This window comes from Macaca fascicularis, chromosome 11 (genome assembly GCF_037993035.2).
Source record: "Macaca fascicularis isolate 582-1 chromosome 11, T2T-MFA8v1.1".
In the NCBI taxonomy this organism is placed as follows: Eukaryota; Metazoa; Chordata; class Mammalia; order Primates; family Cercopithecidae; genus Macaca; species Macaca fascicularis.
Window position 1 is genome coordinate 61,575,096 of NC_088385.1, and position 144,179 is coordinate 61,719,274.

The 144,179-nt window shown below is 38.5% G+C and overlaps 1 protein-coding gene and 1 pseudogene across 2 annotated transcripts; one reads left to right on the top strand and one right to left on the bottom strand.

Moving 5' to 3' along the window:
- The first annotated feature begins 33,073 nt into the window (after positions 1–33,073).
- On the top strand, positions 33,074–120,700 carry MUCL1 (mucin like 1). Of its 2 annotated transcripts, XM_065524341.1 has the most exons (5): positions 33,074–33,140; positions 42,691–42,750; positions 117,415–117,456; positions 119,066–119,212; positions 120,507–120,693. In XM_065524341.1, the coding sequence occupies exons 1-5, from the start codon at positions 33,125–33,127 to the stop codon at positions 120,554–120,556; spliced, it is 315 nt and encodes a 104-aa protein (XP_065380413.1). In that variant the 5' UTR covers positions 33,074–33,124; the 3' UTR covers positions 120,557–120,693. The 2 variants fall into 2 exon arrangements, with proteins under 2 accessions (XP_065380413.1, XP_015287384.3); XM_015431898.3 differs by lacking the exons at positions 33,074–33,140; positions 42,691–42,750 and adding an exon at positions 116,826–116,950 and having other exon boundaries at positions 120,507–120,700.
- On the bottom strand, positions 71,327–72,410 carry LOC102118828 (non-selective voltage-gated ion channel VDAC1 pseudogene; annotated as a pseudogene).
- Positions 120,701–144,179: the final 23,479 nt, after the last annotated feature.

Here is a 144,179-nt window from a genome sequence, read left to right on the forward strand (position 1 = left end):
AGAGACTAGTATTGCAACCCATGCTTTCTTTTTCTTTCCATTTGCTTGGTAAATATTTCTCCATCCCTTTATTTTGAGCCTATGTGTGTCTTTGCACTTGAGATGTGTCTCCTGAATACAGCACACAGATGGGTGTTGACTCTTTATCCAATTTGCTAGTCTGTTTCTTTTAATTGGGGGCATTTAGCCCATTTACATTTAAGGTTAATATTGTTATGTGTGAATTTGACCCTGTCATTATGATGTTAGCTGGTTATTTGACCCGTTAGTTGATGCATTTTTTTCATAGTGTTGATGGTCTTTACAATTTGGTATGTTTTTGCAGTTGCTGGTACCAGTTTTTCCTTTCCATGTTTAGTGCTTCCTTCAGCAGCTATTATAAGGCAGGCCTGGTGGTGACAAAATCTCTCAGCATTTGCTTGTCTGTAAAAGATTTTATTTCTCCTTCACTTATGAAGCTTAGTTTGGCTTGATATGAAATTCTGGGTTGAAAATTCTTTTCTTTAAGAATGTTGAATACTGGCCCCCACTCTCTTCTGGCTTATACGGCTTCTGCAGAGAGACCCACTGTTTGTCTGATGGGCTTCCCTTTGTGAGTAACTCGATCTTTCTCTCTGACTGCCCTTAACATTTTTTCCTTCATTTCAACCCCGGTGAATCTGATGATTATGGGTCTTGGGGTTGCTCTTCTCGAGGAGTATCTTTGTGGTGTTCTGTGTATTTCCTGGTTTTGAATATTGGCCTGTCTTGCTAGGTTGGGGAAGTTTTCCTGGATAATATCCTGAAGAGTGTTTTCCAACTTGGTTCCATTCTCCCCATCACTTTCAGGTACACCAATCAAACGTAGGTTTGGTCTTTTCACATAGTCCCATATTTCCATATTTCTTGGAGGCTTTGTTTGTTCCTTTTAATTCTTTTTTCTCTAATCTTGTTTTTACACTTTATTTCATTAAATTGATATTCAATCTCTGATATCCTTTCTTCTGCTTGATCAATTTGGTTATTGATACTTGTGTATGCTTCACAAAGTTCTTGGGCTGTGTTTTTCAGCTCCATCAGGTCATTTATGTTCTTCTCTGAACTGGTTATTCTAGTTAGCAATTCCTACAACCTTTTTTCAAGGTTCTTAGCTTCCTTGCATTGGATTAGAACATGCTCCTTTAGCTTGGAGGAGTTTGTTATTACCCACCTTCTGAAGCCTACTTCTGTCAATTCATCATATTCATTCTCTGTCTAGTCTTGTTACCTTGCTGGTGCGGAGTTGTGATCTTTTGCAGGAGAAGAGGCCTTCTGGATTTTGGAATTTTCAGCCTTTTTGTGTTGTTTTTTTCTCATCTTCGTGGATTTATCTACTTTTGGTCTTTGATGCTGGTGACCTTTGGGTGGGGTTTCTGTGTGAACATCCTTTTTGTTGATGTTGACATTATTCCTTTCTGTTTGTTAGTTTTCCTTCTAACAGTCAGGCCCCTCTGCTGCGGGTCTACTAGAGTTTGCTGGAGGTCCATTCCAGACCCTGTTTGCCTGTTTATCACCAGCAGAGGCTGCAGAACAACAAAGATTGCTCCCGTATGAGTTGTCTGTCAACCCCTGTTGGGCGGTGTCTCCCAATCAGGAGGCACGGAGGTCAGGGATCCACTTGAGGAGGCAGTCTGTCCCTTAGCAGAGCTCAAGCACTGTGCTGGGAGATCTGCTGCTCTCTTCAGAGCTGGCAGGCAGGAGCATTTAAGTCTGCTGAAGCTGTGCCTACAGCTGCCCCTTCCCCAAGGTGCTCTGTCCTAGGGAGATGGGAGTTTTATCTATAAGCCCCTGACTGGGGCTGCTGCCTTTCTTTCAGAGATGCCCTGACCAGAGAGGAGGAATCTAGAGAGGCAGTCTGGCTACAGTGACTTTGCAGAGCTGTAGTGGGCTTCACCCAGTTTGAACTTCTATTTTTAAATTTTTATTATTCATTTTTTATTATTATACCTTAAGTTCTGGGATACATGTGCAGAACATGCTGATTTGTTACATAGGTATACATGTGCCATGGTGGTTTTCTGCACCCATCAACCTGTCATCTAGGTTTTAAGCCCTGCATGCATTAGGTATTTGTCCTAATGCTATCCCTCCCCTTTCTCCCCACCCACTGACAGGCCCCAGGGTGTGATATTCCCCTCCCTGTGCCCATATGTTCTCATTGCTCAACTCCCACTTATGGGTGAGAACATGCAGTGTTTGGTTTTCTGCTCCTGTATTAGTCTGCTGAGAATAATGGTTTCCAGCTTCATCCATGCCCCTGCAAAGGATGTGAACTCATTCTTTTTTATGGTTGCATAGTATTCCATGGTGTATATGTACCACGTTTTCTTTATTCAGTCTATCATTGATGGGCATTTGGGTTGCTTCCAGGTCTTTGCTACTGTAAATAGTGCTGCAATAAACATACGTGTCCATGTGTCTTCATAGTAGAATGATTTATAATCCTTTGCGTATATTCCCATAATGGGATTAGTGGGTCAAATGGTATTTCTGGTTCTAGATCCTTGAGGAATCACCACACTGTCTTCCACAATGGTTGAACTAATTTACACTCCCACCATAAGTGTAAAAACATTCCTATTTCTCCACATCCTCACCAGCATCTGTTGTTTCCTGACTTTTTAATAATTGACATTCTAACTGGCATGAGATGATATCTCATTGTGGTTTTGATTTGCTTTTCTCTAATGATCATTGATGATGAGTTTTTTTCATGTGTTTGTTGGCTGCATAAATGTCTTCTTGAGAAATGCCTGTTCATATCCTTTGCCCACTTTTTGATGGGGTTGTTTTTTTCTTGTAAATTTGTTTAAGCTCTTTGTAGATTCTGGATATTAAATCTTTGTCAGATGGATAGATTGCAAAATTTTTCTCCCATTCTGTACGTTGCCTGTTCACTGTGATGATAGTTTCTTTTGCTGTGCAGAAGCTCTTTAGTCCAATAAATAATGATAAAGGGATATCACCACTGGTCCCACAGAAATACAAACTACCATCAGCGAATACTATAAACACCTCTATGCAAATAAACTAGAGAATCTAGAAGAAATGGATAAATACCAGAACATAAACACCCTCCCAAGACTAAACCAAGAAGAAGTTGAATCCCTAAATAGACCAATAACAAGTTCTGAAATTGAAGGAGTAATTAATAGCCTACTGGCTGAGTGTGGTGGCTCATGCCTATAATCCCAGCACTTTGGGAGGTTGAGGTGGGAGGATTATGAGGTCCGGAGTTTATGACCAGCGTGACCAACATGGTGAAGCCCCGTTTCTACTAAAAATACAACAATTATCTGGATGTGGTGGCATGCACCTGTAATCTCAGCTACTCAGGAGGCTGAGACAGGAGAGTCGCTTGAATCTGGGAAGTGGAGATTGCAGTGAGCCAAGACTGCAACACTGCACTTCAGCCTGGATGACAGAGTGAGCCTCCGTCTCAAAAAAAAAAAAGAAAAAAAAAAGAAAAAAATAGCTTACCAATAGCTTACCAACCAAAGAACAAAACAAAACAAAACAAAACAAAAGAAAACAAAACAAACAAACCTGTAAGCAGATGGATTCACAGCCGAATTCTACAAAGGTACAAAGAGGAGCTGGTACCATTCCTTCTGAAACTATTCCAAACAATAGAAAAAGGGGGACTCCTCTCTCACTCATTTTATGAGGCCAGCATCATCCTGATACCAAAACCTGGCAAAGACACAACTCCTGCCTTTAAAAACCCTTACCTGTATGCCATCAGGAAGTTTGGGTCTTTGTTTTTTTTTGTTTTTTTTTGAGACGGAGTCTCGCTCTGTCGCCCAGGCTGGAGTGCAGTGGCCGGATCTCAGCTCACTGCAAGCTCCGCCTCCCGGGTTCACGCCATTCTCCTGCCTCAGTCTCCCGAGTAGCTGGGACTACAGGCGCCCGCCACCTCGCCCGGCTAGTTTTTTGTATTTTTTTTAGTAGAGACGGGGTTTCACCGTGTTAGCCAGGATGGTCTCGATCTCCTGACCTCGTGATCCGCCCGTCTCGGCCTCCCAAAGTGCTGGGATTACAGGCTTGAGCCACCGCGCCCGGCCAGGAAGTTTGGGTCTTAAGCAGCATGAGCTGTTCCAATTCTCCTTGCTTGGTGTCTTGCAAATAAATGGCTCTCTTTCTACTGCTGCAATAACCTTTTTGTGGATGTCTGGACTTACTGCACTGGGCAAATGGAACCTAGTTTGGTTCTATAACAATATCTAGTAGGTAGCAAAGACTCGGATTTTGGAGGCTGAAAGTCGGGCGACTTTTGTTATGCAGGGGCAACACATTTGGATAAAAGAAACTGTAACAGTTGGAAAACTTAACTGTCTGCCACCTGGTGTGGTGTCAGTGAAAAAGATGGCAAAAAGGGAGAGTATTGGGGTTGGTTGGTTGCTTCTTGCTGCTTTCATCCAAGTTCTAGAAAAGAGATAAATTCAGGCTAGAGCTCACCAGTCTGTTGACAGAGATACAGACTGTTGGAGGTATAGCTCTCTTGCAGGTGCTCTGTGCCTGAGTCTTCTAATTTAAATTGACTGAAAGTCTGGAATTGGAGCCTTGCAGTTTGATAAAGAAAATCACTAGCGTACTTCAAAGGGAAGCAGTTATATGCTGTGGCTGTGAAAAGACAGCCTAAGCAGGAGATAAAACTGTGGTCCTAAGCCTTTTTCAGCACCTTTTATTAAGAGTTTTCTGCTAGACAATGGGAGCCCAGTGCAACAGTAAAGATCAGATTAAGGATCTTGCTATTATGCTAAAACAAGGTTTTTTTTCTTTCTGAGGGCTTCTAGACTGCTGCCATTAACTTTATGGCTTAAGGGGCATGGGTAGAGGAGAGAAGCCGGAAAGCACAGACCAGAGTCTTCAGATTTAAAAATGACGTGCAGATGCATTTGGTTGTGGAATATTTGCATGTGGGATGTCTGGAGCTAACCACAGGCAAACAGATCATAACTCTACTAAGGTTTTGAAGGAATTATACTGACAGAGGAATCACAAGCCTGGCTGTAAAAGCCCGTGACTGTTCGACCCCTAAAGCCCAGGCCTCCAAACCGGAGAGTGGGAAGGTGTGCAGCTCCCAAGTAGGTGATAATTTCCAACATTGTATTAGTCAGTTCTCACACTACTATAAAGAAATATCTGAGACTGGGCAATTTTTAAAGAAAAGAAGTTTAATTGGCTCATGCTTCTGTAAGCTGTGCAGGAAGCATGATGTTGGCATTGTCTTGGCTTCTGGGGAGGCCTCAGGAAACGTACAATCTGCACGTGGTTGGAGCAGAAGGCGAGGGGAGGTGCCACACACTTTTAAATGAGCAGACCTTATGAGAACTCTATCACGAGAACAGCACTGGGGGTGGGTGCTGAACCATTAGAAACTGCCCTCATAATCCAAATCACCCCCCACCAGGCTCCATCTCCAGCACTGGGGATTACATTTCAACATGAAATTTGGGTGAGGATACAGATTCAAACCATACAAAATATTTATTTCAATTCGTTCATGGAAGATAATAGACAAGGAAGAACAGACTAGACAGGACAGTGGACAAGTAAATTACTCTCCAAGACCAGAATCCAGGATGCCAGATGGTCAAAATAAGCACTCTACTACCAAAGAACAATGGAATTTATTAACTAAAATGGACTAGTGACTGCTGTGTATTTTCTCTGCTCCCCATTACCAAATCAAAGATTTAATTGCAGTTAATCTGCTTCTCACTCCTCCATTGCATCTTTGGTGTTTTTGGGGCAGATGAGGTCACCAGATCACAAAGATCCATATCTAGATTTGATGAGAGTTTATCTCCCAGAGGTCCTGTACTTTGATCTGGAAGAGGTGTGCCTGGTTGGGGCTTTGCTGTTGTGTCTTTTGAGGAGGGTATAAACATGTCCTTTAAGGAGAGGAAGGTTGTGCACAGATGGTTGGGTGCCCAAAGGGATCGACTGTGTTAGAGACTGCAATAAGAGTTCCAAATATTCACTCTTCCTTTCTTCCTTAGTAAGAATCCTCAAATGTTAGATGGAAACTTGGCTGCTGGACCTAAAGATTATTTTTCAGCTGCCATTGCTAGTCCTATGGACACAAGATTAAGTTCTGGCCAAGAGTGTACAAATGACTGTGCCTGGTGCATCTGCTGAGAGGCGTCATTAGAGGGAAGAATTGGAGAGTCCTTCTTTAAAACAAAGCAAAAAACTCTTTCCTGCTGACCAGAATGAGTTTGCTAGAAGTGGAAGGGATATTGTCAACCAGGAGGTAATGTGGAGTCCACATGATGAAGATGGTTGTATAACAAGATAGAAGAAAACTGGATTGTTGATAATGGAGCTCCCCAGAACAGTTGTAGGCTGCCTGTGCTTATGTGAAAGAAAAATGTATTTTTGGATCAAATTCACATTTTACCTTAGATTTATATAATTAAGTAAAAAAAAAGTGCAGTTTTTTGTTTTATTTTGTTTTGTTTTAAGATGGAGCCTCACACTATCGCCCAGGCTGGAGTGCAGTGGTGTGATTTTGGCTCACTGCAATGTCCGCCTCCCGAGTTCAAGTGATTCTCCTGTCTCCGCCTCATGAGTAGCTGGGATTACAGGTGTGTGCCACCACACCAGGATAATTTTTGTATTTTTAGTAGAGATGGGGTTTTATCATGTTGGCCAGGCTGGTCTCGAACTTCTGTCCTCAAGCAATCCACCAGCCTTGGCCTCCCAAAGTGCTGAGATAATAGGCATGAGCCACCACACCCAGCCCAGTGCAGCATTTTTAATGATCAAAAAAACAAACAACAAAAAACAACCAAACCTAAGGAAACCCCATGGAAGTGGAGGCAATATGGTGAAGATATAGATTTGAATAATGTTTTGTATTCAATTTGACTCTAAAGAGACATAACAAACAAGTTGTATTTTCTTTTCTCTCAGAGACCCCTTCGCTGAGTAAAGGCACCTGATGTATTGCTTGGGATTTGGGGGTGGAGCTCCTTTGCAACTTGATGGCAATTTTGAAGCAGGCCTGTGTCCCTGAGGTTGGCTTGACCCTTCCCTGTGAGGTACACTCCTTGAACAGTTTCTCTAGCGATATTTTTCATAAGCAAATTTTTCTTTTCTTCAATATCAGGCATAAATTAAATTTATAAGGGGGCAAAATAGCTTGGTTCAATGTTAAGAAGACTACATATAAATAATGCTATCTAAATGCCACATAAAGGTAAAGTGTTTTAAACAAGTTGCAGTTATTAGCCCAGTTATGATATCATGCAACAGTAGAGTATGTGACACTTACTTCAATAATAAATGTGTCTATATTCTATGTATATTAGAAATACTCTTTGTATAATACATTAGTCAAATGGAATTATTATACCACAGTGAAAAGTTTAATGCTAAAAAGTATATTTGAAGCATTTAAAGGTCATAAACATTTCAAAACATATGAAATAAAGAAACCATAATATCCTTTGCTTCTAATAAAATCTTACTCTGAAGTGTGGTACTTAAAGAAGTTGAGAGTTGAGTTCCGGCCGGGCGCGGTGGCTCAAGCCTGTAATCCCAGCACTTTGGGAAGCTGAGACGGGCGGATCATGAGGTCAGGAGATGGAGACCATCCTGGCTAACACGGTGAAACCCCGTCTCTACTAAAAACTACAAAAAACTAGCCGGGCGAGGTGGCGGGCGCCTGTAGTCCCAGCTACTCGGGAGGCTGAGGCAGGAGAATGGCGTGAACCCGGGAGGCAGAGCTTGCAGTGAGCTGAGATCCGGCCACTGCACTCCAGCCCGGGCAACAGATCGAGACTCCGTCTCAAAAAGAGAGTTGAGTTCCTCTGATACAATCTCCGATGGATACACGGTCCAGAGCCCTGTTCACATAGCCCTCTCCCTAATCCTGGCCTGGGCTGCTCAGGGGTCTCAGGGAAATGCCCAGGGTCTGTGGGGGTAAAATTAGGTAAGAACCTCTCTAGTTCTATGCTCTCATTTAACATAGGAGGGGAAGTCATGCTTTTTGGGTCATATCATTGAAACTGCCTTTGCAAAATTATGTGAGTGAGAAAATTGTGGCAGTGAGAGAGATCTGATCTAGCCAAGCACCCTTGTGCCTTTAGCCTCCAAGCTGCCTTTAATTATTTCTGGTGTAGCATTGAGAGACGTTTACTTTATAGTTTAATTGATAATAGGCCTTCCCCAAAACTCGATCATCTTTGTAAAGCTAATGAAAGCCCATCAGGGTAGGAGGAGGAGAGAAGCCTGAATTCTGCTGAGGTGTAGATATAAACAAGCGCCAGCCTTTATTCTGGAGGTCACAATATATGCAACTTCCCTGATTACTCCTGGAAATAACATCACTATTCTAGAATCTCCTTTTGTGATATCTTTTCAGGTTTTTTGTGTGTCTGACACCTGACTCCATCTGGACCCTCCGACTACTCCTGTGGCCCTACCCAGAAGCAGCTCAGTGAAAGACACAGCTTCAACTCCCTATAATTTCATCTCCTACCCAACCAATCAGTAGCAACCACCTATTGCCTAGCTACTCCCACCCCTTCCCCCAAACCACCTTTGAAAAACCCTTAACCTCTGAGCCTTCGATGAGGTTGATTTGAGTAATAACTCCATCTCCGGTGTGGCATGGCCAGCCTCGCGTCAACTAAACTCTTTCTTTGTTGCAACACTGTGAATTGTCTTTGTTTGTGCAGTGGGCAGGAAGAACCCATTGGGTGGTTACCTCATGCGCACTCAGAATCCTCACTGTGATTGGTCTGTGTCAGGAGCTCTGTTGTGTTATGGCCCAGGGTAGGACTTCTGTCAGGAAGTGCCTTCTGTATTACTCTCTGATTTGTTTGCCGGGTTTACTAGAGAGAGCCTGCAGGTGGGAGAGGACAGAGAAGGGAGACGAGAGGTGATGAAGGGGAAGGGAAGTGTCAGGTTTACTCCTTATTTAGAGTAATCTGATAAGAGTTTCTTTCTTCCTTCTTTCCTTTCTAACTTCCATCAAACTCTACTTTTCAAAAAGTTAAAAAAAGACTCACAAAATAATATGAGACTATGTAAAAGACTTAAGTCATTAAGGAGGAAACCAGCAAGATAGGAGGGATTGATATACTTGTTAAATTAAAGAAAAATGCTGGAATAAGGTTGCAAAATTAGATACAAAATTGGTTAATGTCCTACAAGACTCAACCTTTGGAGTAACTTTTTCTGCTGGACAGAAAATCATGTGTGACTTACCAGTCTCCTCCAAATTAACATCTAACTTCACAGAATAATAAATAGTAAGCCAAACAATACCATATTCCCTAGAATCAGATGACCGTTGAGGAGCTTGTTAGACAATGTCCTAGTGTTACCAGTGGCAAATTTATATGAGTCTGCAGCAAACTCAGTTCTTGCCTCCCTGGAGGAAAGAATTTGGCCAAGGAGAAGTGGTTTCAAGGCAAAAGGAGAAACTGAGGCAAGTTTTAGCACAGGAGTGAGAGTTTATAAAACATTTTAGAGTAGGAATGAAATGAAGTAAAGTACGCTTGGAAGAGGGCCACGTAGGCAACTTGTGAGATCCAAGTGCCCCGTCCAGCCCTTGACTTGGGGTTTTATACATTGGCATGGTTCTGGGGTTTGCGTTTTTTCTCCCTTGATTCTTCCCTTGGTGCAGGCTGTTCGCATGCATGGTGGCCTGCCAGCACTTGGGAGAGGCCACATGTCCAGCGTGTCTACTGCAGTTATGCACATACTCACTTGAAGCATTTTTTCCTTAACGAGCATTCCTCAAGGAAGGTCAGATACCTGTTAAACTCTGCCATTTTGCCTCTCAGTGAACATGCTTGAGCCCACAGCTGCTGATCGCCAGCTTCAGGTGTTTTTTATCTGTTGGGAGGCTGTCTTTTCCTGGTGCCAGCTGCGACCAACAATTATTTTAGAGAGACAGTTTAACAACTACCTGACCATCACCTGATGGTCGCCTGACATTTCTTGGTGGGGGGCTCTCCACTCTGCTCATTTCTGTCTCGCTACCTACTCTAACAGTAGTACGACTTTGAAAGGGTGCACAGTAGTCTTCCCGTCTTATTTCCAAGTTTTAAATAGTTTTTCTTAACTTTTCTTTTTAATTTAAAATTTCTTCTTCTTCTCCTCCTCCTCTCCCCCTCCTTCTCCTCCTCCTCCTCTTCTTTTCTTTTTCTTCTCCTCCCTCCTTCTCCTCCTCCTCTTCTTTTTCCTTTTACTCTTCCTCTTCTTCTTCTTCTTCTTCTATCCTCCCCTTCCTCTCCCTCCTCCTCCCCCTCCTACTCCCCCTCCTCTTCCCCCTTCTCCTCCCCCTCCTCCTCCTCCCCCTCCTTCTTCTTTTTGTTCTTCTCCTTCTCCTTCTCCTCCTCCTCCTCCGTCTCCTTCATCATATAATCCTTTCTGAAACTGACAGAGCCCTGTTCTGTGCTCTGAGATACAATGGCGAGAAAGCATCTCCAGAGCTCTAACAGCTCTTGCTCTATCCAGCTGTCTTCATTGGGATGACAGCTCTACCTCCCAACCCAATCTGGTGTGAGAGGTGAGGACAGTCAGACCTGCCTGATTCTGGAGTCCTGCCTCAGAATTTAGTCTAGTCCATTCATCTGATAGGGATCCTCTGACAGCCTGGTAAGGCTAGTCTCTGCTGTTAGTTGACAGACTGCCCTGTGGAAGGGGGAGCAGGCATGTCATTTATTGCTCATAAAACAGCCACAATAGTAAGTGGAGTTCTTGAGGTTCACATAAATTTATCTAGGTCTTTACCATGTTTTTGCCTCTACATTTGTAAGGCATTTCACAACACACATATCCAATATTCTTCTCGTCATTCACTCTTCCTCTGCCCTTTACTGTTTCCACCTCCCTCCTCGGAGTCAGTCCTTGTTCTTTTAAAAAATAATAGCTGTGATTCCATTTTGTTTGAACATAATTACATGACAGAGAGCTTTCAAAATGATTCTTGTGACAGACAGAAAAAGTGGTGACAGTGGCTCATTATTTTCTGTTTCCAGCCAGTAATTTTGTTAATTACACTATGCTTTATTACTTTCTGAATAAACAACTGAAGAGCATGAACCAAACATGATGTTACAATTGCGTGAGTTTGCTTATTGCCTTTACAGTTTATAAATATTTCTATGGCCAACTTTGCTGTAGCTGTGTGAAACCCTGAAATCTCTCTGAAATCAAATGAAGGAGCACCCCAGTATAATGCATATTTTGAAATAAGAACTTTTAGGAATCAATGGGCCCTAGAAGAGACTTTTCTCCCGTCTCCATAAAGATCAGATGGATCCATCAAGAACAATTGCTTTTCCTTTCCTTTGCTGTTATCTTATTATGTATTAATATTTCAGGAAAGGAAAGAATGTAACCAGACCTGGCCCAACTATTTTACAAAATAATTCCTGTCTCTCAGTTCATTCGACTTCCAAAGAGAATCATTTGAAAGTCCATCTCTGTTCCCCCTTTCATTCATTCTCCCAAGTACCCTTTCTTTTTCCTTTGGCAATCCTTTGCTGTCTCTCCACAGTTACTCTATTCCCTATCTTCCCCCTCCCCTCTGAAAGAAAATTATATAAGTGTTTGGGGTCCATTGGGAAATTGGGTAATCACTCTGTAATTCCTCCCATGCACACAGTTAAATAAATTTGTATGCCTTTTCTCTTAACAGTCTGCTTTATTGTGAGGCAATCATGGTTCGCTGATTTTTTCATTGAAAAGAGTTTGCTGATTTTTTTTTTTCAGTGAACCTCTCTAGGGCAAGGGGGAAGCTTCCCTATGGCCCCTACAGTTTTGGCATAGTTGGCAGAATCATCAAAGCCATTGTGCACTTCTGGAGACCACAGTGAAAGGAATCCAGGACTCAACAAAGTTGGCAAAGAAATGGTAAGAATTTCTTACTGGTCAGCCTCCCAGTTTCTTTCTTTCCATGAACTCTGGTCGAGTGAATGGTAAAAGAAAAAAAAAATCGCTCTCTCCCTTTTCCTTTCCAAATGTAAGATTATTGAGAGAAAAGGTTTTATATGGGACTAGTTGGGTTTTAGCAACTCTGGTTGCTAAATTTGGGGTATGAGTATTTATATTGTTTTGTTACTGGAAAGGAGTCCCAATCCAGACCCCAAAAGAGGGTTCTTAGATCTTGTGCAAGAAAGAATCTGGGGCGAGTCCATAGCGTAAACTGAAAGCAAGTTTATTAAGAAAGTAAAGGAATAAAAGAATGGTTACTCTATATGCACAGCAGCCCATTTTTATGGTTATTTCTTGATTATATGCTAAAGAAGGTATGGATTATTCGTGAGTTTTCCAGGAAAGGTGTGGGCAATTCCTAGAACTGAGGGTTCCTCCCTTTTTCTTTTTTTCTTTTTTTTTTAGAATATTTAGGACAACTTCCTGACATTGCCATGACATTTGTAAACTGTCACAGTGCTGTTGGGAGTGTGTCTTAGCATGCTAATACATTGTAATTAGTGTATAATGAGCAGTGAGGACCAGCAGAGGTCACTCTCATCACCATCTTGGTTTTGGTTGGCTTCTTTACTGCAACCTGTTTTATCAGCAAGGTCTTTATGACCTGTATGTTGTGCCAACCTCCCATCTCATTGTATGACTAAGAATGCCTTAACCTTCTGGGAATGCAGCCCAGTAGGTCTCAGCCTTATTTTATCCAGTCATATTCAAAATGGAGGCACTCTGGTTCAAACGCCTCTGACAGTTTGAACTCTTTTTCTCTCAGAAATAGCCTTTTGTTGTTGTTGTTTTTCCATTTTCCTTTGTCTTTCTGTGTTATTCTTTTATAAAGAGGGGTACCACAGGGTAGAACATGAGCCTAGATCCCCTATAAATGTTCAAGCTGGCCCTGTAGACTGGTTAGTTTTTTGCTGATCTGACTGGATGAGCATCTGTAAAGACAAACTGCTTTTAGTCCCTGAAACAAAAACTGGATTTTTTTTGGGGGTGTTTATAACCTTGGGGGGTTGACTCTGTGACTAAGTGTGGATACTCTCTTAGTCTCCACCATCAGGAGGGTATGAATTTTTGGGTTCATGTTAGGTGGCCAATCTGAAAAGACTAGGAGTCTGAGACATGTACGATTTTAAGCAGCACATTATTTGTACCAAATGTGCCAAGCTCTTAGGGGAGATTTGTCATAAAAGGTCCCATTTTTATGGGACTTTTGTTGTCTTTTGTTACTTTCAGCCTATTTCTGAGAGTGAATTTTGGGCATTATGGGGACTGCCTCTTCTATGCCCTCTCCAGAAACACATCTTGCTTATACAGTGACAACCTATTCTCAACCTGGGAAATTTCCACCTGGGCTTACTATGAAGAGGCTCATTGGATTAAATCACTATTGGAATAAATAATCCATTGAAAATTCTAATTATCCATGGCCAGCAGAAGGATCTTTTGAATTAGAAAGCTTAAATTTAAGGAAAATTTTTAAGAGCTCTCATTCTAAGCATTTGCTTTATTTGTATTTATGAGAAGATCAAATAGAAAGAAAGACATGTACTAGTATTGCAGCTAGCCTTAAGAACTCTCCTGACAAGATTAAAGAACAGAAATCTAATCTAGAACAAAAGTTAAAATCTGCCCCCAATTTAAATTTCCCTCCAACTTAAACTCTTTTTTGTCCTCAACTATGTGTCCCAGACCGCCCGAGAAGATTTTTTGGATCATCTGGGCCGCTGGTCAAAATCCCCCTCCTCAAAATCCAGTCTTAACCCCACAGCAAACTTCTGTAATAAACCCTAAAACAATTACACCCCTAATGCCTCCAGAAAATACTTTAGCTAACCAACTGCCTAATCTAACTTCTGTGTCTCTGCAACATTTACAGAAAACACTTAGACCTAATTTAAAGTCCAGATGCATACAGGTTGATTGTATAAGAGCTGACAAGCAAGAGAAACCTGTTAGATAAACCAGGCAGTGCTTGACTTCTTGTGCCATACGATGCTTCTTCCTTTCCAGGCTATGTAAGTAACTCCAATAGCTCCAGGCTTCCCTAGGCAGTGCCCCCTGAGAATATATCCAGGGCCTCCATGACAAAGAATTTATGTCCCCTATATGGCAGCAAATCTTCTGAATCACAAAACCCTTTTGCTCGCACTTTCAGAAGATCCTTCCTACCAAATTTATAGAAGAATCGGAGAGGCTAGAAGCCATTTACAATCCCACTCACAGGGACCTTGACTGGCTACTAAGGGGTGTACTTCCCACCCATTCTACCCATGATTATTCTGTAGTCCAGAGACAGGCCAGAAGGCCTCCAGGGGAAAACCCTAAACATGGGAAATGGGAGGCCAGCTCCTCTCCCTGGCACCCTAATGGTTGACCAGGAAATGGTTCAGCTAGAGGCTAATATTCAGGGTCTGATGAGGTGATATTAGAGGCTTTCACTCTTAAGGTTAATTAGTCTAAGTTCCAACTATGTAACCAGAAGGAGGGAGAACACCCTAGGGCTTTTATTGAGGGGTTTATGCAAACTTTTCAGAGGCATACTGGATTAAAACCTGATGCACCAGAACACAGAAATCTTTAAATTTCTGCCCTTGTTGAAAATCTACTTCCATAACCACACACACACACACACACACACACACACACACACACACACACACACATCTAGAACAATATAGTTGGTTGGGCTACTCAGCCTCTGTATTAGTCTGTTCTCATACTGCTATAAAGAACTACCTGAGACTGGGTAATTTATGAAGAAAAGAGATTTAATTGATGCACAGTTGCACAGGCTTAGTAGGAAGCATGACTGGGAGACTTTAAGAAACCTACAATCATGGCAGAAGGTGAAGGGGAGGCAAGCACTTTCTTCACATTGTGGCAGGAGAGAGAGAGAGCAAAGGAGGGGGTGCCATACACTTATAAACCATCAGATCTCATGAGAATTCACTCACTATTATGAGAACAACCAGGAGGAAATCCACTCCATGATCCAATCACCTCCCACCAGGTCCCTTCCCCAACATTGGGAATTACAATTCAACATGACGTTTGGGTGGAGACATAGAGCCAAACCGTATCATTCCAATCCAGAGCCCTCTCAAATCTCATGTCCTTCTCACATTTCAAAACATAATCATGCTTTACCAACATTCCCCCAAAGTCTTAACTCATTCTAGCATTAATTCAAAAGTCCAAGTCCAAAGTTTCATCTGAGACAAGGCAAGTCCCTTCCAACTATGGGCTTGTAAAATCTAAAACAAATTAGTTACTTCCAAGATACAATGCAGGGACAGGCATTGGGTAAATGCTGTCATTCCAAAAGGGAAAAATTGGCCAAATTAAAGGGGCTACGGGCCCCATGCAAGTCCAAAACTCAGCAGGGCAGTGTTAAATCTTAAGGCTCCAAAATAATCTCCTTTGACTCCATGTCTCACATTCAGGGCCCACTGATGCAAAGCATGGGTTCCCAAGGCTTTGGGCAGTTACACCCCTGTAGTTTTGCAGGGCACAGCCCCTTTGGCTGCTTTCACAGGCTGGCATTGAGTGCCTGCAGTTTTTCCAGGTACATGGTGCAAGTTGTTGGTAGATCTACCATTCTGGGTTCTGGAGGATGGTAGCCCTCTTGTCACAGTTCCACTACGCAGTGCCCCAGTGGGGAATCTGTGTGGGGTCTCCAACCCCACATTTCCCCTCCACTAGCAGAGATTCTCCATGAGGGGTCTGCCCCTGCAGTAGACTTCTACTTGGACATCCAGGCATTTCCATACATCCTCTGAAATCTGGGTGGGGATTCCCAAACCTCAGCTCCTGCCTTCTCTGTACCCACAGGCCCAACACCATATGGAAGCTGCCAAGGTTTGTGACTTGCACCCTCTGAAGCAATGGTCCAAACTGTACCTTGGCCTCTTTTAGTCGTAGCTGGAGCTAGAGCAGCTGGGACCCAGGGTGCCATGTCTTGAGGCTGCAGAGAGCAGTGGGGCCCTGGGCCTGGCCCGCGAAACCATATTTTTCTTCTAGGCCTCCTGGCCTGTGATGGGAGGGGATGCCTGAAGGTCTCTGACATGCCCTGAAGACTTTTTCCCTGTTGTCTTAGCTATTAACATTAGGATCCTCTTTACTACTGCAAATTTCTGCAGCAGGCTTGAATTTCTCCCCAGAAAATGGGTGTTATTTTCTACTATGTGGCTGAGCTGCAAATTTTTCAAACTTTTACGCTCTGCTTCTTCTTAAAATATAAATTCCAGTTTCAGATAATCTCTTTGTTCATGTATTTGAGCATATACTTTTAGAAACAGGTCAATTTTGAATGCTTTGCTGTTTAGAAATTTCTTCTGCCAGAAACCCTAAATCATCTTTCTCAAATTCAAAGTTCCGCAGATCTCTAGGGGGTACAAAATGCCACTAGTCTCTTTGCTAAAATATAGTAAGAGTGACCTTTATTCAAATTCCCAATAAGTGCCTTATCTCCATCTGAGACCACCTCAGCCTGGACTTCATTGCCCATATCACTATCGGCATCTTGGTCACAAGCAGTCAACAAGTCTCTAGGAAGTTCCAAACCTTCCCTCATCTTACTATCTTCTTTTGAGCCCTCCAAATGGTTCCAACCTCTGCTGTTACCCAGTTCCAAAGTTGCTTCTACATTTTCAGGTATCTTAATAGCAATGCCCCACTCTTCAGGTACCAATTTTCTGTATTTGCCTGCTCTGACACCACTATAAAGAAGTACCTGAGATCAGGTAATTTATGAAGAAAAGAGGTTTAATTGACTCACAGTTCCACAGGCTGTACAGGAAGCATGACTGGTAGGTCTCAGGAAACCAATCATGGCAGAAGGCGAAGGGGAAGTGAGCACCTTCACATGGTGGTACAAGAGAGAGAAAAGGGGGAAGTGCCACACGCTTTTAAACCATCAGATCTTGTGAGAATTCACTGACTATCATGAGAGCAAGGGAGGAAATCCGCCCCCATGATCCAGTCACCTCCCACCAGGTCCTGGCCCTAACATTAGGAATTAAATTCAACATGAGATTTGGATGGGGACCACAGAGATTTGGATGGGGACACATAAGCATTTGTTATGGAAGCAGCTACACAGTTCTTTGAAAACAACTCACAGAACAACAACAAAAGAGAAAGATTTAAAATGTGCAGGCCTTGGTTTGTAGGTTGAGTCACTGCAAAAGTAAAATCAGACCCCTGAGAGCAGATCGAAATTCTCTCATCAGTCACAGAACATTCCTCCGGGTGTCTACAGATACTGTAGGAATCCTGGACATTTGAAAAACAATTGTCTAGCCCTTAAAGTAGAAGAAAACTTAAAAAATTCCTCTGTCTGACTCAATAGGTTTGTTTCTCTCCTACTGTGGGACAATATCTTGTTGATTGGCAGGGTCAGTGAATCTTCAGTTGCACTCCAGAATCTACCATTAAAGTTAAGACAGAGAATCAGGCTGGGCGTAGTGGCTCATGCCTGTAATCCCAGCACTTTGGGAGGCTGAGGCAGGGGGATCACCTGAGGTCAGGAGTTCGAGACCAGCCTGGCCAACATGGTGGAACCCCGTCTCTACTAAAAATACAAAAATTAGCCAGGTGTGGTGGTGGGTCCCTGTAATCCCAGCTACATGAGAGGCTGAGGCAGGAGAATCGCTTGAACCTGAGAGACAGAGGTTGCAGTGAACCAAGATTGTGCCACTGCATTCAACCTGGATGACTGAGTGAGACTACATATCAAAAAAAAAAAAAAAAAAAAAGAGAATAAAAAAAGATAGAGGATCAAGAACTGGATTTTAAAATTGATACTGGGGGTGATGTTCTCTACCATTTGTCCAGAAGAATTATCTCTACCTCTCACCTCTAATTCTATTCAAGTCTCTGGGCAACCTATTTCATTTCATTATTTATCTCTTAGGTCACCCCGATATTCCTAGGCCCTCTTAACACACACCATGACTTTTCTCTGCCCTCAGACAAAACTCCAAACTTTCTAGTCTCCCTAATGGAGATCCATTCTGATTTAAATTCCTCTGAAGATAAAATCTTAAAGGATGCTCCATCTAGTTGCTAGTACTTACATGCAAATGAAGTCAAATTGCTGTTGAGTGTAGAGCCTATGTACATTTCCTGGAAAAGGAACAAGTCAGCCAGGTGCAGTGGATCTATAATCCTAGGACCTGGGAGGGGAGGCAGACAGATTGCTTGAGCTCAGGAGTTTAAGACCAACCTGGGCAACATGGTGAAACTCCATCTTTACAAAAAAACAAAAAATTAACCTGGCTTGGTGGTGTGCCTGTAGTCCTAGCTATGTGCGGGGAAGAGGCAAGAAGATTGCTTGAGCCCAGGAGTTGAGGCTACAGTGAGCCCAGATCACATCACTGCACTCCAGCCTGGGTGACAAAGGGACACCTTGTCTCAAAAACAAACAAACAAACAAACAAACAAACAAACAAACAAACAAACAAAAGACCAAATCTTTCCAACACTTGTTTATGGGTAGTACTTGTTTTCACTACTTCATCCTGTAACACCCCAATTTTACCAGTAAAAAAGGAAGGAAAGTTTTATTCAGATGGAAATCAAATCTATCCATTTGTGCAGGATCTAAAAGCCATAACTTTGTAATTCGTTGCCACCCTATTGTGCCTAATCCTGCTGCTATCCTGACCTCAATTCCCACTGATGCAGTCTGGTTTATAGAAACTGACCTTTGTCCAGCATTCTTTCCAATTTTGCTGCACCCTGACTCAAAATTTCTCTTTGCCTTTAACTTCAGAGGGAAACAGTTAACATGGACTTGAATACCTCCAGGATATTGTGAGTCTCCTTCAGTATTCTCTGAAATCCTCAAAACTGATGTAGACGCTATGACCTTTACTCAAGGTTCCATTGTTGTTCAGTATGTTGACAGTCTTTTGCTCTGTAACCTGACCAAGTAGGATGCCCTTCTAGAGTCCCTCATTTTCTTAAAGGCTAGCTATTTGAAGCTACAAAGCCTCCAAGTCTAAACTTCAATGGCTGCAGACAACTGTTATTTGCTTAGGACATGAGATATTTCAAGGCACTCAAAAAGCTCACTCCAAAAATGCCATGAGTCTATTTTGTCTACTTCTGTTCCCCAAATTAAGAAATACCTATTAGTTTCTAGAAGCAGCTGGCTATTGCAGCCAATGAATTCCTAATTTTGGTGCTCTTGCTAAATTTTTATTTGCCCTCCTCCCAGGTACCATTCTGGAAATTAGCATTATTCATACCCCCTGCTCTCGGCTTACCTAATTTTGATAAACCTTTCCACTTATATTGCCATGAAAATAATGGGACTGCTGCTGTTATTTTAGGACAGCCCTCTTCCTCCCAGATCTATCCTAGAGCATATTTTTCTTTCCTGCCCTTCCCCCTCCCCTTCCCCTTCCCTTCCCTTCCCTTCTCTTTTTTCTTTTCTTTTCTTTCTTTTTTTTTTTTTTGTTGAGACAGAGTCTTGCTTTGTTGCCAGGCTGGAGTGCAGTGGCGTGATCTCAGCTCACTGCAACCTCCGCCTCCCAGGTTCAAGTAATTCTCCTGCCTCAGCCTCCCAAGTAGCTGGGACTATAGGTGCATGCCACCAGGCCCAGCTAATTTTTGTATGTTTAGTAGAGATGGGTTTCACCATGTTGGCCAGGATGGTCTCAATCTCTTGACCTCATGATCCACCCACCTCGGCCTCCCAAAGTGTTGGGATTACAGGCATGAGCCACTGCACCAGGTCCCTTATAGCATATTTTTCATGCCAACTGGACCCTGTGGCAGCAGGTGTGCCGCCAGGCCTATGTGCAGCTGCCACTTTAATTGATAAAGTCAGCACTGTTACGTTAGGTTTCCCTATTCACTCCTATGTTCCTCATACTGTGTCTGCTGTCTTACAAGTTCATAAAACGCAGTGTCTCTCTAGGTGATGACAGGCCACCTGTGAGCAACCCCCTTTGACCAATCCCTCCATTATTTTATATCATTGCAACACTATAAATCCAGCTGCCCTCCTGCCTCTCCCTGATGATGGAGGCCCTCACTCCATTTCATATGATTGCCTTGCAGCTGTTGGTATGGTTTGAAAGTCACAAGAGGATCCCTTGGACATTTCTTTAGACAACCAAGATTTACTTATTTTTTGTGACGGCTCTTGTAAATGAGATTTCAAAGGGAATGTAACTGGCTACACTATAGTTTCCTCACATGAAACCCTCTCTGGTAGGCAGACCATCTGCCTACCATAAAGTCAGCTCAAGTTGCTGAACTTGTAGCCCTTACTAGAGCTTGCACATTGGCAAGAAACAAACAAACAAACAAAAACAAAAACCAAAAAACCGCCACTCTATACAGACTCCAAATATGCCTTTGGAGACTGTCATACACTTAGTACAATTTGGAAATCCTGTAGTTTCTTAACCTCCGCTGGCACTTCTATTGCCAATGGGCCTATAATTCTGTCCTATTATAGGCTATCCACCTTCCCACTAAGATTGCTGTTGTTCATTACCCAGCTTATACCAAGGATATGGATACTGTACCCCAAGGAAATTATTGAACAGACAGGGCTGCTAAATCTGTGGCCTAACGGCCCTCCTTATCCTTTTTATATGCAATTTATTAACCTGCCCTTATCCCTGCCTAACATTGCTGATTATCACAGTAATGCCTCACAATGTGAAACAGGATAAATGGATATTAATGGGTGCCAAACTATTATCAGATTGGTTGTATACTGGGCCAAATGGACTCCCTGGAGCCCCTTTCCTTTTAACTCTTTGGCACTTATCTCCCATCAGATGGGATGTATATACAAATGGGGAATAATTAATAAATTAAAAGATAGTTGGTACTGTCCTGGGAACTATAAAATTTATGGCCAAATTATTTCCCAGTGCACTATTTATAAATCTCACTAAATCTCTAGAGGAAACCAGTATTCCTCAGGAAGCCCCCGAAGGCCCATGTTGCCGCTTCCAGCACTCCAAATAGACTTTCTGGATTTACCTCCAGCTTTAGGCTTTTCTCACTGCTTCATTATTTTCTGCATGTTCAATGGGTGGACTGAATGTTATCCAACTAGGTGTGCTGATGCTACAGCTGTGGTAAATAAATAAGTTGCAGATTATTCCTTATTTTGCTATTCCCTTATGGATTGAGTTAGACCAATGGACTTATTTCACAGCAGAAATAAACCACTTGCTTGCAGAGGCTCTGGGGTACTATTAAAATTTTATAACTCATATCATCCCCAATCCTCAGGGCAAGTGGAACCTAAAAATTTAGACATAAAAATAATTTTGGGAAAATTTTATCAAGACAGTGGACTTAAATGGCCAGAAGCATTATCTCTGACCCTTATAAAAATCTGGAATACTTCAAATAGGAGACATGGATTAGCCCCTTTTAAAATAGAGTTCAGTCACTCCATACCTACTGACACCTCTAAACCTTCTCTTCTTGGGCTGAATGAACACCATGGGGATTTTTATTAAAAATTTTACTTTAAGTCCAAGATACATGTGCAAAACACGCAGGTTTGTTACATAGGTATACATGTGCCATGGTGGTTTGCTGCACCTATCAACCCATCATCTAGGTTTTAAACCCTGCATGCATTAGGTATTTGTCCTAATGCTCTCCCTCCCCTTGCCCCCGACCCCGACAGGACCTGGTATGTGTTTATGTGTTTTTCCCCTCCCTGTGTCCATGTGATCTCATTGTTCAACTCCCACTTATGAGTGAGAACGTGTGGTATTTGATTTTCTGTTCCTGTAGTAGTTTGCTGAGGATGATGGCTTCCATCTCCATCCATGTTCCTGCAAAGGACATGATCCCATTCCTTTTTATGGCTGCATAGTATTCTGTGGTGTATATGTGCCACATTTTCTTTATCCAGTCTATCATCGAGGGGCATTTGGATTGGTTCTATGTCTTTACTATTGTAAATAGTGCCACGATAAACATATGCATGCATATGTCTTTATAGTAGAATGATTTATATTTCTTTGGGTGTATACCCAATAATAGGATTGCTGGGTCAAATGGTATTTCTGGTTCTAGATCCTTGAGGAATGTCCACACTATCTTCCACCATGTTTGAACTAATTTGCACTCCCACCAACAGTGTAAAAGCATCCCTGTTTCTTCATAGCCCCACCAGCATCTGTTGTTTCTTGCCTTTTTAATTGAAAGGTGATTAAAGATTGCCTGAACTTATCTCACTCATTTGCCCTTTGATCTTTCACTGTGACTGTTCTTTTGAACTGTGCTTTTTACTAATTCTTGCTGTTTTTCTAGACAGTCAGGCACAAAGCTTTTGCACCAGGCTTGTAAGTCTTGACCACATTAACTAGTCAGTCTAATTTTGGTTATGCCAACATCTAGATGATGCAAAAGAACCTGAATTCATTTTTGTTTCTGCCAGTATGAGCACCTGGTGGATTCAGTCTGGAAGATGGATGTATGACAATATATGGCATCCAGAACCAGAGAAACAATGTCACATTGCATCTCTTATGGTAAGTCAACTGGACACAGAAAAGCCACTATGGAAGCTCAAAACTGTCTTCTACTTAGATAAAATTACTAGAAAGAAAATTTTCCTTCTGCATTGAAAACAGGAATGATGCTGGACCCTTGCTAGGTGACATACTAGGCAATATTGCAATCAGACTTTATAGTTTGATTCCACAAACGGCATTCTTGCACTTCTTACACAGACCATAGGTGGTACTGATGCTGACTCATGAAATCAATATTTATCAAATCACCAGATGCTACGGATGGCTCACAAGCCAGCCCTGGTGTGCAACTTGGGGCAGCTTACCTGTCAGATACTAAGGATTACATATGGATAGACTAAAGTCTGGACTGATTTGGCTAGGTGATAAAACCAAGCCCTCTAACAGCCAAAACTAAAAGTCTTTTATATAAAGTATTTCACAACTTGTTCTGCTCCCATAAATTGACAGGGAGACATGATAGCTGGAGATGTGGAAATGCCAATAACAAAGAAGATGAGGCACAGCAAACTCCACGCTGAGGCGCCACAGGCTCCACCCTGACCCTATCTGTAAACAACAGTGGCCTTTCAATATTGTGTGGCGACAAGATGTACAAGTGGTTCCCACCTAGATGCTCAGGGTGCTGTGGACTCAGTTATCTGACATCCTCTGTTACTAGGTACTCCACTTTAAATGGCAGCCAAATTACAAATGGGCCTTTTTGTTCATAAAGCGGTGCCACACAGAAGTAATGAATGTGACTTTGTAAAAAACCCAACCGTGTATTACAAATCTATGTTCTTTTCAGTCCTCAGAACTTTTCCCCTGGCATTTGGAACTTAAGAAAATGAAAGGGCAGTTTAAAATCTTTCCATGGCAAGAGAACAAGACTTCAGTATCACTACACAAGCGTTGGGAGCACTCCAGTCAGAAGTCAACAGTCTAGCTTCTGCTGTACTTCAAAACTGCTGCAGCCTGGATGTGCTGACAGTCCAACAGGGAGGAGCTTGTGCAGCTATTGGTGACAAATGCTGTTTCTACATAAACTGCTCAGGGCAAGTAGAGACTGATCTGCACCTTTTGAAAGTCAAGGTAAAACATTATCCATTATGTAACCAAGGCTAAACGGTTCTATTGGTCTGACCTATTCCTGGGAATGGGAGACTGATTTAACGGGGTGTGGGGAAGTGTGCTTAGATATGTTCTTTTCTCATTTTAATCTATGTTCTTTTCTTCCTTTTCAGATCTCTGACTACCCAACTACTAAACCAACTTCTCTCTCCAGAGCCACTAACTCAGGTTTTTTTTTTTGAGATGGAGTCTTGCTCTGTCGCCCAGGCTGTAGTGCTGTGGCATGATCTTGGCTCACTGCAACTTCCACCTCCCGGGTTCAAGCAGTTCTCTGCCTCAGCCTCCCAAGTAGCTGGGATTACAGGCCTCTGCCATCATACCCAGCTAATTTTTGTATTTTTAGGAGAGACAAGGTTTCACCATCTTGGGCCAGGCTGGTGTTGAACTCCTGACCTCCTGATGCACTCGCCTTGGCCTCCCAAGGTGCTGGGATTATAGGCATGAGCCACCGCGCCCAGCCTAACTCAACTTTTTATATGTGAAACTTCTAGGAGCGTTCCAGACAGGGAGAATGAGTGAGCTCCTTGGGATAATGCATATTTTGAATTAAAAGCCTTTATAAATCAACAGGCCTCAGAAGAAACTTTTCCCCCAGCTTCAAAAAGATCAGATGGGCCCATCAAGAACAATTGCCTTTTCTTCCCTTCCCTGTTATCTCATTATTTCAGGAAAGAAGAGGAAGAATGTATCCATACCAGGTCCAACCATTTTACAAAATAATACCTGTCTGTCAGGTTCTTTTAACTTCCAAAGAAAACCATTTACAAGTCAATTTCTGTTCTCACCTTCCATTCATTCTCCTAAGTATCCATTCATTTTTCCTTAATAATTATTTAATGCCCCTCAACCAGAATTACCTATATTCCCCATCTTCCCCCTCCCTCTGAAAGAGGTTATAGAAGTGTCTGGGCCCCATTGGGAAATTGGGTAATCACTCTATGTTTCTTCCCGCACACATGGTTAAATAAATTTGTGTGCTTTTTGTCTTATTAATATGCCTTACTATAGATTGATTTTTTTCATCGAACCCTCTGAGGGCAAGGGGAAAGCTCCTCCAACGCCCATACACAAGTGAAGCAGATCAAGATAGATTTATCACAAATCTGCCTTGCTATACAAGTGTCTGATGTATAAAAGATTGAAGTGAAATACTTCATAGCACCAGTAAAATATAACTCAGTGGCAAATTTTCTAAAAAGAACTTTGTATCTAGGATTGATAGGTTTGGAAAAATCTTACAAACTTTTCTTCAACATCTGAAGGTGGTTTTCAGTCTATAGTAATTGTCAGGCATCTGAGCCCAAGCTAAGCCATCATAACCCCTGTGACCTGCATGTATACATCCAGATGACCTGAAGCAGCTGAGGAACCACAAAAGAAGTGAAATAGGCAGTTCCTGCCTTAACTGATGACATTCCACCATTGTGATTTGTTCCTGCCCCACCCTAACTGATCAATTGACCTTGTGACATTCCTTCTCCTTGACAATGAGTCTCAGGAGCTCCCCACCGAGCACCTTGTAACCCCCACCCCTGCCTGCAAGAGAAAACCCCCTTTAACTGTAATTTTCCACTACCTACCCAAATCCTATAAAACTGCCCCTCCCCTATCTGCCTTTGCTGACTCCTTTTTCAGACTCAGTCCACCTGCCCTCAGAGGATCAAAAAGCTTTATTGCTCACACAAAGCCTGTTTGATGATCTCTTCACACAGATGTGTGTAACAGTACTACTATTATTTTACTTTTTTGAGATAAGTTTTTACTCTGTTGTGTAAGCTGGAGTGCATGGGTGTGATCATGCATCACTGCAGCCTCAACTTCCCTGGGCTCTAGTGAGCCTCCCACCTCAGCTTCATGAGTAGCTGGCACCACAGATGTGCACAACCACACCCAGCTATTTTTTGGTAGAGATTTTTTTGCCATGTTGTCCAGGCTGGTCTTGAACTTCTAGGCTCCAGTGATCCGCTTGCTTTGATCTCCCAAAGTGCTGAGATTACAGGCATGAGCCACCATGCCCAGCCCTTAGTAATAATTTTAAAAGGTCTTTTAGTTTGAAGTTTTTGATAGCCTGAGAACTGAGGCAGCATCTTCTTAAATTATTCTTGTAAAATCTGTGGGTTTGAAGTTTGATTAATGAGAACATGATGTGTTTTTCCAATGCTTCATGTAGTGTCCCTTGGTCACGTTCCTGTTTTATTCTTACTGCTTGTGTTCTTTATTATGGCTGGATTGGTGCTAGAGAAAACAAACTTTGTGTGTGAGTGTGGATGTGTCTGATAAGTACTTGAAATGTGACTTACATGATTTTGCTGTTTTTCTTTTTCATGAAATATTAATGTAGGAAAGTTGACATTTTGCTTTTAATTCAACCTAATATGATGTGAAGAATTTCCAAATAAGATTGTTTTCATGTAAGACTCGTGGCCTGGATGCACTTAAAATAATAAGATAAAAATAAAATATGATTATTAAAAACTATTTTGCTTAATGTCAAACATGCTGGTATACCATTCTACAAATATTAATCTTGATTAGTCTTCCTTTTAATTTTATTATTTAAAATATATTATTTTTTGCTCAAAAGGATATAATATTCTTTCTAAATTCAAGTAGCCAATGTACTCTTTTCATATTCGTATCAACCAACAATCAATTTATTGAATGATTTAATTTCTTAAGAACTATTTTTATACATAAATGAGTAGATTTTGTAATCATCATTAATCCTTGCTGTGTCAGGGGTCCCGAAAACTACCATTAGATTTGATGATTCTCTGGAAGGACCCACGGAATTCAGAAAGACTGTTATAGTTACACAGTTAGAGTTTATTACAGGAAAAGGAAACAGATTAAAACCAGCAAATGAAAAGGTGCATAGGCAGAATCCAGGATAAACCAAGAATGAGCCTTCAACTGTCTTCTTCCAGTGGAGTTGAATGGATTGTGCTTAATTCTCCCAGCAGTAATGTGTGATATCATTTTTTTTTCTTTTTTTTAAAAATTTTATTTTTCCATAGGTTATTGGGGTACAGGTGGTGTTTGGTTATGAGTAAGTTCTTTAGTGATTTGTGAGATTTTGATGCACCCATCACCCAAGCAGTATACTGCACCCTATTTGTAGTCTTTTATCCCTCACTCTCCCCACCCTTCCTCCAAAGTCCCTAAAGTCCAGTGTATCATTCTCATGCCTTTGCACCCTCATAACTTAGCTCCCACATAATGGTGAGAACATACGATGTTTGGTTTTCCATTCCTGAGTTACTTCACTTAGAATAGTACTCTCCAATCTCATCCAGGTCACTGTGAATGCCATTAATTCATTCCTTTTCATGGCTGAGTAGTATTCTTTCTTTCTATCTATCTATCTATCTATCTATCTATCTATCTATCTATCTAATCACAGTTTCTTTATCCACTCATTGACTGATGGGAATTTAGACTAATTTCATATTTCTGCAATTGTGAATTGTGCTGCTATAAACATGCATGTGCAAGTATCTTTTTCATATAATGGCTTATTTTCCTCTAGCTAGATACCCAGTAGTGGGATTGCTGGATCAAATGGTAGTTCTACTTTTAGTTCTTTAAGGAATCGCCACACTGTTTTCCATAGTGGTTGTGTTATTTTATATTCCCACCAGCAGCGTAGGAGTGTTCCCTGATCACCTCATCCACTCCAACATCTACTGTTTTTTGATTTTTTTGTTTTTGGCCAGTCTTGCAGGAGTAAGGTGGTATCACATTGTGGTTTTGATTTGCATTTCCCTGATCATTAGTGATGTTGAGCTTTTTTCTATATGTTTGTTGGCCATTTATATATCTTGTTGTGAGAATTGACTATCATGTCATTAGCCCACTTTTCGATGGGATTTTTTGTTTTTTCCTTTCTGATTTGTTTGAGTTCATTGTAGATTCTTGTTATTAGTCCTTTGTCAGATGTATAGATTGTGAAGATTTTCTCCCACTCTGTGGGTTGTCTGTTTACTCTACTGACTGTTCCTTTTGCCATGCAAAATCTCTTTAGTTTAATTAAGTCCCAGTTATTTATCTTTGTTTTTATTGCATTTACTTTTGGGTTCTCGGTCATGAAATCCTTGCCTAAACCAATGTGTAGAAGGGATTTTCCAAGGTTATCTTCTAGAATTTTTATAGTTTTGGGTCTTAGATTTAAGTCCTTAATCCATCTTGAGGTGATTATTGTGTAAGGAGAGAGATGAGGATCCAGTTTCATTATCTTACATGTGGGTAGCCAATTTTCCCATCACCATTTGTTGCAAAGGGTGTCCTTTCCCCATGTTGTGTTTTTGTTTGCTTTGTCGAATACCAGTTGGCTGTAAGTATTTGGGTTTATTTCTGAATTCTCTATGCTGTTCCATTGTTCTATGTGCCTATTTTCATATCAATACCATGCTGTTTTTGTGACTATGGACTTGTAGTATAGTTTGAAATCAGGTAGTGTGATGCCTCCAGATTTGTTCTTTTTGTTTAGTCTTGCTTTGACTATGTGGGCTCTTTTTTGGTTTCATATGGATTCCAGACTTTTTTTTTTTCTAATTCTGTGAAGAATGATGTTGGTATTTTGATGGGGATTGCATTGAATTTGTAGATTGCTTTTGGTAGTATGGTCATTTTCACATACTGATTCCACCCATCCTTGAGCATGGGATGTGTTTCCATTTGTTTGTGTCATCTATGATTTCTTTCAGCAGTGTTTTATAGTTTTCCTTGTAGAGGTCTTTCAACTCCTTGGTTAGGTATATTCCTAAGTATTTTTTATTTTTTTTGCGACTATTGTAAAAGAGGTTGAGTTCTTGATTTGATTCTCTGCTTGGTCGCTGTTGGTGTATAGAAGAGCTACTGATTACTGTACATTAATCTTGTATCCAGAAATTTTACTGAATTATTGTATCAGTTCTTGGAGCCTTCTGGAGAAGTCTTTAGGGTTTTCAAGGTAAGCAATCATATCATCAGCAAACAGTGAGAGTTTGACTTCTTCTTTGCTAATTTGGATGCCCTTTATTTCTTTCTGTTGTCTGATTGCTCGGCTAGGACTTACAGTGAAGAGGAATGGTGAGAGTGGGCATCCTTGTCTTGTTCTAGTTCTCAGAGGGAATGCTTTCAACTTTTCCCCATTCACTATTATGTTGGCTCTGGGTTTGTCATAGATGGCTTTTATTACATTGAGGTATGCCCCTTGTATGCTGATTTTGCTCAGAGTTTTAAACATAAAGGGATACTGAATTTCATCAAATGCTTTTTCTGCATCTATTGAGATTATCATGTGATTTTTGTTTTTAATTCTCTTTATGTGGTGTATCACATTTATTGACTTGCATGTGTTAAACCATCTTTGCATCCGTGGTATGAAGCCACTTGATCATGGTGGATTATCTTTTCGATATGCTTTTGGATTCAGTTAGCTAGTATTTTGTTAAGGATTTTGGCAAGTATGTTCATCAAGGATATCAGTCTGTAGTTTTCTTTTTTGGTTATGTCCTTTCCTAGTTTTGGTATTAGGTTGATACTGGCTTCATAGAATGAATTAGGGCAGGTTCCCTCTTTTTCTAACTTGTGAAATAGTGTCAAAAGGATTGGTACCAATTGGTCTTTGAATGTCTGGTAGAATTCTGCTGTGAATCTGTCTGGTCCTGGACTTTTCTCTGTTGGTAATTTTTAAATTACCATTTCAATCTTGCTGCTTGTTATTGGTCTGTCCAGGGTATCTAATCCTTCCTGATTTAAGCTAGGAAGGTTGTATTTTTTCAGAAATTTATCCATATCTTCTAGGTTTTCTAGTTTATGTACATGAAGGTGTTCATAGTAGCCTTAAATAACCTTATTTCTGTGGTGTCAGTTGTAATATCTCCTGTTTTGTTTCTTATTGAGGTTATTTGGATATCTCTCTTCTTTTCTTTGTTAATCTTGCTATTGGTTTATCAATTTTATTTATCTTTTCAAAGAACCAGCTTTTTGTTTTATTTATCTTTTGTATTTTTTTGGTTTCAATTTAGTTTTGCTCTAATCTTGGTTACTTCTTTTCTTCTCCTGGGTTTGGGTTTGGTTTGTTCTTGTTTCTCCAGTTCCTTGAGGTGTAACCTCAGAGTGTCAGTTTGTACTCTTTCAGTCTTTTCGATGTAGGTATTTAGGGATATATACTTTCCTCTTAGCACTGCCTTTGTTATATTGCAGAGGATTTGATAGGTTATGTCACTGTTGTCATTCAGTTTGAAGAATTTTTAAATTTCCATCTTGATTTTGTTTTTGACCCAGTGATCATTCAGGAACAGGTTATTTTATTTCCATGTATTTGCATAGTTTCAAAGGTTCCTTTTGGAATTGATTTCCAGTCTTATTCCACTGTGGTCTGAGAAAGTGCTTGATATAATTTAATTTTTCTTAAATTTATTGAGGCTCGTTTTGTGGCCTATCATATGGTCTATCTTGGAGAAAGTTACATGCACTGTTGAATAGAATGTGTATTCTGTGGTTGTTGGATGGAATGTTCTGTATATATCGATTACATTTATTTGTTTCGAGGTGTAGTTTAAATTCATTATTTCTTTTTTTTTTTTTTTTTTTTTTGAGACGGAGTCTCGCTCTGTCGCCCAGGCTGGAGTGCAGTGGCCGGATCTCGGCTCACTGCAAGCTCCGCCTCCTGGGTTCACGCCATTCTCCTGCCTCAGCCTCCCAAGTAGCTGGGACTACAGGCTCCCGCCACCTCGCCTGGCTAGTTTTTTGTATTTTTTAGTAGAGATGGGGTTTCACCGTGTTAGCCAGCATGGTCTCGATCTCCTGACCTCGTGATCCACTCATCTCGGCCTCCCAAAGTGCTGGGATTACAGGCTTGAGCCACCGTGCCCGGCCAAATTCATTATTTCTTTGTTGACTTTCTGTCTTGATGAACTGTCTATTGCTGTCAGTGGAGTATTGATGAAGTCTCCCACTATTATTGTGTTGCTGTCTTTTTCATTTCTTAGGTCTATCAGTAATTGTTTAGGATTGTGATATTTTCCTGTTGGACAAGACCTTTTCCCTTTATATAATGTCCCCTTTGTCTTTTTTAACTGCTGTTGCTTTAAAGTTTGTTTTGTCTGATATAATAATAGCTACTCCTGCTCGCTTTTGGTGTCCATTTGTATGAAATGCTCTTTTCCACCCCTTTAAGTTTATATGAGTCCTTGTGTGTTAGGTGAGTCTCTTGAAGGTAGCAGATAGTTGGCTGGTGAATTCTTATTCATTCTGCAGTTCTGTATCTTTTAAGTGGGGCATTTAGGCTATTTACATTCAATGTTAGTATTGATATGTGAGGTACCATTCCATTCATCTTACGATTTCTTGCCTGTGTACCTTGGTTTTTTTGTTTTTGCTTTTTAACTTGTGTTTTTGTTTTATAGGTCTTGTGAGATGTATGCTTTAAAAAGGTTCTGTTTTGATGTATTTCCAGGATTTGTCTCAAGATTTAGAGCTCCTTTTAGCAGTTCTTGTAGTGGTGGCTTAGTAGTGGCAAATTCTCTCAGCATTTGTTTTTCTGGAAAAGACTGTATTTTTCCTTCATATATAAATGTTTAGTTTCACTGGATAAAAAATTATTGGCTGATAATTGTTTTGTTTGAGGAGGCTGAAAATAGGGCCCCAATCCCTTCTAGCTTGTAGAGTTTCTGCTGAGAAATCTGCTGTTGATCTGATAGGTTTTCCTTTACAGGCTACCTGGTACTTTTGTCTCACAGCTCTTAAGATTCTTTCCTTTGTCTTAACTTTGGATAACCTGATGACAGTGTGCCTAGGTGATGATCTTTTTGTGATGAGTGTCCCAGGTGTTCTTTGTACTTCTTGTATTTGGATGTCTAGGTCTCTGGCAAGGCTGGGGAAGTTTTCCTTGATAGTTCCTCCAAATATGTTTTCCAAACTTTAGAGTTCTCTTCTTCCTCAGCAATGCCAATTATTCTTAGGTTCAGTCCTTCAACATAATTCCAGACTTCCTGGAGGCTTTGTTTATGTTTTCTTATTCTTTTTTCTTTGTCTTTGTTGAATTGAGTTAATTCAAATACCTTGCCTTCGAGCTCTGAATTTCTTTCTTCTACTTGTTTGACCTATTGCTGAGACTCTCCAGAGCATTTTGCATTTCTATGTGTCCAGTGTTTCCTGCAGTTTTGTTTTTTTATTTATGCTATCTAATTTCCGTGAATATTTCTCACTTCACTTCTTGTATTTTTTAAAAAATTTCCTTGCATTAGGTTTTACCTTTCTCTGTTGCCTCCCTGATTAGCTTAATAACTAACCTCTTGAATTCTTTTTCAGGTAAAATGAGATTTCTTCTTGGTTTGGCTCCACTGCTGGTGAGGTAGTGTGATTTTTTAGGGGTGTAAAGGAGCCTTGTTTTGTCATATTACCAGGGTTGGTCTTCTGGTTCCTTCTCATTTGGGTAGGCTCTGTCAGAGGGAAGGTCTAGGGCTGAAGTCTGTTATTCAGATTGTTTTGTCCCACGGGGTGTTCCCTTGATGTAGTACTCTCCCCTTTTCCTATGGATGTGGCTTCCTGAGAGGTGAGCTGTAGTGATGGTTATCTCTCTTCTGGGTCTAGCCACCCAGCAAATCTATCAGGCTCCAAGCTGGTACTGGGGGTTGTTTGCACAGACTCCTGTGATGTGACCTGTCTATGGGTCACATCCCATGGATACAAGCACCTTTTCTGGTGGAGGCGGCAGGTGGGTGAAATGGACTCTGTGAGGGTTCTTAGTTTTCATGGTTTAATGCTCTATTTTGGTGCTAGTTGGCCTCCTGCCAGGAGGTGGTGCTTTCCAGAGAGCATCAGTGGTGGTAGTATGGAGAGGAACCAGTGGTGGGCAGGGCCCTAGAACTCCCAAAAGTATATGCCCTTAGTGTTCAGATACCTGGGTGAATAGGGAAGGACCATCAGGTGGGGGCAGGGCTAGGTGTGTCTGAGCTCAGACTCCTTGGGCAGGTCAGCTGTGGCTGCTGTGGGGGATGGGGGTGAGGTTACCAGTTGAATGGAATTTTGTACCTAGGAGGATTATGGCTGCTTCTGCTGAGTCATGCAGGTTGTCAGGGAAGTTGGGGAAAGCTGGCAGTCACAGGCCTCACCCATCTTCCATGCAATCTGTAGGGCTGGTCTCACTCCCACCGTGCCCCACCTAACAGCACTGCCTCTGTTTCCAGGCAGTGGGCAAGCAGGGCTGAGGACCTACCCCAGACTACCCACCTCCCAGCTACAAAAGAATAGGGCATTAGTTCTTCCTCCGCCTGTGGAATCTGCCAGCCAGATTCGTGCTCTCCCCTGAGTTCTGGCCAGGAAGCTTCTCGAGTATTTCAAATTGTTACAAAGTTCACCTGGAGGTTTCTGTCTCCCTGTGGCATTTTCCCCGCACCTCTGGCTTCCCTCCCAAAGGATCGTTGTGATGCCAGACAGGAATAGCCTGCTTCCGGACCCAGTGAACTTCCAGGGCCTCTCCCACTGCTTCCTCTACCCTTGTGTTTCGCTCGGCTCTCTAAATGGACTCAGCTCCAGGTAAGGTTGGAATCTTCTCCTGCAAACTAGACCTTCAGTTTCCCCAGTAGGGGTGTGTGTTCTGGGGTGGAGGATCTCCCTTTCTCACTTCTGCAGTTTGGGCAGTCACAGTATTTGGGGTGTCTCCCAGGTCCCGCAGGAACAGTCTGCTTCCTTCGGATGATTTAGGGATCCTCTCAGGTTTCCTGATTTATTCCTGCAGTCATTCTGGAGCTAAAATTCACAATGCAAGCCTCCGCATGCTGCAAGCTAGTCCTGCCTCCCATCCACCATGATGATCTTTTAAGTCTAATGTGTGACATCATTTTTGAAGTACTGCCAACCAGCTTAGCTCATTGGAGCTTTGTGGTCCAGAGTTTTTACTGGGTGTCAGTTACATTGGTGTGGAACATCCACTTGACTGACCTTAGCTACTCACTTGTCAGCTCCCCCAGAGGTCAAACTAATGCATTGTGGCCCAGAAACAGGTAAACAGAAACATGAATTCAACATAAATCACATTGTTAGCATAAATTATCTGGTGTGGCTCAAGGTCTTGGGTTTACAAAGACATTCATTAAGAAAGCTATTCCAGAAAGCTCAGAGGTTATCTCCCAGGAGCTGATCAAAGGCCAGTCCTTTCTTTGGAATGTGCAGGGTTTGAACACACCAGGCCTAGCTAAGTTAACCTTTTAGTGTATTTGCAGAATTTACTGCACTTGCAGAATTCACTCTTTACACAGAATGCTTACATGAGGGTTAGAAATGCATCTGAATGACACATGTTTGTATTATTGATGTTGTTAGGTTATTGGCTCTCAAGGAACCTTTAAGATAATATGATCATTGGTCATGCAGATGTTCAGTAATGCCAGAAATGGGTGTGGAAGTAGGTACTCAGATAAAGGCAGAGGTTGAAGTCAAAGTTGAAGAGCAGATTCAAAGACAGAAGAGTTTTTTTTATAAAAATGCATTTTAAAAATTATTTTTATTGATACATGATACTTTACATATTTATGGTATAAATATGATATTTTGTTGTATGCATAGAATGCATAATGATAAAGTTAGGGTATTTGGGTTATGTATCACCTTCAGTATTATCTCTGCATTGGGAACAATTCAAGTACTCTTTTCTAGCTACTTTGAAGTATATGTTGCAACTATAGTCACCCTACTCTGCTGTTGAACATTAGGACTTATATCTTCTATCTGACTGCATTTTTGTAGCCATTAACCAACGTCTCTTCATCCTTTCTCCCACCCACATTCTGTTCCCAGCCTCTGGTATCTATCTTCTACTTTCTACCTTCTCAAGATCAAGTGTTTAGCCCTCACATATAAGTGAGAACATGTGATATTTGAAGCCACTTGGTGAAAGTGGGCATCCTTATCTTGTCACAGTTCTTAGAGAAAAAACTTTCAGCTTTCCACCATTCAATATGATATTAGCATGGATTTGTCACATATGGCCTTTATTGTTTTGAGGTACATTCCTTCTATGATTGGTTTGTTGAGAGTTTTTATCAAGAAGGGATGTTGAATTTTATCAAATTATTTTTCTGCATCTTTTGAGATGATCATATGATTTTTGTCCTTCATTTTGTTGATGTAATGTATAATTTTAATGATTTGCATATGTTGAAGCATTCTTGGATCCCTGGGATGAATCTTACTTGATCATGGTGTATGATCTTTTGATGTCTTGTAGGATTCAGTTTGCTAATATTTTGTTGAGAATTTTTGCATCTATATTCCTCAGAAATATTGGCCTGTAGTTTTCTTTTTTGTTGTGTCCTTGTGTAATTTTGGTATCAGGTAGTGCTGGTCTCACAGAATGAGCTAGGGAGAATTCCTTCCTCTTGAATTTTTTGAAATAGTTTGAGGAGAATTGGTGTTAGTTTCTCTTTAAAGATTTGGTAGAATTTGGCACCAAAACCACCTAGACTCCTAGATTTGATAAATTCAATAAAGTGCCAGGTTACAAAATCAATGTACACAAATCAGTAGCACTGCTACACACTAACAGCGACCAAGCTGAGAATCAAATGAAGAACTCAACCCCCGCCTCTGTTTTTTTTTTTTTTTTTTTTTTTTTTTGAAACAGAGTCTTGCTCTGTCACCCAGGCTGGAGTGCAGTGGCGCGATCTTGGCTCACTGCAACCTCTGCCTCCCGAGTTCAAGCTATTCTCCTGCCTCACCCTCCTGAGTAGCTGAGACTACAGGCACCCACCACCACACCCAGCTAATTTTTTTGTATTTTTAGTAGAGATGGGGTTTCACCAGATGGGGTTTCACCATATTGGCCAGGCTGGTCTCAAACTCCTGACCTTGTGATCCACCTGCCTCAGCCTCCCAAAGTGCTGGGATTACAAGTGTGAGCCACCACACCTGGCCGAACTCAACCCCTTTTAAAACAGCTTCAAAAACAAAGTATCTAGGAATACACCTAACCAAGGAAAGATCTCTGCAAGTAAAACTGCAAAACACTGCTGAAGGAAATCATAGACGACACAAGCAAATGGAAACACATTCCATGCTCATGGATGGGTAAAATTAATATTGTGAAAATGACCATACTGCCAAAAGCAATCTATGAGTTCAATGCAATTCCCATCAAAATGCCTTTAGACAATCCTAAAATTCATATGGAACCAAAAAAGAGCCCACATAACCAAATCAAGACTAAGCAAAAAGAACAAATCTGGAGGCATCACATTACCTGACTTCAAACTCTACTACAAGGCTATAGTTACCAAAACAGCTTGGTAGGCAGTGTACGGTGGCTCACGCCTATAGTCCCAGCACTTTGGGAAGCTGAGGCAGGTGGATCACTTGAGGTCAGGCGTTCAAGACCAGCCTGGCCAACATGGTGAAACCCAGTCTCTACTAAAAATACAAAAATTAGCTGGGCATGGTGGCACGTGCCTGTAATCCCAGCTACTTGGGAGGTTGAGGTGGAAGAATTGCTTGAACCCAGGGAAGGAAGTTGCAGTGAACCGAGATCGTGCCACTGCACTCCAGCCTGAGTGACAGAGTGAGACTTTGCCTCAAAACAAACCAACCAAACAAACAACAACAAAAAACAAAAACAGCATGGTATTGGTAAAAAACAGGCCCATAGACCATGGGAACAGAATAGAGAATCCAGAAATAAAGCCAAATACTTACAGCCAACTGATCTTTGACAAAGCAAACAAAAACATAAAGTGGGGAAAGGACACTCAATTCAACAAATGGTGCTGGGACAATTGACAAACCACATGTAGAAGGATCCTCATCTCTCACCTTGTACAAAAATCAACTCAAGATGGATCAAAGACTTGAATCTAAGACCTGACACCAAAAAAATTCTGGAAGATAATTTAGAAAAGGTCTTCTAGACATTGGCTTAGGCAAAGAGTTCATGACCAAGAACCCAAAAGCAAATGCAACAAAAACAAAGATAAAGAGATGGGACTTAATTAAAACAAAAAACTTCTGCACAGCAAAACAAATAATCAGCAAACAGACAACCCACAGAGTGGGAGAAGATATTCACAAACTATGCATCCAACAAAGAACTAATATCCAGAATCTGCAAGGAACTCAAACAAATCAGAATGTAAAAAACAAATAATCCCACCAAAACTGGGCTCAGGACATGAATAGACAATTCTCAAAAGAAGATTTACAAATGACCAAGAAACATATTTAAAAATGCTCAACATCACTAATGATCAGGGAAATTCAAATTAAAACCACAGTGTGGTACTACAGTCTTGTAAGAATGGTCATAACTGAAAATAAAAAAATTATAGGCGTGGATGTGGTGAAAAAGGAATACTTTTTCACTGCTAGTGGGAATGTAAAATAGTACAACCACTATGGAAAAGAGTATGGAGATTTCTTAAAGAACTAAAAGTAGAACTACCATTTGATCCAGCAATTCCACTACTGGAATTACCCAGAGGAAATAAGCCATTATACGAAAAAGATACTTGCACATGCATGTTTATAGCAGCACAATTCGCAATTGCAGAGATATGAAACCAGCCTAAATGCCCATCAATGAACGAGTGAATGAAGAAAATGTGATATTATATATATTATGTGATATATATAATATGTGATAATATATATAATTCCATGGAATGTAGTAGAATATATATGAATTCTACTCAGTTATAAAAAGGAATAAAATAATGGCATTCACAGCAACCTGGCTGGAGTTGGAGACCATTATTCTAAGTGAAGTAACTCAGAAATGGAAAACCAAACATTCTATGTTCTCACTGACACGTGGGAGCTAAGCTATGAGGATGCAAAGGCATAAGAATAATATAATGGACTCTGGGGACTCAGGGGGAAGGGTGGGAGGGAGGTGAGAGATAAAACACTACACATTGGATATAGTGTACACTGCTCGGGTGACAGGTGCACCAAAATCTCACCCCAAAAAACTTATCCATGTAACCAAACACCACCTGTTTCCCCAAACTGTTGAAATAATAATTAAAAAAAGAAATTAAATTAGTGTTACTCACAAGTAGAGGCCTGTTAATATCCCAGTTTTCTATATAGCATCCTGGGATCTGACCAATCATAACTTCCTAGCATATTCCTCTTTTCTGGGCAAGAGTGATGGTGAGGGGGATTGGGACTATTCACCTTTTTTTCCCTCCTATTATCCCATGTATTTAACAAACCTATGGTCAGCTTCTTGGAAGAATAATAGTTAAAATTTATTGATCACTTACAATGTGCCAGGCACTATTCTGAACAATTTACATGTACAAATTAGCTTGATTCTCAAACTCATCCTTTGAATTAAGCATTATTATTAACTTTATTTTTTAGATGAGGAAAATGGGGCCAAGAGAGTTTCATAACTTGTCCAAGATCTTCTAGTTGTCAAGTTGGGATTCAAACTCAGGCAGCCTGGCTTAAAGCCTGTACTCTACCATTATTCTGATGGCAAAGATGGTAAAGTAGCTGATTCTGTGAAAAATATTACATATACATTCACTTGAGACCTAACAATTGATTATACATGTTCTTTGATGTTTCCAGAGATGCTTACTTAATATGTCCATGTAGAACTGAAATCAGTTAATTCGAACACAGTGTAATGGAGTTTATCCGTGCTGCTTGTTCATTCTTCCTGATTTAACTTTTGGATACAGCATCTTAAAGTTTGGTCACCGCACAGTTTCACAGTGACCTGCAGATGGCAGTGTAGCCCAATTTAATACAATGCCAGTAATAGAAAATGCCCTCTATTGAACAATTCTGTTTTCCTCCCATTTTCATAGCTCCATACAAAAGTTATGTCTCTAAATTGCATATTCTGCGCCCTGATCCCACAGAGAAATTAGCTTTTAAGAATATTTCTTTTTTCCCCAATTACAGCCACATGAATCCTTTCTGGGGAGGGTGGGTGTGGGTGAAATCTGGGTGGCTTCCTCTGCAGCTGCCTCAGAGCCTGGGCTTCTACTGGTTACATTTTCACTTTTAGCACCTACGTCAAGAGCTTATTTAGGGAAGGTGATGGATATATTAATCAGCTTGAGTTAATCTTTCTATAATCTACACATATATCAAAACATCACACTGTAACCCACAGATATATACAATTATTATTTGTCGATTAAAAAAAGCTTATTGGTGAAACACATCCAACTAGCGACGGGAATAAAATGTTTCATTTTTCAAATAATTCCATCAAAAGCACTGATATCGTTACCTCACCCCAGGGATTTACTGAAGCCTCCTTGTTCTCCCTTTGGGTCTACAGATGAAGCTTAAAATTCTGACTTTTCTCCCTTCCTGTGGTTCCAGGAATCCTGGCATCTTGATGCTGCATTAGTGTTGGTGCTATCTGTGGGCACTACCATGGTGTAACATTCCTACAGCCTGACTCACCTGTTCTGCTCATTCTGTTTCTCTCTTTCTTGAAGGACCTCAAGGATATTTCCAGCATCATGTCATTTACAATTGCTGCCATAGCTCCCAAGAAGGCTTTTATGCCAGAAAAACCTAAGAATATTCTGCCTTGACCAGGCCGTTTTTCTTCTAAGCAAGTGCTCCTTAGAAAGATAAATGTGCAAAGGAGTCAAGAAAAGCAAAGCAGCAAAGTTTTTTTGGTTTGTGGTTAACAGACTCCTTTTAACACCTGTTTCCTCCCTACTTTCTTTTTCTTCTTCTTTTTTTTCTTGAGATGGAGTTTTGCTCTTGTTGCCCAGCCTACAGTGCAATGGTGCAACCTCCCTACTTTCTTTCCTTGACTGAGGTCTGGCTCTCTGTTGTAGATGCTCCTACTTTTATAGCCTCTTGAGGGGAGACTGCTCCTGATCCCATATTTCACTTTCAAATCAAGGATCTTTTTTTTTTTTCACCTATACCAGCTTCCACCTTCCTCATTTTCAGACTTTCCTGGCACACACAGACGCCTTCAGTACTTGCTCCATCATCTGCTGTATTTCAAACCCTCGCGTCATCATCTAGTGTCCCTACTCCTATTTGTCTTTCCAGAGCTTTTTGACTACCTCTCTCTGAGAGGGGCCAAATCATGTGCTTCTTATTCTTTGTTTTACATTTTTACAACCTGTTATTTTACAACCTGTAGCCAGTTATTAAATAGTTATTGGATTAGATTGATTGAACTGATTATTATCTTACACACGGTTTCTAAAGTAGAGATATCTAGTAAACTGTGATACCAGTAATCCTCATGCACACCTTAAGTGTATACTGCTACTGGTAGCTTAAAGGGAATAAATTTCTAGAGTCTCGGTTTCCACACACTCTTTTCTAAAATTTGCCTGAGAACCAGCCTGTAACCAAGGAATCCTGCTGATGTGCCTTTCCCTTCTCCCTTTTCCAATTATCCTTCTCCTATTTGAAAAAGAAAAGCAAGTTTCTCACCCATGCAGAATGTTGTAGGTGCATTATTAAAAACCACAAAAAAGAATCTTGTGAAATTTTTAGCTTTAAAAGTACCTTGTCTTTTATGGTGATGCATACAAATCTCTAAGACATCAGAGGGATATTTGAAATATAGAGCCAGTGTTAAGAAAGTGAAAGACTTTAATGACTGAATAACCAATCATTTTCCAAATCAAGTGGTGTCTAACTTTTTGTCAACTAATAGACTTTTACTTTTTTGATGATAGATGTCTACGTGATGTTTCAAACGTATAACTTAAAAAGGGTTCAAAGAACTGAGTGACATTGTTGAAAACGTTTATCCATTTTTATCAACTGATTTATTTGAAATGATGTTGTCAATGCTCACAAATAAAAATAGGAAATAGAAGTAGCTTTGATGCTGAACTCTGTATAATTAAGTAACATTCATTCTTAGCTTCATGAACTAATTGGAGAAAGTCCCATCTGTGAGATACATTTGCAATGTTATGTTTGATATTTGTCAGGATTTATAAGTTACATGTATTATTTTGATCAATAGTGAATAAATCAAATTTGGATCAGATGTAAATTTTTAGCATTTGGAAACTTATGGCAACAGAAATAATTTAAATAATATACATATGCTTGTTGCAGAAGAATATGATGAGGTAATCAATAAAATACTTTCAAGTACAAATATATATTAGGATAAAATTCTGTGGGAGGATAGAATATAAATACAAGTTCAAGAAGAAAAAAGAATTTTGTGAAATTTTTAGCTTTAAAAGTACCTTGTCTTTTAAAAGTGTTTGATGGTGGGTGTCAAATTGCTATGGTATTTAGATTCCATTGGATACATTTAAAAGAGTGAAGTAGCAGTTTTATTTAAAATGTCAGTATTATAATGTGTGAGAAGTTATATCACTTGCAACTATTTAAGCTTAAATAATTTCTTTAAAAATCTTAAATGCCAATTACAAAATGTATGAGAGGAGATGTAGTTTTTCCACATCCTTTTAGGGTGCTTGTGAGTAAATGTTTCGGAATCACTGGGCAGGGCCGCAGAGTATCTCCTTTGACTCCAGGCCTAAATGGCCCCCTTCTGCTCTTGCTCAAGGTTGAATCTTAGAAGTTACTACTCTAGTAGGATGACAGTTTAAATCCACAAATATAAGAGAAAGAGCCAAAGTGAGAATCTCCTCATTGCCTCTGCCCACTGAAAACATGTCTTCATACTTGTTCTGAGCTTTGATCATTCACAGCAGCACTCCTAGAGAGTAAGTGAGGTATCAGTTGTCAGCAGAAACAGTGAGGGGCTTTGTACAGCAATCAGAGACCAGCAAAAGATACTATGAATCTAAGGAATAAAATCAGTGAAACGGTGAATAACAAATTTGGACATGCTTATATAATTTTAGTTAAATACATTCCTTTTTGGGGGGATATCTTATGAAAACTATTTTAATTTGAATGGTAGATGTGTTTAGATATGTTTAGTGGTTATTATCTTATGATGGGTTATACATGCATTATAATGTGTACATTATACTATGTTATGTATTGAGTTGTGGCATGCCTAATCCATGTTCCCAATTTGAACATGTGCCACGAAACTACTATAAAATTCAACAATTGTTACATTATTATTTTCTTTTTTGTGCGTGTTTCCCTGCCTAAGAATGTGGGAGATTTCTCCAAATTTGTCCTGCTTATTCTTGATTATTTTGGTGATTAATTTGTTAAATTTTCTCATATTTTATATTGGATGTTTTAAAATTGGGTGATTGTCCAAGTGGCTAATAGGCATTACGGTTTGGTTAATAAGCAATACATGAATACTTAAGGCTGCTTGGGTATCTGTAAAGTCAAAGATTTTAGTGTGTCCCCTGGCTCTGGGCTTTCTGTGTTGTACTGTGGATTTAGGAGAAGTAGAAGGAATCAGCAGTGAAATTCCTTCTGACTAAAGATGGACATTGCTTATAAACAGATGAACTATATTAGTAGTGGAAGAAGGGGAGATAATCACAGATGCTGCAGAGACTAAAAATATAATGAAGATGTCATGAATAATTTCATGGTAATGAATTTGAAAACATGAAATGTGCAAAGTTCAGAAAATGTAAATTAATGAAATCAACTCAAAAATAGAAAACCTCAATGGTGTTATGACAAACAAATGGAAACTGTAATTAAACATCTTTCCATAAAAAGCAAGCAAACAAGCAAACAGATTACAGCAGGAGGTTTTACACATAAATCATAACAATAATTTCAAGAATAAATAATTCCAAACATATACAACTCTTTCTGACAATATAAAAGAGGGAATACTATCTACTTATTTTATAAAAATAGCATAACTTTGACACTAAAATCTTTTTTTGAACTTTTTTTTTTACTGGTATATAATAGTCATACATTTTTTGGAGTACATGTAATGTTTTGATACATGCATGCAATGTGTGAGGAAATCAGGGTAATTGAGATATCCATAACCTTGAACATTTATCTCTTCTCTATGTTGGGAACATTCCAGTTCTTCCCTCTTAGCTATTTTGAACTGTACAATATATTATAATTAACTATAGTCACCGTGTTGTACTATCAAACAGTGCCTCTTATTCCTTTTAACTGTATTTTTGTACCCATTAACCAATCTCTTCTCATCTTTCCTTCCTAGCTTCTGGTAACCTGGTAACCAGCAATAAACTCTCTACCTTCATGAGATCACCATATACAAGTGAGAATATGAAGTATTTGTCTTTCTGTGCCTGGCTTATTTCCCAAATATAATGACCTCCAGTTATAATCATTTTACTGCAAATGACAGGGTTTCATTCTTTTTTGAATGGCTGAATAATATTTTATTGTCTATATGTACCATATTTTCTGCATCCATTTGTCTGTTGATGAACATTTAGCTTGATTCTGTATCTTGGCTATTATGAACAGTGCTACAACAAACATGGGAATAGAGATATCTCCTTGATATACTGATTTCCTTTCTTTTGGACATATACCCAATAGTGGGATTGCTAGGTCACACGGTAGTTCCATTTGTAGTTTTCTGAGGAATCGTCATACTGTTTTCCACAGTGGCTATACTAATTTCCATTTCCACCAACAGTATATAAGTGTTCCCCTTTTCTGCATCCTCGCCAGTATTTTTTTTTTTTGTCTTTTTGTTAAAACCCTTTTTAACTGGGGTGAGATGACATCTCACTGTGGTTTTGATTTGCATTTCCCTGATGATTAGTGATGTGGAACATTCTTTCAAATACTCATTGGCCATCTGTATGTCTTCTTTTGAGAAATGTTTACTCAGATCTTTTGCCCATTTTAAAATTGGTTTATTTGCTTTTTTGCTATTGAGTTCTTTATATATTTTGGTAACTTATCCCTTGTCAAATTGATAGTTTGCAAATATTTTCTTCTATTCTGTAGGTTGTCTCTTCATTTTGCTGATTGTCTCCTATGCAGCGAAGATACTTTTTAGCTTGATGTAATCCCATTTGTCTAGTTTTGCTTTTGTTGCCTATGCTTTTGAGCTGTTACCCAGAAAGTCTTTGCCCAGACCAATGTTCTGAAGCATTTCCCAAATGTTGTTTTCTTGTTTTCTAGTGTTTTCAGTTTCAGGTCTTAAACTGAAGTCTGTATTTTGATTTGATTTTTGTATATGGTGAGTGATAGGCATCTAGCTTTATTTTTCTGCATGTGGTTATCCAGTTTTCCCAGCACTATTTACTGAAGGGACTGTCCTTTCCCCAAAGAATATTATTGGCACTTTCATTGAAAATAAATTGGATATAAATGCAGATATTAATATCTATTCTGTTCCATTGGCCTATCAGTCTGTTTTTATGCCAGTGCCAGGCTGTTTTGGTTATTATGACTTTATAAGGTATTTTGAAGTTAGGTAGTGTGATACCCTCAGCTTTATTCTTTTTGCTCAGGATTGCTCAGTCTATTTGGGGTCTTTTGTGATTCATATGAATTTTAGAATTGTTTTTCTATTTCTGTGAGGGATGTCATTAGTATTTTGATAGGGATTGCATTGAATTTATAGATTGTTTTGGGTAATATTGACATTTTAACTGTATTAATTCTTCCAACCCATGAGCATTGGAAATCTTTCCATTTTTGTGTTCTTTTCAGTTTCTTTCATCAGTTTTTAAACAGTTTTCATTATAGAATTTTTTTTTTAATTCTTTGGTTAAATTTATTCCTAGATATTTTATATTTTGTTTAGCTTTCTAAATGGGTTTGTTTTCTTCATTTCTTTTTCAGATTGTCCATTGTTGGCGTATATAAATGCTATTAATTTTTTATGTTGATTTTATATCTTGCAACTTTTCTGAATTTGTTTATTAGTTTCAACAGTTTTTTGGTAGTCTTTAGGTTTTTCTAAATATACTGTGTTATCTGTGAACAAGGCTAATTTGACTTCTTCCTTACCAATTTGGATGCCCTTTATTTCTCTCTTCTGCCTAATTATTCTTGCTAGGGCTTCCAGTGCTGTGTTAAACAAAACTTGTGAAAGTGAGCTTTCTTTTCTTGTTCTAGATCTTAGAGGACAGCCTTTCATTTTTTTTCAGTTCAGTATGATGTTAGCTTTAAGTTTCTTAGACGTGATCTTTATTATTTTGAGGTATGTTCCTTCTAACAGTTCATAGAGAGTTTTTTTTTTTTTTATCATAAAGGGATGTTGTATTTTGTCAAATGCTTTTTCAGCATCTTTTGAAATGATCATATGGTTTTTTTCCTAGATTCTGTTAATGGGATTTATTACATTTGTTGATTCACGTATGTTGAATCATTCTTGTATTGCTGGAATTAATCCCATTTGATCATAGTGAATGATCTTTTTAATTTGTTGCTGGATTCAGTTTGCTAGTGTTTATTTGAGAATTTTTGTGTCCATGTTCTTCAGGGATATTGGCCTGTAGTTTTCTTTTTTGATGTATCCTTGTCTGGTTTTGATATCAGGGTAATGCTGGACTCATATAATAAGTTTGGAAATATTCCCTCCTCTTCTATTTTTTGGAATAGTTTGAGTAGAATTGGCATTAGTTCTTCTTTAAATGTTTGGTAAAATTCAGCAGTAAATTCATCTGGTGCTGGGCTTTTCTTTGATGGGAGACCTATTACTGCTTCAATTTGTTATTGGTATGTTCAGGTTTTCTATTTCTTTTCAATGCAATTTAGGCAGATTGCATGTGTCTGGGAATTTATACATTTCTTCTAGGCTTTCCATTTTGTTGGCATATAGTTGTTCATAATAGTCTCTAATGATTTCTTGTATTTCTGTGGTATCAGTTGTTATGTTTCCTTTTTCAAATTTCATTTTGAGTTTTCTCTATTTTTTTCTTGATTATTCTTACTGAAGGTTTGCCAATTTCATCTTTTCAAAAATCGACTTTTTGTTTTGTCTATACTTTGTATTGTTTTTTAGTCTCTCTTAATTTCATTTGGCTCTTGTCTTTATTATTACTTTCTTTCTATTCGTTCTGGGTTTCATTTGCTCTTGTTTTTTTAGTTTCTTGAGGTGCACCATTAGGTTGTTTATTTGAACTCTTTCTATTTTTTGAAACATTTATTGCTATAAACATCCCTCTTAGTACCACTTACACTATAGCCCATAGACTTTATTATTGTGTTTCTATTTCTTTTGTTTCAAAATATTAAAAAATTTCCTTCTTAATTTCTTCATGGGCCCATTGATCATTCAGGAACATGTTTAATTTCCATGTGTTTGTATAGTTTCTTCAGTTCCTCTTGTTAATAATTTCTAGTTGTATTCCATTGTGGTCAGAAAAGATATTTCATATAATTTTGACTTTTGAATTTGTTGAGACTTGTCTTGTGATCTAAAATATTATCTATCCTAGAAAATGTTCCATGTGCTGATGATAACAATGTGTATTCCGTATCACTTGGATGAAATGTTCTATAAATATTAGTTAGGTCCATTGGGTCTAGTGTGAAGTTTAACCTGGATTTTAAAAAATTGATTTCTGTCTGGATAATCTGTCCATTACTGACAGAAGGGTGTTAAAGTCCCCTAGCATTATTGTATTGAAGTCTGTCTCTGACTTCATATCTGTTAATGTTTGCTTTACATATTTGGGTGCTCTGGTGTTGAGTGCATATATATTTACAATTGTTATAGCCTCTTGCTGAATTGGCCCTTTTATTATCATATAGTAACATTCTTTTCTCTTTTTATAATCTTTGACTTGAAGATTTTGGAGTCCATTTGTATGGAATATCTTTTTTGTATCCTTTCATTTCAGACTATGTGTGTCTTTGTAGGTAAAGTGAGTTTCTTTAAGGCAACATATATTTGAACCCTGTTTTTTTTGAGACGGAGTCTTGCTCTGTCACCAGGCTGGAGTGCGGTGGCATGATCTTGACTCACTGCAACCTCTGCCTCCTGGGTTGAAGTGATTCTCCTGCCTCAGCCTCCCAAGTAGCTGGGACTACAGGTGCCTGCCACTGGATAATTTTGTGTTTTTAGTAGAGGCAGGGTTTCTGATCCCCCGTCTCAGCCTCCTAAAGTGTTGGAATTATGGGCGTGAGCCACCATACGCAGCCCATTTATGTATTTTAATTCGAGTATTTAGTCCATTAACATTCAGTATAATAATTGATAGGTAAGGACTTACTGTCATGTTGTTACTTGTTTTCTGGTTGTTTTTTAACTCCTCTCTTCCTTTCTTCCCTCTTTAGTGTCTTCCTTTGTGGTTACGTAATGTTTTCTGCTAGTATATTTTAATTCACTGAGCTTTCTTTTTGGTGTATTTAATATAGGTTTTTGCTTTGTGGTTGCCATGAGGCTTATAAAATTATCTTATAAATATCATAAGTTATTTTAAACAGATGATGACCTAACTTTTATCACAGAAAAAAACAGAAAGAAAGGAAAAACTAAAAAACTCTATACTTTAATTCCACCCCCCATTTTAACTTTTTGTTTTTTCAATTTACATCTTTTTACATTGCCTATCTCTTAAAAGGTTGCAGTTGTTATTTTTTACAGATTTTTTTGGTCTTCATTCTAGATTTATGGGTAGATTACACAATGACAATATTAGAGTATTGTTAATTTGTCTGTGTACTTACTTTTACCAGTGAGTTTCTTTCTTTTTTTTTTTTTTGAGATGGAGTCTCACTCTGTCACCCAGGCTGGAGTGCAGTGGTGTGATCTCGGCTCACTGCAACTTCTCCCTCCTGGGTTCAAGTGATTCTCCTGCCTCAGCTTCCCAAGTAGCTGGGATTACAGGCATGTACCACCACACCCAGCTAATTTTTGTATTTTTAGTAGAGATAGGGTTTCATCATGTTGGCCAGGCTGGTCTTGAACTCCTGACCTCAGGTCATCCTTCTGCCATGGCCTCCCAAAGTGCTGGGAATACAGGAATGAGCCACCGCGCTCAGCCAGTGAGTTTCATATCTTCAAATATTTTGCTTTTGCATGATAGCATTATTTTCTTTCAGACTGAATAACTTTTAGCATTTCTAGTAAGATGGGTCTAGTGGTGATGAATTCCTTCTGTCAGCTTTTGTTTGTTTGGAAAAGACTTTATCTTCCCTTCATGTTTGAGGGAAAGCTTTTCTGGGTACAGTATTCTTGGTTGGAAGTATTTTTTTTTTCCTTTAGCACATTGAATATGTCATTCTACTTCCTTTTGGCCTTTATGTCTTCTCCTGAGAAGTCTATTGCCAGATGAATCTGAGCCCTTTTATATGTTATTTGCCTCTTTTCTTTTGCTGTTTTATGATCCTTTCTTTGTCCTTGACCTTTGAGGGTAAACTCTCAAAGTCTTATATGCCTTGGGGTGGTATTATTTGGATTGAAGTCATTTGGTGATCTCTAGCCTTCCTGTAGCTAGATTATATCTTTCTCTAGGTTTGGAAACTTTTCTGTTATTATTTATTTAAATAAGTTTTCTAACATTTTCTCTTTCTCAATTTCCTCTTTAATGGCAATGACACTTAGATTTGCTCTCTTAAAGGTATTCTCTATATTTCACAGGCGTTCTTCATTTCTTTTCATTCTTTTTTCTTTCTTCTCCTTTGACTGTGTATTTTCCAATAGCCTGTCTTTGAACTTACTGATTTTTCCCACTGCTTGACCCATTGTGCTGTTGAGAGCCTATAATGTATTTTTCAGTTTAGCAAACATATTTCTCAGTTCCAGGATTTCTGTTTAAATTTTTGAATTATTTGAATATCTTTGTTAAATATCTGTAGTAAATTTCTGAATTGCTTTTCTGTGTTGTCTTGGAGTTCACTGAGTTTCCTTTGAACTGCTACTTTGGATTCTTTAACAGAGCTTATACATCATTGTCTCAGGGTCAGTCAGGGACTCATTGCTTCGTTCATTTGTGGAGGTCAGAGTTCCCTGTTTGCTGTTGTTTCTTGTGGATATGCATCTATGGCTTTGCGTTGGAGGACTACTTACAGTTTTTGCTGTCTGGCTTGTTTTGGTCTTCCTAGGGTATGTTTGCTATGAGGTAATTTTTAGCTGCCTGTGGGTCTCCTTATCCTAGATTGTTGCCTCTTTTCAACACTAGATGGTGCCTTAAGCCCAGTTTTGGCTTGGGCTTCTTGTAACGGTTCAGAGTGTTGCCCATCCCTGACTGAGGAGAGAGAGGAAATCCCAAAGAAGTTGCCATACCCATGAGGAAAGCCTGGCTAGGGATTTGTGCTCAGAAGACTGGTAGAATGTGCATCATACAATGTCGTGGTGCTGAACAGACACTCTGATTTGGCATCTCCTTTGGCTTAAAGACCAGAGTTTCACAGGCTGGGGTTTCTAGTCCTGCTTTCCCTTTTTGTCTCCTGCTGGCCTTGGGGTTTTCCTTCCTACAGGTACTCATGATGTTTCCCATGAGTTGAGGCAGGAATGGTTTTCCTACAAGGGAATCCGTGATGGTGGAGAAGCTGGCTATCTACCTCAATCTCAATTTTTCCGATCTAGAAATCATAAGTCTGGGGGGAATTTTCCACAAATGGTGCCTGGCAGATTGAGGATCGGTATCAAAGATAGACAGGTTTGTTTCTCTTACCTTAAGCTCGGAGTTTCTCACTTCTCTGTGGCTCTAGGGATTGCCTCAGCCTCAGATTTGAGTTTTAGGATTTTGCTGGTTGTTTTTTTTATATATATATATATATGGGGTAGGGCACAGGGTCTTGCTTTGTCACCCAGGCTGGAGTGGAGTGGCTCAAATACAGCTCACTGCAGCCGTAACTTCCTGGGCTCAAGTGATCCTCCACCTCAGCCCACCAAGTAGCTAGGACTACAGGTGTGCACCACCACAGCTGGCTAATTTTTTTGTGTTTTTGTGGGGGCAGGGTTTTGCCATATTGCCCAGGCTTGTCTCTCACTCTTGGACTCAAGCAATCTGCCTGCCTCAGCCTCTGAAAATTCTGGGATTACAGGTGTGAGCCTCTGCACCTGGCCCCTGGTGGTAATCTTGATGCTGGATATTTGTCCTTAGTTTTCTGTTGGGGAGAGCAAAGTCAGATTGTTTCTGCTGTACCATTTTGGTGACATCCTTTGATACTAAAATCTTTTAAGGAAAATGTAAGAATAATGTGTCACAGGCTAATCTTGTTTATATAAAGATGCAAAAATATGATCAAATTAGCAGCAAAGTGAACCTAAGTATCTTAAAGACAAGATGCTACTTCAGGAAAACTGGATTTCTTTCTGAAAAGAAATTTTTTAAAAGAAGTCTGTTATTACTACTCATCATATTTAGATATTAAAATAAAACATATATGATTAATTAAATGTAAAAATAGCATCGGTAGCATTCAACATCCATTCATTGTTAAAAGTCTTAGAAAACAAGGAATAAGAGGAATAAGAAACAATAGGAAACTTTCTTAACATGAAAAATTAAGGTTATTTACAAATAATCTATAGGAAACATCATATTCAATTATAAATTACTGAATGCACTTATCTTAAAATCAGAAATAGGTTGGGTGTGGTGGCTCACACCTGTAATCCCAGCACTTTTGTGGCCGAGGTGGGCAGATCACCTGAGGTCAGGAGTTCGAGACCAACCTGACCAACAAGGACAGGAAAACCGAATATCGCATGTTCTCACTCATAGGTGGGAACTGAACAATGAGAACACTTGGACACAGGGTGGAGAACACCACACAATGGGGCCTGTCATGGGGCTGGCGGAGAGGGGAGGGATAGCCTTAGGAGATATACCTAATGTAAATGACAAGTTAATGGGTGCAGCACACCAACATGGCACATGTATACATATGTAACAAACATGCATGTTGTGCACATGTACCCTATAACTTAAAGTATAATAATAATAAAAATAGAGCTTTGGAACATGGAAAAAAAAAAACCAGAAATAATTCAGAGAATGCTGCTATTACTACATTTATTTTCATTATACTAGAGTTTCTAGCCTGATTATTAAAATAAGAAAAGGAAATAAAGGGTCAAATAGTTGGAAAGGAAGAAAGAAAAAATGCCGTTATTTGTGGATGGCCTGATTGTCTATATAAAATCAAAAATCAAAATAATCTATAATTCATCAAAATTCATATACTTCAATATCTTTATTTATAAAATATAGATAATAACGTCCACTCTGTTTATGAGAATTAAATAAAATGCTGTGTATAGCCCTACAACATTGAAATTATACTGCAGTTTCTCAGATTCTCTTGCAACCAGAATGCAGGCTTGTGAACTAGCTCTTCTAATTTTAGGAACTTTCACAAGACCTTAGCCTGGAGATGAGCAGTGTGTGAAAACAGCCTTCATTTTGCTGGCATATATTGCCTGCCAAAACATACAGGCTGAAAGGACAGCAATGATTGCAGGACTGATTTCTGATAGGGAAATACATTTTACCGTTGCTTTAATAAAATTCTTGGCATGTAGTACTTGGCAGCACCCATGGCCATGCAGGAGGTTTTCTCATCAAACCAGTGCTGTGGCAAAGTTGTTGGCATTTTTACCAGAAGCTTGGACATCTGTTTCTCCAGCCTTTCTAATAATTTCAGGAACTGATAGTCTTTATTAAATTACTTTTCTGTTTAAATTAGCCTTAGACTAGGATAGTTTGCAATAACTACCTTGGCTAATACACAGTTACTTTCACTTTTAAAAATCTTTATTATGCATGCTTATTTTACAAGGTCGAATCAGTTGCGTGTAGACAATGTAGAATTAATCCCAGCACTTTGGGAGGCTGAGGCGGGTGGATCACAAGGTCAGGAGATTGAGACCACGGTGAAACCCCGTCTCTACTAAAAATACAAAAAAAAAAAAAAAAAAAAAAAAAAATTAGCCGGGCGCGGTGGCGGGTGCCTGTAGTCCCAGCTACTCAGGAGGCTGAGGCAGGAGAATGGCGTGATCCCGGGAGGCGGAGCTTGCAGTGAGCCGAGATCGCGCCACTGCACTCCAGCCTGGGGAACAGAGGGAGACTCCGTCTCAAAAAAAAAAAAAAAAAAAAAAAAAATATATATGTATATATATATATATATATATATTTCTTACTAATTAAGTTTATCATAAGTATTCTTTCTACATTATTTGCTTTTCATTGTTTTTTATTTTGATGATTATAAGGTAATTGAACATTGTGTTAGATCCATTTTGTTGCAGGACATTTAGGTTGTTTCCAGGTTATGGCTATTTTAACCAATGTAGCAACAATCACCTTTACGCATTTAACTTTTTCCCCTTCTTTGTATCCATTCTTAGGATAATTCCCATGGTGTGCGTTTTGTACCTACTGCTGTGTTGATTTCCAAAATATTGCCTCACATTTCTCAACATAACTTTTGAAACCCTGGAATGTAACATATTTTCAGAGAATGTTTATACCCATTGCCTTGTTTATCCGAAAAAATTCTGTGTTTGACAGGGCAGGTTTCATTAAATTCTTTCAGTTGATAAAAACTTCAGATTTTTTCACGATGTGCCCAGTTTTTACCCTGTTGGTAGGAGAGCTGACATGAGAACTCTGTGATGCCAATACTCTATTTCTGATGCCTTTAATTTCCATTAAGCACCTACTAGATTCTGGACACTGTTCTAAGCTATGGGGCTATAGCTGTGAGCAAGACAAGGTGAAAAAAACTTCTTACTCTCATGGAATATACCTTCCATGAGACAAGAAACAAAGGGGTAATTTCAGATAACTGTGTCATGAAAGTCCTACTAAATAGATAAGTCATTTAGACACAGTTTCCATTTTGATGTTTCTGTGGAGGTATATCTTCAAATGTATGAAGATAATCCTAGTTAGATTGATAATAATCTCACTTTTTTTTTTTTTAATGGAGTCTCACTTTGTTGCCCAGGCTGGAGTGCAGTGGTGCAATCTCGGCTCACTGCAACCTCCACCTTCCGGGTTCACGCTATTCTCCTGCCTTAGCCTCCCGAGGTGTTGGGACTACAGGTGCCCGCCACCATGCCCGGCTAATTTTTACATTTTTAGTAGAGATGGAGTTTCGCGTGTTAGCTAGGATGGTCTCGACCTCCTGACGTCATGATCCTCCCACCTCAGCCTCCCAAAGTGTTGGGAATAAAGGCATGAGCCACCGTGCCTGGCCGATAATAATCTTACTTTTTCAACATACCTGTTATACACTGTTATACTGTTTATCCCACTTGGCACTTTACACGCACATCCTTCCATTGTCAGAATAAGTCCTATGTAACATTAGGCAGGTTTATGTCTGAACTAAATGAGGATTTCACTCACTTACTCACTTGCTTATTCCTTCATTTATCTAATTTGCTCTTTCATTCATTAAATATTTTCAAAACTGTACTACATGTCAGACATTGTGCTAAACACTGTAACTATAAAGAGAAATAAGGCATAGTCCCTGCTATTGAAAAGCTAAGAGATGAATAGACCTTTGGATGAAATTTGTCGTTTCGGTCTTGTACCATTACCTGACTGTAGCTTATAGAGTTATAAAATCAATATTGTTTGCCTTATTCATCCTCGCATGATTTTCATTTTGCTTTAATCTTATCCTCCTTTGCTTTACCAAAATGGAGGACTTAATTTTAGTTTTGCTTCTAAGCAAAAACAATGCGTATTCTGTAGGGTGTCCTTTAAAGTTTCAAGCCTCTGTTTTTAAGGTTTAGAGGGCTGATGATGGAGAGTTCAGATACTGCAATCTAGTTAACAATGTGAAATCCTACCCCTTACCTCTGTAGTTTCTCACAAAATCATTTCTCTGAGTGAATTGTCATTTGAAAGACGTCTTAATGGAACCTTGTATTTAAATAGCAATTCATTTGTTTTTGTTTCTTATTAATGAAAAGTTATATCATAATTTCTGATCTGAAAAAATTGTTATAAATCTTGTCTCTTAGACTTAAAAAGTCTAATTACCTTAAGAACATATTCTGTACCTTTCTTATCCTATTTTTTTTTTGTGTGGGAGATGTATACATATCTATCCCCATCCTTCCACCACTAAATTTGGCCACCTGTGAACAATTAGAGAAGCAAGGGTGGAATCTGCACTATCTGCTCACATGCATTAGTGTGAGCATCCTTGTGTGTTTCTTTACAAATATGAGCATTTATGTTTGTGTGCAGTTCAAAAACATGGTCAGTTTTGATAGCTAGAAATTTCATAACTATAATTTATAGAATATTTGACTGTAGAATTCAAAATAGCTATGTAATGAAATAAATCAATTTTAACAACACTTTTTTCTTTTTTTCATGTAGATTCGGAGCTTTGACTGTGTTTTTAGGACTGGAAATGGTGGTATTTGAGGGAGAGACTGTAATTCTCTGAAGTGTGTGTGTGTGTGTGTGTGTGTTGGCCTAATGAGATAAGGAATTAATCATATGGCATTTTCTGTAGATATCAGTTGCTTATCTGAAACTGCAGTACTTGAATGAACTGATAATTCTTTTTGTCTTCTTCCTTCCTACTTGTCTCTCTCTCTCTTTTCTATCTTATTTCAGTTTCAATTTCTCCTTCTTCTTCTCCTATATTTATTGGGATATGTATGAAGGACTATGACCTACTTGCGGCATGGGTAAACATTTACAGTTTGAAGAGTGAACAAGATTTATAGAGTCATAAAAATGATTTATTAGGAGTTCCTGATAGAAATATCACAATAAATTTCAGAAAGGGTTTTTTTTTTTTTTTTTTTTTTTTTTTTAAGAGACAGGGTCTGGAGTTCCTGAGAGAACTATCACAATAAACTTCAAAACGGGATTTTTTTTTTTTTTTTTTTTTTTTTAAGAGACAGGGTCTTACTCTAGCAACCAGGCTAGAATGCAGTGGTTTGATCATAGCTCACTGCAGCCTCAAACACCCGGGCTCAAGCAATCCTCCTGCCCCAGCCTTTCATGTAGCTAGGACTATAGGCGCATGCCACCATGCCTACCTCATGTTTTAATTTTTTAAATTTCTGTAGAGACGAGGTCTTGCTGTGTTACTCAGGCTGGTCTTGAACTTCTGGCCTCAAGTGATCCTCCCTCCTCGCCCTCTCAAAGCACTGGGATTACAGGCATGAGCCACTGCACTCAGCCAAAAAGGAAAATATTTTTAAGAGTATGATTTTGGAAACTTTTATTTCATTTTTTTTTTTTTTTTTTTACAATTGGTTTATCATTTTTTAATGATTGGCTCAGTGAAATACCGAGACCAATGGTTCTCAACTGGGTGGAATCTTGCTTTCCCAGAAGCGTCTGGCAATATCTGGAGACATTTCTTATTGTTGTAACTTGGTGGTGGGGCAGTGCTACTGGCTGTAGTGGGCAGAGGCCAAGGAGGCTGCCATAATGCCCAGGGCTTCCTTGACAACAAGAATTATCCTGCCCAAGAGAGCTAAGACTGGAATCTCACTGCTCCCCATCCCCGCCAAAGCTGGGTATCCGTGATGAAAGAGAAAATGCCAGTGGGTCTTGGTATATTCTTGACAGCTTGTGAGGTGCACATCAGGCCAAATGAAGTATGGACACGTGGCAACTGAGGCGCAAGGTCAGGTTGAGGAAGGGAAGGATGAGGGGAGTAATAATCGTCCCTTTACTCTGTGTGCCCTCAGGGCTCGTTTCAGATTGGACTGCATTTGTTTGGCCTTTCTGGGTTTGTGACACAGTAGGCGCTCTAACTTCCTGCCTTTCTGGAGGCTCATGCTAGGCTTACCATTTCTGGAATCCAGTGGCGTATCATGTAATTTACATTTCCATTCAGAAATATTTTAAAACTTTTTTGAAATTTATATAGATTCACAAGAAGTTGCAAAGATAGTGCAGAGAGATCCCATCTGCCCTTCATCCAGTTTCTCTTAATGGTTACATCTTAAAGAAGTATAGGACAATACCAAAGCTAGGAAATTAACATCGATGTAATGGGTGTAGTTCTAGAATTTTTTTTTTTTTTTTTAGATGGAGTCTCACTCTGTCACCCAGGCTGGAGTGTAGTGGCCTGATCTCAGCTCACTGCAACCTCCACATCCCAGGTTCAAGCGATTCTCCCATCTCAACCCTCCTAGTTGCTGGGACTACAGCGCACCACCACACCCAGCTAATGTTTCTATTTTTAGTAGAGACAGGATCTCACCATGTTGACCAGGCTGGTCTCAAACTCCTGACCTCAGGTGATCCGCCTGCCTCAGAATCCCAAAGTGCTGGGATTGTAGGTGTGAGCCACTGCGCCCCGCCAGTTCTATGACATTTTATGACACATATAGCACAATAAAGATCCAGAGTGTTTTCATAATTACAAAAATATCCCTCTACCCTCTTTGGTCGCATCCACCTCTCTTCTCCTACCATCCCTGACTCCTGGTGACTACTAGTTTTTTCTTCATCTCTATATTTTTATTATTTTACATCTTCATTCTTTAAAATAACTTTTCTATTATAGGGAAGGTAAAATAACAAATTTAAAGAACATTATAGGATAAAGTAATAAGATAAAGCCTTCAATTTTACACTATTTTCAACTACTTATTATGTCAGGGAATATCTGTGAAGCCATGTTGTCCATTTCTGGAAGAAATTCATTTTGCAAAGTATTTCTTTCTCCTATTGAGTCATCTTTAGGTTTATATGAAATGTGTTTTGCATGGAGGTCTGGAATTTGATTCTTCCTGCTTCTGCTTCTCTCCTTTGTTTTCTCTCTTGCCTTCTTCACAGGACCCTGGTATTCATACTACATGAGTCTTTCTGGTCAAAGCTGGGTGAATTATTGTTTTTAAGGCTTGGTCCACTCACTTGTGTCATTTTTCTGGGAAAGTAATTTTCCTGATTACGAATGAGGTTGAGCACCTTTGCAAATGTTTGTAGGCCATTTGGATGGTGTGTGTGTTTGTGTGTGTGTGTGTGTGATGTGCCTATTTAAATCTCTTGCATTTTTTTCTGTCTGGTTGTTCATATTATTTTCTTATTGATTTGTAGGAATTATTTGCATGTTTTATATGAAAGTCTCCTTTTGTAATGTTACCTGCCAATATTTCTCCCATTATATGGCTTTAAAAATCAGACTTTATTTTTAAGAGTTGTTTTGGATTCACAGCAAAATTGAATGGAAGGTACAAATATTTGTCAAATATCACCTGCCCCTTCACATGCATGCTCCACTAGAGTGGTGCATTCCTTATAATTGATGAACCCACATTGACACATCATTATCACCCACTGTCTGTAGTTTACATTCAGGTTAACTCTTGATGTTGTTCATTCTTTGGGTTTTGGCAAATTTATAATACCACATATCTCTCATTATAGGGTTATACAGAGTAGTTTCACTACCTTCAAAATCCTCTGTGCTCTGCCTATTCATTCCTATATCCCCTGGCATTTCTCTTTTGACTGTCTCCATAGTTTGGCCTTTTCCAGAATGTCATATAGTTGGAGTCATAATTACATAGGCTTTTCAGATTGGCTTCTTTCACTTAGTAATATGCATTTAAGGATCCTCTATGTCTATTCATGGCTTGATAACTTCTTTATTTTTAGTGCTATATAATGTTCCATTGTTTGACTGTACTGCAGCTTCATGTTTAGTCTTTACATTGTTTTTTAAGTTTATGTAAGTACACAGTAAGTGTATATATTTATGGGTTACATGAGTTATTTTGATACAAGTGTAATAATCACATAAGGGTAAACAGAGTATCCATCACCTCAAGCATTTGTTCCTTGTGTTTCAAATAATCCAAATATACTCTTTTAGTTATTTTTAAATGTACAATTAAATTATTGATTATAGTCACCCTGTTCTGCTATAAAATAGTAGGTCTTATTCATTCTATTTTTTTGTACACATTAACCACTCCCACCTCCCCACCAGTCCCCCACTACCCTTCCCAGCCTCTGGTAACCATCCTTCTACTCTCTACCTACATAAGTTCAATTGTCTTTATTTTTAGACCCCAAGGTAAGTCAAAACATGAAATATTTGTCTTTCTGTGCCTGGTTTATTTCACTAACAAAGTGATTCCAGTTCCATCCATGTTGTTGCAAATGACAGGATCTCATTCTTTTCTTATGGCTGAATAGTACTCCATCGTATGTGTGTACCTAGAAGTAAGATTGCTGGATTGTATGTTAGCTCTATTTTTAGTTTTCTGAAGAGACTCCAAACTGTTCTCCATAGTGGTTGTACTAATTTACATTCCCACCAACAGTGTATGAAAGTTCCAATTTCTCCACATCCTCGCCAGTATTTCTTATTGCCTGCCTTTTGGATATAAGTCAATTTAGCTGGGGTGAGATGATATCTCATTGTAGTTTTGATTTGCATTTCTCTGATGATCAATGATACTAAGCCCTTTTTCATATACCTGTTTGCATTTGTATGTCTCCTTTTAAGAAATATTTGTTCATGGCCTGGCGCGGTGGCTCAAGCCTGTAATCCCAGCACTTTGGGAGGCCGAGGTGGGCAGATCACGAGGTCAGGAGATCGAGACCATCCTGGCTAACATGGTGAAATCCCGTCTCTACTAAAAATACAAGAAAATTAGCCGGGCGTGGTGGCGGGCGCCTGTAGTCCCAGCTACTCGGGAGGCTGAGGCAGGAGAATGGCGTGAACCTGGGGGGCGGAGCTTGCAGTCAGCCGAGATAGCGCCACTGCACTCCAGCCTGGGGCACAGAGCAATACTCTGTCTCAAAAAAAAAAAAAAAAAAAGAGAAATATTTGTTCATATCTTTTTGCAGATTTTCAAATTGGATTATTAGATTTTTTCCTACAGAGTTGTTTGAGCTCCTTATAAATTCCGATTATTAATCTCTTGTCAGACAGGTAGTTTGCAAATATTTTCTCACATTCTGTGTATTGTCTCTTCACTTTGTTGAATTGTTTCCTTCTGTGCAGAGACTCTTTAACTTACTGTAATCCCATTTGTCTGTTTTTGCTTTGGTTGTTTCAAAAACTATTGGTTGAATGAACAATTAAATACTAAACTGTATAGTCTCAAAGTGGTATATTTATTTGTTTATTGATTTATTTTAGAGACAGGGTCTTTTTCTGACCCCAAGTTGGAGTGCAGTGGTGTGATCATAGGTTACTGCAGCCTTGAACTCCTGGGCTCAAGTGATCTTCTTGCCTCAGCCTCCTGAGTAGTGAGAGCTACCAGCTTGTGCCACCGCACCTGGCTTCAATGAGTTCAAGTAATACCTAGATCTTTAAGATCTTATGACTCTTGTGCTGAAATGATTTTGGAAGTTTTTAGTACTCATTGTCACTTAACTGGAGCCTTTGGCAAAAGGCTATTATTGCTACCTAGTGGCAATTACTGGTATTTTTAGACTAGAAAGTTTGGACTAGCAGCTTCAAGGTACACTCCATTTGAAAGGTAATTACTTTCCTATTATTGGGCTTTGATTGAACATGCTTCAATCAAATTTATGTCCAAAGTGACGGACATAAACCCCAGGTAAGAGTGGCTGAATCTCACGATTTCCAACAATTAAAGGTTTTGCCCAGATGGGTGGTAAGGGTTCTGTTGCAAATAATTATTAAATCATATGGCTTGGTTTAGGTGTAAGTTATTAATAGGATGTCAGGCTGTTTGCCAATTAAAATATCTATGGCTGAGATTGGAGCTCCAGCATTAGCCTATCGGCAGAGCTCTAATTTGTTAAATTACTATGGGCTCTTTGCCTCAATTGTTGGTTTGGTTGGTGATGAGCAAGCTTGCAAGATTTGGGTTGGAGGGCTTGTATTGACTAAACTTGATGGCACGTGGGCCTCAGCATTTCCCATAACTGATTGAGCAATTACTTGGAGGGTCTGGACTGCAGACCAATGAAAGCACCCAGACCAATAGTAGTGATACCCACAGTTAACAAAATGGTGTACAGCTGCACTTCACAGTGTTTTTGTGTGTGTGTGTGTGTGTGTGTGTGTGTTAGTGGTGGTGAGAATTTAGGCTCAAATAGGTCCTGGGAAGACTATGCACCCTTGAATTGGCCTCCAGCATTTATGGGATAGAGGCAAGATTAAACATTTATAAGTACAAGGAAGATATATTTGAGTCTCACATATAATGAATATTTATATATGTGAAGGGGAGATATATCTCTCCTTTAAATGTAGGAAAGGGCAATGGGAAAGTTTTCAAAAAATTGGTGTGAGATATGAGTCACTGAAAGGTCCTTGATTTAAGGGAGATTAAGGCCTGGGGCAGTATAGAGACCCATTCCAAGGTCCATTTTATGGGCTGAAATTTGAAAGAGTTGTTTGAGGAGACTATTATGTCTATCAATTAAACCAGCTATCTGGAATCTATCAGGGACATGAAAATTCCACTGATGCCTTTATAAAAGAGAGCCCAGCATTCAGTATTCTGAGAATTGAAATGTGTGCTTTGGCTACTGTCAGGAAAGGAACTCCAAAGGGGTCAAGGAGTATACTTGTTATTGATTGCTAGTTTTATTCCATTGAGATCTGAGGGGATACTTGATATAATCTCTCTCTCTCTCTCTCTCTTTTTTTTCTTTTTTTTTTCTGAGACAGAATCTCACTCTGTTGCCCAGGCTGCAGTGCAGTGGCACAATCATGACTCACTGCAGCCTTGGCCTCCCAGGATTTGAAGATCCTTCCACCTCAGCCTCCTGAGTAGCTGGGACTACAGGTACATGCCACCACACCTAGCTAATTAAAAAAAGTTTTTGTATAGACAGGGTTTTGTCATGTTACTCAGGCTTGTCTTGAACTTCTGAGCTCATGCAATCTGCCCTCCTTGGCCTCCCAAAGTGCTGGGATTATAGACATGAGCCACCACACTGGGCCTGATTTCAGTTTTTAAAAAGACACTTGTTTTGTGTCTTAACATACAGTCTATCCTGGGGATTGTTCTGTGTACTGACAAGAGGAATGTGTATTCTGTAGCTGTTGAATGAAATGTTCTGTAAATTTCTATTAGGTCTGTTTGATCTACAGTACAAATTAAGTCCAATGTTTCTTTGTTGATTTTCTGCTTTGATGATCTGTTCAATGCTGGAAGTAGGGTATTGAAGTCCCCAACTATTATTGTAATTGGTCTATCTCTCTCTTTATCTCTAATAATATTGTTTTATATATATGGATGCTCCAATGTTGAGGGGAAACATATTTAGAATTGTTACAGGCTGTTGCTGACTTGATCCTTTTATCACTATATAATGACCTTCCTTTCTTTTTTTATGTTTTTTTCACGTAAAGTCCATTTGGTCTGATATAAGTATAGTTACTCCTGCACACTTTTGGCTTCTCTTTGTCTAGAATAATTTTCCCCATCTCTTTACTTTCTGTCTTTGTATGTCTTTACAGTAAAGTGAGTTTCTTGTAGGCAGCAAATAATTGAGTCTTTTTAAAAAAAAAATTCTTCGGCCAGTTTATATTCTTTAATTGGGGAATTTCAAGGTTGTTATTCATTGATGAGGACTTACTCCTGTCATTTTTAAAATTGTTTTCTGACTGTTTTGTATATTCTCTCTTTCTCTTTTTTGCTTATCTTTACTAATTGGTGGCTTTTTTGTAGTGTTAACATTTGACTCCTTTCTCTTTCTCATTTGGGTATCTGTTCTATCAGTGAGTTTTATATTTCCTTATATTTCTATGATTGTAGATATTGTTCTTGTCCTTTTGCTTCCAGTTATAGGATTCCTTTAAGCATTTTTGTGTAGATCTAATCTAGTGGTAATGAATTCCCTGTTTTTGATTGTGTAGGAAAGCCTTTAGTTTTCCTCTATTTTTGAAGGGTAGCTTTGCTGGGTCTGTTATTCTTGGCTGACGGTTTTTTTTTTTCCATGACCTTCCAGTGAATGGCAGTTTTTTTTCCATCAGGACTTTGAATATATCATCCCATTCTCTTCTGCTTGTAAAGTTTCTGCTGAGAAATAGGCTGTTAGTCTGATGGGGATTCCCTTATATGTGACTAGATGCTCTTCTTTTGCTGTTTTGAGAATTATCTCTTTGTCTTTGACTCTTGACAGTTTGGCTATAATATACCTTGGAGAAAACCTTCTTGTGTTGAATCTATTTGGAGATTTTGAGCTTCCTATATCTGGATGTATGTCTACATCTCTTGTAAGGCTTGGGAAGTTTTCAGCTATTATTTTGTTAAATAGATTTTCTATGCCTTTGCTTATCTCTTCTCTTTCTGGAACTCTCAACATTTGAATATTTGGCCACTTTGTGGTGTCCCATGTGTCACAAGGGCTTTTTTCATTCTTAAAAAACTTTTTTTTTGGTCTGACTGGATTACTTCAAAATAACTGTTTTCAAGTGTAGAAATTCTTCTTGATCTGGTCTACTCTTAAATATCTTTATTGTCGTTTTTATTCCATTCACCAAATTATTCAGTTCCAGAATTTCTGCTTGGTTCTTTTAAAAAGTCATATCTGTCTCACTGGAATTTTTCATTCAGATCATAGATTGTTTTTCTGATTTGCTTGTATTGTTTATCTTTGTTTTCTGTGTCACACTGAGTTTCTTTAATATTGTTATTTTGAGTTTTTAAAGGCATTTCATAGATTTCCTTTCTCTTGGGACTTGTTAGTGCACAATTATTATGTTCTTTTTAGGTATCATATGCTTTATTTTTTCATGTCTCTTTTGTTCTTGTGTCAACATCTGCTCATCTGGTATAACAGTTGCTTCTACCAATTTTATGAATTGGGTTTCATTGGGAATAAATTTTTTTCCTGTAGATATATCTATAGTGTTGGTTTAGTAGGTTGCTTTGGCTTTGATTCCAAATGGGCACAGTGGTATAGTCTCCATATCATTTCTTCAGCTGTAATTAGTGTGAGCGGTATCTGTGAGCTCCTCAGTGGCTTAGGGTGCAGTTGTTAGTGGAGGCCGTAGTGAGGATTTGTAGAGATGGGCACACCAGGTGGGCCAGTCCTCAGGTACCATTGGTGGCAGAAATGGGCTGGGAGGGTCAGTCCTTAGTCCTCTAGGTGTCATACGCAGGCATCAGTGGTGGCAGGTTTGGGTGGGCTGGTTCTCACACCTCCAGATGACATGCTGGGGTGCTGGTGGTGACAGCAGCAGACCAGGTGGGTGGGTCCCTGGATAGCATACATGGTGTTGGCAGTGGCAGTAGTGGTGGTGGGCCAAAACTTGGGCCCCCATGGGGCACATGTGGGTGTGTGCTGGTGGAGGCCATGGTAGCCCTGTTCTCTGGCCCTGAGTGGCACACTTGGGTACTGGCAGTAATCGGGGGTGCAGACCTGTTTTCAGGTCCCCTAAAGGCACAGGCAGGTAAGTGGTACCCTGCTGCTGGAGGGGACGGGTTGCTGTCAGTGGCAGCAGCCCCAGATGGGTAGCTCTCAGGCTCTGGGGAGTATACACTCAGGCTCCCTTTGTTCCAGGGACAGCCTCCCTGATGTGCTGCTCCATATGTTCCCTGGAGTGTAGGACATTGCATGAGCTAGATTGCTGGAGATTCAGCTGAACTGCTGGGTCTAGCTGGCATAACGATGCTATAGTCCTCTGGGTGGACACGGGGAATGTCCATGGGGTTTCAGGGATGTGGAGATGCAAAGGCTATTGGGCCCCAGGGCACAGGGCACAATGTAGTCTAGCAGGGGTTGGGCTCTCAAAATGGCACTTTGCTGTAGCTGCTTGGATTTTGGGCAGTGTGTGGGACCCAGTGCAACCTCACTTTCTGGAACAGTGCTGTCATATGGACTCCAGGTAGCTCCCTATACTGGTCTCAGGGCCCATGAGGGCCGAGGGGCTCTCTCCCATGGCTAGGATTGCAGGAGTCTCCAAGTGGGAATTTAGACCACTGTAATCTCTCGCTTATCTTTTCCTCACAATGGGAAGTTCCTCTTGGCTTTGAGGCAACCCTGGCTGGGATGACTGTTTTGTTTTCCTCTCCTTCTGTGCCTCAGAAGTTCCCTGTCAACTTCCTTCCTGAATGCCATTGTTTCTCTGAGATGCTTTATTAGATATGTGCTTATCTACTCACTGTTTTAGTCCTTTTTTGTGGAGCAGGTTAGTACTGGGGGCCTGTAGTCAGCCATCTTAAAGCCCATCTTGCTTTGTCTTTATGAATTTGACTACTATAGGAAGCTCATATAAATGGAGTCATACAATATTTGCATCTAGCTTATTTTTCTTAGCATAATACCTTTAATATCCATCTATGTTGTAGCATTTCAGAATTTCATTATTTTTAAAATTTTCATTCTTTATTGCATCGGATGTAGATACATTTTGTTTATTCATTCATTTGCTGATGGACACTTGGGTTGTTTTCACCCTTTGGTTATTGTGAATAATGCTACTATGAATATGGGTGTGTAAATATCTCTTTCAGACCCTACTTATAATTATTTCGGGTATTATATAGAAATGAAATTACTGAATCATAGAGTAGTTCTTTTTTTAATGTTTTGAGAAACCACCACACTCTCTTCTATAGCAGCTGCATAGACCAACAGTGCATGGGGTTCCAATATCTCCACATCATCTCTAACACTTGTTATTTTCTGTTTTTCTTATAAAGCCATCCTAATGGGTACAAAGTGGTGTCTCATTGTGGTTTTGATTTTTATTTCCCTAAAGATTAGTGATGTTTAGCATCTTTTCATGTGCTTATTGGCCATTTGTATATCTTTGGAAAAGTGTTTATTCAGGCCTTTGATCATTTTTTTTTTCAATTGGGTTGCTTTATTGTAGTTGAGTTTTAGGAATCTTTGTATATTCTGGATATTAATCTCTTATCAGATATATGATTTAAAAATATTTTCTTGCATTCTGTTGGGTACCTTTTCACTCTGTTTATAGTGTCCTTTGATGCAGGCAAACTTTTGATTTTGATAAACTTCAGTTTATCTATATTTTCTTTTGCTACCCATATTTTGGTGTTATGTCCAAGAAATATTTACCAAATCTCATGCCATGAAGTTTTTACATATGTTTTCTTTTAAGAGTTGTATAGTTTTACCTCTTACACTTAAGTCTTTGATCCTTTTTGAGTAATGGTATTTAGAAATAGGACCTTTGGGATTAATTAGGTCTAGATGAGGTCCTAGTATGGGGTCCTTGTGATCGGATTAGGACCCTTGTAAAGAGAGACAGCAGAGAGTTTGCTTTCTGTCTCCATTATGTGAAGACACAGGAAGAAGGTGGTAGTCTACAAGTCAGGATAGTCAGGATAAGAACCCTCACTAGAGCCCCACCATGCTGGCATTCCAATATTGAGCTTCCAGTCTCCAGAATTATGAGAAAATAAATTTCTGTTGTTTAAGTCACTCAGTCTATAGCATTTTGTAATGGTAACCAGAGATGACTAAGACAGACAATTTAGAGGTTACTTGGGGGCTTATATAAACTAATGAACTAATGTGCCCAGTAGGGCTTACCAACCTCCCTGGGTACTTCTGTGTTAGGCTTTCCTGAAGCTAGGACTTCTTGCACAGATCTTAGTAGTTCATCTGGAAACAGAGTACCTCTCTGTGTGAATGAGAACCCTGGGAACTTCTTCACGATTGTCTCTCGGACTCCAATGCTCGTTTATACGCTCTTTCTCTTGCTGCCCCATATCCTTTGCCTTTGAATGTCTTAGTATTCCCTGCGGGGTTTAGAGAGGCCTTTCAAATATCTGAACTTGGGAAATATTTGCATTATCCTAGCACATTTCTCTAAAACAAAATAGGCAAAAACATACATTTGTATTTCATTAGTTTATAAATATCGAAGTGCTAACAATTTAGCACTAAACAGAAATAGCATTATAAAATAATTAGTAAAATTAAAACAACGTTAATATGGTACAAATTGTGATAAATAGTACACAATAAAAAATTAAATATACAGATAAAGGGAAAGCATCTTCTATCTCTTACATTACAGTGTACTTAGAAGTCAAGAACTTCACTTTTATGACCTTTAAAGGTGAGTGAAGATGGAAAGTAGGGAAGTGTATTCCTGACCTGGAGACCCCAGATATCCTGATTGGGGCTTCAATTCTAACCTAACAGACCCAAAGCTATGCTAAATTGGAAAAAAATTTTCAAGTCCTGGTTTGTGTTTGAGCTTCAGTGATCAGAGGGTTTATTATCTTGAGCAAGCCCTAATATCCTGTTATCACTCTGATGCCTCAAATTCCATATTTTAAAAATCGAGGTAAGAATAACATTGAGTGATTTTATGAGAATTAAATAAGTTGATGCGTGTATACTTGATATAAAAATAGTGTTGCACTAATATGTATCTTATAATGACTCAGTAATATAATTTTTCATATTATTATTTCCTTTTCTCACTGGCTTCATTATTTGCTGCAGAATCTGCCCTGGCACCAGGATGCCTCTGCATCTTCCCACTCACGAGACCTGTGAATACAGAAACGCTGTGTGTTCTCAGAAAGGAGCAGCATGTCCTTGGCTTCAACTATGGCTACTGTTTGTTTACTTTGCCCAGCATTGGGATTTCTGCTGGTTCTTGAGGCCCTGGCACAAATTTGGGTACTTGTATCCTTCTGGGTGCTGGCAACCTTCTCCTATTTTCTGTGTCCTGTTAGGTCCTAGGTGAGAGAGAGCTGAGCTTTCAGGTAGTGGCTTAAAGCAAGAAGCCAAAAATGAGAGTTAAGTCTTTACTCATTTACTGCAATGGTATAAGCAAGAGGTTAACACTGGAGAAAATGCTCAGTCCACCTGTTCCATTTTCCCCCATTGAATGGCACACTAGTCAAGGGTCATGTGGATCAGCCCAGACATTGGGATTGTCTCACTGTAGCTCAAAAGGCTTCTACAGTTTTATGGATTCTGAAGTGGAAGGGGTGGAGAACAGGGGGATGGGGCTTAGAATGGAAAAATAATGGGAACAGAGTCAGAGTGGGGAAAAATTTCTTCATGGTTTCTCCCTTCTCCCCCTATAAGGAGGTCTTAGCAGAAGTGCCTGAAGAGGACCTCTGCCCAGGGTCTCAGATAAAGAGACTTAAGAATTTGGGCATTAGTCAAAAACTGTAAATATGTGAAAGAGCATGGTCAGCCTGCACCCCTCTTCAGGGACTGCAGAGCACTGGTTGTGCACCAAGTTTGGTGTGGGGACAGCAGTTTTCTCCCATGAAATCTGCCAGGTGAAACCATTGCCTGTGATCAGGCCTGAAAAATCACACATAGGTCTTTAAATAGGAGCTGGACTCCTCTCGTTCCATCTCCTGTAAATCTGGGTTATGAGCAGTTCTGCTAAGTTTTTCAAAATTGTTTCTTCAACCTTTTCTCTTTTTTTCTATCTAGAAGCCTTTAATAAAAAATTGATCATTCTGTTGCTCACTCTGTGGTCCTCCCAGTGCTCTGATGACTTAGTACTTGTTCTTTATCCTTGACGCAGTGCTCCCTCTGTATATGGTGAGGGAGCCTTTAAACTGCTTTTCCTCCTCAGGTCTTGTCCACGCCAGTCTCTTCTTTCTGAATTCTTGCAGTCCTTGTATTTCTATCACAAAAATCTGTATTATGTTTAAATTTTACATTACAAAATATCATACAGTAAATTTTGCTTTTCTTTCCTGTTAGTGTTTGGTCACATTTTTGGGTAGATTTGTGCATAGATTATGTAACCATCACAACTATCAGGACATAAAACAGTTCTATCAACCCCCAAAACTCCTTTGTGTTGTTCCCTTGTAGTTACAGCCTTACCCCATCCATTAGTCCTGGAAACCACTGATGTCTTTCTTATCACTATAGTTTTGTTTTTTTGAGAATGTCAAATCAATGGAATCATACAGTATATAATCTTTTGAGACTGGTTTCTTTCACTCAACATAATGTCTTTGAGATTCATCCAAGTTTTTGAGTGTATCAATAGTTCTTTTTTACTGCTGAGTAATATTCTGTCATGTGGACATACACAGTTTGTTTATCCATTCACCCACTGGAGGATATTGAGGTTATTTCCAGTTTTTAACTGTCACAAATAAAGCTGCTATGAAAATTTGTGTACAAGTTTTTTGTGTGAATGTAAGTTTTCATTTCTCTCAGGTGAATAACTGGGAGTGGAATTGCTGGGTTATATGGCGAACGTTTGCACAACTTTGTAAGAAAGCGTTAAATTGAAAAATACATCTTTTAATAAAAATATTACCGTGTAATTTTGAGCAATTTTCACTGTATTGGGAAAATAATTAGATTAAAGGAAGCATTTCAGAATTTGTATTAAAATGAACAATTGCACAACCCTAATACTATCAGTGGTGTAAAATTGTGAAATTTGTGCCTGCTTGTCATCTTCTGAATAGCTTTTCTATGTTTGGGACAAATATAAATCCAACCCTAAAAAAAGGTTGAAATACAGTTTCCCAACCATCCTTGCAGCCAAGGCTCAGGCTTGTGTACTAAACTCTGCCAATCTGGCCAATCTCCCCGGGATTTAATTTTGGATGTGAACAGCATGTGATAACAGGCTTTATAGGGAGCTTCCGTTTCCTGGGCGTATACTGGTTTCAAAAGCATCCAACTTTCAAGGCTATAGTGGTTGCAAGATTGGATTCTCATTCAGAAGTCCATTATGCTAGCATCATTCACTCTTACTTATAAAATTTTGGAATTTAGTGTTTGGCAGCACCAGTAGATGTTGTGGTTGTTTTTTCATCAGCCCGGTCCTGTCAGGTAGAGTTGTTGGTACTGTTCCTGAAAGTATAGGCTCGATCTGTTTGTCCAAGACCCCAAGGACTTTGTGAACTTCCTTCTAGTCTGCTGTTCTTTAAATCACTTTTCCTTTTAAACTATTCTTAGTTGAGGTTTCTTTTCATACTATTTTATTCTTTATTATATGTATTTTATATAGTTGTATATGCACAGGCTACTTTGTGTATTCTCTTGCTAATTCATGATTTGCCTTTTATGGTTTAAAGATTAATTGATCATAAAATATTTCATAGTTTGAATCCCAAGGAGCAGCGAAGATACTGACAAATTTAAGAAATAGCATAAAGGAGTTTGACTTCATGGGCCATGCAGTGAGGGTTCTCTAGACTTGAAAATGCCCCATAGGGATCTAATTAAACTAAAGAGCTTCTGCACATCAAAAGAAACTACCATCAGAGTGAACAGGCAACCTACAGAATGGGAGAAAATTTTTACAATCTATCCATCTGACAAAGGGCTAATATCCAGAATCTACAAAGAAAATTTACAAGAAAAATCAAACAAACCCCATCAAAAAGTGGGCAAAGGATATGAACAGACACTTCTCAAAAGAAGACATTTATGCAGCCAACGGTCACATGAAAAAATGCTCATCAGCACTGGCCTTCAGAGAAATGCAAATCAAAACCACAATGAGATACCATCTCACACCAGTTAGAATGGCGATCATTAAAAAGTCAGGAAACAGTTTCTGGAGAGGATGTGGAGAAACAGAAACACTTTTACACTTTTGGTGGGAGTGTAAACTAGTTCCAGCATTGTGGAAGACAGTGTGGTGATTCCTCAAGGATCTAGAACTAGAAATACCATTTGATCCAGCCATCCCATTACTAGATATATACCCAAAAGACTATAAATCATGCTGCTATAAAGACACATGCACACGTATATTTATTGCGGCACTATTCACAATAGCAAAGACTTGGAAACAACCCAAATGTCCATCAGTGATAGACTGGATTAAGAAAATGTGGCACATATACACCGTGGAATACTATCAGCCATAAAAAGGATGAGTTCATGTCCTTTGTAGGGACATGGATGAAGCTGGAACCATCCTTCTGAGCAAACTGTCGCAAGGACAGAAAACCAAACACCATATGTTCTCACTCACAGGTGGGAATTGAACAATGAGAACACCTGGACACAAGGTGGGGAGCATCACACACCAGGCCTGTCATAGGGTGGGGAGAGGGAGGAGAGATAGCATTAGGAGATATACCTAATGTAAATGATGAGTTAATGGGTGCAGCACACCAACATGGCACAGGTACACATATGTAACAAACCTGCACATTGTGCACATGTACCCTAGAACTTAAAGTGTAAAAAAAATGCAAAAAAAAAAAAAAAAAAAAAAGAAAAGAAAAGAAAAGAAAATGCCTCATAGGGGCTTAACTTTAAGGAGTCTCACCATGTCATTTTCTTGTTCTTGCTTCTATCTCTTAATGTTCCCAATATGAAAATGTATGCTCCCAGCTCAGAGCAGTGGGACCTTGGGACTAAGGCCTCAGGTACGTTGGGGAGCCATTTTGTCCCCAGAATTTATGCCTGCTTTTGTGCTCTGTCACTCACCTTCCTTCATTGTTGGAATCAACAAACTGGGTAACAGTGATGTCAGAGAAAATGCCAATTTTGCATTGGCATAGGTGCCTGGCAACACTTAGCAGCCTGCAAGAAACATACCCAGAGTCATATAATATTGGCAAAAATGTCAGTTGAGTCACATGGTCAGGCTAGCAAAGGAAAATAGCCCGGAGATCTCCTATGAGGTCCATTTTTGTCTCTGCTAAAAAGGTTCCTTGATTATTCTCATTGCTCGGTGTCACTTCAGTGCTCTGTTCAACTTTCATTGTATTTCACCAGGCTTTTATGTAATTTTGTTTTTACAGCAATAGAGGTTTTGATCTGCTGCCTTTCTGAAGGCTCACGCTGGCTTACTTTCCTGAAATAATGTAACTTCTACAAAATATTAATTTTGTAATTACATCTCAACTTGGAAAATCACTCTATTCCTTGGTAAGACGAAACAAAAAATTAAGATTTAATAATAAAATTAATCAGTCATTAATTTTTCATGAAACAAAATTTTCATTCATTCATTATGCTATGCAGTGTCTGGGAGATTTTTTACTCCTTTAGAGATAATCTATTTTCCTGTGTCTGATAACAAACTCATCATTTGATAACTAACTCATTGGGCACCTGTGGCCGTTATTCAGTATTATTCAATATTTATTTGTTTCTCTCATATATCACTTTTAAGTTCATGGTCAAAATCAGGTAACTTCTGGAAATGGGTTTTTTGTAGTCTCCTTCCCTTGTTTCCTTTTTCATCTTTTGCTTTTTCTCAAGATCCCTGTGTCCAACGTTTATCCCATCTTTCCAGACAAAACCATGGTCAGTTTTTGGTTTTTATTCTGACATGACTTACTGAATCTTTGTTTCTGAGGCTTGGCTTCACTCATTTCTGAGTCTCCTCTGGGGTGGTGATTGTAGATACTTCATTTTTTTTGAGGTTTCAATATTTTATTCAAATTTTTTTAAAGTGATGTTAATTACAGCATTTGAAGAGGAGGATCTACTTCCACACAAAATGAAAGACTCTAAAATGTACCCATTAACTGCTAGAAAACAAATTGAGTGGTGAGAATACAACAGAAGTCCAATTTAGATTCTGAGTGTTGTTACCATGTGATTACAATCACACAGACTCTTCTAAGCCTATAGCTGGAGCTCCTGGAAGCTATTTCATACTTTGGTGCAAGGGCAAAAAAGCACAACACGAGAAGGAATAAGTCCTGAATTACTGGCTTCATCGCATCCACCCTCTCCACCCCAAAATGGCACAAAAGAAACAGTGACCATACGCCACAGACCTTTTGGTGTAAAAGAGGTGACGATGAACTGGGGTGGGAACAGGTCATGAAGATCTGTTGAAAAAAGTCCCATTCAGGTGAGTTTGTACACACCATCAAGCAGTGAGCCTCTCATGAATCAGGGTTAGGAAACCAAAGTTTGATTATCAGGATATCACAATTTCATTCATTTACTCAATATGAATTTATAAAGTGCCTACATATTATCAGCTTCCACTTGCAGCCATTTCTAGATAAAAAAGAAAACTGGCATCTCAAAGGGGCCACCAAGTTTCCCCGAAGTCTACCACTGAAAGGACCTTTTTTGGAAATGGGTTTCTTCTGCACCTCTGAAAGGGTAACATCTTAAAGCTGAATCATCTTTAACCTGGAGGTCTAACATATTTAACAATACTTGCATCCCAGACATGCAACATTAAAAGATACACCAAATTCTGAAGGTAGCTATGCTGCAAAATAGTTTAAAATTAAACGATTGTATAGTATTCATTTATGCTTGAAATTCCAGTCCTAGACCAAGCTTGGGGCCACCAGGATTGACCTTCTTGACATCCAGAAGAGCTGACAATGTCAGTGTGATACCTGGCTTTAGGGTCTGAGTGTATCCTGAACCTGTCAGGCTGGAGTTGTTCACTTCAGCTGCGAATCAGGTGTCAGGGTCAATCTGAAGCTTGGCTGCTATTCTGAAGCATGTTACTGTTTCCTGCTGTCCAGATGATACTGACAGCGGTCTCCAACTTCTTGTTCACCTTCTGGTAAATGGAGCCACCAAACTCTGTTCTGTCAGACATTAGTGTGAAGCCAGAATTTGTCAGTCTTGTAGCCAACTGCAAAATTGCTCTGAGTAACTTGGGACTTTGCAGTCTCAAAATTCATCTGGTAGTTGGCTAGCCTTGTAACCCAGCACCAGAGCATGCTGGATGGAAGGCCTGGCAATATCGAAATCCATGTTGCAGCCCAGATTAATGTGTTCCCACTTGTACCTTGTCTTGATTTTAGCTTTTTTTTTCCTAGTGTTAGGTGAGAAGGATGAATTGAAGGTCAGCTTCTGTCCATGTGCAAGCTGATCTTCCACAGTAATCTCGGTGCCTAGTGTATTGTCAGTGTTCCATTTCTCTGTAAATGTCAGGCCATACTCAGTCCATCTGTACTTGGTTTCCAGACGGCCCGTCACTTTGGTGGTCTCAGTGTTGGCAGAGTCTGAGCTTGTAAATTCCAATCCATTTTCAGATTTTGATTTCAAAATCAGATTTTGATTTAAGCTTTATTAAGCCAAATCCATAACACTTGGTGAAGACATCCCTGGCAGATTTGCCAAGATTGGCATACGTGAGTGGCACAGCCATCTTCTGCTCAGAGGTGGTGGCAGCGGGCTCGGCGGCGGCTACCGATTGTAGATACTTCTATTATTCAGAGTGGAACATCTAATGATACATTTCCTTTCTCTAAGCTGTATCAGAATATATATATATATATATATATACACACACATATATATATATATATACACACACACATCATTCATTCATTCATTCATTCATTCATTCATTCATTCATTCGTGGTATAATCTCAAAACATTAATAATATACCAGACTACCTCATCCCTACCATGGATGGGCATGGAGGGGAAAAGCAGTAAGTTAATGAAAAAAGAAGATGCAAAATCTCTTTAATGATTACATTATCAAACTAATAATGCTGCATAGGCCACCTATTATGATGACTATTTCCATATAGATTCAATAATGCTATACAGAATAACTGATATTTATGTTTTTCAATTAGTTTTCTGACTTGAATTTGTGTTTTGTTTTTCATGTATTCTCATTCTTTTAAATCTTTCTGTTGCTGTGAAATGGGTCTCACATAAAGAAAAGTGTAATGAATATAAATTTGTAGCTCAGTGTATCTGTGGTGTTCAAACTGATTGTTAAATGGGAGAGTACCAGCACACCAAACACCTTACTGACTTTTTTTTTTTGGTACATTGATATTCCTATTAATAGCAGCTTTATTCATAATTGCCAAAACTTGGATGCAACCAAGATGTTCCTCAGTAAGTAAATAAACTGGTACATCTAAACAATGGAACACTATTCAGTGCTAAAAAAAGAAATGATCTATCAAGCCCCGATAAGATGAGGAGGAACCTTTTAAAATGGGGTACATGTTCAGGTTTGTTATATAGGTGAATTATGTATCATGAGGGTTTGGTGTACAGATTATTTCATCACCCAGGTAATAAGTATTATACTCAACAGGTAGTTTCTCAATCCTCACCCTCTTCCCACCCTCCACCCTCAAGTAGGCCCCAGTGTCTATTGTTCCCTTTTTTGTGTCCATGTGTACTCAATGTTCAGCTCCCACTTATAAATGAGAACATGTGGTATTTGGTTTTTTGTTCCTGTGTTAGTTTGCTTAGGATAATGCCCTCCAGCTCCATCCATGGTCTGGCAAAGGACATGATCTCATTCTTTTTTATGGCTGCATATTATTCCCTGGTATATACGTACCACATTTTCTTTATGCACTCTACCATCGATGGGATTTAGGTTGATTCCATGTCTTTGCTCTTGTGAATAGTGCTGCGATGAATGTACATGTGCGTGTGTCTTTATGGAAGAACAACTTATATTCCTTTGGGTATATAAGCAGTAATAGGATTGCTGGGTCAAATGGTAATTCTGTTTTAAGTTCTTTGAGGAATCACCACACTGTTTTCCACAGTAGTTGAATTAATTTACACTGTCACCAGCACTGCATAAGTGTTCCCTTTTCTCTGCAACCTCACCAGTATCTGCTATATTTAGACTTTTTAATATTAGCCATTCTCACTGGTGTGAGATGGTATCTCATGGTGGTTTTGATTTGCATTTCTCTAATTATTAGTGATGTTCAACATGTTTTCGTATGCTTGTTTGTCACATGTATGTCTGCTTTTAAAAGTGTCTGTTTATGTCCTTTGCCCACTTTTAAATGGGGTTATTTGTTTTTTGTTTGTAAGTTTAAGTTCCTCATAAGTTCTGGATATTGAACCTTTGTCAGATGCTTAGTTTAAACATGCTTTCTCCCATTCTGTAGGTTGTTCGTTTACTCAGTTGATAGCTTCTTTTGATGTGCAGAAGCTCTGAGATTTAATTAGATCCAATTTGTCAGTTTTTGTTTTTGTTGCAATTGCTTTTGGTGTCTACATCATGAAATCTCTGCCAGGGCTGATGTCCAGAATGGTATTTCCTAGGTTATTTTCCAAGGTTTATATAGTTTCAGCTTGTACATTTAAGTCTTTAATCGATCTTGAGTTGATTTTTGTATGTGATGTAAAGTAGGGGTCCAGTTTCAGTCTTCGGCATATGGCTAGCCATCTATTCCAGCACAATTTATTGAATGAGGAGTCCTTTATGCATTGCTTGTTTTTGTCAGGTTTGTCAAACATCAGATGGTTATAGGTGTGCCACCTTATTTCTCTGTTCTTTATTCTGTTCTGTTGGCCTATGTGTCTGTTTTTGTACCAGTACTGTGCTGTTTTGGTTACCGTAGCCCTGTATTATCACTTGAAGTCCAACAGCGTGATGCCTCCTGCTTTGTTCTGTTTGGTTAGGATTGCTTTGGCTATTTGGACTCTTTTTTTCTTTGGCTCCATATGAATTTTAAAGTAGTATTTTCTACTTCTGTGAAGAATGTCATTGGCAGTTTGATAGGAATAGTATTGAATCTGTAAATTGCTTTGGGCAGTATGGCCATTTTAATGATATTGGTTCTTCCTATCTGTGAGCATGTAAATTTTTTTATTTGTTTGTGTCATCTCTGATTTCTCTGAACAGTGTTTTGTGATTCTAATTGTAGAGCTCTTTTACCTCCCTGGTTAGCTGTATTCTTAGGTATTGTATTCTTTTTCTGGCAACTGTGAATGGGATTGCATTTCTGATTTGGCTGTTGGCTTGGATGTTGTTGATGTATAGGAGTGCTACTGACTTTTATACATTAATTTTGTATCCTGAAACTGTGCTGAAGTTGTTTATCAGATCAAGGAGCTTTTGGGCAGAGACTATGGGGTTTTCCAGATAAAGAATCATGTAATCCGCAAACAGGGATAGTTTGACTTTCTATCTTCTGATTTGGATGCTTTTTCTTTCTTTCTTTTGCCTGATTGTTCTCACCAGGACTTCCAATACTATATTTAATGTGAGTAGTGAGAGAGGACATCCTTCTCTTGTTCCGGTTTTCAAGGGAAAGGCTTCCAGCTTTTACCCATTCAGTATGATGTTGGTTGTGGCTTTGTCACAAATGGCTCTTATATTTTGAAGTATTTTCCTTCAATGTTTATTTTATTGAGGATTTTTAACATGAAGGGATGTTGAATTTTATCAAAAGCCTTTTTTTGCATCTATAGAGATAATCATGTTTTTTATTTTAGTATTTATTTATTCTAATTTTAATTTTAATTAATTAATTTGGTTTCTAAATTATACTTTAAGTTCTGGGATACAAGTGCAGAATGTGCAGGTTTGTTACATAGGTATACATGTGCTGTGGTGGTTTGCTGCACCCATCAAACCGTCACCTACATGAGGTATTCCTTCTAATGCTATCACTCCTCTAGCACCCCAGCCCCTGACAGGCCCTGGTGTGTGATGTTCCCCTCCCCGTGCCTGTGTGTTCTCATTGTTCAACTCCCACTTATGAGTAAGAATATGCAGTGTTTTGTTTTCTGCTCTTGTGTTAATTTGCTGAGAATGATGGTTTCCAGCCTCATCCATGTGCCTGCAAAGAACATGAACTCATCCTTTTTTATGGCTGCATAGTATTCCATGGTGTATATGTGCCACATTTTCTTCATCCAGTCTATCATTGATGGAGATTTGGGTTGGTTCCAAGTCTTTGCTCTTGCAAATAGTGCTGCAATAAACATACATTGTGCGTGTGTCTTTATAGTAGAATGATTTATAATCCTTTGGGTATATACCCAGTAATGGGATCGCTGGGTCAAATGGTATTTCTGGTTTTAGATCCTTGAGGAATTGCCACACTGTCTTCCACAATGGTTGAACTAATTTACAGTCCCACCAACAGTTTAAAAGTGTTCCTATTTCTCCACATTCTCTCCAGCATCTGTTGTTTTCTGTCTTTTTAGTAATTGCCATTCTAACTGGCGTGAGATGGTATCTCATTGTGGTTTTGATTTCCATTTCTCTAATGACCAGTGATGATAAGCCTTTTTTCATATGTTTGTTGGCCACATAAATGTCTTCTTTTGAAAAGCATCTGTTTATATCTTTTGCCCACTTTTTGATGGGATTGTTGTTTTCTTGTAAATTTGTTTAAGTTCTTTGTAGATCCTGGATATTAGCCCTTTGTCAGAAGGATAGATTGCAAACATTTTCTCCCATTCTGTAGGTTACCTGTTCACTGTGATGATAGTTTCTTTTGCTGTGCAGAAGCTCTTTAGTTTAATTAGATCCCATTTGTCAATTTTGGCTTTTGCTGCCATTGCTTTTGGTGTTTTAGTCATGAATTCTTTGCCCAGGCCTACGTCCTGAATGGTATTGCCAAGGTTTTCTTCTAGGGTTTTTATGGTTTTGGGTTTTACATTTAAGTCTTTAATCCATCTTGAGTTAATTTTTGTATAAGGTGTAAAGAAGGGGTCTGGTTTCAATTTTCTGCATGTGGCTAGCCAGTTTTCTCAACACCATTTATTAAATAGGGAATCCTTTCCTAATTGCTTGTTTGTTTGTTTGTTTGTTTGTTTGTTTTGAGATGGAGTATCACTCTGTCACCCAGGCTGGAGTGCACTGGTACGATCTCTGCTCACTGCAACTTCTGCTTCCCGGGATCATGCCATTCTCCTGCCTCAGCCTCCCGAGTAGCTGGGACTACAGGCACCTGCCACCACACCTGGCTAATTTTTTGTATTTTTAGTAGAGATGGGGTTTCACCATGTTAGCCAGGATGGTCTCAATCTCCTGACCTCATGATACGCCCACCTCGGCCTCCCAAAGTGCTGGGATTACAGGCGTGACCCACTGTGCTCGGCCCCCCATTGCTTGTTTTGACAGTTTTGTCAAAGATCGAATGGTTGTAGATGTGTGGTGTTATTTCTGAGGCCTCTGTTCTGTTCCAGTGGTCTATATGTCTGTTTTGGTACCAGTACCATGCTGTTTTGGTACCAGTACCATGCTGTTTTGGTTTCTGTAGGCTTGTAAAATAGTTTGAAGTCAGGTAGCTGATGCCTCCAGCTTTGTTCTTTTTGCATAGGATTGTTTTGGCTCTGTGGGCTCTTTCTTGGTTCCGTATGAAATTTAAAGTAGTTTTTTTCTAATTCTGTGAAGAAAGTCAGTGGTAGCTTGATGAGGATAACATTGAATCTATAAATTACTTTGAAAAGTATGGCCATTTTCATGATATTGATTCTCCTATCCAGGAGGATGGAATGTTTTTCCATTTGTTTGTGTTCTCTCTTATTTCCTTGAGCAGTTGTTTGTAGTTCTCCTTGAAGAGGTCCTTCACGTTCCTTGCAAGTTGTTTTCTTGGGTATTTTATTCTCTTTGTAGCAATTGTGAATGGGAGTTCACTCATGATTTGGCTCTCTGTTTGTCTATTATTGGTGTGCAGAAATGCTTTTGATTTTTCACATTGATTTTATATCCTCAGGCTTTGCTGAAGTTGCTTATCAGCTTAAGGAGATTTTGGGCTGAGATGATGGGGTTTTCTAAATATAAAATCATGTCATCTGCAAACAGAGACAATTTGACTTCCTCTCTTCCTATTTGAATACCCTATATTTCTTTCTCTTGCCTGATTGCCCTGGCCAGAACTTCCAATACTATGTTGAACAAGAGTGATGACAGAGGGAATCCTTGTCTTGTGCTGGTTTTCAAAGGGAATGCTTCCAGCTTTTGCCCATTCAGTAGGATATCGGCTGTGGGTTTGTCATAAATAGCTCTTATAATTTTGAGATATGTTCCATCAATACTGAATTTATTGAGAGTTTTTAACATGAAGGGCTGTTGAATTTTGTTGAAGGCCTTTTCTGCATCTATTGATACAATCATGTGGTTTTTGTCTTTGGTTCTGTTTATATGCTGGATTACGTGTATTGATTTGCGTCTGTTGAACCAGCCTTGCATCCCAGGGATGAAGCCCACTTGATCATGGTGGATAAGCTTTTTGATGTGCTGCTGCATTTTGTTTGCCAGTATTTTATTGAGGATTTTCACATTGATATCAGGGATATTGGCGATAAATTTTCTATTTTTTTTGTGGTGTCTCTGCCAGGTTTTGGTATCAGGTGGATGCTGGCTTCATAAAATGAGTTAGGGAGGATTCCCTCTTTTTTCTATTGTTTGGAATAGTTTCAGAAGGAATGGTATCAGCTCCTCTCTGTACCTCTGGTAGAATTTGGCTGTGAATCTGTCTGGTCCTGGGCTTATTTTTCTTGGTAGGCTTTTAATTACTGCCTCAACTTCAGAACTTGTTATTGGTCTATTCAGGGATTCGACTTCTTCCTGGTTTAGACTTGGGAGGGTGTATGTTTCCAGGAATTTTTCCATGTCTCCTAGATTTTCTAGTTTATTTACGTAGAGGTGATTATAGTAATCTCTGATGGTGCTTTGTATTTCTGTGGGATCAGTGGTGATATCCCCTTTATCATTTTTTATTGCATTTATTTGATTCCTCTGTTTTTCCTTAATTGTCTGGCTAGCAGTCTATGTATTTTGTTGATCTCTTCAAAAAACCAGCTCCGGGATTCATTGATTTTTTGAGGGTTTTCATGTCTCTATCTTCTTCAGTTCTGCTCTGATCTTAGTTATTTCTTGTCTTCTGCTAGCTTTTGAGTTTGTTTGCTCTTGCTTCTCTAGTTCTTTTAATTGTGATGTTAGGGTGTTGATTTTAGATCTTTCCTGCTTTCTCTTGTGGGCATTCAGTGCTATAAATTTTCCTTTACACACTGCTTTAAATGTGTCCCAGAGATTCTGGTACATTATGTCTTTGTTCTCATTGATTTCAAAACACTTCTTGATCTCTGCCTTAATTTAGTTATTTACCCAGTAGTCATTCAGGAGCAGGTTGTTCAGTTTCCATGTAGTTGTGCAGGTTTTAATGAGTTTCTTAATCCTGAGTTCTAATTAGATGGCACTGTGGTCTGAGAGGCTGTTTGTTATGATTTCCATTCTTTTGCATTTGCTGAGGAGTGTTTTACTTCCAATTATATGGTCAATTTTAGAATAAGTGTGATGTGGTGCTGAGAAGAATGTATATACTGTTGATTTGGGGTGGAGATTTCTGTAGATGTCTGTTAGGTCTGGTTGGTTCAGAGCTGGGTTCAAGTCCTGAATATCCTTGTTAATTTTCTGTCTTATTGATCTGTCTAATATTGACAGTGGGGTGTTAAAGTCTCCCACTATTATTGTGTGAGTCTAAGTCTGTTTGTAGATCTCTAAGAACTTGCTTTATGAATCTGGGTGCTCCTGTATTGGGTACATATATATTTAGCATAGTTAGTTCTTCTTGTTGCATTGATCCCTTTACCATTATGTAATGGCCTTCTTTGTCTCTTTTTATCTTTGTTGGTTTAAAGTCTGTTTTATCAAAAACTAGGATTGCAACTCCTGCTTTTTTTTGCTTTCCATTTGCTTGGTAAATCTTCCTCCATCCCTTTATTGTGAATCTATGTGTGTCGTTGCACATGAGATTGGTCTCCTGAATATAGCACACCAATGGGTCTTAACTGTTTATCCAATTTGCCAGTTGGTGTCTTTTAATTGGGGTATTAAGCCCATTTACATTTAAGGTTAATACCATTATATGTAAATTTGACCCTGTCATTATGATGCTAGCTGGTTATTTTGCCTGTTAGTTGATGCAGTTTCTTCATAGTGTCAATGGCCTTTACAATTTGGTATGTTTTTGCAGTGACTGGTACAGGTTGTTCCTCTCCATGTTTAGTGCTTCCTTCAGGGGCTCTTATAATGCAGGCCTGATGGTGACAATATCTCTCAGCATCTGCTTGTCTGTAAAGGATTTTATTTCTCCTTTGCTTATGAAGCTTAGTTTGGCTGGATATGAAATTCTGGGTTGAAAATTCTTTTCTTTAAGAATGTTGAGTATTGGCCCCTACTCTCTTCTGGCTTATAGGGTTTCTGCAGAGAGATGTGCTGTTAGTCTGATGGGCTTCCCTTTGTGGGTAGCCCAACCTTTCTCTCTGGCTGCCCTTAAAACTTTTTCCTTCATTTCAACTCTGGCGAATCTGATGATTATGTGTCTTTAGGTTGCTCTTCTTGAGGAGTATCTTTGTGGGGTTCTCTGTATTTCCTGAATTTGAATGTTGGCCTGTCTTTCTAGGTTGGAGAAGTTCTGCTAGATAATATCGTGAAGAGTGTTTTCCAACCTGGTTCCATTCTCCCCATCACTTTCAGGTACACCAATCAAATGTAGATTTGGTCTTTTCACATAGTCCCATATTTCTTGGAGTCTTTCTTTGTCTTTTTCATTCTTTTTTCTTTTATCTTGTCTTCTTGCTTTATTTCATTACGTTGATCTTCAGTCTCTAATATTGTTTCTTCTGCTTGATTGATTTGGCTATTGATACTTTTGTATGCTTCACAAAGTTCTCGTGCTGTGTTTTCCAGCCGCATCAAGTCATTATACAAGTCAGTATACAAGTTCTTCTGTATACTGGTTATTGTAGTTAGCAATTCGTCTAACCTTTTTTCAGGGTTCTTAGCTTCCTTGCATTGGGTTGGAACATGCTCCTTTAGTTCAGAGGAGTTTGTTATCACCCACCTTCTGAAGCCTACTTATGTCAATTCGTCAAGCCCATTTTCTGTTTAATTTTGTTCCCTTGCTGATGAGGAGCTATGATCTTTTGGAGGAGAAGAGGCTTTCTGGTTTTTGGAATTTTCAACATTTTTGTGCTGGTTTCTCCCATATTCGTGGATTCATCTACCCTTGGTCTTTGATGTTGGTGACCTTCGGACAGGGTCTCTGATTGGACAATCTTTTTGTGATGTTGATTGTATTCCTTTCTATTTGTTAGTTTTCCTTCTACCAGTCAGGCCCCTCTGCTGCAGCTCTGCTGGAGTTTGCTGGAGGTCCACTCTAGACCCTGTTTGCCTGGGTATCACCAGCGGAGGTTGCAGAGGAGCAAATATTGCTGCCTGTTCTTTCCTCTAGAAGCTTCATCCCAGAGGGACATCTGCCAGATGCCAGCCAGAGCTTTCCTGTATGAGGTGTCTGTCATCCCCTGATGGGAGGTGTCTCCCAGTCAGGATACACTGGGGTCAGGGACCCACTTAAGGAGGCAGTCTGACCCTTAGCAGAGCTTGAATGTTGTGCTGGGAGGTCTGATGCTGTCTTCAGAGCCGTCAGGCAGGGATGTTTAAGTATGCTGAAGCTGTGCCCACAGCTGCCCCTTCCCCCAAGTGCTCTGTTCCAGAAAGATGGGGGTTTTATCTATAAGTCCCTGATTGGAGCTGCTGCCTTTTTTTTTTTTTAAGAGATGCCCTGCCCAGAGGGGAGGAATCTAGAGAGGCAGTCTGGCGTCAGCGGCCTTCTTGAACTGTGGTGGGCTCTGTCCAGTTCAAACTTGCCAAGCAGCCTTTTCTATACTGTGAGGGTAAAACCGCCTACTCAAGCATCAGCAATGGTGGAGGCCCCTCCCCCCACCAAGCTCAAGTGTCCCATATCAACCTCAGACTGTTGTGCTGGTGGTGAGAACTTCAAGCCAGTGGATCTTAGTTTTCTGGGCTCCGTGGGAGTGGGACCCGTTGAGCCAGACCACTTGGCTCCCTGATTTCAGCCCCTTTCCAGGGGAGTGAACAATTCTGTCTCTCTGGTGTTCCAGGCAACACTGGGGTATGAAAAAACAAAAACCAAAAACCAAAAAACAAACTCCTGTAGCTAGCTCGGTGTCTGCCCAAATGGTCACCTAGTTTTGTGATTGAAACCCAGGGCCCTGTTAGTGTAGGCACTGGAGGGAACCTCCTGGCCTGTGGGTTGTGAAGACCATGGGAAAAGCGCAGTGTCTGGGCCGGAGTGCACCATTCCTCATGGCACAGTCCCTAATGGCTTCCTTGGCTAGCAGAAGGAAGTTCCCCAACCCCTTGTGCTTCCTGTGTGAGGCGACGCCCCATCCTGCTTTGGCTTACCGTTTTTGGGCTGCACCCACTGTCCAACCAGTCCCAGTGAGATGAACCGGGTACCTCAGTTGGAAATGCAGAATTCACCTGTCTTCTGCGTTGATCTCGCTGGGAGCTGCAGACAGGAGCTGCTCTTATTTGGTCATCTTGCCAGCAATCCCTGTCTTGCTTTCTTGTTCCTCTCCTTTGCCAGGTCCCTGTTCTCTATATGGTCTCTACCACCTTCCAGCAGATGTAGGATGCTCTGCAGGTTGTGGGCCAGAGAGGTCAGTTGCTTCACTCTAACATCTGTGGCCTGTTTCATTTCTGCCTTGTCCTGCTCCAGCCTTTGCTTCTGTCTTGCAATTTCTTGGTCAGGCAGCTCTGCAGGTTGCCAGCAGTCAGTGCTGTCATTCAGATCATCGCAGTTTGCCCCTGAAGATCTCCACTGTGCTGTGAAGTATGTGGGAACTGTTTTGCATCACTCACTTGGGGAAGTTCAGGAGGCCTGCATTTTTGTCCTGTTTTCAGAAGCTCACCTATGTCCTGAAGGGAAGACCTGTTCATTTCATTTAGAAACCTCAAGCAGAGGGTTTGGAGCATTTGAGGACTGGGCTTGGCATGGTGGATGTGAGGCCACCGCTGGCCTGGAATGCTGGCCCCATCTTGGCTCTAGCCTTTCTGTGAACCTCACCCTGGGCTGAACCCCTTCCGGTCAGCTCTTCCTTTCTTCTCACCATATGTTATCTCCTGCTCATAGAGACCACCACAGCAGTGCATGCCTGGATCACCCAGAGTATCTATAGGGTAACTGACACTAGTCCCAGGATTCTGTACATTACTAGTACTGCTGTCCAAGTGCCCACAGGTGGGCCAGCAGCAGCTGAGTATGCATTTCATGGTGGGCAGCAGGCCCACCATGGCTTCTGAGGGCTTCACAGCTCTGGCTCCACTTGCCAGTGGTCTGTGGGCCACAAGTTACCACTCAGAACCATGTGGAATGTTCTTTCTCTAATACAAACAAGGGCCCACAAAGCAGAGTAGACCGTCCACTGGGCTGGGAGGAGGAAGGCACCTCATGTTCCAGAAAACTATGTCCCTGATTTTGCTGAGCAAATAGAAAGCAACATTACTTATGTAGTGCCTTGAGGGAGTGGAAAGAGCTCGTGGCAGCCCCTAGCTCAGGCTACTCCAGGCTCCCACCTCATGCTACAGCACAGCTAGAAGGTCAAAGAAGGGCCACGCCATAGCCCCGGGTCCACAAATGATTCTCTTGGTGCAGTGTGGTGACCTGTCCCTGGTAAGGCTCGTTACCCTGATTTCACATTTCCTTTTGCTGAAGGGAAGCCTGGTTTTTCCTACAAAGAGTCTATCTATCTAGATTGAGCTCCTTGAAGAAGGGGCTATGTTTTCTTCATTTCCATATCGTCAGTAGCTAGTCAATGCCCAGTATACACTAGAGGCTTGGTCATTGTCTTATTTTCTTTTTGACTCTCCTCTCACTTAGGACATGTCACTTCCCCTCTTGACCTCCATATGCAGATCTGTGAATAAGGGTAAATGGGTAAAGGCCCCTCTAGCTTTAAAACCCCTCTGACATAGAGAGAACTCTGAACAGAACCAGAAGCTAAGGAATGATGCATAGAGCATTTGCCCCGGGATGATGGGTAGGATCTACAGATCTGGCTATTAGGTGGGATTTTGCCACTTGAATTTGACCCTGATTTTCAAATCACTCGCAAGAATGATCTTTAGAGTTGGTGGTTTTGTGTGTGTGTGTGTGTGTGTGTTTTAGACTCTGTTGTTGACAACAGCTTCTGGAAATCTTTTCCACAGAGAATAAGGGGGCTTCTTTGGACAAATTGGGTGGATGCAGGCTCTATCTGCCTGACAGCTACTGTTTGGGCCATATCATGATTGCTGCATTCTGCTCCTCTACAGAGGTTTCTTCAGACAATACAGTATGTCTGGCCCTGTCATTTGTTACAAGTGTAGAAACAACAACCGAGAACCTGAAACTGCTGGGATAAGTGCCTGCCACTGAATCCTGTCCCCTTGCAGGCACATCTACAAGGTGCACCTGTGCTCTGGCCCTCTCTTTCCAAGAAGACAGACCATAGGAACTTCCAGGATCATGTTGCCTTGGACACCACAGTCTGTGTGAACAGCAGGACTGAAGTTGTGAGAGTTGCCATGATAGTGACGGCTAATAGCAGGACAGTCACATTAGAAAGGCAGCATCCTGGCCTTCCACAATAGGCTGAGTGACTTGGCCTCTGTCTGCCCACTGGAGCTGCCATCTTATTGCCAGTTCCTGGAGGAGCACTGTGAGCTCCTCCCCAGGAACTGTTTCTTGGCTTCCCTTTGTCATGACTCCCTCTGGGCTGTGGTGGCACCCTCTCTGGCCCTGTGGGGGAGTGGGCACAGGGGGAGGAGGGGAGCTGATGAGCTTGAGGCCAGTGGGTGGCCTGCTCTGGCTGTGGCACCTTCTTGGGCCTGCCCTGGCCTGGCTCCGTGGCTCTGCCTACTCCACCTCTAGGATCCTCAGGCTGCATCCTGCTGGCACTGCATCTTCCACTCACTCTCTGGATGTATTTTGCATATGAGAAGAACATGAGTTTGGGGAACCAGGAGTAGAGTGCTGAGGTGGGAGCCTAGAGTAGCCTGAGCTAGGGGCTGCCATGAGCTCTTTCCACTCCCTCAGGGCGCTGCATAAGTAATGTCGCTTTCTATTTGCTCAGCAAATAGAAACATAAGTTCAAAACTTATGTTGAAATTTAATCACTTTTGGGATAGTACTGCAAAGTGGGACTGTTAAGAGGGCTGTTAGGCCAAGAGGGCTCTGCCTTCATGAATGGATTAATGTCATTGTCATGGGAATGGGTTCATTACTGCAAGAGTAAATGGTCATAAAAGTGAGTTTGCTTTCTTGCTTTCTCACTTGCTCCCTCTTTTGCCCTTTTGTCATTGTTCCTGGGAGGATGCAGCACGAAGGCCCTTACCAGATGCTAGTGCCATGCTCTTGGACTTCCCAGCCTCTAGAACCACAAGCCACATAAATTTCCATTCATTATAAAGTACTCAGTCTGTGGTATTCTGTTATAGCAACATTAAATGAACTAAGATAATACCTATGTTCTTAGTTTTCTGAGAATTTTTATCATGATTAGATACTGAATTTTATCAAATGATTTTGCTGCATGAATTGATATGATCATATGATTTTTATCATTTAGCCTGTTCATGTGGGGGATTACATTGATTGAATTTCAAATATTGCACCAGCCTTGCCTACCTGGAATAAATACCACTTGGTATTGATATAGGAATTAAAAAGAAATAATTTAGGCAGATAGTGAGGGTAAAGAAGTAGTGAAAACAGCTCCCAAAAAAATTTTGTTTTCTAACAAAGAGCAGCCAGTAAAATTGAGCTACAGACATAGACAAGTAAGCTGGAAGCATTCAGGGGTGAATGCTAGCAGTTGTGTCAATGGGAAAGGGGCTACCTGGGGGTTAGGCATGTTCAAAATGGTGGTTCCATCTTCCCTTTTCCTAGCCAATCATGTGTGCAGTCAGAAGCAGACAACATGGTGCTGACCAGACAAAGGCACAATTTGCATAATATTAGGGTGCAGTGGCCAGCTTCTGCTTGTGCTATGTAAATGTCACACCTGGTCCAACCAATTTTTGGGCCCTATGTAAATCAGACACCACCTCCTCAAGCTAGTCTGTAAAACCCTGTGCACTCCACTGTGGGCTGGAGGTCCCACTTGGGCACTCCTTTCTCTGGCAGAAGAGAGAAAGCTAATCTCCTTTCTCTTTCTTTTGCCTACTAAACCACTCCTAAACCCACTTCTCGTGTGTCTGTGTACTCAATTTCCTTGGTATGAGATGATGAACCTCAGGTATTTACCTGAGACAAATGACACTGCTTCAGTATGAGGTATGATTCTCTTTATATGGTTTGGATTTGATTTGCTAATACTTTGTTGATAATTGCATCATGAGAAATATTGATCTTTAGTTTTTACTTTATTTTTTTATTATACTGCCTTTGTCTGGATTTAGTATCGGAGTAATACTGGCTTCATAAAATGAGCTGGGAAGTGTTCCCACACGTCTTATATTCTGGAAGAGATTATGTAAAGTTATCGGTAATGTCTTTAAATGTTTGGTAGAATTCTCCAGGGAAACCATTTGAACATGGAGACATCTTTAAAGGAGATTTTATATTATGAATTCAATTTATTTAATTGTTACGGCCTTATTCAGATTACTTATTTCATCTCAAGTTCGGGTAGTTTGTGTTTTTTAAGAGATTGGTCCAATTCTTCTAAATTGTCAAATTTATGAGCATAAGGCTTTTCATAGTATTCTCTTATTATCCTGTTCTTTATTTTCTATTTTATTGTATTTTATATATGTATATGTATGTATACTTTTAATCTCTCTTAAAATCTCTGCCCTTTAGTTGGTATATTTGGACTATTTACATTTATGGTAACTACAATTAAATCTGTCTTTTTTTTTTTTTTTTGGAGATGGAGTCTCACTCTGTCACCCAGGCTGGAGTGCAATGGCGCAATGTCTGCTCACTGCAAGCTGTGCCCCCCAGATTCATGCCATTCTTCTGCCTCAGCCTCCCAAGCAACTGACTAATAGCCAAGCAGCAGCTGACTAATAGCCGCTGACTAATAGCAGCAGCCTCCCGAGCAGCTGACCCGAATAGCTGCCACCACGCCTGGCTAATCTTTTTGCATTTTTAGCAGATGTGGGGTTCATCATGTTAGCCAGGATGGTCTCGATCTCCTGACTTCTTGATCTGCCTGCCTTGGCCTTCCAAAAATCTGTCATTTTATTATTTGTTTTCTATTTGTTTTCTCTGTTTCTTGGTCCTTTGTTTATCTCCTCTTTCTTTTCTTTCTTTCTTTCTTTTTTTTTTTATTATACTTTAAGTTCTAGGGTACATGTGCACAACATGCAGGTTTGTTACATATGTATATATGTGCCATGTTGCTGTGCTGCACCCATTAACTTGTCATTTGCATTAGGTATATCTCCTAATGCTATCCCTCCCCCTTGCCCACAATAGGACCCGGTGTATGATGTTCCCCTTCCTGTGTCCAAGTGATCTCATTGTTCAGTTCCCACCTATGAGTGAGAATATGTGGTATTTGATTTTCTGTTCTTGCGATAGTTTGCTGAGAATGATGGTTCCCAGCTGCATCCATGTCCCTACAAACGACACGAACTCAACCTTTTTTATGGCTGCATAGTATTCCATGGTGTATATGTGCCACATTTTCTTAATCCAGTCTGTCACTGATGGACATTTGGGTTGATTCCAAGTCTTTGCTATTGTGAATAGTGCCGCAATAAACATACGTGTGCATGTGTCTTTATAGCAGCATGACTTATAATCCTTTGGGTATATCCCCAGTAATGGAATGGCTGGGTCAAATGGTATTTCTAGTTCTAGATCCTTGAGGAATCGCCACACTGTTTTCCACAATGGTTGAACTAGTTTACAATCCCACCAACAGTGTAAAAGTGTTCCTATTTCTCCACATCCTCTCCAGCACCTGTTGTTTCCTGATTTTTAAATGATTGGCATTCTAACTGGTGTGAGATGGTATCTCATTGTGGTTTTGATTTGCATTTCTCTGATGGCGAGTGATGATGAACATTTTTTCATGTGTCTGTTGGTTGTATGAATGTCTTCTTTTGAGAAGTGTCTGTTCATATCCTTTGCCCACTTTTTGATGGGGTTGTTTGTTTTTTTCTTGTAAATTTGACTGAGTTCTTTATAGGTTCTGGATATTAGCCCTTTGTCACATGAGTAGATTGCAAAACTTCTCCCATTCTGTAGGTTGCCTGTTCATTCTGATGGTAGTTTCTTTTGCTGTGCAGAAGCTCTTTAGTTTAATTAGATCCCATTTGTCAATTTTGGCTTTTGTTGCCGTTGCTTTTGGTGTTTTTGACATGAAGTTCTTGCCCATGCCTATGTCCTGAATGGTATTCCCTAGGTTTTCTTCTAGGGTTTTTATGGTATTAGCTCTTACATTTAAGTCTCTAATCCATCTTGAATTAATTTTTGTATAAGGAGTAAGGAAAGGATCCAGTTTCAGCTTTCTACTTATGGCTAGCCAATTTTCCCAGCACCATTTATTAAATAGGGAATCCTTTCCCCATTTCTTGTTTTTGTCAGGTTTATCAAAGGTCAGATGGCTATAGATGTGTGGCATTTTTCTGAGGGCTCGGTTCTGTTCCATTGGTCTATATCTCTGTTTTGATACCAGTACCATGCTGTTTTGGTTACTGTAGCCTTGTAGTATAGTTTGAAGTCAGGTAGCATGATGCCTCCAGCTTTGTTCTTTTGGCTTAGGATTGTCTTGGTAATGTGGGGTCTTTTTTGGTTCCAATGAACTTTAAAGCAGTTTTTTCCAATTCTGTGAAGAAAGTCATTGGTGGCTTAATGGGAATGGCATTGAATCTATAAATTACTTTGAGCAGTATGGCCATTTTCACAATATTGATTCTTCCTATCCATGAGCATGGTATGTTCTTCCATTTGTTTGTGTCCTCTTTTATTTCACTGAGCAGCGGTTTGTAGTTCTCCTTGAAGAGGTCCTTCCATCCCTTGTAAGTTGGATTCCTAGGTATTTTATTCTCCTTGAAGCTATTGTGAATGGGAGTTCATTCATGATTTGGCTCTCTGTTTGTCTGTTACTGGTGTATAAGAATGCTTGTGATTTTTGCACATTGACTTTGTATCCTGAGACTTTGCTGAAGTTGCTTATCAGCTTAAGGAGATTTTGGGCTGAGACGACGGGGTTTTCTAAATATACAATCATGTCATCTGCAAAGAGGGACAATTTGACTTCTTCTTTTCCTAACTGAATACCCTTGATTTCTTTCTCTTGCCTGATTGCCCTAGCCAGAACTTCCAACACTATGTTGAATAGGAGTGGTGAGAGAGGGCATCCCTGTCTTGTGCCAGTTTTCAAAGGGAATGCTTCCAGTTTTTGCCCATTCAGGATGATATTGGCTGTGGTTTGTCATAAATAGCTCTTATTATTTTGAGATACGTTCCATCAATACCAAATTTATTGAGAGTTTTTAGTATGAAGGGCTGTTGAATTTTGTCAGAGGCCTTTTCTGCATCTGTTGAGATAATCATGGGGTTTTTGTCTTTGGTTCTGTTTATATGCTGGATTACGTTTATTGATTTGCATCTGTTGAACCAGCCTTGCATCCGAGGGATGAAGTCCACTTGATCATGGTGGATAAGCTTTTTGATGTGCTGCTGGATTCGGTTTGCCAGTATTTTATTGAGGATTTTTACATCAATGTTCATCAGGGATATTGGTCTAAAATTCTCTTTTTTGTTGTATCTCTGTTAGGCTTTGGTATCAGGATGATATTGGCCTCATAAAATGAGTTAGGGAGGATTCCCCCTTTTTCTATTGATTGGAATGGTTTCAGAAGGAATGGTGTCAACTCCTCCTTGTACCTCTGGCAGAATTCAACTGTGAATCCGTCTGGTCCTGGACTTTTTTTGGTTGGTAGGCTATTAATTATTGCCTCAATTTCAGAGCCTCCTACTGGTCTATTCAGGGATTCAACTTCTTCCTGGTTTAGTCTTAGGAGAGTGTAAGTGTCCAGGAAATTATCCATTTCTTCTAGGTTTTCTAGTTTATTTGCATAGAGGTGTTTATAGTACTCTCTGATGGTAGTTTGTGTTTCTGTGGGGTAGGTGGTAATATCCCCTTTATCATTTTTTATTGTGTCTATTTGATTCTTCTCTCTTTTCTTCTTTATTAGTCTTGCTAGTGGTCTATCAATTTTGTTGATCTTTTCAGAAAACCAGCTCCAGGATTCACTGATTTTTTGGAAGGATTTTTGTGTCTCTATTTCCTTCAGTTCTGCTCTGATCTTAGTTACTTCTTGCCTTCAGCTAGCTTTTGAATGTGTTTGCTCTTGCTTCTCTAGTTCTTTTAATTGTGATGTTAGGGTGTCAATTTTAGATCTTTCCTGCTTTCTCTTGTGGGCATTTAGTGCTATAAATTTCCCTCTACACACTGCTTGAAATGTGTCCCAGAGATTCTGGTATGTTGTATCTTTGTTCTCATTGGTTTCAAAGAACATCTTTATTTCTGCCTTCATTTCGTTATGTACCCAGTAGTCATTCAGGAGCAGGTTGTTCAGTTTCCATGTAGTTGAGTGGTTTTGATTGAGTTTCTTAGTCCTGAGTTGTAGTTTGATTGCACTGTGGTCTGAGAGACAGTTTGTTATAATTTCTGTTCTTGTACATTTGCTGAGGAGTGCTTTACTTCCAACTATATGGTCAATTTTGGAATAAGTGTGATGTGGTGCTGAGAAGAATGTATATTCTTTTGATTTGGGGTGGAGAGTTCTGTAGATGTCTATTAAGTCCACTTGGTGCAGAGTTGAGTTCAATTCCTTTATATCCTTGTTAACTTTCTGTCTTGTAGATCTGTCTAATGTTGACAGTGGGGTGTTAAAGTCTCCCATTATTATTGCATGGGAGTCTAAGTCTCTTTGTAAGTCTATAAGGACATGCTTTATGAATCTGGGTGCTCCTGTATTGGGTTCATATATATTTAGGATAGTTAGCTCTTCCTGATGAATTGATCTCTTTACCATTATGTAATGGCCTTCTTTGTCTCTTTTCATCTCGATGGTTTATAGTCTGTTTTATCAGGGACTAGAATTGCAACCCCTGCTTTTTTTTTTTGTTTTCCATTTGCTTGGTAGATCTTCCTCCATCCCTTTATTTTGAGCCTATGTGTGTCTCTGCATGTGAGATGGGTCTCCTGAATACAGCAAACTGATGGGTCTTGACTCTTTATCCAATTTGCCAGTCTGTGTCTTTTAATTGGACCATTTATTCCAGTTACATTTAAGGTTAATATTGTTATGTGTGAACTTGATCCTGTCATTATGATATTAGCTGGTTATTTTGCTCACTAGTTGATGCAGTTTCTTCCTAGCATCAATGGACTTCACATTTTGTCATATTTTTGCGATGGCTTGTACCTGTTGTTCCTTTCCATGTTTAGTGCTTCCTTCAGGATCTCTTTTAGGGCAGGCCTGGTGGTGACAAAATCTCTAAGCATTTGCTTGTCTGTAAAGGATTTTATTTCTCCTTCACTTATGAAACTTAGTTTGGCTGAATATGAAATTCTGGGTTGAAAAGTCTTTTCTTTAAGAATGTTGAATATTGGCCCCTACTCTCTTCTGGCTTGGAGAGTTTCTGCCGAGAGATCTGCTGTTAGTCTGATGGGCTTCCCTTTGTGTGTAACCCGACCTTTCTGTCTGGCTGCCCTTAACATTTTTTCCTTCATTTCAACTTTGGTGAATCTGACAATTATGTGTCTTGGAGTTGCTCTTCTCGAGGAGTATCTTTGTGGTGTTCTCTGTATTTCCTGAATTTGAATGTTGGCCTGCCTTACTAGGTTGGGGAAATTCTCCTGGATGATATCCTGCAGAGTGTTTTCCAACTTGGTTCCATTTTCCCCCTCACTTTCAGGCACACCAATCAGACGTAGATTTAGTCGTTTCACATAATCCCATATTTCTTGGAGGCTTTGTTAATTTCTTTATACTCTTTTTTCTCTACACTTCTCTTCTCACTTCATTTCATTCATTTGTTCTTCAATCTCTGATACTCTTTCTTCCAGTTGATCGAATTGGTTACTGAAGCTTGTGCGTTTGTCACGTAGCTCTGGTGTTATGCTTTTCATCTCTATCAGTTCTTTTAAGGTCTTCTTTGCATTGATTATTCTAGTTATCCATTCATCCATTCTTTTTTCAAGGTTTTTAGTTTCTTTGCGCTTGTTACGTAGTTCCTCCTTTACCTCTGAGAAGTTTGATCGACTGAAGCCTTCTTCTCTGAATTCATCAGAGTCATTCTCCATCCAGCTTTGTTCTGTTGCTGGCAATGAGCTGCGTTCCTTTGGAGGGGGAGAGGCACTCTGATTTTTTGAATTTCCAGCTTTTCTGCCCTGCATTTTCCCATCTTTGTGGTTTTATGTGCCTTTGGTCTTTGAAGATGGTGATGTACTGATGGGGTTTTGGTGTGGGTGTCCTTTCTGTTTGTTAGTTTTCCTTCTAACAGTCAGGACCCTCAGCTGTAGATCTGCTGGAGTTTGCTTGAGGTCCACTCCAGACCCTGTTTGCCTGGGTATCAGCAGCAGAGGCTGCAGAAGATAGAATATTGCTGAACAGCGGGTGTTGCTGTCTGATTCTCGCTCTGGAAGCTTCGTCTCAGGGGTGTACCCTGCCTTGTGAGGTGTGAGGCATCGGTCTGCACCTAGTGGGGGATGTCTTCCAGTTAGGCTACTCAGGCATCAGGGACCCACTTGAGCAGGCAGTCTGTCCGTTCTCAGATCTCAACCTCCGTGCTCGGAGATCCACTGCTCTCTTCAAAGCTGTCAGACAGGGGCATTTACCTCTGCTGAGGTTTCTGCTGCTTTTTGTTTAGCTATGCCCTGTCCCCAGAGGGGGAGTCTACAGAGGCAGGCAGGCCTCCTTGAGCTGTGGTGGGCTCCACCCAATTCGAGCTTCCTAGTGGCTTTGTTTACCTACTTAAGCCTCAGGAATGGCGGGCGCCCCTCTCCCAGCCTTGCTGCCGCTTTGCAGTTAGATATCAGACTGCTGTGCTAGCAATGAGGGAGGCTCCGTGGGCATGGGACCCTCCAGGCCAGGTGTGGTATATAATCTCCTGGTGTGCCGTTTGCTAAGACCCTTGGTAAAATGCAGTATTAGGGTGGGAGTTACCTGATTTTCCAGGTGTTGTGTGTCTCAATTTCCTTTGTCTAGGAAAAGGAATTCCCTTCCCCCTTGTGCTTCCCAGGTGAGGCCATGCCTCGTCCTGCTTCAGCTCTCAGTGGTCGGGCTGCACCGGTTGACCAGCGCCAACTGTCCGACATGCCCCCGTGAGATGAACCCAGTACCTCAGTTGAAAATACAGAAATCGCCCATCTTGTGTGTCACTCACGCTGGGAGCTGGAGGCTGGAGCTGTTCCTATTCGGCCATCTTGGGCATACCCCCCCTTTTTTTTTTAGATAGGGTCTCACTTTGTTGCCCAGACTGGAGCACAGTGTCATGATCCACCTTCTAAGCAATTCTCCTGCCTCAGCCTCCCCAGTAGCTGGGGTCACAGATGTGCGCCACCATGACTAACTAATTTTTGCATTTTCAGTACAGATAGGGTTTTACCATATTGGCCAGGGTGGTCTTGAACTCCTTCCCTCAAGTGATCTGCCTGCTTTGGACTCCCAAAGTATTAGGATTACAGGTGTGAGCCACCATGCCTGGTTAGTTCCTAAGTTTTAATAGTTTTTCTTTTTAGTAGAGCCCTCAGTATTTTATATATACCAGGTCATATCATCTGCAAATATACTTTTACTTATTTCTTTCCAATCTTGATATTGAGCCTTGCCTACTTTTTTCTCATGTAATTGCCCTAGCTAGACTTCCAAAACAATGAACAGAAGGGGTAAAAATAGACATTCTTGTTTTTTTCCTGATATTAAGGGGAAAGTATCCAGCTTTCACCATTATGATGTTAGCTGTAGGTTTTTTTTGTAGAGGTCTTTTATCAGGTTGAGGAAATATCCTTCTATTTCTATCTTATTCAGTGTGTGTGTGTGCATGTGTGTGTGTGTTTTAATCAAAAAAGGGCACAGGTTTTGTCAAATGCTTTTTCTGTGGTTATTGTGATGATCATGTGGTTTTTGCCCTTTATTTCTTTAACGTGGTGCACTCCATTGATTGACTTTTTCATGTGTTGAAGAAGCCTTGCATTCTGGGATAAGTCTTATTTGGTCATTGTATATCTTCCTTTTTTTTTTTTTTTTCCTGGCAGTTATGTGCTGGAATGGGAAGTACTTTCCTTTTTATATGTTGTAAAATCCCATTGAGATGGAACCTACATTTATCATGATATTCGCCCCTTAAATAAAGTCTACTGTAACAAGTGCCATAAATATTTTCTTCTTTAAACAGCTATGGTGTCTGTGACTCAGGTAGAATCAGAGTCATCATCATTGTACCCCGACCTCTCATCCAGGGCCTTACATGTGTTCCTCTGAACCCTTTGTCTTCAATCCCCAGGGACTGTTCAGGAATCTGTTGGTGAGTCAGATTCCTGAACCATTGCTCTGGATGACAGTTCACTGAAGCTAAGGACAGATTTTGATTCTTAAGATTCTGAGTATACTAAAAATTCTGGATTAGAGTCTCAGAACAACAGAAGCTGAATTTGAGGCCCAAGTTTCTTTGTTTGCAAGAAGTTGGGCTATAAGCAGCTGTTTATAAGAAACTAGGTTAGTCCCAGGTAAAAGGAGGTGGGTTAGAGCCCTAGAATTCTTTGTTTGAAAGATACCTGCTGGACTGGAAGTCTCTCTTCCTGGCTCTCTCTGTCTTGAGTGAGGATTGATCCCTGACTTCCTGGGTTGGTAGTTTTATTTCCTGGCTCTCAGTCTTGAGTGGGAAATTTTTCTTGGCTCTTTGTGAGGCCTCTCCATTCTCTCTATTTTATCCTGTCTATCTCATGGAAAATTCTCAGTTGGCTGAAACTCCCTTCTTGAACTCCTACTGACTATATGCTCTACCAATCTGTCCACCTCCTTCCTGTTGGCATAAATTTGCAGAGAATAATTTGGAACTTCATTGTCCTCTTTGGGAAACTTATGATCTCCCCAAACCGGCTTCTGTAAGGCCTCTCCCTTCCCATTCCTCCTTTGTTCTTTAACCACTTTTGATCTTCCCTTCAGCTCTCTTGAAGCCTTTGATATATCCCCCGTTTAAGTCTACCACCTTCGTCCCTCTGTTCATTCTGCCAGGCTTTTCATTTTCCACTTCAACCTCTCAGCTCCCAACAGTCACTTGAACTGTAGACCCCTTGGCCTCCATTGGGGGCTCTCCTTAAGAGACAGAGGGATCCCTGAGGGATCCCCAAAAGCAATGATTAGAGGCTGAAAATGAAAAAAACTTTGGAAACAGACTGGATGTTTTGTCTACTTAGGGTGTTGGATACACACAAACAGCTTCGTAATAATTCACTGAAATTTTAGCCCACAACTTCCCTAAGATGACAAAGAAAGTCTTAAACATTTCTGCTACAAGTGTTGGTGAACAGATGTCCTTAAGTTGTCCTATTTGCCAGAAATGCGATTTGGATAAAAATATAAAGTAGAAGAAAGGTGAGAGGCAATTATTTTACATAAACCAGAGAATTTTGTATTACTAACTTATGGCTAAACTTTTAAAATGAAAGCACTAAGATCTCTACAGTCCGTATGTTTCTTTATGTGTATATGCATGTATGTTATGTTTATGTGATATTTTTCAACTCCCAAATGGTATTATCAAATTAATTTATGGAATTTCTTAGAGGAGTTCTATGCAAATTGACTTAGAGATAAATGAATGCTTACATAAATATTCCTAAAACTCACAGAACTTTAAAAACTAATTCAAATGTCTTTCAAGTTAATGTGACTTGGGTAAGTCTTTGGTAAATAAGATTAGTTTAATATTGTTAGTTTAGTAAAAACAGCTGTGTTCTGGGTTATCAGCATTAAGTATAATAGAAACACATTTATATTCTACTTGGGTTTAATAGTCATATAAGGTTAAAATAGTTAAGGGGTAAATAGCTTGAGATGATGACTAACTTTGCTTAATGTTCCACTAAGTTTACCTGAAAAATAGTTTCTTTTTGGTAACTTGAAACCTTAAGTTATCCTAAGTTAAATGATGCATACTCATTGAATATCTAGATTATTTCCAAATAAGATAAAATACTGAAACGATTACTGAGCATAAGTTTAAGTTTATATATTTTTGGCATGTTGCTTTTATACAGTATAAAGAGACTGAATGTATCTGAGTCTGTTAATTTTTGTCACATTGAAAAATTATACTATGAGGAAGCATATGCCTCTAAAATTGTGAAATGGTATATGCATCACATTTGCAAGCTTGCTACAGAATGCCGCTATGTAGCAAAGACAATTCACAATTATCTACCTCCTAATTTTCTCTATAAAAGAAAGCTTACTAATGGTTAAAAATTACAATAAATACGTGAAAATAATTAGGAAAACAATTCTTCATCAAAAGTTTTCAGGGAAAATACGATATATCTTTGATAAGGAAAGATATGAGTATGAAGGATGTGTTTTTGTTAAGGGGTAATTTCATCCTAAAGTTAGATGACTAGTTGTTCCAGAATGAGGAATAAGAAAAATATAGAGCAAAACTAAAGGATACAGGAAGTTGCAGAAGGCTTGTGGAAAAGGAAATTTATGTGTAGTTAAGCTGGCTAAGATTTGAATTCCTTTGTTTATATATTTAAAAACATGAGACTTAACATCAAAAGTACACAAGTACAAAGCCAGAATATGGCTTTCTCTCTGTTAAAAAGACAAATTTTGGGTGGGGTTTGCTCTTAACAAGAGATTGTGAAAGACTTATCTTTAACTTTTGCATAATGTGCCTGGGAAACCAATATTTTGTGTCTTTTCTGAATAATTTCCTCTGTTTTCTTTATCATGTCTTTGATTACTTAAGAGTCTTTACAATATTAAAAGAGCTAAGGGTTTTGTTTACAACTATGCAAGCTTCTGTATTTGCCTTTAAAATCTTTTATTATCACTTCGGTTAAATGGATAACTATTGTTTCATGGTGGCCTGTGATCCTACTTACTCATGTATTTAAACTTTTTGACCTTCTTGACAATCTCTAACAATCAGATTCTTTATGAGGTCTTTTTGACCTAAAACTGACTGAGACGTCACAGACGGCTCCTGGAAAATATTCAAGAGTATTTTTCTTTCATTTTGCAAAGTAAACTGGTAAAAATAATTTAGTTTATTTGATATGTTAAGTTGCATGAAAATGTGTCAAATAAGAAGTGATGCTTAACCTTCTCTAGGTTACATTTGTATGGGTAAAATGCTATTTTCAAGAAATCATATAAAATTTCTAGAAATTTCACATGTCCTGGTATGAAGTGATCAGTTATAATTCCAATTATTATTTTAAACTTTGTATGTCACAAAATAACCAAGTTTTCTTATTAAATGAACTATCATCAGATCTTTAACCTGGATTTATATTTGTTTTTCTTTTTAAATTCTTGTACCAGTACAGCACTGTATTGGTTACTGTAACTTTGTATTAATTTTTGATACCTAAAAGAGTAAGAGCTGCTGGTTTGACCTTCCTTAGAGCTGTCCTGGACATTCTGGGTCTTTTTCCTTGACTTTTTATGTATGTTTTAATAAAGCATATTCTTTTATGCATGCATTCGTATTCACCTACACACACACATCCAACCTTTTGAAATTTTGATGAGTTTTGCATCGAATATATAGAATTATATGAGGAGAACTGGAATTTTCTAATCTATGCAATGTTTTATTTCTTAGTTTATTTTTCCCTTTATTTACTTTCAATAATGTTTTCTAGTTTTTTGTATAGATGAGATCCACATATCTTTACAGTTATACACACCTTTCCAATACTTGGTATTTTCAGTTCATAAAATTTCAACCCATCTGATGATGCATAGTGCTATCTAATTGTTTTAATGTTTTTCCTTATGTCAAACAAATTAGAGCACATTTTCATAAATTTATTGGTCATAAAGATGTCCTCTTTTCTGAAGTCTTATTCAAAACTTTTCCCCAATGGTTATATTGGATTATCTTTTCCTAAGGAATTTATAAAATAGTCTACTTAACAGTTGTTTGTTAATTACATGCATTATAACTATATCCTCTAAATGTGTGGCTTGAATAGTGCTTTGGATGTAAGAGCTTTTATACTAGTTTAATTCATCAATCTATCTCTTCAGGGTTAGTGCTTTGATTTTGTTCTATATAAGAAATATTTGTGTGAACTTCATGAACTTATTTTTCTATATTATCTTTTAGAAGGTTTACTGTTACACTTATTATTTAGATATATTATCTAAAGAATAGACTATTTATTTGAAATTTATTTTAGTGTATTGAGTGAAGTCGAGTATTTTTTGTCTTCTATATGAATCTTGAATTTACCTATCAGCATTTTTAAACCATCTTTTCTTCACTTTATTTTAAAATTCAATCAGTCACTGTATATTTATGAATTAGTTTCTGCTCTCTCTCTTCTTTTCATCGTCTAATTGTAAATCCTCATCACAAGCCATACTGTTTCACTGGTGCAATTTTATTGTATTTTATTTTTAAAATTTATCTTTAAAATTTTGTATATTTGAGGTAAACAATGTAATGTTTTGATACACACAGCGAAGTTATTACCACAATTCAACTAATTAGCATAACATTCTCTTTACATAGTTACTTTTTTTGTGGCGAGAATACTTAAAATCTACTCTCTTAGCAAATTTCAAGTATACAATAAAGTATCATTAATTATAGTGACCTAGCTGTATATCTCTACAATTTTTCATCCTACATGACTGAAATTTTATACACTTAAAATAAATATATATTTTTATTTCAGTAATTTAGGGGGTACAAGTGGTTTTTGGTTATATGGATGAATTTTGGGGTGGTGAAGTCTAAGATTTTAGTGCACCTGTCACCCGAGCAGTGTACATTGTATCCAATATGTAGGTTTTATTCCTCACCTTCCTTCCACTGTCCTCCATTCTGAGTTTCCAATGTCCATTATGCCACTCTGTATGCCTTTGCATATGGATCGTTTAGCTTCCGGTTATAAGTGAAACTATGTGGTATTTCGTTTTGCATTCTTGAGTTACTTCACTTAGAATAATGGCTTCCAGCCCCATCCAAGTTGCTGGTTGCTGCAAAAGACATTATTTCATTCTCTTTTTGGCTCTGTAGTATTCCATGAGGTACATATACCATATTTTCTTTATTCACTCTTTCGTTGATGGGCACTTAGATTGGTTCTATATTTTTGCAGTGGTGAATTCTGCTGCGATAAACATATACACACAGGTGTCTTTTTGATATAATGACTTATTTTCCTTTGGATAGGTAGCCAGTAGTGGGATTGCTGGATCAAATAGTAGATCTACTTTTTGTTCTTTGAGAACTCTCTGTATTGTTTTCCATAGAGGTTGTACTAATTTACATTCCTATCAGCAGTGTGTAAGCATCCCATTTTCACCACCTCTACGCCAATATCTATTGTTTTTTTTGACTTTTTCATAATGGCCATTTTGGCTGGGGTAAGGTGGTATCTCGTAGTTTTAATTTGCATTTCCCTGATGATTAGCAATGTTGAGCATTTTTTTTCATGTATTTGTTGGCCATTTGTATATCTTCTTTTGAGAAATGTCTATTCATGTCATGTGTCCACTTTTTGATGGGAGATTATTATTATTATTATTATTTTTTTTTTCTGGCTGATTTGTTAGAGTTCCTTGTATATTCTGGATATGCCCTTTTTTGGATGTATAGTTTGAGACTATTTTCTCCCATTCTGTGGGTTGTCTGTTTGTGCTGATGAGTATTTCTTTTGCTGTTAAGAAGCTTTTTAGTTTAATTAGGTCCCATTTTTTTTTTGTCGTTGTTTTTGTTGCATTTGCTTTGGGGTTCTAAGTCATACATTTGTTGCCTAAGCCAATATCCAAAAGAGTTTTTCCTTTGTTTTATTCTAGAATTTGTTATGGTTTCATGTCTTAGATTTAAGCTTTTAATCCATCTTGAGTTGATTTTTGTATAAGAGATAGAGATCCAGTTCCATTCTTCTACATGTGCCTATCCAGTTCTCTCAACACCACTTATTGAATGGGGAATCCTTTCCCCATTGCTTGTTATTGTCGGTTTTGGCAAAAATCAAATGGTTGTAGGTGTGAAGTTTTATTTCTGAGTTCTCTAACCTGTTCCATTGGTCTACGTGTCTGTTTTTGTACCAGTATCATGCTGTTTTGGTTCCTATAGCTTTGTAGTATAATTTGAAGTTGGGTAATGTGATGCCTTCAGCTTTTTTCTTTTTGCTTAGGATTGCTTTGGCTATTTGGGCTTTTTAAAAATTTCATATGAATTTTAAAATAGTATTTTCTAATTCTATGAAAAACAATGTTGGTGTTTTGATAGAATTTGCATTGAATCTGTAGAATGCTTTGGGCAATATGATCATTTTCATGATATTGATTCTTCCAGTCCATGAGCGTGTGATGTGTTTCCATTTGCTTGTGTTATCTATGATATCTTTCAGAAGTGTTTTGCAGTTCTCCTTGTAGAGATCTTTTATCTCCTTGGTTAAGTATATTCCTAGGTATTTTGTTTTTTTTTGCAGTTATTGTAAAAGGGATTGAGTTCTTGATGTTATCCTCAACTTGGTCATTGTAGCTGTATAGCAGTGCTAATGATTTGTGTACACTGATTTTGCAACCTGAGACTTTATTTAATTCATTTATCAAATCTACAAGTCTTTTGGAAGAGCCTTTAGGACTTTCTAAGTATACAGTCATATCATTGGCAAACAGAGATGGTTTGACTTCCTCTTTTCTAATGTGGATGTCCTTTATTTCTTTCTTTTGCCTGATTGCTTTGACTTGGACTTCCAGTACTTTGCTGTACAGAAGTGGCAAAAGTGGGCATCCTTATCTTGTTCCAGGTCTTAGTGGGAATGCTTTCAACTTTTCCCCATTCAGTATGATGCTGACTGTGGATTTGTCATATATGGCTTTTATTATTTTGAAGTATGTCCTTCTATGCCTTGTTTGTTGAGGGTTTTTATCATAAAGGGGCAGTGGATTTGATTGAATGCTTTTTCTGTGTCCATGACTTTTTTTGGTGTTTTTACATTGTTATCATTGTTGCTTTAAAGCCTGTTTTATCTGACATAAGAATAGCTACTCCTGCTTGCTTTTGGTTTCCATTTGTGTGGAATATCGTTTTCCACCCCTTTACCTCAAGTCTATAAGAATCCTTATGGGCCGGGCATGGTGACTCATGGCTGTAATCCCAGCACTTTGGGAGGCTGAGGCGGGCAGATCACAAGGTCAGGAGATCGAGACCATCCTGACTAACATGGTGAAAACCCATCTCTACTAAAAAAAAATACAAAAAATTAACCGGGCATGGTGAGCTGAGATCACAGCACTGCAATCCATCCTAGGCGACAGAGTGAGACTCTGTCTCAAAACCAAAACCAAAACCAAAAACAAATCAATGTTTATATGTTAGGTGAATCTCTTGAAAACAGAAGATTCTTGGTTTGTGATTTTTTAATACATTCTGCTAATTTGTATCTTTTAAGTGGCGTGTTTAGACCATTTACATTCAGTTACGTTCATATATATATTTAACATTGAGACGTGAAGTAGTAGTTTCAGTCATCATGTTGTTACCTTGATACTTTGCTATCTTCATTGCATTATTGTTTTATAGGCTCTGTGAGTTTTATGCTTTCAAGAGGTTCTATTCTGGTGCATATACATCTTTTGTTTCAAGATTGGGAACTCCTTTTAGCATTTCTTGTAGGACTGGTCTGGGAATGACAAACTCCCTCCGTATTTGCTTGTCTGAAAAAGACTATTTCTCTCCATTTATAAAACTTAGTTTTGCTTGATACAGAATTCTTTGCTAACAGTTATATCATTTAAGGAGGCTAGAGATAGGACCCTAATCCTTTCTGGTTTGTAAGGATTCTGCTGAGAAGTCTGCTGTTAGTTTGATATGTTTTCCTTTATAGGTTATCTGATGCTCTTTTTCTCACTGCTCTTAGAATATCTTCTTTCACATTGACTTCAGATGGCCTGATGACTGTATGTCTTGGTAATGTCTTTTTGTCATGAATCCCACAGGTGTTCCTTGAGCTTCTTATATTTGTATGTCTAAATCTTTAGCAAGGCCAGGGAAGCTTTCCTCAATTATTCTTTCAAGTGAGTTTTTGAAACTTTTTGCTTTTTCTTCTCTCTCAGGAGCACAAATGATTCTTAGGTTTGGCTGTTTTACATAATCCCATATTTCTTGGAGCTTTTGTTCATTTCTTTATATTCTCTTTTCTTTATTTTTTCTGATTGAGTTAATTCAAAAGGCTTGTCTTAGAGTTTCAAAATTCTTTTTGGTCTAGTCTATTGTTAAAACTTTCCATTGCACTTTGTAATTCCCTAAATGTGTCTTTCATTTCCAGAAGTTCTGATTTTTCTTCAAAGTATCTATTTCTTTAGAAAATTTTTCATTATTATCCTGAATTGTTTTTTAAATTTCTTTATGTTGAGTTTCACCTTTCTGTTGTATCTCCTTGAGTAGCTTCATAATCAACCTTTTGAATTCTTTATCTGGCATCTCAAAGATTTCATACCAGTTTGGATTCATTGCTGAAGAGGTAATGTGATCTTCTGGATGGGTTATAGAACCCTGTTTTGTCATATTGCCAGAATTATTTTTCTAGTTCCTTCTCCCTTGGGTAGACTATTTCTCCTAATTATTTTAAAATTTATTTTTAATTTTAGTGTGTTTTCTTACATTTTTTTCTCCTTGAGGATGTGACCTTATCATTACAGTTTATTATAACTTAATTTGGCTCTGGATGCTTTCAGAGATGAAGACTCTGTAGGAATTCCTTGGTTATAGAGAGTCTTTGTATAATGCTTACTCAGATACTGGTTGTAGTACAATATGCTTGGTGTGTGAGCAGGTGGGATTAGAATGGTGGGTGTGTCTTGAAGCTTATCTCATTCTCCAGTGGTATGCACTTATTTATTTATTAATTTTCTCCCCCAGTACTTTATTTACTAGATTGAACAGTTCAGGCTTCTGGCCAGTATGGGAGGTGTCCATGGGTATCAACTGGCTGTGACTAAAGCAGGTGGGTAGATGCAATATCCAATTGTGGACAGAGATCCCAGCCTTGACAGAGGCAGTTGGGGGAGGTCTCAGTGAAATGCACTGAGGTCTTTTCATGGGGATAGGGAGGGAGCCACCTCATCTTCCTGTCAAGTCACAGGAAAATTATTTGCCTCCCAGTCACACTGCTGACCAGTGTTTCAGCTGTTTAGATCAGACAGGTACCTCTTTCCATCTTCAGGAATGCTGATGTTCCATGTAGAGAGGGATTGTGAATACTCCTTGTGGAAGCCTGAACCTGGAGGACACTCCTTGTGTAGGGATATAGTCACCCTGAAGTGTTCCAGAAAGTCTGTGTACAGGTGCACCCATGGGCTGTGTTAGTTGGTCTCTAGCCAGGAGGTGGCACTTGCAAAAGAGCACCAGCTGTGGTGGTAGCAGTGGGATTGGTGCTTTCCTTGTATTATCCAAGGGAGGTACTTGGTGCCTCAGGCAATGAGTGGGGTCATAAAGTTCCCACAAGTTTCTGTCCTTCTCAGTAAACCCCACCCAGCTCCCACGCATTTGGCAAAGCAGACATATTCCAGGGGGGAGCACAGCTTCCTCTGCCACACAAAAGAATCCACATGGGGAGTGGGGGGTGGGGAGTAAACATTATGCCAGCAGCCAGAGAACTGCCCTCCAATCCCCACTGGGGTCACTGCTTACATCCACATATGGATAGCCAGAGTGTGGGACTTGCTTGACCCAGCCATAACCTGGCTTTTCCCCTCCACCTGCCCTGGGAGCTTAATGCAAAGGACAGAAACTTGTGGAAACTTTATTACCCCGCTCATTGCCTGAGGCATCAGAGTACCTCCCTTGGGTAATATAAGGAAAGCACCAATCCCACTGCTACCTTTTGCAAGCGCCACCTCCTGGTTAAAGGCCAACTGACACAGTCCATTACAGCATCTGCAGGCAGAATAATACAGCATTCTGGAAGGAAACTTATTCGTATCATCAGCTATCACCATTGTCTGCATCACTCTGGCTAAGCAGGAGGTCCTGAGTCTGTCTACATGACCAGTTTATTATTACTGCAGCTGGTATTTGAGAAAGCCAACACACTAAGGCTATTTATAACCAAGGAATTTCACAGTAAACCCCACCCAGCTCCCAGGCATTTGGCAAAGCAGGCCTCATACCTGCAGTATTCCACTAGTAGCAGCTAGCAAGGTTCCAGGTAGTCTGTGCTCAGAACTCAAAACTGCCCCACACCACAAACCTTCCCCAGGGATGAAACTGTACAATTTGACCAGCATCTCCCTTTTCTCTTTGACCAGCATCTCCCCTTTTCTCTCACTCCTGTGCCCCTGGTGTCCACCATTCTGCTCTCTGCCTCTATGAGTTCAATTGTTTTTAAGCTTCCACATGTAAGTGAGATCATATAATATTTGTCTTTCTGTGCCTGGTTTATTTCACTAAGCATAATGTCCTCCAGGTTCATCCATGTTGCCATAAAATGGAAGAGTTTCCTTCTTTTTTTAGCCTAAATAATATATATATATGTGTGTGTGTGTGTGTATATGTGTGTGTGTATATATATATAGTTATCTATACATATATATGTAGTTATTTGTCTGTATCAGAATTTCTTTATTCGTTTATTAACTGACACTTAGATTGTTATCATATCGTGGGTATTGTAGAATGATGCTGCAATCAACACATGAAGAGGCACAGATATATCTATAAGATACTAATTTCCTTTGGGTATATACATAGATGTATTGCTGGGTCATATGGTAGTTATATTTTTAAGTTTTCGAGAAACCTCCATACAGTTTTCCATAATGGCTGTACCAATTTACATTCCTACAAACAGTATACAAATGTTCCTTTTCCTCCACATCCTCACCAACCTTGCTATACTTCGTTTTTTCAGTAATAGCCATTCCACTATGTGGGAGGTGATATCACATTGTGGCTTTGATTTGCATTTTTCTGATAATGAATGATGTTGAACACCTTTTCATATCCTCGTTGGTTATGTGTCTGTGTTCTTTGGAAAAATGTCTATTCAGGTCCTTTGTCTACTTTTTAATTAGATTACTATTAGTATTTTTAGTTGTTGATTTTGAATATTAACCCTTTATCAGATACATGATTTACAAATCCTTAGGTTTCATTTCATTTTGTCAATTGTTTCCTTTGCCATGTAGAAGCTTTTTGGTTTGATGTAGTCCCATTTATTTTTGCTTTTGCTGCCTGTGCATTTGGTATCATATCCAAAAAATTGTCACCATAATCAACATCCAGCGGGCTTTCTCTTATGTTTTCTTCTTGGAGTTTTACAGTTACAGGCCTTAATAATTCTATATAAGTATTAGAACAATTTCTATAATTTTTCTTCAAGATAATCTTGGCTATATATGGCTTTGAATTTTAATATAGAAAAGAATCAACCAATTAGTTTCCAAAAACAAATTCCCTACAATTTATGCAATTGCCTTCAATCTATAAATTACTTTGGAGAGAACTACATCTTTATAATATTGAGTTTTCCTGTTCATTTGTATTTTATCCCTCCATTTATTTTGCATAGTTCCTACAGAGATGCTTTGAACATCTGTATGTATTACTATTTACTTGGTTACATTGCTGTTACTGTAAATTATATCATTACAAATTCTAGTTGTTTGCTGCATATATATGTATAAATGCAATTTAGTTTTGTATATTGACCTTGTAGATAGAAAGTGGCTACGGGCAATTTTATTTTTATTTTTAAAATTTATTCACTTTTAATTGACAAAAATTGTTTATGTTTATCATGTACAACATGTTTTGAAATTTATACTGGGGGATTGCTAAGTCAAGTTAATTAGCATATGCATTACCTCACATACTTATCGTTTTTTTGTAATGAGAATCCTTAAAATATACTCTCAGCAATTTTCAAGGATAATATTTGTCTTTCTGTGCCTGGTTTATTTCACTAAGCATAATGTCCTCCAGGTTCATCCATGTTGCCATAAATACATAAATACATACATTGTTATAGTCACCATTTTATACAGTAGATCCTTGAACTTATTCTTCCTGTCTAACTGAAACTTTGTATCCTTTGACCAACATCTTATAGTTGATTTTAAATTCTCATTGTTTTTCTGTAGATTGTTTTAGAAGTTCGATGAACACAATTGCTTCATCTATAAGTAATTCTCTTTTCATAATTTCTTTCTATTCATCTTTTCTTTTTTTCTACTTCCTGCCTGATTGCCCTGTTTGAATCTCTAGTACATTATCGATATACAGTCATGCACCATATAACAATGCTTTCGTCAGCAACAGGTTACATATAGGATGGTGGTCCCATAAGATTATAATACCATGTTTTCACTGTATCTTTTATATGTTTAGCTACATTTAGATACACAAATATTCCCACTGTGTTACAATAACCTACAGTATTCAGTGTAGAAACATGCTGTACAGGTTTGCAGCCTAGGATCAATAGGCTATACTATATAGCTTAGGTGTGGACTAGGTTATAATATCTAGGTTTGTGTAAGTACACTCTGAGATGTTTGTGCAATGATGAAATCACCTAATCACCTAATAACGTATTTCTCAGGATGTATTCCCATTCCCATCATTAAATGATGCAGGACTATAAATGGTATCCATTGTTGTCCCAGGAGAATGCTTTTGATACTTCAGTCTTTACTATGATGTTTGCTGTTAATTAAGACGATACTTTTCTATTTATATTTTTGTAAGAGCTTTAAAATAATGAATGGGTATTGAATTTTATCAAATGCTTTTCTACATCAATTAAGATAATCCTATGATTTTTAAAAATTCTGTTAATTAGATGACTTTGATAGACAGAATATTGGAACCCCAAAGAGGGTCCACATTTTAATGCCCGAAATCTGCATTTATGTTAGATGGTATAGAAAGGTGTGATTAAGGTCATAGATGAAGTTAAAGTTGTTAATTAGCTGAACATATAAAGAGCAAATTATCCTGGATTATTCAGGTAGGCACAGTGTAATTGCAAGGATCCTTTAAATGTGGAAGAGGGAGACAGGAAAGTCAGGGTCAGGGTCATACAGAATGAGAAAAACTCAAACAGTCATTGCTGCCTCTGAGCTTAGAAAGGGCCCGCAAGGCAAGTAATGTGAGCAGCCTCCAGAAACCGTAGAAGGAAAGAAAACAGATTCTTCTATAGGGCCTTCAGAAAGAATGCAACCTTTGATTTTGGCCCAGAGAGACCCATTTCAGACTTCTGGACTCCAGAACTGTAAGATAATACATTTGTGTTGTTTGAAGGCACTAAGTTGGTGGTAATTTGTTATGCAGAAATAGGAAAGTAATACACTGACATTCGTTGATTTTCAAATATTGATCTTATCTTGCATTCTTGAAATAAATTGAATTAGATAATGTGGTCTTAACCTTTTTATTTATCACTAGATTTGGTAATTTATTGTTTATAAATTTTGCTTTTATGGTCATAGTAATGAATGTTTTACAAATTATCTTTCTTATAATATACTTTTGAGGCTTTGGCATCAAGGATATACTGGTGTCATCAAATTATGTTGAAGTCTTCCATGATTTTTTCAACATTTGGGAAGAATTTTGATGAGATGAATGTTTTTTCCTTTTCAAATTTTAGGTAGAAAGTCTTGATGAAGCTACATGGGGCCTCAGATTTTTTTATTGGGGGATAATGTATTATGAATTTAATTTATTTAATAGATCTATGGCAATGCAAATTAAGGTTTCTGTTAGATAGATTTTTTTTGATGCCCTGAGAGGTTGTTGAGGAACAACGCCCTGATGATTCCTAGAGGCTTCATGCTTAACAGGGATGACCCATGACACACATTTATAAAGTCCTAAGACAGCCTAAGGATCTAGCTGAAAGGTACTATGTGACACTGAATTTCTGAGATCTTAGCACAACATCTTTATAAATCTCATCTCTCTCTACTTGTGATGTGCACCTAAAAGAGAAACTGATGACACTTTTGACATTTTGTCAGGAAATCTCCTTATCTAGATCTAGCAGTTCATTAGATATATTTTTATGTCTTACCTTTCTTTAAGCAAGAGTTTTGTCAATTTCTCCCAGCCTTTAATAACATCTTACTCAATTTCCTTAAAGCCCTCAACAACAAGCTTTAGTCTTGTCAGGTGTTGGACTATTTTCTCCTCATATCTTTTACATCTTCTTTCTTGCAATTTGTCCAAAGCCAAAGCTACATGTTTTATGTTTTTGTTATTACAGCATCCCAATTTTGGTGCCAAATTTTATTTTGATCATTTATTTCTGCATAAAAAAGCCACTGCAAAATATCATGACACTGTACAAAAACTGTTTTAATAGACTCACATACACTGTGGGTGAAGAATCTGGGCAAGGCACTGAAGGTGCTTGACAATGTATGAGGCACACTTGGGACTATTTAAATGGCTGGAGGTAGAAATCATTTGGGGGATCCTTCAGACATATTTCTTGTACTTGGTCTCAGATGACATTAAGATTGAGCTCAGCTGGGACTGTCGACCAGAATGCCTACACGTGGCCTTTCCTTGCAGTTTGAACTGCCTCAGTGTGATGACCTCAAGGTAGTTAACACAATGGAGATGGTTCATCTTCTTAGTCAGATACATTGGGTATATTTTGTTACTGAGCAATGAACTCTCTGCCCAATGCATATAGCAGTCAATGCTATAGCACCAGCTTTTGAAAAAAGGAGGGCCTTTATAGTGAGTTGACTGGCAAGGAGACAGGAGGTAACACTCAAATTTGTCTCCCTGACCTGTGGTCTTGGGGCAGGTTTTATAGGCAGAGAATAACAATGAGAGAGATAGGAAAATGCAACAAGATGTGATCTGATTGGTTAACGCAAAGAAATGACGATGGCTTCCTGTCTCTTAAGTCTGTTCTGCAACAAAACAAGGCACCCTTCACTTCGTAATTTGGTCCCCATTCTCAAACCAAGTACTTAGATTCTGCTTGCGGTTGGCTTTTTTGTTCCAGCTGACTCTGGGGTTACCAGTAGGGTACACTTGGTTCATCTGAGTATGCTCAGGTTATGTGACCTGCAACTTGAGGGCCATTGCACTAAAAAACAGTTCATCATTTGGTTACATTTCGTTACTGACAAAGTGAGCTGGACTGGACTGGTTCTGCTGTTATAATTTCTGTACTGCTAAATATTTAGTGTATGTTTTAGCCAAAATTTTCGTACATACCTACAATACAGTTTTCAATTTTAGTACATTTAACATGGGTGCAATGTGTACTTTCTCCTCTAAAAGTGTTTCTGATGTTATTTTTGATCCAGTGAGTTTCCTTATAAAATTGTTTTTCTCCAGTACATAAGCAGGTTCAAGATCATATACTGCATTTAATTGCCTTGTCTCTTTTGTTTCCTTTATTCTGCAAAAAAACTTGTAGCTTTTTTTATGTTTTAAGACATTGACAAATTCAGGAATACATTTTTTTAAATAAACAAAATATTCTTCATTTGGAGTTTGTTGGATGATTTCTCACAATTTGATTTAGGTTTTGCATTCCCATCCAGGCAAAAACTACCAGAATGATCCAGAAACTTGACTAAGTTTCTGAATAAATATTTCACAGTGTGCAAAGTAAACATCCAGCAAGTACAACGGTCGAAGACCGACAATGTAAGTGTTAGGGTAGATGGAGGTTAGCTAGAGGAAGTCTCCCTTAAGCATATCAAGGTCAGTTTGGCACTCTATTTGAATGATAGTGCTTCAAAGTGTCAGGAAGGAGACTTGCAAGTGTTGTCAGTGCCCAGAAGGGTAAATGATGACCAAAGACTGACAGGGTGAGTGCAATGGTAGAGAGAGGTAAGGGGAGAAAGAAAGAGGCTCTCTTAAGTCTTTCCAGGGTGGGGCTGACAACGTATTTGAAATGATATTTCCTCAAGGTGTTAGGGAGAAGATTCACAGACTAATTATTTTCAGATTTTCAGATAGGGAATTGTGGAAGCCTAAGCATATTGCACAGTTTGCAACATTTATTTAAATAAAATAAAGGCGATGTGTTAGCAAAGCTTGAGATGGGGTAAAAGATGATCTGACTGATAGGAAAACTGAGTATGAGAAAGACATTCAGAGAGACAGAGAGACATTTAGAGAGAAAGAGTAAGAGCTGCAAATTCAGAAAAAGGGAAAGAATGCAACAAATAATATAGGAGGAAGAAAGAGTGTGATAGTTCTCAGAAAGAAGAGTGAAGTGATAATGATACAGGAGTGGGGCGGAGAAGTGCTGGGTAGAGAACAGCAGCGTCCCTGGTGAGGGCTCTACCCTTGGGCGTGTGCCCACAGACCTAAATGAGAACAGGCACTCCTGTTTTCACACCCAAATGTTGCATTTTCCAGGACTGCTCTGGCCCACCACACCCCCCATCTTGTGTCCATGTAAACACCAGACCTTAGCGGGCACAAAAGCAACTGAATGTTGAGAGGAGCAGAGGAACAGACCAACAGACACCAGCAGAGACCAGTAGAGCAGCAGACCAGTGATGGTGGAACTGCGGCAGAGAAAGAAGGGATATCTGGATGCCCAGAGGAATTAGGCGGGGTTGGAGGGAGGTGGTCAGAGAAGAGTCTGGCCGCTCGGCAGCCCGACTCCAGGGGAAGACCACCTTCCCACTCCATCCTCCCCTTCGGCTCACCATCCATCTCACTGGGAGCCACCTTCACCACTCAATAAAACCTTGCACTTGTCCTTCGGACCCATATGTGATCCAGTTTTTCCGGTACACTGGGCGAGAGCTCCGGATACAGAAAATGGTCACATTGGCCCTCTATGCTTGCCATAGGCAGAGGGTCCACTGAGCTGGTTAACACAGCCATCTGCAGATGGCAAAGCTGAAAGAGCACATTGTAACACACACCCTCTTGGGCTTCAGGAGTCATAGACACTCATCCCTAGATGCTGCCATGGGACCAGATCCCAAAAGTGCTCCCCATGGCCTCTGCACTTGCCCATCTGCATGCTCCTCCTAGGGGTTTGAGTATTGAGGCAACCTAAGGAGCGAGCCACATCCCTGTCTCATGTCCTGCGAAGGGGATCTGGGAACTCTCTCATTTCAATAATAGCTGGAAATATCACTCTTCTGATTGTTTCACTTCATGGGAGAGTATTTTGTTGTTTGTTCTTGGATTTCCAGCTTGGGGCAGCCCTTGAACATTAGTGGGAGCAAGATAGGGCAATGATAGGAAATGGGTATAAAGGAGTGAGTGGGATGAGCCAAGACTGGGGAAAGAATGAGAAGTAGGGGAAAGACTGGAAGTTCTTTTACTTAACTACAAAGAGCCAGTGGTGGAGAGAATTTGTGTTTAGGAAAGATCTTTCCTGGTGTTAAAATAATGAATCAGGACACACAGAGCTCTGGAAAGAACTTCCGTTGACTTTCATCATAGGAAGTGCCTGTGAGGTTTATTATCGTGACTGAAAATGACTATGCTCATTTGTGTGGGTAACTTGTACTTTCAGCTTTAGGTGTATGCTGTTTTTGCTGTGTAACTGTTTATTTCCAGATTTCTGGGACTATGAGATCTTTCAGACAATAAAGCATTCCTGTACTTAAACGCTATTTGAGTTTTATTTAGCTAATTCTGTTTATGGTTTTCCTGCCTGCCTACCCTTTCACAGCCTGAGGTTCTACCTTCCACGATATCATCCACATCCTGCTTAGTCCTTTTCCTAGACCTATGCTCCCTCCTCAATACTTCATGAAAAGCCATCCCTTTTCGTTTTAAGCTTATCTTACGAATTTGTCTTGCTTCTTTCAGCCTGTCTGACTTCCTTCCTTCCTTCTTTCTTTACCTCTAGTTAACTCTCATGTATCAAGAACTAACCAAGTGCTTGGCACTCTTCTAAGTATTGTGAAAGAGTGTTGAGCAAAGAACCTCTTTTCCTCCTCTGTCTCTTAGAGCTTATTTACTGAGAGGGAGGCAGAAAACTGACAAGCAAAGAGCAAAGAAAGGCTGGGCACAGCAGCTCATGCCTGTAATCCCAGCACTTTGGGAGGATGAGGTGGGTGGATCACCTGAGGTCAGGAGTTCAAGACCAGCCTGACCAACATGGTGAAACTCTGTCTCTACTAAAGATAGGAAATTAGCTAGTCATGGTGTTGCACGCCTGTAATCCCAGCTACTTGGGAGGCTAAGGCAGAAGAATTGTTTGAATCCGGGAGGCACAAGTTGCAGTGAGCCAAGAACATGCCATTGCACTCCAGCATGGGCGACAAGAGGGAAACTCCATCTCAACAAAACAAAACAACAAAACAAAACAAAACACAAAGAGCAAAGAAAGAAAGAGACAAGCAAACATCAGGCAATAATGGGTATTATGATAAGAATAGAATCAAATTATGTAATGATAACTTTGGGGATTACTTTAGTTTGGAAGGCATCGAAGGTTGCCTGAAGATGTATTTAATTTGAGATTGAATGGCAATAATGTATGACAGAAGTTACGGGTCATGCATTGAAGAAACATGCTATGTCTATATATCATGCTTGGGGCACACATTCAGATTTCTAATGCTAGACAGTCACTGCACAGCGCTGTGTATGCCCCAGCTCCCTTGGCATGAGCACAGGACGAGATCTTACCCTTGGTCCTAACAGCAAATCCTATTTCACCTCCCATCATCCTAGGACTTCCCTTCACCTCAATTCTTTTTGTTTGTTTGTTTGTTTTTTTCCTAAATAAATATAGTATCTGAACCCATTGTTAGTCTGTGTCTAGTTAATTCTTGTTTTGTTGAAACTCAGCCGTGTGTCCTTGATGATCCCAGGCCAGGGCTGCTGCAGGTTCTTCCAACTTCTCTGTGGCATATGGTGAGGAGTGAGGAGTCTGGTTTTGGACCAAGTCCCTGATGCTCCCTGAAAACCTTTTTTCAGGTTGGGGCTTCTGTGCTGCTTTCTCTAAGAGCCTGTCTCCCTTTGTGATATGCTCTAAATTAGAGTGTGCAGTAATGATTAGGGGCAGGTTTGTAATCCTTGAGTAAATCTGGGGATTAATAATAGATATGATTTTTGTATGGAGGAATATTATCACAGTTATAAGATGACCCAGTTGTGTGTTTTTCAAATTGTTTAATGTAGAAATTATAATGAAAATGATAGTTCCACTTAATTTAAAAGCTCTAATCATATATTGTGAATAAAATTAAAATATATTAGATTGGAAAACTTTTTGATTTTTATAAAAGATAATACATTAATATTTCTTATATACTCAGAATCCTTAAAGGGCTAAACACAGGAAACGCAAGAGATAAAAAGATTAGAGTATGTAAATCGTGGAAGAGGAAATTCAAGTTGTCAGTAAGCCCGAACTTACTGCACTCAGGGAAATGCAAATTAACCTAACAAACATTGCTTGTGGCATAACAGTCTGGCAAAATTCAACCAAAATAACCTTTACAATTTGCAGAAATGGTCATAAAAATATGCCCTGATATTTGTTTTTGTTATTTTAATTTTTAGAACTCTTTGAGAAAGCTGTTGGCAATACATATCAAATTAAGTGTGTACATATATTGTGACTCAAAAACCTCTGAACATTTATCACATAGAGACTGTACATAAGGGTACTTTAAAAAGTATATCAATGGCTTCATGATTTGATAATAGCAAAAGAATACAAACGACTTGAATTCCTGTAAGCAGGTAATGCTAGAGTAAATTATGATATAACCAAGCTACTGAAAGGAACGGTACAGATATATAAGGACTGAGTTAGAGTTCTAAGAAGTAGTGTTGAGTGCAAAAAGGAGAAAGAATGGTTTATAATTAAAGGCCATTTTGTACAGCATTTTAAAAGAATTTGTGTACAAGCACAAATATATGGTCACTTGCATCTACCTATATTTGCCTATTATAATAGGAATATGGGGAAACTTATTTAACATTTGCTTTTTGGTATTGATGATAGCAGTTTATGAAATACTAGCCATAAAGGAATAGGAATAAATAACTATGTATAAGTTCATACATGCATAAAATTTTCATAAATATATAATCACCAAGTAAAATGGCAGTTATCTCATTGTTTTGGTCCATCTAGAGACTTTTACTTTCTTACGTATACTTACGTATACTTACTATTTTAATTTTTATAAAAAATGCAAAAATAATCTTGTAATGGTAAAGAGCAGTAGGAAAAAGTTTTGGAGATATGTCATCTATTGAATTTCACTTTTAAAATTACATACCTACTAGTATATAGTGTATATATATAGAGAGAGATAAGGTTTGGTTATACACACAATATATGATTTTATATAGAATATATTGCATAATATTTGACAGATGTTACAAAATGGAATAATTTGTAGATATTAGAAAGATCTCAGTTTAATTTTAATATAACATGCCCTATATATAATGCTGTTCATTTTAATGAACAAATCTGGTGTTAGATCTGAGTATATTTTATATACTCACACATGATAGTTTATGCTTGAATTTTAGATCCCTCTTAAAGTGATAATATTAAAAACCTACAATTTGAAGCATTATAATATTATCAAAATCCAATAACTTCAGAAAAATAAAGCCTCAAAACTGTTGCAGGCCCCACGGGGCTCCCCTGCACCCTGAGCCTTCATGTCCTCTGCACACTCAGGCCACTGGTTGCAGGTGGTCTGCTTCCCCAGCAACTGCAGACAAGCTTCAGCTTGGGCAAACCAGCACACTTCTCTGCCACCCAGAGGGCTGCTTCTCCAGTGAGTTCTGAATATCGGCTTCAGGGAGGAGGGCTCTTTCCATGGTTGTCCTTCCTTGGATATTCTCCCTCGACCCTAGGGTTTCATAGAACTTCCTTATAACTACTCATTTATCAAACGTTAGAAATTCTTTGTATCACACTTTTCCTGTTTAATCCACTGTGTGATTTTGATCTCTTCAGGGGACCCTAACTGATACACATGTTTAATCTTTTTTCTTTAGCAAGCCAGTCATTGCCTTAAGTCTGTCTGGTGGGTCTCTGCCTCTGTGGAGGGACACAGTGGGCTCTCAATAAGTAACCATCTCCTAGAAGACCCTTCAATTTGTGTCAGTTTTGTTGGGAGGCCTTACAAGGGTGACTGTAGGGCTTATTTCCTATGGGGTAGAATCAGATAGTACCTGATTTTTAAGCCTTCCTTCCTTCTTTGTCTCTTTTAAATACTTCTCTCCTTCACTTTTCCTTCAGAATATGTGTTTTTTTGTTAGCTTTTTTTAATGCTAACCTCTCCCCATATTATGACAACTCTGTGTCTCATGGCAGATATGAGTTTACCCAAGACAAGGACATTGACTTGCCTTTCCGAGGTTGAAGACCACTCTCAGGAATTTCCTCTGCCTTTCTTCATTCACCTGATGGGGATCTCTTAGCATGTTTTGGGAAGTAGACTGGTTGCTGTTATCAGACAGACCTTCCAATAAAAGGAGAAGTAGATGTTCAGTGCTGTTCCAGGTTACAGAGATCCTTCCAATGAGGGTATGACCCAAAAAGGCATACTTTTTTTTGAACAAGAAGAACTTTAAAGCAAGGGAAATCTTTAAAATGTAGAGAATTCCCTATGATTCTGGGTATTCCGAGTGTTCATCACCCCTCTTTGAGGCCTCGGTTGGGTCCAGCACTTGGTTGTGCTGTAAATGTGGAATGTTTTCCTCCCTTGCTGTCTTTACTTAGCAGCTTGGCTCCATTATGACAAAGGACGAGTAGATTGATGTAACTTGGTGCAGTGCTGGGCCCTACTCAACAGCTGCAGGGAGGTCTGGATGATCATATTCGCCATGTACTCACCATTCTTTTCCTTCAGACTGACAATTTCCTTTCCGTTGCATTGTCCAAACATACCACATTGTTGATTCCTCAGCTCCTTAAGACTCTGTTCAAATATCACCTATTCAGTAATGCCTTTTTTAGTCACCTTATATAAAATTGCTCCCCATTTTCCATCTCTAAACTGACTCTCCTTTCTTCTTCCTGCATTCTTTTTTTATTAGGTCTTATCACCTCACACATAATACATGGCGTTTTCTCTTTCTTTACTTTTTTAGTGTATGAATCCCTGCAAAACCATGTATGAAATAAAATTTTTGTGTGCTTTGTTCACTGTTATTTTTCTAACATCTAGCATTGTGTCTGGCACACAAGAATGCTCAATGAATGTTTTTTGAATGAAAAAATTGATTAAATGGATGCATGAATTAACAAATGTTAGTTTATTCTGTATACTTACTCCTTGATTTTGAATTTTTACACAATGGTTGCTAAATCCAGTGAAGTCATATTTGGTTCTTTAGATCATTCACTGTCGGCCTCACTCTGCACCAGCGTCAGATGACCTAATTACATGTTCAGGAGGGAGGCCATGACTTGAAGAATGCACAGGCTGAGTTACACAGGACGGTCTTTGGATCAGCCTGTTCTACCCTGATCATTCCCCTGGGGGGAGACAGAGGGCTAAGCACTTTGTAAGTGTATGACTCCTAGAATCTATGATTTCAGGAAGATTTCAGGAAGGCTGGTTATGAGGCATCTCCAACCTGTCAGAGGAGCTGGTAATTATGGAGACACTAAACCCTACATGTAAGAGGAAGCCTGGAAGAGAAGTTGCCTGGAGCATATTTAATATAAGAGACTCGATTTGAAACCTGTTTAGTCAGAACCAATGATTTGAATTTACAACCTTTCCAAAGGGCCCTGGCTGTGCTGTTGATTCTCCAGTGGTTTGTGTCCCAACGTTTTCTGGCATTACCTAACCTGGATTCTGGTTGACAGCTCCTGATTGGTGCCTTCTGCATATATATTGTCAGGATGTGGAATCCTGAAGTCAGTGCCTTGCCTTCTCTCAGGCTTTGAAGCATTTTTGTCTGTGCTTCCTGATCTTCAGGTCACCACCATGAAGTTCTTAGCAGTCCTGGTACTCTTGGGAGTTTTCACCTTTCTGGTCTCTGCCCGTAAGTAAAGATACTTATCTGAACATAAGTTTTGTGGGAATACACATAAAATATCTCCTCTAAAGATGTGGGCTTGTGGTTGCTTAGAATGTGCTTTTTTTACCTCTCCTGTCCTAACTTGTTCTATTACCATTTTGACTGACCATTCAAGATGGAGAGGACTATCCTTAGGCTCTTCTTAATTCAGTCTGATCTTAATTCAATAATACCTTGGAACCCAAGTTCATTGTTACTGTTAGTAAAATATGTTTAATAAATCAGAGATTTATTTTGGGAAAGGAAAAATGACCACATATTAGGTTTCTATTGGTTTTCTTATCTGTGCACTGGTTCTGCCTCAACTGGTACACCAAGGACGGAGGGTCTTCCATTGTAAAGTCTGAAATATTGTCCATATTCTCTCTTACCTCCATCCTCCAAACTGGTATTCAGCTAACATCTTATTTTTGCTTCTCATCTTTCAGAGAGTCCAACAACATCTGCTCCAGCTGACACGTATCCAGCTAGTGAGTCTGCACCTGAATGTCATCTCTTTCCTGCAATGACCATTTTCCACTTCCAGCCTCATGTCAAACAGCCAGTTTCCATGTGGACAGTCTCGGTTATAAGGAATCCTAAGCAAAAGCCTGTGAAAGCTATATTCCTGATTTTAAAATTCACCACAAACATAGTGAATCTGCTTACGTCTTACACATTCTTAGAACATATGAAATCTAGGCCACAGACTTATACAAATGTGGGCTTATTATTCATTGTTTTTCAGCAGAAGGCACAATGAGGTCTGATGTGATGTTTCACATGAGATCTGATGTTGTAGCCTGAGAATTTTTGAGAGATGCCTTTAATAAATGGAAGGACTGAATATATAGCCAGTGTCAAAAAGAGGCCAGTGGGTCTCAGAATGAAGGAAGATACTGTAATTTTGAAGTGATATAAAAATAAGTCCATTTGGATCACAAGCGAGGGTGGTGTGTGGGATGTGGAGTGCAGGGGTCAGGTAGAAGAAGAGGTCTAAGCTTTACTCTTTGAAATGGTGTATATTCCTTATTCCCAGGCTGATGTTTTTTCCCTTCTCTAACCTGAAAATGAAAGTGGTGGACCAAAGTCTTTAGTCATTCTTGGGCTTCTCCCAAAGTGTTCTTCACATTCTGTACTGTGTGTGTGTTGTGTCCATGCATAAGTTAAGGGGGTCTGTCTTTATCCTTCACATCTTGGTCACAAGCTTTAGTCAGACCTCACATATATTTTTCCTGGCATGTGAGGCCCCATTTAAAAAATATTCTCTCTTAAATAAGGCCTGAGACAGCATGGATAGAGTGTGGGTTTGGAGGTGGAGCTACTTATTTGCTGAGGTAGGTTTAACTCACAAATGTGGGGTCTGACTCTTGATTCTTATCAATAGCTCTGGTGTAAGGTAATTTTCATAACTCTTACCCAGTCCCTTTTTACACATAGTAATTGATGGGGCATTTTTATTACTATCACAAGTGTACTAATTTCTCCTGTTATATCTAACGTGGCTCTCACAATTACCTCTCTAATAAACAGAGTCCAAGTTGTCACAAAGGGTGAGACAAATATGGCTCTTTTCATTCTAGAACCTGATAGAAGATATCTTACTGCACTCTAAGACAGGAGATATAACTCCAAGATGAGATACATCTTCTTAGTCTGCCTCCTCCTTCCCTCTAGAGTTTACTCACACTCATTCATGCTGCATTGGAATGTATGCTGTCTTAGGTTATTCTGTGGGAAGGCATCAGAATGTCAGGCTACTAGAGATTTCCTTATTGCTTCTGAGCAGTAGTCCCTGTGAATAGGAACACTCATAGTCTTGCTCTTTTGTGCTCATACTTGGGACAAAGTACTTGCTTGTCTCTTTAATCGGTGTCACTGCCCTTGGAGGGAAATCCCAAATTCTTTCTGTCCCAGCAAAGACAGGACAGAGAAGGGTGAAGCATAAGGAAAGAGGGCAGGTAGGCTAAAGATAAGACAGAACTGATGACAGATTTGCAGAGATGAATTCAGGAGGAGGAATGTATGTCCACCCCTGCGTGGGATAAATTTTGTTCCAGAAGGAACAGTCTCACCTAGAGCTTTTCCTTCTAATTTCAGCTGGCTCTGGTGATGATGAAGCCACTGAAGCTGAAACCACTGCTGCTGCAACCACTACGACCACCGCTGCTCCTACCACTGCAACCACCGCTGCTCCTACCACTGCAACCACCGCTGCTTCTACCACTGCTCATAAAGGCATTCTAGGTAGCAAGACTCCTCCATCTGTGTGCTTCCTTTATGTGGCTCCTTGATTCCTTGGTTTCTCTGTTCTCACAGAGACCCTATTTTTGAGGTCAGGGAGACCTCTTCTTTACATTGTTCTCTAATTCCTTGTAGTTTTCTAAGTCAAGTCAACAGATAAATACCAGAGGAGTCAAGAGGTTACCTGACTTTTAGGTTACCAACATTACCTGAGCAGATCTTGAAATATTGGCATTTATTAAAGAAAACTCTTCCTTAGTAGAAACATCATTGGAAAGACTAAAATAAGTTTCTCCATGAAGCTAGGTAACTGCTTATTTACTTATTTTTTAAATCAGGTAGGGTGTGTGTATGTGTGTGTGTGTGTGTGTGTGTGTGTGTGTTTAAATCAGACAATTTAAAAATCAGGTAATCTAGTAAAATCTTTGTTTCCTTTAGAGAATTTTGCCAAAATAGAAAATAACAAGGAGTGATTTTACAATCTTTCTTGAGGCAGATTATTTTGAGTGCTCTTCAGGGTATTTCTGGGGTGTTGGACATTCATTGAGGATCAGTGTACATTCCTCCTATTCTGGGTTCACTTTTTCTTGAACTTTAACTTTGACGTAGTATTGATTACAACATTTGTTCAATCTGAACATATGCCAGGAACTGTGTCATAAAATTTACATATATATTATAATTTAAATATCACAGTCATTCTATGAAATAAACATTTTAAAGATGAGGAAATGGAAGCCTTGCAATGAGAAACTTTCCTTTGATCACACAGGCAGAAAGAAAAAGGAAATTGCATTCAAACAAATGGAGAGTTACAATGAGAAACTTTCCTTTGAGCACACGGGCAGAAAGAAAAAGGGTTCAAATTGCACCCATACAATCAAAGTCCCTAAGAAATCTTTAAATATTGCTTTATACTTTCTCATGTCTGGGTTAGTGCTTGGAACTCTGTCAATAATCTGTAGAGCAGACTATGAGTGAGAAAATAGCTTTTCTCTCTTATCAGAAGAAGGCTGGATCTCTGTGCCATATTATAGGAAAACTCATACGTATTGACTTTCTTCTAGTTCTCTCTAAAGTTCCAACCTACTGGGCTTCCGTCTAGGGCTGTATTTCCAAAATCTTTAAGGACAGAAATTGGTTGTTTATCTTCCCGTAATTACAATCCCATGTTCCTTTCGAATCCCCTGAGTTTCGTTGACATTTGACACTTGTTAGTTCCCTCAGATTCTGAAGAATAAATCCACATTCTTCATCCTTTGTGGAAGCCTCTTGATAATATTTTTTTCTCTTACAGATTTACCCAAATGGCTTCAGGATTACCTGAAAGGCAAACTGTTTCCCTGAGATGGAATCAACTTGAGTCTTCTGCAATTGGTCACAACTAATCACGCTTCCTATGATTTCATCCAACTACTTACCTTGCCTACTATATCTCCTTTATCTTAATCAGTTTATTTTCTTTCAAATAAAAAATAACTATGAGCAACATAAAAATGGTATTTCTTAGGGACTATCGGGTGGTTGTCCAATGTTTAGACAATCCAAGTGACAGACACTTCAGATTTTACCTAATACTTCCTTGTGCTCCTACTAATAACTAGATTTCCTACTTGTTTCTTTTTTAAATAAGACACTAGTTTTGTGCTTAATACTAAAGACTACAGTTTTCTCTAACATGGATAGACTAATCAATACTTAATAGATACAAATGTTCAGTTTGATTCCGCCAAACTCTCCTATCAACTGACAGAATTTTTTTCTTATCTGTAATGACTTAGCACATGTGGTAAGAAAGAGGAAAGGAACTCCTGACATCTGGGTACTGGTTTGACACAGCCAAGTTTCAGAGTTGTTAGAGGGTGACTGGATGCTCACAGTTAGGCAATGGTGTTTTCCTGTTGGACACAATCTCACAAAACACCAGCATCAGACAAGGCCATTCAGTGACTGATGAATTGAGAGTAAAAAGAAAAACCAATGCATATATATTTTTTTTAAGCACAGACAAAACCAGAGTTAGTGTGCAAACCTTAGAATACTAAGCATTCCTCTCTCTCATTCAGTGATTGCTGCTTCACTATGAATTACAGGTTAAGCTTCACAGTAGTCTGCCCTCCTTTTAGATACTGTTTATCAAGAAACCTAATCTTAGCATTGTTCATATTTGCTGACAGCATCCAATCCAGAGGTTAGCCTCACTTCCCTGATCCTTCCCTCAAATCTCCTGACTCAAGCCCAAATCCTAAAATACAAAACACCCTGACAATAAGACACCTCTCTCAGTTCCCCATGGTGTGCGCTTTCTCCCATTGAAACAAGTAAGAAATCCAACTTTTTCAATCCAGATGTGCTCCTGGTGGTTATTGGCTAGAGGACTTTGACACCTGAATGCACAGTTGCACAACGTATTATATATGAATAAGACATGGTATATTGGTTTTTTTCACTGACTTGATTATGATCAGATTCATCACTGGAACCCTGGACATCTCACTTAGGACTCTAATTGTGTACCTTTGAAGGCTTTGTCTTCACTCCTGATTGATTGATCCATTGGTGGGATCCATTGGTGGGTCAGACTCTTGAAGCATTACTCTGAATGATGTTGATGATCAGCAAGGACAGGTTGTTATTAAGATTCTGTGTGTATTCTAGAAGCTGGGTTAGAGTCGTAGATGGAGGTTGCATTAGGATTCTGTGCTTTCTGTTTGTAAGAAGCTAGGTTAGAGTCCCAGGAAAGCAGAAATTATGTTAGAGGCTCAGGCTTCATTGTTTCAAATAACTGTGGGGCTGGAGATCTTTCTTACTGCTTCTTTTTTAATTTTATTTTATTTTTATTTATTTATTTATTTATTTATTTATTTTATTATACTTTGAGTTCTAGGGTACCTGTGGATAACATGCAGGTTTGTTACATATGTATACCTAAAGGATTATAAATCATGCTGCTATAAAGACACATGCACACGTATGTTTATTGCGGCACTATTCACAATAGCAAAGACTTGGAATCAACCCAAATGTCCCTCAGTGACAGACTGGATTAAGAAAATGTGGCACATATACACCATGGAATACTATGCAGCCATAAAAAAGGATGAGTTCGTGTCCTTTGTAGGGACATGGATGCAGCTGGAAACCATCATTCTCAGCAAACTATTGCAAGAACAGAAAACCAAACACCACATGTTCTCAGTCATAGGTGGGAACTGAACAATGAGATCACTTGGACTCGGGAAGGGAAACATCACACACCAGGGCCTATCACGGGGAGGGTGGAGGGGGGAGGGATTGCGTTGGGAGTTATACCTGATGTAAATGACGAGTTGATGGGTGCTGACAAGTTGATGGGTGCAGCTTACTGCTTCTTTGTTTGGAGTAAGGATGATTCTTTTCCTGACTCCTGGTTCTGGCCCTGGCCATGGGCTGGAAAATTCTTCTTAGCTCATTTGTTTCAAGTGAGGATGCACTCCATGACTCCTGGGCTGAACACTTTTTTTTTTCCTGGTTCTTTGTGAGGTCTCTTTGTTTTCTCTATTTGATCCTGTCTCTCTCATGGGAACTTTTTAGTTGACTAAACTCCCCCTCTTGAACTCCTGCAGACTTTATGCTTCCCTGAATCTGCCTACCTCCTTTCAGTTGGCATGATTTTGCCAAGGATAATTTAGAACTTCATTGACCTCTTTGGGAAACTTACTATCTCCCCAAACTGGCTTCTCTAAGACTTCTCCTTTTCCATCAGTTCCTCTCTTCCTTCTTCTTACCACCTTGAATCTTCCCTTCAGCAACTTTGAATCCTTTGATATGTCTCCCTTTAAACCCTACCATTTCTACTCCTCTGTTCACTTCTGCTAGACTTTTTCCTCCACACTTCAATCCCTCAGCTCCTTATAATCACTTGAACTCTAAACCTTCTGCTACCACTGGGGGCTCCTAAGGGACTCAGTTTCCCCCAATAGCAACTACCTGAGGCTTAACAGATAAAAGGCTAATTGGAAACATACTAGATATTTTATTATCCATTTAGATGGGTATTGAAGCTATCCAAAGAGGTGCTTGATGTCTCCTTAGTCACTGGACTAGAATGTAGTCCCAGCCTCCATTAAATTGTCCATCAGAGCAATGAAAGGCTTAAAGGTGTTTTCAACAAATAATGGTAAGAACTTTAGCCCTCATGTTGAACGGGCAAATTTACCATGTCCCATTTTTGCTAGAAACACAATTAGGTTAAACATGTAAAGTGGTATAAAGATGAGATTCAACTGTTTTATATAAAGCAATGTTTTGTATTATTGACTCCTAACCAATCTTTAAAATGAAAGCTATAAAATATCTGTTTGCATCGGTGAGCATGCATGTTTATGCATATTTATGTATGTTTATGTATGTATGTATGTTATGTATATGTGACATTTTTCTATTGCTGGATTACCAAATCAATTTACAAATTCTCTTAAAGAACTTGTATTCAAATTGGCTTACAGACTGGTCAGTGCTTTTATATATATTAAATATTCCCCAAACTCCCAGATATATAAGTAGTAACCCAAGTATCTTTCAAATTCAGGTGACTTAGGGCATTTTTGGTAAAGAAGATTATTTTAATATTGTTGGTTCAATAAAAATAGCTACATTTTCTGATTGATTAGCATTAAGTATATGATCATACATTTTTATTCTTCTTGAGCTTACTAGCCTAACTAATATTATATATATTGGATGTTTAAGATGATAACATTTACAAATTCATCTAAGGACAAATGTGCAAGCAAAGATGCAGTAAAAATGAAATATGATTATTTCTTCGTGTATGCAAGGGATTGGCTCCAAGACACTTCCCATCCACTCGCCACCTGCGAATACTGTATTTTCCATCTGACTTTGGTTGAAAAACATCTGTGTGTAAGTGGACTTTCACAGTTCAAACCTGTGTTGTTCCAAGGCCAACTGTGCTTGATATCTATTACTTAATGTATTAAGCACAGTAGTAAAGAGAAAACAAATCCCATGTACTTAGCTTTTTAGGTTTTTGCTTTTGTAATGCATGCCTAACATGTATGTGTTGTAAATAATTTAACAGGTACTAATTTGTGAATGATGACTAGTTTTATTTGATGTTACAGTATGTCTGCCTAAAAAGAGTTTGAAAACTTAAGTGACTAGCAACCTAAGAGCTATGCTAAGTTAGGTAATACATATTCATTAATAATTTCTTTTTTTTTTTGAGATGGAGTGTTGATCTGTTGCCCAGGCTGGAGTGCAGTGGCGCAAACTTGGCTCACTGCAAGCTCCGTTTCCCAGGTTCACGCCATTCTCCTGCCTCAGCCTCCCGAGTAGCTGGGACTACAGTCGCCTGCCACCACGCCCGGCTAATTGTTTTTTTTTTTGTATGTTTTAGTAGAGATGGGGTTTCACAGTGTTAGCCAGGATGGTATTGATTTCCTGACCTCATGATTCACCCACCTCGGCTTCCCAAAATAATTTCTTCTTTAGACTAGAAATGTATTACAATTTATTTAAACTTTTTGTGTGTATAGATGTAAATAGTTGCCAATATTTTCCGTTATAAACAGTGATATGATGAATATTCTTGTATAAGAGTGATTTTATACATGAGCAAATATAGCCGTAGGATAAATTCCAAGGAATAGAATTGCTGAAGCATAGATAGATTTTAAATAATCGTATGTGTTGTCAAATTACTTGCCACAAGGATTACATTAGGATAGACCTGAAGAAATTACTGTTTTATTTCTTAATGCATTGTAATAGCATAACTTTATGGGGCACAATTTGATGTTTTGATACATACATGCTGTCTAATGATCAAATCAGGACAATTTTTGCATTCGTCACCTCATGCCTTTACTTTTTCTCCCAGGTGATAACACTGAAAAGCCTCTCTTCCTGCTGTTTTGCAATATACAATACCTAACCGTCAACCATAGTTACTCTTCTGAGCAACAGAACACCAGAACTTATTCTTATCTAATTGCAACTATTTTGTAGTCGTTTACCAACCTCTTCCCTCCCTGTACTTTCCCCTCCTCTCCTCAGTGTCTAGTAACCACTGTTCTAGTAACTTCTATGAAATCAACTTAAGAAAATTAGATTCCACATATGACTGAGCTCATGTGGTATTTGTCTTCCTGTGTCTGGCTTATTTCACTTAACATAATGTCATCCATGTTCATCCATGTTGTTGCAGATGACAGGATTTCATTCTTTTTCATGGATAAATAGTATTCCATTGTGTATATATACCACAAATTTTAAAATCCATCCATCTATTGTTGGACACTTAGGTTGATTCCATACCTTGGCTACTGTGAATACTACTACAATAAACACGGGAGTTCACGTATTTCTTTGACATACTGACTTCATTTCCTTTGGCTACATACTCAGTAGTGAGATTGCTAGATTATATGGTAGTTCTATTTTTAGCTTTTTGAGGAAACTCCACGCTGTTTTTCCACAATGGTTGTACTAATTTACAATCTCACCAACAGCATGCAAGTGTCCCCTTTTCTTCACATCCTTGCCAACACTTGTTTTCTTTTATCTTTTTGATATTAACCATTGTAGTTGGAGTGAGATAATATCTTGTGATTTTGATTTGCATTTCCCTGATGATTAGTGATGTTGAGCATTTAAAAAACATATTTGTTGGCCATTTTTGAGGTGTAGGCAACAGTGGATGTAGTATGTGGGAACACTGAACTCATTGTGCTAGTGTCTCTCAGAGCTAAAGGAATCCAGAGAATTCTGCATGCTGTATCCAAGCTGGTGGATGAAGCTCAGACCATGGAATACCTTTTCTTAGGCAGTAGAAAGATTTAGTTAGACATTTTTCAGTTCAAACAAATTCCACTGAGGTACTGTATGGTGGAGATTGTATGGTGGAGAAAAGTAGAAAGAAGAAGAAGAAAAAAAAACTTACTAGGCTCTTTAGTTCTGTCTCCATTTGATCCAGACATAATACTCCCAAGGAGTTTTATGTGATCATACAAGTTTATGTGATCATACAAGAAGTCAAGGAGACCCTCCTAAAAAGTAAGGGATTGACCATAGCCTAATTCCCCATTTCAAGTTGTCTATAATTTTAGTGGTAAGTTGAGGAAATGGTAGGCAATCAGACCATGGCAGGACAAAGTTTGGACATTCACCAGAAAACATGGTAGTGTCTGGTATGACATGAGAATAGGAGTGGTCTTTAGGGAGAATATTTTAAGGCATGTGCACCATGAACTTCCAGACAGTGTCCTCTCTAGAATTAGATACAAGTTATTCACACACCTATAGCCAACTAATTTTCAACAAAGGTGCCAAGAATAGCACCTTGGGAAAAAGACAGTCTCTTTAATAAATGATACTGGGAAAATTGTATGGCCACATGTAGATGAATGAGACTAGACCCCTACTTACCACATTCTTATTTCCCATTTTCTACTGGAAATAAAATATAGATATCGCAAATTTTATAAGATCTAGTTTTCAGAGACTTCATGGTTAACCAGCATTTATTAAGAAGCTGTTTTCTCCACAGCCCTGAATTTAATGAACAGAAGAAAAGTCCCCTTAAACTTCTTGGAAGTAATTTTCTTCAAGTATCATAAAGGAGTAAGAATTATTGTTTGTTCCAATAAGCAGGTGAAGGAATGAAATAAATTTGAGTGTAACCTTCTTGTTATCTAATTGCTATGTTCAGATTGTGTTCAGATTGTATCTTAGAAATGCTAGAAAGATGCAGATCGTCAAAGGCTAGGGATAAGAAAATATTCACTTGTGAGAATAGATACCTTCTTTTTTTTCTTTCTAACTTTTATTTTAGGTTTGAGGATACATGTGCAGGTTTGTTACATGGGTAAATTGTGTGTCGCAGGTGTTTGGTGTACAGATCATTTTGTCACCTAGGTAATGAGCCTAGTACCCGAAAGGTAGTTTTTCTTTCTTTTTGTTTCAATCAATTATTTGCATGCTTTATTACTTGGGTCAATTATTTACATTATTATACCAATAATAGGGGTTTTCTGGGAATTTACCAAATATGAAACAAGCAGAGAAACAAACAAAAACAATCTTTAAAGAAAAGTATTTCCTCTGTGGACAAAAACAGTCAAGCATTCAAATTAATTTGGTCTCTAACTAACAAAAACCTTTCTGGAAGAGTCCTATCATTTTCTTTGTGGCACCAAATTTATTCATAACTTAAAGTTCTGACTTGTTGCTAATAAAAGATGCCAAAAATGGTCAGAAGCACTGCTAAAATTAACCTTGAATTTTGATTGAAAGAAGAAAACCCAATAAATTGCATTTATCTCATTCCACTTAAACCTTGACATGATGCTTTTAGACCTTACTGCTTTAATTTGAAGATGTATTTGTAGGACTTTCCACTTAGTTCTTGATATTTTAGGGGGAAGACTTACACGATAATTGTGATAAAACTTCTTGTTTTATTCTTTGAATGGATCTCCAACAATAAGGAAGGCAGCTAGCGTGCTGTATTAGTCTGTTCTCATACTGCTAGTAAAGACATACCCAAGTCTGGGTAGTTTATAAAAGAAAGAGGTTTAATTGACTCACAGTTCCACATGGTTGGGGAAGCCTCATAAAGAGAGTTCTATTTGTGAGATTTGTCTGTAGGATCAATTCCCTGAGATTATCTCAGGCTGCAAAACACACTAGTCTATACCCAGCCCAATGTGTGTAGGCTGGAATGTGGTGATTGTGATGGAAAAAACAGTGGGTTTAGGGATGCAGGGAGGGGAGCATTGGGCCCTAAACTCAAGACATCTCTCCTCACTTCATATGGTTTGGCTGTGTTCCCATCCAAATCCCACCTTGAATTATAATAATTCCCATGGGCAAGGGCAGAGCCAGGTGAAGATGATTGAATCACAGGAGCAGTTTCACCCACACTGTTCTCATGGTAGTGAATAAGTCTCATGAGATCTGATGGTTATAAAAATGGGAGTTCCCCTACACAAGCTCTCTTGCCTGCCACCATGTAAGATGTGACTTTGCTCCTCCTTTGCCTTCTTTTTTATTTTATTTTATTATCGAGAAGAAGTCTTGCTCTGTCACCCAGGCTGGAGTGCAGTGGCACAATCTTGGCTCACTGCAACCTCTGCCCTTGGGGTTCAAGCGATTCTCCTGCCTCAGCCTCCTGAGTAGCTGGGATTACAGGCGTGCACCACCACACCCAGCTAATTTTTGTATTTTTAGTAGAGATGGGATTTTGCCATGTTGGCCAGGCTGGTTTCGAACTCCTGACCTCAAGTGATCCACTCTCCTCAGCCTCCCAAAGGGCTGAGATTACAGGTGTGAGCCACCATGCCTGGACTCCTTTGCCTTCTGTTAGGTAGTTTTTTGATTCTCGTCCTCACCCTCAACCCTCAAGTAGGCCCCAGTGTCTATTGTTCCATTCTTTGTGTCCATGTGTACTAAATGTTTAGCTTCCATTTATAAGTGAAGACATGTGGTATTTGGTTTTCTGTTCTTGTATTAATCCATTTAAGATAATGGCTGCCAGCTCCATCCATGTTGCTGCAAAGGATATGATTTTTTTTTTATTTTTTTAGGGCTACATGGTATTCCATGGTATATATGTACCACATTTTCTTAATCCATTCCACAGTTGATAGGCATCTAGGTTGATTCCATGTCTTTGCTATTGTTGACAGTGCTGGGATGAACATACACATGCATGTGTCTTCATGGAAAAACAGTTTATATGCATCTGGGTATATATGTAGTAATGGGATTGCTGGGCTGGGTGGTAGTTCTGTTTTAAGTTCTTTGAGAAATTGCCCAACTGCTTTCCACAGTGGCTGAATTAATTTACACTCCTGCCGACATTGTATAAGTATTTTCTTTTATCTGCAACCTTACCAGCATCTGTTATTTTTCTGACTTTTTAATAATAGCCATTTTGACTGGCGTGAGATGGTATCTCATGCAGATGGTTTTGATCTGCATTTCTCTAATGATTAGTGATGCTGAGCATATTTTCGTAAGTTTGTTGGCTGTGTGTATGTCTTCTAAGAAATGTCTGTTCATGTTCTTTATCCGTTTTTTAAATGGGGTTGTTTGTTTTCTGCTTGTTGATTTGTTCAAGTTCCTTATAGATTTTGGATATTGGACCTTTGTCAGATGCATAGTTTGCAAATATCTTCTCCCAATCTGCAGGTTGTCTGTTTACTTGGTTGACAGTTTCTTTTGCTGTGAATAGATGCTCTTTTGTTTAATTAGGTCTCACTTGTTTTTTTTTTTTTTTTTTTTTTTTTTGCAATTGCTTTTGGAGTCTTCATAAGGAAATCTTTGCCAGGGCTGATGTCCAGAATGGTATTTCCTAGGTTTTATTCTAGGGTTTTTATAGTTTTAGGTTTTTACATTTAAGTTTTTAATGCATCTTGAGTTAATTTTTGTATATGGTGAAAGGAAAGGGTCCAGTTTCAATCTTTTGCATATGGCTAGCCTGTTATCTCAGCACTATTTATTGAATAGAGAATCCCTTCTCCATTGCTTGTTTTGTTGGCTTTGTCAAAGATCAGATGGTCAGAGGTGTGTGGCATTATTTCTGGCTTCTCTACCCTGCTCCATAGGTCTATGTGTCTCTTTTTTGTATTACTGCTATGCCATTTGGTTACTGTAGCCTCGTAGTATAGTTTAAAGTCAGGTAGTGTGACGCATCCAGCTTTGTTCTTTTTGCTTATGATTTCTTTGGCTGTTTGGGCTCCTTTTTGGATTTCATATTAATGTTAGAAAAGTTTTTTTATAATTCTATGAAAAATGTTATTAGTTCAATAAAAACAGCATTGAATCTATAAATTGCTTTGGGTAGTATGACCATTTTGCCAATGTTGATTCCTCCTATTGATGAGTATGGAATGTTTTTCTATTTGTTTGTGTTATCCCTGTTTTCTTTCAGCAGTGTTTTGTAATTCTCATTGTGGAGATCTTCACTTCCGTGGCTACCTGTGTTCCTGGGTATTTTTGTTCAACATTCCTTTTGTGGCTATTATGAATGGAATTGTGTTCTTGACTTGGCTCTCAGTTTGGATGTTGTTAGTGTATAGAAATGCTACTGGCTTTTAAAAATTGATTTTATGTCCTGAAATTTTGGTAGAGTTGTTTATCAGATCTAGGAGCCTTTGGGAAGAGATGCTTGGATTTTCTAGGTATAGAATCATATCATCTGCAAAGAGGGATAGTTTGACTGCTTCTCCAACTGTTTAGATGCCTTTATTTATTTATTTATTTTCGTTTGCTTGATTGTTCTGGCTAGGACTTCCTAAAATCTTTCAAGTTGGGAAGATTCAAAGACTTACCAGATTTATGTCTTTTTTGGAGGTGTGATAAGATGGTCCTCTAAAGAAGAAAAGAAGAAACTTATAGTTTTATAGTATAACATATTTGGGAAACAGTGAGGGAAACATCAGGAGTATATCATCTCTTACCCAGTGAATAGTCCTTCACTGAAAAATAACTTGCATCAGTAGTTGTGGAGCAAGAGTAGGTTTACCTCAAACTACACTTTGGTTTTTAAAATGTTTAATGTTACAGGCGTTCTACTCACATCAAGAAAATAATGACGACTTCCCTTCCTTACAAGGTACGTTGATATTGAGTACAATGGAATTTGTGTTACCCAATATGCACAGAGTCATATGGAGAAATAAAGTTTAAGGACTTAACATCAGATACTGACTGATGTATAGACTTTATTTCTCTCAATCTAATCTGCTCTAGCTCTGTAGACAAGTGTCTGACCTACACTTTCCTTCCTATACTATCAGGAAGGATTCAAGTGCCCAGTTAACTTCAGTCCTCACAGAGGAGCATTATTTGGATGGCTAACAATCCTTCTCCATTTAGATTCAATATAAGAAGGCTAAACCTGGATCTAAATTGTAAATCTATCTTTGGCTTGAGGGTGGCCACAACACAAAGTATGTGGTTAGAGAGAATAATGAGACCTGTAACTGAAAACATAATTAACATCAGTCTACCCTTCTTTAATTAATTAGGTCTCCTTCAAATATGCTTGATTAAAAATTTTAAAATTCTATTTTGGACCTTTGGCTATTTACTAGGAGATTTGTCATGCCTGTTGATATCAAGAATGGCAAGGACTTCATGATAGTGCATGGCAGGACAGCTCTACTGCTGAGGAAGAGTATAGAAAGTGGGTTCCAGGCCCAGCTCACAGATTTGTTAACAGCAGAGAAATACAGGTACTAGGAAGAAACTTCAGCTCTCCTGTGCAATAGGATGGTTCAGCCCAATAAGAATTGTTTTCAGAGAAACAACCATTTGAAGAACCAACAACTCAACCTGAGAACTGAAGGCTAGAACACAGGTGTTTGGATTTGCAGTAAGCCCTACTTTTTGTCATCTGCTGGTCAGACTGCAACTTTGGCGGCTAGTCACTACCAAGCTGTGACTCCTTCAACTAAAATATTTGTGTGACAGCAGTCATATTAAACCTTTTTTTGAGGATATGACTTCTAGTGGAGAAATGACATGAGCTTGATCTATCTTTTTTTTCCACTGAGTTCTTTCTCTTCACATGTCTTTAGTAAGCTTGATATACAAATTAAGCCCTATAACACCTTAACTTGCACCTTTCATGGCACCTATAAGTATTCTCATATTTTTCCATTCTTAAAATAATTATTTTTTCTACACTTCACCTTCTCTATCTACCAAATCCTTTATTCTTTTTCTGTTTATAATAAACCTTTCTCAGCAGTGAAGGAGTATGGATGTGCTAAGTTGACAATATTCAGTCAATAATTATAATGAGGGTTGAAGAAGTCTTGGAAGTTTTATTATCCAGTGGGTAAAGTGAAAGTGAATGTCAGTTCATCTTCCTTAACAATTTCTGTCCCAATAACCTTAATGGAGTTGACTTGAATCAGAGAATTTGTAGTCTCACAGTTTGTTGAACACTAAAACACTGATACAGAAACTCCTGAAAGCAGCAGGATAAATCTTTGAAGAGAAGAGTGCTCATGTGAAGTTTGATCCAGCGTGCCACTCAACATCAGGCTGCTCAGGAAATTAAGCAGTGCCTTAATTTCCATTATGAGCCAAAAAGTAATCAGTCATTTGCGTATGAAGGACAATAAAAAATAATCAGGTTGTACTGTATGTATCCTACATTTTCAAAGTGTGGATCGCAACTTGGAGCCAGTATTTTCTTTGTCCTCTTTCCCCCATCTCTGTTATGGACATGATAGTTTGTGGGAAAGATACATACACATACAAACATACATTCACACATCCTGAGATAGATGTGCTTGGTTTTGGGAATTTTATCCCAGTAAGAGAGGAAAACAGCAGATATTCTGTCTACACTTTGGCATTTTAAAGAGTGCTAAGGATTTTTCTAATTCTAAAGCTCTATCTTGTATACAAAGAGAATTTTTTCCCGGTAAACCCAGGAGTCAGCAGACTTTAAATGGGCAGACAGGCTTTATGGGGGCATATATTTTGTCAGAACTACTCAACAACGTTATTGTAGTGCAGCTGTAGACAATAGGTAAACAGATGGGTGTGACTATGTTCCAAAGAAGCTTTCTTTACAAAAACAGGTGGTGGCCCAATAGTCCTGTGACTCATCCTTTGATGATTCCCTTAGACTCAAGCTGAACAGTTTTCCTTTTAGAATACTTGACTGTGTGCTAGTTTAGTATACCTTCCGTTTATCTCTAAGTCAGACTTTATAACCTTAGGCCAAACTCTCGAATTTATTTAATGATGTTAATGATGGTTAACAAGGTGATGACATCTACTAGTTATTGAGATCCAGAAATATTTTATGTTCTTTTTATATATATAGTCAATTATCGATACTTGCGTAGTTATGTTTTATAAAGTCTCCACAAACTGAATTAGTGCATAATGAACCATGGTTCTTAGCATAATAAAGGGTTATATTCCTGCAAGCCTCTGGCACATTTTTGTCAACTGATCAAAGCAAAACTTTATTAAAATAATGTGTGTTTCTGTTTTGAAGTTATTCTATTTAATATATATTCTGATTTGTTAACACTGAACTCATGTCCAACAGTGTTATAACTCATGTCTCAATGATGCTTATCTAACACACATATTTTTTCCCTATGGCACATCACAGTGTTTTTGTACTTTGGAACACTGGACAGAACTTCACTATTCTTCAAGACACTTTAAACAGTGACATCATCAAGAAAAGTCACAAAAATGTGAAAACATGGCACTGAGTAGATCACACACAACACAACTTTACAGTATGAGAACTGAAAAAAGGAGGCACAGCATTGCCTTGTTCAACCTCAGCTGGAAACAATGCACGTCAGTGACAAATTTTTCACCAGCTCTGCATGTCCATAAATGACCATGAAAGTACACCGAGTATTAATTTTGGAATTAGAAATAAGCTTCAGCAAGTAGACAGATGTGCAGATATGCAACCTATGAATAATGAGGATTGACCCTAACTTAAATAGATTATTTAAACTTTGATGCTGTATTAATATTCCCATTTTACAATTGGGGAACTAGAAGGTTAATCCTTAAATAAATTTTACAAAGTTACAGAGGTAGTAAATGGAGAACCCTGTATTTTAGCTTTTGTTATATGACCTTAAGTAAATGATTTAATTTTGTTATGCAGAAACTGTGTGTTACATTAGGAATGTTAAAATAAATTTATAATTATTTACTTGGAAATATGCACCTTGACCCTCACTAGATTTCAGGTTGTATGAGTTTTGGCTATCTGTAAATGCAGGTCTCTTTGCTCTGCTTTCTCACATGCTGTTTGTTGAAAGTGTGGCAATGGCATTGAAAGTGAATAAGTGGGACAAACACATCATTGCTTTATTTAAAGAAATTTAAGCATAAAAAGAGATATTGAGGACAATTTTTTTCCTCTAAGACTGTATGGTTTACAAGTATTATCATTCTTATTTTACAGAAAAGAACACTATGACAATAAAGTTATGTCATGCCAAGATCACAACAGCTACTAGGAATCAAAGTTTTGTTTTAATCTAACTACTTATCCCGTTATATTATTTTTACTTTAGATTTAAATATATTTGGGAAATCTTTTGATTATTTATGAAAATTGAAAGATTCAGAGAGAAAGACACAAGTTGTCATGGAGACAAAAATCAGATTCAGATACCTTGTACTCTTTTTGGTCCTATACCATTGCATTTAGCTGTCTTCAAAGTTCCATAAAAGTTAAGAAATGGCAATATGAGTTCTCAAGGTGTATGTGTGCATAATGCTTAAGCTCTCCTTGGTCTTAGAAAACTTTGTGCTCATGTAGTTGTGAGGGCATGAAACACTTTACACTTCCCTAAAACTCCACATTCTTGACTGACTTACAGGGAACAAATATTTTCTGATGCATCTGTAAACTTTGTTTTGTCTTTATCTTTGCAAGGCTTTGAGTTCTGGAACCTATATCTCATTTTCACTTCCTACTCTATTCTGATTCATTTTCTTGAAGGATATTCAATAGCCCCAAGAGGAAGGTTGCTTTATTCAATTAAGTTAATTTGTTATTACTATTAATAAAATTAATACTGGTTTTGTCTGTTTTGTCTGTTACATCAGGCATTTTCACAAATACTAGTGATGATGGTAGTAGAAGCATAAGAAGTCAGAAGAACAAAAAATGTGACTCTAAGAACTTAAAATACAGTCAGGAACACAAACATACATAAATATTTCTAGTAATTTCTAGTAATTTGCTGATAAATGTTTTTAAAACATTTTTTTAAAACATAAAGTCTTTATTTATGGCATTTTTTGGTTTCTAGGGCACAAAGTTTCTACCATGGCTTATTTATTACCTTAAATGTAAATGAATTAACCTAATCTCCTCACTGAAAAGACAGTGGCTGAATGGATGAAAAAATATGAGACTGAAAGTATAAGCTGTCTATAAGAAGCTCACTTTGAAATGAAGAATAGACATAGGCTAGAAGTAGGGGAGAATTCTTTTTTTTTTTTTAACAAATGCTAACAAAAGATAATAGGATGACTATACTTATATCAGACAAAATAGACTTGAAGTCAAAATCTGACACACTAGACAAAGAAGTGCTCTGTATAGCGATAAGGGGGCCAATTAATCAAGAGGCTACTAAAATTGTAAATATATATGCACCCAACATATACACAACTAAATATATAAGGCAAACATTGACAGAACTGTAGGGAGAAATAGATAACAATACAATAATAGTAGAACTCTTCAATACCCTACTTTCAATAGTGGGTAGCACATCCAGACAAAAGACCAGTAGGGAAACAGAGGACTTGAATAATACTGTAGACCAAATGGACTTAAAAGACATATACAGAGCATTCCACCTACCAGTAGAAGAATACAGATTCCTCTTAAGCATGTAAGTCTTTCTCCAGGATAGATCACATGTTAAATTACGGATCTTAACAAATTTAAAAAGATTCAGATTTAACCAAGAATCTTTTCTGACCACCATGAAATAACACTAGAAAGCAACAGCAAAAAGAAACCTGAAAAATTAACAAATATGTGGAAATTAAACAACAAACTGTTGAACAACCACTAGGTCAAAGAAAAAGTAAAAGAGAAATTAGAAAATTAGAAATTACAAAAATGAAGTACAATATACTAAAACTTACAGAATGTACCAAAATAGTATTAAGAGGGAAGTTCATAGCAATAAATGCCTATATTAAAAAAAGAAAAATCTTAAAGAACCTAAATTTATACTTAAAGGGACTATAAAAGAAGAATAAACTAAACCCAAGGTTAGCAGAGGAAAGAAATAACAAAGATTAGAGAAGAAATAAATGAAAATGTTGTTATAATGACATTAGAAAAACCTCAGTAAGACTAAGAGTTGGTTTTCCGAAAAGGTAAACAAAATCAACAAACTCTTAGCTAGATTTAGAAAAAAAGACAAAAGGCTCAAATAAATAATATCAAAAATGAAATAAAATATATTACTACTAATGCCACAGAAATGAAAAGGATCATAAGACACAACTACGAAAAATTATACACCAGTAAACTATAATCTAAAATAAATGGATAAATTCCTAGAAATATACAATCTATCAACATTAAATAATACAGAGCTAGAATGTTTATAACAGGCTTATAATTTGTATAAACATTGATTCATTAATTTAAAAGTTCCCAACAAAGAAAAGCTTAGGACCAGATGGTTTCATGGGTGAATTCTACCAAATATTTAAATACGAATTAATCTTATTATTTCTCAAGCTCTTCCTAAAAAATTGAAGGGAAGAAGGCTGTTAAATTGTTCCTTTTACAGACAATATGATCTGATTTGTAGAAAACCCTAAAGACTCCACCAAAAAGCTGTTAGAACTAACAAACACATTCAGTAAAGTTGTAGGACACAAAAACAACATGTAAAAATCAGTTGCATTTCTATAAACTCACAACAAAATCTCTGAAAAAAAATTAGGAAAACAATCCCATTTGCAATAGCACCAAAAATAATAAATACTTAGAAATGAACTTCACTGAGAAGGAAAAAGACTCTTATACTGAAAACAATAATAATGGATGAAAGAAATTAAAGCCTCAAATAATAGAAAGATATCCCATGTTTATGAATTGGAAGACTTAATCTTGTTAAAAAGTCTTTGCTATTCAAAGTGATCTACAGATTCAGTGCAATCCTTGTCAAAATGTCAATGGCATTTTGGATTAAAATGGAAAAAACAACTGTAAGATTTAGGGAAATCCACAAAACACCAAGAACAACCAAATCAGTCTTGAGAAAGAACAAAGCTGGAAGCATCATACTTCCTGATTAAAATATTTCCGAAAACTACAGTAATTAAAACAGTGTGGTGTTGCTATAAAGACAGATATATAGACCAATGAAACAGAATAGACAGCCCAGAAATAAATCCATACATATACGGTCAGCTGATCTTCAATAAGGATGCTAAGACAAATGATGGAAAAATGATAGTCTCTTCAACAATCGGTGTAGGAAAACTGGAAATCCACTTATAAAGAATAAAATTTGACCCTTATCCTGCATCAAACAGAAGAACAACCCTAAAATAAAGACTTAAATGAAAGACCTGAAAATACAAAATTCATAGAAGAAAATGTTGGGTGAAATCTTCATTATATTGGTCTTGGTAATGATTTCTTGGGTATGATACCAAAAGCACAGGCAACAAAAACAAAAATAAAGTGGAAGTACATCAAACTAAAAATCTTCTGCAACTCAAAGAAAAAAATATAGCATGAAAAGATAAATCATAACATCAGAAAAAATATTTGCAAACCACATATCTAATAAGGGATTAATCTACAAAATATATAAGTAGCTCAAGCAAATCTATAGAAACAGATAAATAACTTGATTTAAAATTGCACAAATGAATCGGTATTTGCCCAAAAAAGACATATAATTGGCCAATAGATATTTGAAAAAATGCTCAACATCACTAATCATCAAGAATTTGCAAATCAAAACTATAAATAGATAGAGGGATATATTAACATATGGATTAGAGGCCCAAGAATTAGCCCTCCAGTACCCACTAACACTGGAGCCAGCATAAGCTATTCTTGTACCACTGGGACCAAAAGTCTGGCTCAGTTAGGTCCAAGTCCTCAATAAAACCTTACTACAACTTCAACTAACAACTGTACCATAAGCCACCAAAGAAATCACAGATACTACGGGTCCTGTGTACTGCCAAAGAAATCACACAAACCTTGCACTACCTATTGGCAAACACCCTATTGGCCAATTATATGTCTTCTTTGGAGAAATGTCTATTCATTTGCACATTTAAAAAATCAAGTTATTTGTTTCTATTGAGTTGTATGAGTTATTTATTTTGCAGATTAACCCTTTATTAGATATATGGTTTGTAAATGTTTTCTCCTATTTTGTGAGTTATCATTTCATGTTATTAATTGTTTTCTTTACCATGCAGGCACTCAAAATCAAAGCCAAAATATCCTACTCAACCAACAACATATGTACATCTTTAGGAAAAACTCTTCCCCTACAAATGCAATTTCAAAACATTGAAACAAGTGATGGCTATACCAGATGTGCAGGTACCGACAGAAGGACACAAAAAACATGAAAAGCAGGGAAATATGACACCACCAATGAACAGAAAAATTTTAAACAAAATATTAGGAACTAAATTAATAAAAAGAATTGTACACTATGACCAAGTATTGCTTATTCCATGATTGAGGATTGGTTCAATATTTGAAAAAAATAAATAAATGTAATCAACAGTATAAACAGGATAAAAATTACCTGATCACATGATGCAGAAAAGTAATTTGACAACATGTAATACATCATCATGACAAAGAAGGTCAGAAAATTAGAAAGAAGAAACATATCCAAAAAACATAGCTGACATTATACTTAATGACAATGACTGTTCTCCCCACTAAAGTCAGGACAAGGGAAGGATGTACATGTTTTTCTACTTTTATTCATTATAAAGCTGGAAGTTCTCACCACTGCAATAAGGTAAGGAAAAGAATGTAAAAGTATAGGAGCAGAAAGGAAGAAATAGTAAAAGATCCTAGGAAAACTTTGCAGATGTCATAATTGTCTATGTAGAAAATACTAAGAACTCTCAAAAAATAATTCTTAGAACTATAAGTGAGTTAACTAAGCATGCAGGACACAAGATAGTCATACAAAAATCAATTATATTTTAATATACCAGAAGTAAATACACAGACACCTAAATTCAAAATGTATTATTTGCACAAATGTATTATCAAAATGGAGTTACTATTGCTAAAATACCCCAACTTAGATGTAAATTCAATAAAACACATACTAGACTACAACACATACAGACCATTGTCTCTTGTCATTAGCTTAATTAGCAGAAGACTGAAATTCAGAGTAGCTCACTAGATTGCTAAAAATTTGAAACCAAACAGTAAGCCTATTATTGAGAATTGAAGTTTGTGGGTGTCTCGTGTATCCTTTCAAACATCTGAATCGTGAAGGTTTGGGGTCAAATAATCAATGTAAAACAATGCACAGAAAGATCCGTTTGCACACTTTGGCCTGAGGGCTTTGAAAATGGAAATGAAATCTGGAGCAGAATTATAATTGTAAGCGCAATTCCCACTTGGACTTGCTAGTCTGATCATTCCCTTTGTCTGTGTCAGTGGGAGTTAGTTGATACTTAATAAGTCACATATTAAATCTTCAGTGTTCTTCATTCTTATCTGTAATTATTCCTTTACATTTATTGATTTTTGTAAAAGTATCCACATACTTGCAGGTCTCTTTGAATCCATATAAAGTCTCTGTTTTTTGATGCTATCCTCAAGGTCCTGCCCCAAAACTCAGCTACACAATGCTTCACAAAGGGCTGTTGGTGAAGCCATAGACATCATAGTCAACTCTAATAGATAATTGATTCAATTTAGGAGCATTGGCAATACTAGGTAATTATATTTATTCTTCTAATACTCATTGGCTATTATAATTCATGAGATATTAGGTTTATCCTCAATATCAGTACTTTAACAGAAACAGGTATTTTAATACAGATTAAATTGTTTCCTTTTAAGATACCATAGGATAATGTCTTCCTTTGTAGTAAGCAAAGATTTTTCAAAAAGCAGGTGTTTTAGTTCATTTTGTCTTGCTATAACAGGATACCTGAGACTGGGTAATTTATAAAGAATAGAAGTTTATTTGACTCATGATTCTGGTGGCTAGAAGTTTCAAGATTGAACAGTTACATCTGGTGGGGGCCTCAAGCTGCTTCCGCTAATAATGGAAAGCAGAAGGGCTGCACATGTGTACAAAGAGATCACATGATGCGAGAGGAAGAAAGACTCTTTTTTAAAAAAAACCAACTTGCTCTTGTGATAACTAATCCATTCCCACCAGAGTGAGAACTCATTCACTCCATGGGAGAGCATTAATCTATTCATGAGAGATCCTGCACAATGACCCAAACACCTCCCACTAGACCCCACCTCCTAACACTGATGCATTGGCAATTAAACTTCAACATGAGTTTTGGCAGGGAGATACCACATCCAAACCATAGCATTAGGACAGAAGTGTGTTAGCCATAAAGATAAGATGTATAATTAGAGCATATTAAGAAATTTAGTCCATTAAAAACCACCATTAAGTGACTGAAAATTCACATCTGGGAGTACAGTTTTGTATTTTTAATTCATATATACACATATGAGTCAATTTTCAAATGACTCATATACAGAATATGTAAGCCATTTCCATAAAATATCAAGAAGACAAATAACCCAATTAAAAGTGGCACACTGAATAGACATTTCATAAAAGAGAATATTTAAATAATGCAGATACCTCATATCATTTTACTTTAAAAGTTTGACCTCTTTGACTATTCTTTCATTATGTTTTATTTTCCACAATCTTCTAAGTGCTTTATATATTTTAAATTTAATACAGTAATTTCAGTTGAAGCAAATTTAGTTGTTCTTTATCAAAGTCATTTTTCTATTTTAGCTCTCTCGCCTTTCCACATACATTTTAAAATCAGCTTGTGAATTTCTACAAAATTGCCAGTTGGGACATTAGGGAGCATTGACATTTTTATGGCAGTTTATTGACAACTTATGTATTTCCTTGTTATCTACCATTTCTTTTTGTGTGTGCCACTTATTACCTGTGTCAACTCAGACTTTGTGTCTGTGGATGAGAATGTCTGTTTTGACCATATTATTTTCCCACAGGGAAAGGAAGCAGAGTAGTCTTGCTAGAACATACCTTTGTCATTCCTAGGAAGAAAGCATAAGGTTAAGATGACAGGATTCTCTCTGCCACTAGTAAATAGAGCAGTACTCATGGACAATTCGTGGTTACTTGCATTATCTGAAGCCAGTTTCCAGTCCATTTTTTTCTTAGACATGTACACATCTAACAAGACAAAGTAAAATAGTGTCCTAAGCAGAAATGTCTTATTCTTCTGGCAAAAGAAGTACAATTTCAGTACAATTGAATATGACAAAGTAAAATAAACATGTTCAGAAAGGGGAAGACAGAGTTGTGTAATTGCATCACCAATCCATCAGACTTGATCACCACATCCTGAAAATTTCCCACAAGTATTCCCTCTTCACTACCATTATACACAGATGAAGTGCCCAATTATACAGTTGGTCAACTTAGTCTTTCATGTTCCTACAAATCTAGGATTGTTTGAATCCACAACAACTTTAGAAGCAATATTTTACACTTCCATATAAGAGATGACATAAAATCTCTCACCTTTAGGGAATTTATAATCTAGAATAAAATACATAATATACATGTTTACCTCAGATATTGTGCAAAATCAGCACCTGAGTGAGAGACAGCAGTGCTATCATAAGAAAACCAAGAAAGAGCAAAGATGATTTGAGGTCTAAAGAGAAGAAATCATGGATATAAATATGGAACGGGAGGTTGTATCAGTGTCCCAGGGAAAGCACAAAAAGTACCTAGAAAATTGTACATATTCAGTAACCAAGATGAAGATACCAAAATGTGAGAGACATTGTCCTCTGACCTCATGAATTTGATAGTTCTTCAGACGATATAGAATAAGCTAAAATATCAGTGATGATGTCAGGTTATAAAATTGCACATTGGGTAAAAAGAAGTTAAACAAATCTACAGCTCCTTTTGGGTCCTGGATTACACCAGGTACTGGGAAAGCAAGGATTTGGAAATCTAACTCCTGAATATTTAGGGAAAGTCTTTTAAAACAATGAGCTAAGTGCAACAGAAGACTTGGAGAACATGAAAGTGTAGTTTACAGATGCATAGGATTAATATACCTTGATCTGTCTGGGTAACCATTTCCTATAGAATTTCAACTGAATATAGAGAATAAAAGAGTTTTTTTTTTAATGATAAAACACATTAACAAGTGACGGGAAATACTCTAAGTAGAAGAAATAGCAGACGGAGAACACATATAACAGCTTTTCTGGGAATTATAACAAGTGGACTGCTGAGTAGAGGATAGACTCACATGGTGTTTAGAACAAGGAATTGATAGGATAAAGACTATGAGAAATAATGACTTGGATTTTTAAATGGGAGGCTAGATGGAAGGTGATGCTGTTTTCGGAAATAGAGTGAAGGAGTAAAATAAGACAGATGAAGAACACAATTAGAAAATAAGTTTAAGATTGTAAATTTACAGTAATCTTGAAAAGCCAAATGGATGTGAGATCAGCAGTTTAATTTTACAAAGATATCTGGACTAGAGATATCAGTGGTATCTACATGCCAATATGTTTAATATTCTTCCACCTAAATCTTGTTGTTGAATCATGCTGGAAATTTGCATATTCATGCTAAAACAAATATTATATTTATTAAGTTTTTACTCTAAGGCAGATACTGTTCTGGGCATTGAGGAGAAAGCAGTGAGCAAAACAAATATCCCAGTCTTTTACAGGTTACATTCAGTTGTGAGGAACAGAATAATGAAAGCATAAATAAAATATATCACATAGTGATAACTGTTTTGCAGAAAAATAAAACAGGAATTGGAATCAGCTGAGGTACAGGAGAGTAAATAAAGGAGGTGCTTTTACTGGTCAGAGATGATGGGGAATATGTTCTTAGTGGTGTAGAATAGACAAGCTGGTTATTCTAGTATTTTTTGGATAGCTGTCAAAAAGAGGAATAAAATGTAAATTATGTTTGTCTTGATGGTCTATAAGAGAGAGTGGTGGTGAAGATGTGTGTGTTCAGTGGCAAAGAAGAAGTCAGAAGAAGAATGCTGTTATACAGGAAACTTTCTGTCCCCAAAGCACAGAACACTCTGGATGTGCTCTTAAATATTATGCACCAAAGTTTGAAGTGCTGGGAAAGGAAGAAGCTCAATGATACTTCCCTTTCCTAAAAAGTTCTTTCATTTCAAAAAGTTGATTTTAATTCTTTCTTTATATCCAAGCTCAATGTGCACTTTTTCAGGGAATTCTCTGATTTTTATTACTAAAATACACTCTTATATTAAATCTGATTAAAACACTCCAATCTAAGCCCCCTAAAGCAATTACTAGAGTTATGATTTTTCTCTATTTTTTGAATTTTATGATTTGACCTCAGTCATTAGCTTCATAAAGTAGGAGAGAACATTTTATTTCTGTTGTCCTTTGGCTTACTTTAAAAAATCTCTTGTGCCTATAAGACTTTTTGATGTATAGATATCATCAATATTTAGTGAAACAAATGAAATAAACAGCCTGAACAGAATGGAAGCTAAAAACAAAATGAAGGAGGAAAAGAAGAAAAGAAAGAAAGACAGACAGAAAGAAAGACAGACAGAAAGAAAAGCAGACAGACTGGGGGAAAATATGGAGTGAAAAGAGAAATGGGAAAATAATATCCCTTCTAAACACATTTAATACTAACAGCAAGAAGAATGAAATAGGAAGAATTTATCAGAAAATTAATGAGGATAATGAGTAAAAAGTAGATAATGCAATATAAAGATCTTGAGTCAATCAATTGCTGCCTTTAAAAACTATCCAAAGTTGTGTTAGTAAGTAATGGTCACTTATTTCACATTGATGCTTTTCTTATAATAGAGATATAATTATTTGTACTTTTGAAAATGAATGATTAATCTGGAGGGTGAAACTTTTCAAGTAACAAGAGAGAGTGCACTCTTACTTGAAGAAGCAAAGAACATTTCTTTTAGTTTAATCTACAAGTGTCACACCTAATTTATTCATTTATTTTACCTGCTTGGCTTCTGTGAGCACCAAGGTTTGCAAATATTCCATTAAATTATACTTTTTGTGTGTGCAATTTTGAGAAAGCTTTTTCAATTCTCCAAAGCTCCTTTTCCTTATTTTAAAAATCATGGATGAAGCTAGAAACCATCATTCTGAGCGAACTATCACAAGAACAGGAAACCA

What these genes read in the sequence shown, in the direction of transcription:
- MUCL1 (XM_065524341.1), top strand. An exon ending in AGCTGACACGTATCCAGCTA is followed by an intron (nt 117,457 to 119,065) that starts GTGAGTCTGCAC and finishes TTCTAATTTCAG; the next exon opens with CTGGCTCTGGTGATGATGAA. An exon ending in TGCTCATAAAGGCATTCTAG is followed by an intron (nt 119,213 to 120,506) that starts GTAGCAAGACTC and finishes TTTCTCTTACAG; the next exon opens with ATTTACCCAAATGGCTTCAG.